Genomic DNA, 138,810 nt, shown 5'->3' on the forward strand with positions numbered 1-138,810 from the left:
CGTTCGGCGAGAGCCCGTGGGCCAGAGGTATTTTTAGGTCAGATAACACACAGGGAGACGTGTCGTGGGAACGCACAGTGGCACCTATTAATCAGATCGAGGAGACAGCTAGCGACCGCCCGAGGATCCCAGGAGACCAGCCCTAGGCCGAGCGCCCTGGCCGGTGCCGTTCCCACGTCCTCCCGTGGCCGCCCTGAACCGGGCTTCCTTCAGGAGAGCAGGTGGGCGGCCCAGCTGAGGACGTGGGCCTCCGCCTTCCTCTCTAACAAGCGCCTCCTCTTCGCGGAGCCCTGACTCCTGTAGGGGCCTCCTTAGACGTTCTGCAGGGACGGGACCCCCAGGACGGCTCGCCGGGTCCCCTGCCTGCAGCCGGCCTCTGCCACGAGATCTGCCGGCCTGGGCTCCGCTCCAGGGACTCTGCTGGGAGGTGGGTCACGAGGCCGGTGGTGGGCAGCCTGCTGAGGGGTGGGCCTGAGCAGGGACCCTGCAAGATCACCTGGCCAGGGCCCACGGCCTGTGGGACGGACTGGCATGCAGGTCTGTCCTGCCAGGAGTCCTTCAGCAGCCGTGGGCCTTCTGGCTAGGGAGGCAGCGGCCAGGGGCCTCGGCCCAGGATGGCCGCGGTCGGCTTAGTCCCAGGAACCGGGTGAGCTGCCCACTCACGGGGCACAGTGTCCGCCTCACAGGCGCCTGCCTGAAGCTGGCTGGCCCCACCCGGGCACCAGGTGCCAGCCGGGCACACGGCCCAGCCGGGAGCTCACGTGGTGGGCAGCCTGTGCCTGGCGGCTGGAGAGCGAGGTGTCTGCAGCACCTGGCTTCCGGGGTCACCTCTGCCCGTCTGTGGAAGGACCCCGGTGCCCGCGTGAGGGTGGGGTCCCTAGGCAGTGCAGGGCCCAGGCCAGCGTCCCCGCAGACGGAACGGGACTGCCAGGGGCTGAGGGCAGCTGTGGTTTGGGGCCTGTCCTACAGGGTCTGGGCCCTCGAGGCTGCCAGGACTGGAACTGGGCACCTGTGCTGTCGGGGGCGAGGACGTTCGGGCAGGCGAACGAGGCTCAGAGAGGTCAGGCGACCGCCCAGCATCACACAGCATCTGCCCCTGGCTGCAGAGCAGGGCCGGGGCCCAGGTCCATCTGCCCAGAGCCCATGTCTGCACCTCTGCAGTCCCAGTTCTGGTCGCTGGGACAGGGGCGAGGGCTCCATGGTGGCCTCGACGTCCCGCCTGCTCCCGGGCTGGCAGACCGTAGGTGCTCACTCATGTTCAGGCGCACGCTCGGCCAATGGCCAGCGCAGTCCCAGGCCTGGCTCTGTCCTCCCAGCCCTGGCATCGGGTGGCAGGGGCAGGTTCACGGGAAACAGAGGTGAGGCTCTGGACGTGGGCAGGCACAGCAGAGGGGCCCGAGGAGGGAGCCCCCCTCCCGGGAGGGGACCAGCCTGTGCAAAGGTCAGGGGGTCAACTGAGCCTGGCCACCCTGAGGAGCCGCGGAGAGGCCTGGGCGGCTGACGCTGAGAGAGTGGGACCGAGGATGGGGGGAGGGGACCGGCTGAGGGGCTGGTCACCGGATGACATTGGCTTTTATGGAGGAAGATGGGAGCCACAGGAGGCTCTTGAGCAGAGGAGCAGCCTGCTCCATGGGGTTGGGGTTTAACAGGCTCCCTCGGGTGGCCGCATGAGGAGGGGACCTTGGCCCGCGGAACTCAGTGGGCCCTGGCAACTGGAACGCCGCCCCCGTCCAGGTGAGCCACATGCCCCAGAGCCCAGCGAGGCAGCAGGCAGGAGCTGGGGGCCTGTTGGGAAGGCGAGGGCAGCAGGCCAGCCAGTGAGCTGGACAGACGCAGGACAAAGAGCAGCCAGGGACACTGGGGCCCCCGGGGCCCCCGAGGGAAGGTAGAGTCCCTGCTCAAGAGGGGTCAGAGGAGTAGCCTCAGGTCCACCCACTACACGGCCAGGGCCGGGCCTGAGCCATCTGTCCCCAGCTGGCCGCCCTCCCCCAGGGCTTAGCAGCAGAAAATGGAGCACCGCGCGCCCGTCCTCGGGACAGAGCCAGCCAGCCCTCCCCTGCGCGTCCCCCAGCGCGGGAGCCTCCACTGGGTCGGCCTCAATCTGCCAGGAGGCGGGTGCCATAAATCACGGGGCCATGCGGAGGCTCAGAGGACGCCTCCTGCAGCGAGGCTCGGTCGGCGGGGACTGGGGTGCGCCCGCGGCAGGCAGCTGGACTCGTCACGCACCATGACGAGGTGACCGGAGCTCGGGGTCCCAGCTGAGCAAGGAGGGAACGGGGCCCAGCCCCACGCCCCCAGCCGCCCCGCCCTGCAGGGCAGCGCCGTCAGGGAGGCCCGGCCAGGAGGGACGCAGGGGCTCTGGAGCACCTCGGAAGCCATCTTGGCTTAGCTGCTGAAAGCTGTGGTTCCTCGAGCAAGACTCCTAACCTCTCTGGGCCTTGGTTTCTCCTCCGAAAATGCAGGAGGTCACTGTGCCCACTGTGCCACGCAGCTGGCAAGGGTGGTGACGAGGTTCTCTAGGCAACGACGCATCAACAGGAGTCATATCTCTTCTTTTCTTTTCTTTTTCCTTTTTTTGGTACTGGGGTTTGAACCCAGGAACACTGTACCTCTGACCAACATCCCCAGCCCTTAAAAAAATTTTTTTTAGATATTGAGACAGGGTCTCCCTAAATCGTTTGGAGCCTCGCTGAGTTGCTGAGGCTGGCCCAGGACCTGCGATCCTCCTGCCTCAGCCTCCGGAGTCGCTGGGATCGCAGGTGTGGCCGCCTCTCGGGCCGATGCACCATGTCCAGAGCCCGTGTGTGATTCAGCACAGATCAGTCCACCTGCCCCCCGTGGCGACCGATGCGTCCACCAAGAGCGCAGCGATCTGCGTGTCCCCCGGTGGAGGAGAAGTACGCACTGTGGGTGTCCAGTGGGGATCTGGGGGCCACTGGTCACAGTGGCAAACCCGACCCCTCCTGACTGGCGCAAGGTCAGCGAGAGGACACGCGAGGTCCAGGCACGGCGTGGGGCGCCCAGGGTCGGCTTCTTCTCACTGGAACAACCTCCAGGAGCAAACGAGCAGGTCTGGGCCCTGAGCGGGGTGGACAGGCTCCACGGAGGCCGAGGCCCCCTCCCGGGTCTTCCTCGAGCTGTGAGGTCGTGTCTCAGGGCCCTGCCGGTCACCAGTGCCTCCAACGTGCCCGTGCGCTCTGGAGAGCGGGGACAGGCAGCCTTCGGGGACCGTCCTCGGGCCTGTTCGGGCTCAGTCGCCCCTCGGAGCCCCTGCTTCCAACCATGGCGTCCGAGGTCGGGTGTGACTTCAGCCCGGGTCCTGGAGGGGGTGCCAGGAGCCCAGGCCCCACCCCCAGGGCCGGGTGCTGGAAGCAGAGCCCCCAGCCGCCAGAGGCGCCCGGCCGGCAGCCAGCACTGTGGTCCACGGCTGGCGGCATGTTCCAAGGGCCGGGCTGCTTCCGGGTGCTGCTTCCGGGTTCCTGGTGCTCCACCCGCAGCTCCTCCTCCTGGGATCCCGGTCCCTCGGGTGCTGGGACTCGGTCCCCAGGCTTGTTTCCACACGCTGCGCCTGAGCCCATCTGTCCGCCCTTGGGCTCTGCTTTTCAGCCACGCCAGGTCGCGGCTCCTGTCCAGCCGCAGCTGGGAGGGGGAGGGCCGATGGCCGTGGGCTCCGACCACCTCCACGGTCTCGTCACTGACCTGGGGGCCCTGAGGCGGAGTCATCGAAGCTTGAAGGTGGACAGAGTCCCGGTGAAAGCGGCCTGTCCCTCAGCTCTCAGAGCACACGGGCACATCAGGGCACTGGTGACCGGCAGGGCCCTGAGTCACAACCTCGAGGCCTAGACGGACGCTCTGGCCACGCGGGGACCTGGGGAGGGGGGCCACTGAGGATCCCACGTTCCGGGGCTTTCCCAAGATGCCCCTGCCGACTTGGCCAGCCCGGGCTCGGGCAGGCTGGGCTTCCCCACACCGGCCCCCAGCAAGGCCAAGTGGCTCCTTCAGCGGGCGAGTCCCTGCGGGGCTCCAGGGCCAGGCCGGGACCACGGGGCTGAGGGGGCTGGTCTGCTGAAACTGTCCCCTGGGCGACATTCCGGCCTCTCCTTCCCCTCCGAGCGGCCGACGCCCAGGCCTGGTTTCCTGAGACTCCAGCACAGGTCAGGGCCTGGCCTGCTCCCCGACCCCTCCCGGGGGCAGGGGACAGCCTCAAGGGCAGCTCGTATTCACTGGCTGCACGCTGGACCACACGCACACCCCGCCAAGCCGGGCCAGTGGCTCTCCCAGGACCCTGGTGGCCAGGCGGAAGAAGGGCCGCCAGAGCCCACTCTGCAGACGCTGAACCGGGCCTGTAGGCTCAGTTGGCCTGGTTGGTGCTGGGCAAGAAGAAGGGGCCCGCAGCAGGACCCCCAGAAGGCCGGGCCACCGCAGCCAGCCCGGCAACACGCCCAAGGCCGCCTCCCCTTTCCCCGCCTGGGGCGCGACGCAGGTGCAGAGAAAATGCTGAGCGGGAGGCGGGAGGCGGGAGGGCAGCCCGTTCCGCAGCTGCCGCTTGCTCAAGCATCTTGCTGAACTTTCAAAAACCCCCAGAACGACACAGCCAGGGCTGCAGCTCCCCCACAGTGAAGAGAGAACGCGGACGGCGTGAGGAAGCTCTTTTGCCCGCTGCCGCCGGCGAAGTCCAGCCTGCGTAAGCGAAAAGGGACACGTACTGGCTCAAGGAACCAGAGTTCCAGGAATAGATTCAGCTTCAGGCACAGCTGGATCCAGGGACTTGAGCAATGTCATCGACCTTGGTCACACTCCCTCCTTGGCCCGCCCTCCTCCATTCATGGACTCCCTGTGCTGGCATGTTGTGGCTGCCAGGAGTCTTACAATCGTCCCTCAGATCTGAGACAGCAGGAGCGCGCTGCCCCTCCCAGGTCACTGGCCAGCGGCTCCAGCCTCAGGCTTGATTGGTCATCCCAGGCCAGTAACAGGAGCCGGGACAGCAGGAAGCCAGCGGCTCTGGGCTCCTTGTGGCCCTGGTTGGAGGCACTGTCTCGGGGTGGAGAGTAGAGGACCAGATCCCCAGTGGAGGTCAAGGCTGTCCCCCCAGAAGGGGCGACCAGCTCTGCCGGGTGGAGTGCGTTCTTTGGCCCTCGGGTCCCTTCCCCCTCCTCCACCGCCCTCTGTCCTCCAGGCTGGCCCCCTGAGCGGCCAGCTGCCCTGCCTTCTGGCTGGACTTGGCAGCGGCCCCGGGGAGACGTGGGCGGGAGGACTGGCGCTGTCGCAGGCACCGGAGCGGCGCCTCTCTCCCTGGAGGACCCTGCCGCCCTCCCCCCGCCCTCTCTCCTGCAGCTGGGTGAGGGTCTCGGGCCCCTCCAGCCTGGGTGCCTGCTGCTCCTGGGTCCCTGGGGCAGTCCACCCTGCCGCCGCCCCACGCCCACCTCGGGTCACGCTGGGAACGCGCAGGTGTCCCTGAGCCACAGCGCTTTGCGTTTGGAGAAACGTGAAAGCCCAGCGCTCGCCGCTCTGCGCCAAGGGGACCGGGTTTGGGACTAGCGCGGGGTCTCTAGGCTCTCTAGGCTAGAGCTCTCTAGCGCCTCTAGGCTCTCTAGCGCCTCGGGTCCTCGGCACCGGGCACCGAATGACGCATGCGGCGCCAGCAGGGCCGGGCGGCCCCCCCGGGCTGGGCAGACGCCCACTCCTCCTCCCAGCTCGGAGCTGAGCCACCCTGCAGCTGCCCGGGTGCCCGGCGAGGCCCAGGCCAAGCTCAGCGCGAGAAGGCGGGCGCTGCGGGGTGACGGGGGACCCCGGCTGGGGACGCGCGGGAGGCGCCTGGCGGACGCCCCGGGGCTGGGCCGCTGTCCCCAGGAGCTGGGCTCGACTGCCTCATGCAGAATTTAGCAGCCGCATTAAAAAACAGAAAAAGAAAAACCAGATAAAGCCCATCTTCAGTTTTCATTGGCCCTGATGTCATCACTTTAAATCCATTTTAAAAAACGGTCACTGAGAGATCCATGTCTTTTCCTCTTAAGGTTTTGGGATCCCTTACAGCTATCTCGGGGACACTCCGTCTGGAGAGTGACACCGCTGTCCCTGGTGTCCCCGGCTTCCAGGCCCCCACCACCCACGCCAGGGACGCTCTGCCCTGGGGAAGGCCGGTGGGGCACTGCCCACCCTCTGGGCAGGAACCCGGGGCGCTGGGCAGCCTCCTCTGTGTCACCGGGCGCAGTGACAGGGAAGTCTGCAGCGCACAGTGGGGACCAGGCTCCTACTGGGACTGCAGGGAGCCGGGCCCACCGCTGCCCCTGCCGGCAGGGAGGAGGGCCCCGGCCCCCTGCAGCCCCCGGCCCCCCGGAGCTGAGCCTGCAGAGACCCCTCTCCTCTGACACCTGGCAGAGCCGGGGCCGCGGGCGGGTTTGAATTCACTACGATCGGGTCAGTTCAAATGCAGCTCGCTGGCCTCTCTGGCCACGGTTCCAGGCCCCGGGCACGTGCCACTCTGGCTCAGGTCCTGGTCAGCGCAGGTCAAGACGGAGAGACCGGGAGGAGGGACAGGAGCGGAGTCCTTTCAGGGAACAGGACTGGCAGATGATGTCTGCCGGCTCCCTTCACTGGCTCCTGTGTCCTTCAGGGCTGGGCTGGACCCTGGGCCTGTGCCCGGCCAAGTGCTCCACACTGAGCCACAGCCAGAGGGGCCAGCCGGGCAAAGGCCAGGGGCAGCTGGGCAGAGAGGGCAGCAGAGGCCTCCGGGCGCCGCGGGCGGGTGGGCGGGCGACGTGGAGACGCTGAGGACCAGGCCCCACCCCAGTTCGCCCTTGGTCCAGCATGTCCCCCGAGAGCGTGGGCTCCCTACGTCCAGCGTGAAGCCTGGGGTGTCTTGCGTCCCTCCTCCCTGCTGCCGGGTGGCACCCACGTGGGGCTGCACTGCCCTCAAGGCCCATTCCCCTGTGCGCCTGGTCACCTGTAGGGCGGAGCTGTGACAGGGACTGGCCAGGAGTGTCCGTGGACAAGCCTGTGTGCGCTGGAGACTGGACCTGGCGCCCCACTCGGAGCTGCACCCTCCTGGTCCTGCTCAGTGGCCTCGGCCGGCCTCCAGCTTGCGCCCTCCCTGCCTCGGCCTCTGGAGTTGCTGGGCCCACAGGCCTGGGCCTCTGCCCAGCCGGACACACGCCTTCCAGTCTCCTGGGTCAGCGCGCTGGCCTGGGCCGTGGTGCCAACCTCTGGTGACCCTGAGAGCCCCCAGCAGAACATGGTCACTCTCTGCTGTGGTCATTCTGGTGGTGCAGTGGGCCCCACACCGGGGCTGGACTCTGAGGCCTCTTGGATCCATAATGTCCATTTGGGCAGCCGGGACCCTGGGCCCAGTGGCCGCCCGCTGGAACACTCGGCCCAGTTGGAGGTCCACGCCCTCCAGCTGCTGAGTCAGTGGCTCCCCAGCACCAAGGCCGAGGCAGGAGCGGGACCTGGGCTGCCGACTGGGCGGACTCCTCCTCCTCCGAGGCCTCTGTGCTGAGCTCTGCCGTCCGAGGGACGAGGCTGGGGGTGCAGGGGTCACAGCAGGCCTGGGGCAGCCAGGCGCTGGCACTAGCAACAGCGAGGACAACCGGTTCGCTCACTGCTGAAATCCCAACTGCAGAGGCCGCAGGTGGGGAGGCAGGGCCTCGGGAGGCCGAGAGGTCCTGTGGTGGGGCCCCATGAAGGTGGCCGTTCCCTTAGGAAGAGGCCGGAGAGCAGCTCTGCCCCTTCCCCACGTGAGGACAGACGACGCCATCTGCGAGCCAGCAAGGGGCCTCACTTGAATCTGCCCAGGCCTTGTTCTTAGCCTCCCTGCCTCCAGAGCTGCGAGGCCTGGATTCCGGCTGTGTAGAAGCCCTGCCCCCAGCCTGTTCCCTTGCCAGAAAGGGCTGGATGCCCACATAATGGGAAGCCCCAGGGGGCAATTTCAGGGTGACTTTGGCGCCACTATCTTGTCAGAACCCCGGAGTCTCGGCCTTCCGCTTCACCATGCGCAGGGGTAAGCCATGTTTGCCTCGTAGGCATCAAGTGGCTGCTGCGGTTCCAGGAAACACACCTTGTGCAACCCGGAACTACCAGGTAGGAAGGGCGAGGCAGCAAGCGGAGCCTTCGCCTCGTCTCTTTCTCTCTGATGGGTGGAACTCGGCCCCATCGGAGTCCGCGTCACGATTCGTTGGCTGGAACAGGATCTGTGCCCACCACAGACCAGGGACAAGTAGATTCCCTTGGTAACCCCCACCCCAGGTAAAATCTCAACTCTCCCAAAGGAGGGAAGGACTGGCCACTGGCCAGGGGACACCAGGGCCTGCCTGGCTCGCAGGTCACCGTTTGGGTTGGGCCACCTCAGGAATGTCCAGGCGGCTGGGCTGAGAGAAGCCGCCCGCGGCCGCACAGCAGAGGCTGAGGGGCAGGCCCAGCCTGTCCCAGACACCAGGACTCGGTTCTCCAAGGCCCGACCGGACCCCAGAGGGGCATCGGCCGCAGCAGGGAGGTCTGAGAGCCACCGTGAGCAGCCGGCCTGCGCCCACCCGCTGCGGCAGGGCCATGAGGGCAGCTGCCACCCTGCCCAGCACTGGCCACCACTCCCCGGACCTCTGGCAGGACTCCTCCACCCCGGCAACCCGGGACGTCGCTGGGAGACAGAGGTCGGCTCGCACGGGAATGAACGAGGGCCATTCCTCCCGGCCTGCCCGGCAGGCCTGGAGCCAGCGTGAGCCCCTCTGACGCATGGCGGCCTCCGCCAGAAGCGGGTGGGTGCAGCCTCCGCAGGCTCCCAGGACAGGCGTGGGAGCGGGTCGCTGCCGCCACCCACCCACCAAGAGAGAGACCCGGCATCTGGGCGCCACGGGGCCACCGGTTGGGGCACCAAGCTTCAGGCCTGAAGGAGCCCGGTGCGCGGAGAGCGGCCCAGGCGGCTGTGCGGAGGCCCGTGGGCGGAGGCCCGTGGGCGGAGGCCCGTGCGCGCTTCGGGTGATGCACCAACCCGAGCTCCTCTGGGCTCCCGGCCGGGAAGCAGCGCTGGGCCTGGACCCGCTCTCCAGGGCCCGCGCCCGCTGGCCCCTCAGGTTCGCCCTCGTGGGGCCTCCCGAGTCTGCGCAGACGCGGGCCGCAGGGAGCGCGAGCGCCCCAGAACCCGCGGCTGGGCATCTCCTCGGGGAGAACAGCCGACAGCGTCCGCCCCAGCCCCGTGCCCGCCCCGGCCCAGGACCCGCCGCCGAATTCCCCACGTCCCCCGGCGGTGGCCACTCACCACTGGCCTGTGGCCTGCGGCTCTGCCTCCGCCCCTTTCCGGCCGTCACATCCCGCCTGCTTCTCCAGCCGGCACAGCCGCCTGAGGTCCGCCTGCCCTGCCCACCCGGACTTGTGCTGGTGGCCGCTGACTGTTCCACGCAGAGATGGACGGCCGGCGGCTTATCCGCTCACCGGCCGAAGCCGTTTGCGTCATCGTCCCCTGGAAGACTTTCAAAGAAGCCAGACTCGGGTGAAGCCGCCCTCTGCCTTGCCCTCTCCCTCCTCCCTGCCTACATGTTGCGCCGTGACTGGAGCTACAGCAGCCGCCTTGTAGCCATGAGACACACTGTGACCCGAACAAGCACACTGGACACAGGGGCCGGCGGCTGAGTCCCCCAGACAGACGCGCTCGGCTGCCAGCCCGCCTGCCCCCAGGCTCCTACAGGAAGAGAAAAGCAGCGGCCTTTTCTTTCTTGTTTTGGTCTGATTTGATCCAATCAGCTCTCAGATGAGATTCTCTTCCAGCCAAATCTAATCCTGAGGGACACACTGGACAGTCTGCCCTCCTCTCCTCTCTCTCCTGCTGTGGCCTTCTCCACAAGGAGGGTGTGCTGGAGGGACAGCACTTTAGACAGGAGACCAGGCCACCAAGTGGACAGACCGTGGTCAGCACAAAGCCCCCAGCAAGGGGGACCCCTGGCCCGTTCTGTGCCGGGTCAGCCCAGAGGCTGAAGCGAAACGGGATTCGAACGTGGGTCCTCTGCTGGGGTCCCAGCAGGCGGCTCTTCTCGCACCTGGTGCAGCGGCGGGTGGCTCGGGCTCTGCACCTTTGCCTGGACACTGTCCCCGCCTTCCAGGTGGCCTGTCCCTTCTGCTGAGTGCTCAGAGCCTCCACAGGAGGCCCGGCTGCTTTTCACCCCACGCGACGAGCATTTGGGAAAATAACGACGGCCGCATCCACAGGGCCGAGCTGGGCGTCCAGACGTGCAGGTCCACCTACTGTCCACCCCGGCTGAGGGGACCGAGGCAGGCTGGCCAGGGGCAGACCAGGGCCGGGCCTGTGCTGCCCACAGAATGGCTCCTGCCACAGACGGGCAGGGCACTGGGGCGGGACAGCGGGGACCTGGACTCCGGAGCAGGAGGGCCGGGCAGTGAGCCGAGGGACGGGCAGGCTCCAGGAGGGCGACCGCGCCTGCAGACGGAGCCCGCACCCCCCAGGTGCGGCCCCAGGCCTGCCCTCTTCAGAGCCGTCCTCAGCAGGGAGGGATGGCCGCGCAGCCCAGGGAGAAGCCCCAACCGCGAGGCCCCAGAGGAGCCGCGGACGGGAACAGCAAGCGACCACCCCAGCCCGGGCCAGCTGCCAGCAGAGGGCGGCCCGGCCAGACACCAGATGCCCACCCGGCCGCCTAGCGCCGGCCCTCAGAAGCCCTGAGGGGCAGGGCTGGCAGTTAAGAGGCTCCTGCTGCAGCTCAGGAGGCGAGGTCAGCCAGCAGGGCCACTGTCCTCACAGAAAGGTTCGGGGCACCGGACCCGCCCGTTTCCACCGCACAGCAGGGAAGTTGATTTTGCTGGTTCCATGCCTGTGGTAGTGGGGTTTCTGTTTCATAAGATGAAGGGAGAGGAAAGGTCTACTTATCAGTCAGAGCCCTTGGTGCTGATAAAAATCCCAATTCAAAGCGGCCGAGGCAACAGAAAGTCTTTATTGGCTCATGTCACTGAAAAGCCCAGGAGTTGGATGAGCTTCAGGCATAGCTGGATCCAGGGGCTCATTCTTTCCATTTCTTCTGGGTTGGTTTTACTCTCAGGAAACCCAGGCATGCATCGCCTCGGCCTGCCAACCCCCACCAGAAAGAGTTCTCTCCTTCAGCTGTGCCCAGACTAATGTCATTGAGCCCTGCCTGGATCACGTGACCATCCTCTGAAGCGGAGACTGTGGCCCAGAGTGGGAAGGTCTGATTGGCCAGCCTTGGTCATGTGCTCCTGGAGGGGCGGGGCCAGCCCCTCCCCCCTGGCAGATGCTGAGATGGAAGAGAACCGTTTGCCATCAAGACGGGGGCGGCCGGCAGGAAGGACAGGCCCTGAGCCCTCCAGGGCAGCAGCTGTCCCCACAGAAGTGACCTGTGGGCCTGCAGAACTCGGTCTCTTATCACCCCGACGCAGAGGCCCCTGGCGGCGCGCTCAAGCCCAGGCCCCGCACATGGTTGGTGTGCAGCAAGTGCGCAGGACCCGGGTCGCTGCACATCTGTCCCCACGGGACTGTGGGACACTCGAGGGCAGAGAACGTCCGTCCAGCTGGCTGCAGGGTCCCCAGCAACCGATGCACAGCGGCCCCCGATGCTGCTCACAGCGGCTGGACGAGTGGGGCCTCCTGGGGGGCCCGCGGCCAGCTGGGGCACTTCCGGGTCACGGAGGGGCCGGAAGGGGAGCGGCTGGGGGGCGAGGGACGGTCGGAGGGATGGGGACAACTTCCTGGAGGGGCCTCCGAGCGGGAGCCGCAGTCCTCAGGGTCCTGGGCAGGGAGGGGGCACTGGCTGGAGGCCAGCCCAGCTGCGAGGGCCGGGCCCTGGGCAGGAGGAAGCGGGTCAGCCCGGGCCAGGCCGCCCAGCAGTGCCGGGGGCACTGTGCCCTGACCCTGCGCCCCGTCCACAATGGAGCTGCTTTGTTGGTGGGCCACTGGGCTGGGGCCGCCCCTCCCGGGGACGAGGAGCACTGTTTTCCATCTGCCCGCGCGCTGGCCGGTCCCTCCCGCCCCGCCTCCAGAGCAGCCCCAGCGACGGCCTTCCTGGGCCTGGGCTGAGGGGCTGAGAGCTGCCAGCCCCCCAGGAGGAGCCACAGTAGGAAGGCTGGGCGTGGCTGGGGTCTCTGGCCCTGTCCACGCCTCGCCCTGGGAAGCCATGACTCTAGTCCGGTTTGAGTTTCTCGGCTGGAGGAGGGAATCACATCTGGGCTCCTCCTCTTTCCAGCTGTGTGACCTTGGGCCGATCACACGACCTCTCTGTGCTTCGGCTTCCCCACCTGTAAAACAGGGGAGGCAACACTGGGAGAGGCGGAGTGCCGCCTGAGCGGTGCCTGTCCAGGCGCTGTGCCGGGCGGCTGGCCGTGTCCTTCGGCTGCTCCTTCAGGCGGCTGGAGCCTCCCGGCTTCCGGTCTGTGGGCAGAGCTGGTGTCTCCGCCCAGACGGTCCGAAGGCGAGAGGGCGGTGCTCTGCTCTGCCCGGAGGGTCCTGGGAGGGCGGCTGCCAGATCCTCCTAGGGTCAGAAGACAAAGGGGCCCTGGTGACCTGTCCCTGAGCCCTGACCTGTAGAGGCTGGGGATGCTGCAGGCTGGAGGGCTTCCTGGAGGCAGTGAGCCAGGTTGGAGCTGTGCATCCTGGACAGTGTCTTCACCCCTCTGGGCCTGGGCCTCGCCTTATGGGGACTTCTTCATGGAAACGTGCCGCTCTGCTGGCCAGGACCACAGGACGGGGCAACCAGGACAGCCAGATTCTCCGCCTGGCTTCTGTCAGACCCCACGGAGGCTGGGCCAGCCAGACGGCGCTCCAGCCCAGGAAGGTCAGTGACCACAGACCAGACCCTCAGGCCGGCCGCTCAGTGTCCTGGCCTCGGTTTCTCCACGTCAGCGCGCTGCCGGGGCAGGAGAGGGCCAGCTGCCTGCCGGCTCCGGGACACTCAGCAGAGCCTGGCAGCTCGCTGGCTCCTGGGCAGCTGGCCAGGCAGCAGAGGCCCGGCGCCCATGGGAGCCGGCAAGGCCGTTTCCTCTCCCACGAGGATCGGACGTGGTGACGGCCAGCCGGCCCCTGACGAGCCCTTTCACAAGACGGTGGCACTCACGAGCCGCCCAGGGCAGGGGCAGGAGCCTGGGCTCGGGGCGGTGGCCCTGGGGCTGCACCGGGGACACCGCCACTGGCCTCCCAGCCCTCCTGTGTCTTATTTTTTATTGTTTTAGACAGAGGCTGGCTTTGAACTCACGAGCCTCCCGCCTCAGCCTCCGCCTCAGCCTCCCGAGTAGCTGGGATCACAGGCGTGGCCACCGCGCCCGGCCGCAACCCTCCGCGTCCCTGGTTGCTCTTGCACTCTGGGCGTGGGTTCGGGCCCGCCTGCTTGCGTGACCAGCTTGGGCTCCTTGCGCCAAGCGTGCTCGGGAGAACGGGGGCGGGCGAGCCCGGGAGGCCGAGAACCTGCACGTCTAACACCGTCTCCAACGGGAGACGCGGCGGGGGCCACGCTCGGAGGACACGGTCCTGGAGACACGTACTGGGTTCCCACGCTGGACGTCTCCGGCATCTCCCTGGAGCTCCTTGGGCCGGCAGCTTTGCCTCTGGGGACACGTCTGGTCCCGACCGCGGGGAGTTGCTGCTGGCATCCAGTGGGTGGCCCCAGGGGGCAGCTGCCAGGCCCACACACAGGGCAGTGCCCGCACGCACCGGCCACCGGCCCGAGGTCACTGGTCCCAGGAGGTCGCAGCTCGCTCCATGAGGACCACCTGGCTCTCCTGCTGGCAGCCACATGCCAGGGCCTCCCAGTGCCTGGCCCGCCAGGGGTGGCCGCAGCCCCTCCCCCTGCCCGGCCCACAGACACGAGCAGGGCCAGCGGGGCTTCTGGGGCCCTGGGACCAGTGCCCGGCCGTGGGCAGTGGGGTGGAGCCCGGCCCAGACATGGGCCCTGGGTCCTTGGGCCCCTCCTGCCCCTGCCCTGGTGGCCCTGCACAGGGCTCTGAGTCCCGGATGCTCCATCCACCCCGTCTGAGTGAGAGGCAGGGGCCGAGCCCCCGCTGACCCACGTCGACACCGCGCGAGCGCTGACCGCGGTTCTAGGCCCAGAGACGGGAGCTGCTCGTCGCAGCTCGGACAAGCCCAGCGGGCTGCACTGCACCTCACGGCCAGGGCCCGGCTGGAGGGCAAGCCGTGGCCACAGCAGCAGCCAGGCACTGCGGCCAGTGCTGCCCGCCCCAGGGGACAGTGGCCCCCTCCCCTGGCCTCTCCTCCAACCAGCCCGCCAGCCCCTGGCCGCTCACCCCTTCAATTAAAGTCAATTTCGAGGCCTCTTGGTTCCTCAATGGACGGCCCTGGCCATATGGGTCAAGGCCGCGCCAGCTCGGGCTGCGCACTGACAGAGCGACCAGAGGACAAACGGCCCAGTGACCGCCTGCTCTGCCGAGCATCTGCGGCAGTGGCAGTGAGGCTGCTGGGTGGGACACAGGGTCTTCCAGAGCTGCCGGGGCCTGGCAGGGCGCTCGGCAGGGAGGCCGCGGGCTGGGGAGGGAGACCGGGGAGGCCGGGGGGAGGTTGGGGAGGCCGGGAGGCTGGCTGCACAGAGGCTCTGGGGGCTGCCGGGAGCCCGGGGCCTGGGGCGCCTCGGTCTTCCTGTGGCCAGCACCGGTACCCCTTCGCCAGCGCCCCTTCCTTTGGAAGCCGTCCCTCTGCGGCCCGGTCCTCATGGCTGGGAGCCACCTCAGCAGGGCCTCCTCCTGCCGGGGCCTCGGTTCCTCACGCACAGGAGTTAACAACACCAAGTCACCCAGACCTTCTGCCAGTGCCGCCACCGCTGTGCTGCACAAAGGCTCAAAGCAACGAGCCTGGTCCTGACTTCCGCAACCGCCACTCACCTGGGCCACCCTGTCCAGGTGGGCGTGGTGGCCAGCTCTGCCCGGCCACCTCTGGGTGGGGGAGCAGGCCTGAGCCCGCCGCATGTGCCACAGAGACACGTCCCGGGCGCGTCTGCCCCAGGTCGGGGCCGCCAGCCTGGACACACATCTGCCGGCCCCCGTGCCCAGCAGGGTCCTGGGACAGAGCCCCGTTCTGCAAATACCCAGCTGTCCCCACCCCGCACCATCCTGAGGACGTCACCAGGCCAGCGGTGCCGAGGACACGCTGGAAGGGACCCTTCCCGAGTCTCGCCTCAGCCACATCTCCAGCCTGGACAGTGTCCCCCCTGGGCTCCCTCAGATAGTGGGCCAGGGCTGCCCGTGGGGCAGGCGTCATCGCGCCTGGGGACCGGCCCGTGTCCCTGGCTGCGCGTGCGTGTCGCCTGCACACCTCGCCCTGGAGATGCAGTCGGGCAGCCCACGTCCAAGCCCGGGGTGGGCGCGGCTGACAGGCGGGCAGAGTGGCCTGAGAGGCCCAGGAGAGAGGACCTGGCCCTGCCCCTGCCTTGGGCTCTGGAACACAGCGAGGTCACCTCTGTCCACTCTACCCCAGGGACCACCCGCCTGGGCCTCAGCAGGGCTGCCCCAGGGAGGAACCCACCAGGTGGGCCTGCCCCGCGGACCTGCTCTCCGCCCGCGCTGGCCGCGCAGGAAGCCTCCTCCCGGCGCTCTGCCAGCCTGGGTCTGCGTGGGGAGGTGCTGACCCGGGACCTCCCACCGTCCCCAACCCCAGCAGGACTCGCTGTCAGTGCCTGTCCGCCAGAGGACATTAGCCCACTGTCGGGAGGTGGGCCGGGCTCAGGAGGGGCCTCCGCAGGCCCCGACGGCCAGAGCCCCGCTTGCCGGCAACGGGCGGTTTCCTCCCTCTCTACTCTGATCTCCTCAGGTGCAGGTGGACACGGGCCTGTGCTGCGTGTGAGGAGGGACCTGGCCACAGCCCAGGCCGGGCGCCCTCGCCTGGCCCGTCCCCGCCTGCCCTGATAGTCGCCCCCGCGTGGCTCCGAGGAGGAAACCGAGGCTCGGGTCGCGAGCCAGGAGGAGGTGTCACTGGAAGTCAGGGTGCTGGCCCACCCGGGTCCCGGCGCTGGGCAGAGCCGCTCTCCTTCGGGCGCGGGGGCCGCGTTTGTGCCCAGGAGGTGTCGCTGGGCCGGCCATGCCCGCCGTGACGTCCTCACCGTGGGCCTCCGAGACCCACTGGGAAGCAGCTTCCGGAAGACACACACCAGGGTCCCCCCAGTGTGGCTCCCAGCTGCCCAAGCAGGAGTGGCCGGGGCCTGGACAGTGCATGGAACACGCCGGTCAGAGGCAGGGCCTGTCCCCGCTGGACAGGGTGCCTTGAGGACGGCAGGCAGAGGGAGGCCAGCCGGGCACAGTGGGACTGTGGCAGGGCCCGCGGAGCAGCTGGCCTCCCACGCCGGGGACCCTGCCCAGCCCCTGCCCCGGCGTCCATGGTCTGGGGAAGGGCCGCAGGCCCCACGCGGACGTCGGCCGACGTTTACTCTCGACAAATGCAGAGGCCTCGCCTCGACGTCTCGGAAGCAGCGGGAGACCATCGCCCGGTGACGAGGGTCCACTCCGCGGACACTGTCTCCTGGTCACGATGCGCGGGGTGCGGACCCGGCCCTCAAACAGCTCCTCTGCAGGGGCCGCCGTCTGCCCGCCAGGACCTGCTGACCGGACCCCTCCATGCTGGCGAGGGAGGGGCAAGCGGCTACTGGACCTCGTGTCCCGCCCCTCAGGGACAAAGCCGTGCCCAGTGGCCGGGGGGGCAGGGGCACAGACACCAGGGATGCCGTCAGGCGGCACCCGCGAGCAGGGCAGTGTGACCACAGTGCAGACGGACGGGCATGGCGCCCAGGAGGTCAGCTCTGTGGGGCGGTGGAGGGAAGGGCGGCCGGCAGGAACCCACGGCATCGCCCAGGCTCCCAAGAGCGAGGAACGGGCCCCAGAGTTCTGAGGCGTCTTGTCCGCCCGCAGCACTGGCTGTGTGACCTGGGACCGTCTCCCACCCTCTCTGTGCCTCAGCTTTCTCGTCTGTAGGCTGGGGAGGTTCACGACTTCACACCACCTGGGCCGTGTGAACGAGGCCTTGGCAGACGTGCCCCTAAGCGTGCCAGCGGTCAGCGCCACCGTCCCCGGCTTCCTGGGACAGCTGACAGAGCTCCTCAGACTCGGCGGCTTAGATCAACAGTCGGCCTCTTGTCTGGAGTCCCGAGTGGCTGTCGGCCACCCGGCTGGCTCTGGGGAGATCCTTGCCCGCCTCTCCTGGGCTGGAGGCCACGGGCCTCCAGCACCACAGTCCCCGCCTGCTTCCCTCGCGGCTCCCGACACTGACCTCCACCTCCCTCTCGCCAGGACCCACCAGGTGGCCCAGGGTCCCCTCCCGCCTCAGGACCCTGACCGAGCACATCAGCAGGGCAGCACGTCCACAGGTCCAGGGATCAGGACAGGCATTCTGGGGGCCCAGGTGCGGCCGGCACAGCCCTCCTGTGGTCACCGTCTCGGGGCAGCCCCCGCTGAGTCGGCCCTGGGGATGTCCTGTGTCCCAGGCGGCCAGGCTTCCAGGCCTCACGGGTGTGACCAGCAACTAGATGCCCCGGCCCGTGGACAGAGAGCGATGCCGGCTCAGCTTGCAGGCCAGAAGGAGCCAGGTCCCGCCACACACCAGGGGGCCAGGACGTGCCCAAAAGGTGACGGTCAGGGTCTCCGGGGGCACAGACCACTGATCACATTCACAGGTAAGAAAGCCGAGGTTCAGAGAGGTTATGTGGTTCACCCAAGGTCACACAGCTATTAATCACAGACCTGGATCTAGCGTTTTAGGCGCTACACCTTGTCAGCTGGGGGACAGACTCGCTCAGTGGACAGGGCTGGTGGACAGTCACCAGGATGCCCCCAGAGAGGCAGCATGGCCCCGTGTGCCTGTGGATCCATAGCCAGAGCAAGGGCGTGGGCGGTCAGCACTGAGTCCTGGCCACCCCCTTCTGCTGGCCACACGGGACAATTTTAATTGGAATTCAGTGCCGATAATTAAGAGTCAGGAGATTTCACATTTTAAAAATACACCTTCTCGTGTGAAATACATTTTTTAAAAGGAAGATCTGGTGACAGTGACCTGCTTTCTAGGAGGCAGCAGTTGGCATGAGGGGGCAAAGCCAGCTGCCCATCCCAGAGGCGGCCGGGAGCGTGCGGGAGGGCCCTGCACCCTGCCCACCTCTGCCCACACGGCCTGTGGGCCTGGCTCTCACACCCAGGACCTGCTCAGACCCCATCAAGGGATCTGAAGGCCAGGCAGGGTGGCCACACCTGTGATCCCAGCCGCTCGGGAGGCTGAGGCAGGAGGATCCCATGTTCAAGTCCAGCCTCAGCGACTCAGTGAGGCCCTGTCTCAAAATAAAACAAAAAGGGCTGGGGACGAGGCTCGGGGCTCAGCGCCCTGGGTTCATCGCCAGCACCAGATAAAACGGGACGCAGGTGCCGCTGTGGGGGGCTGGCAGCCCCCAGTGCTCTGCCCACTTTGGGCGGGTTGGACCCTCACCTCTGCCTGGACGCCAGCTGCGGCCACTTGCCCAGCAAGCTCCTGGGGGTGGGCCTGTCCCGTGGCCTCCGCAGGGCTATCTGGGTCCCTCTGCGGACACCCCCACAGGCCCACCCCAACGCTGGTGTGGCAGCTCACCCCGCTGGACAGAGCAAGGGCCTCTACAAACGTCCCGGCGCCGGAAGCTGCACCCAGTCAGCCCACAGGCGAAGGTCACTCCAGCCACTTTCAGGCTGACGGCAAGAGACGTCCTCCTGGCGAGGACCGACAACGTGGGGGCAGCAGGAGCCAGAATCGCTCTGGGCAGAGGTGGGCACAGGCACAGGAGGGCCAAGGCCACCACCCGAAGGGCACAGAGGCCTGGCCTCCTTAGTCCAGTGCTGGCCCCAGCCTGCTGCTGCCCACTGCCTGCACCAACGTCCAGCAGACAGCTATGGCAACCCCGGGGCCTTCTGGCCCCAGGCAGGAGCCAGGAGGCTGAGCGGAGTCCAGAGCCCTGTCCCCTGAAATGGAGGACATTCCTGTGGCCAGGGTGGGGCAGACGGGCGGCTACAGGAGCAGAGGGAAGCAGAGGCCACCCTGGGGCCACCTGCCGCGCTGTCCCGGGCGGGGACAGCATGTGCCCCTCCCCACGGAGCCTGCGGAGGTGGAGGAACCTGCCCCAGAGAAACGAGCGCCCGGCCGGCAGCCAGCGGCCAGCACACCCGGACAGCTGCTTCCTGAAACAGGAGCCTGGCCGGCCTGGCCCCGCCTGCGCCTGCCGCGGACTTCCAGATGCCACCAAGTCCACTGGGCCCCAGGCCCCTGGCAAATGTGCCGCAGGCTCTGCAGACTCGAGGCCCCAGCCTCCAGAAGGGAGCCCAGCCTGGCCCGACCCGGGGAGGCCTGCTCCCCTGCTGCCCCCCCGGCATCCTCGGTGCCCAGCACTGTCTGTGGACGTCCTGCTGTCCCTGCTCCTCTTCCCCACTGACCTGGCTGGAATGAGCCCGATGTCCTCTGGGCTCCTGTGGCCTCCTCCTGGGGAGCCGCCCTCCTGGGCTGGGTCCTGGCTGGGCGCCGGGTGTGGGGTCCGGGAACGGCCACCCAGCAGCGGGACAGGCCGCAAGCTTCCCGCCCGGCTGCCCCTCTGCCCCAGACGCAGGGGGACCTCGCGGGGACAGAGGGGGCACTGGACTCACCCCACCCACCACGCAGACCTCGCAGCGCAGGGAGGGCCGGAACGGGGCAGGGGGCCGCCGGTGCGGCCCTGGCCAGCCCTGGTCACCCGCCTCCCGCCAGGGGTCACCCAGGGCCCGCTGGCCCATGACCCCACCGGAGCACATCTGCGGCCCGCCTGTGGGCAAGCCGGGTCCTCGACGGGAGGGCGCTGCCAACCTCCACTTGTCATCCACTCGGCCTGCGCCCAGGCGGCGCCCCCTGGTGGCCGTGCCCGAGCTCAGCCTGCTGGCCAGCCGGCCCAGGAGACCCACGCGGACAGTGACGAGCCAACCTCGGAGGGCGAGCTGCAGAGGCACCCCGGCCAGCGGCAGAGCGCAGGGCCTGACTCTGGCGATGTCCTGGATGCTCGGGGTGACGCCGGAGCCAGGCAGCTTCCACGCAGCAGGGAAGGCCGCTGAGACAGCAGAGCTCAGAGGCCGGTCTGGACCTCCACCCCTGCCAGGGTCGCCCCTCTGTGAGGGCTCCAGGCGCGCCCTGTCCTGCCCCCGGGGTTGCCGCATCTCGTGGGTGGGCAGCAGGTGGCTCAGAGAGGTCATGAATTGCCCATGGCCGCCCAGCAAGGTCAGCCCAGCAGCGAGAGCTGGCGGGTGGCCTGTGGCCAAGGCCAGAGCCCCTTCCCCTGCATGATCGCGCACACTTGGATGTGAACCCTGCTTCCAGGCCCCTTTGAAAGTCCAGGTTATTCAGGAAACGCCTTGGTGGGGGACACGCACAGGAACACACTGTCCCAAGCAGGCTGCTGACCCCACGGCGTGGGAAGAAACCGTCAAACCGTCCACCCCTGAGGCACCGCTGAGCAACCGTGTGCATGGCTCGCCCCCCAGTGGCCAGTCCCGGAACTGCCCAGCAGCCAGCCCTGTGGCCAGAGGAGACAGGACTCAGGCTGCTGGGTGGACACTGGGTGGCACAGGACACACGCGGCGGCTGGGAGACCGAGCAGCAGCCTGGCGAGGGGCCACGGAGGCGTAAGCAGGGACAGCCCTGGCGATGGCCACCTCCTCCTGCTGCATGTGGAGCCTGAGAGGCAGGGCCCCAGAGGCCCTCAGCCACCTGCAGGCCCCTCCAGCCCGTCCATGTCCCTGGCCCGCCCTTCCACGGCCCCAGAAAGTGGCCTGACTCGCCGTGTCTGGGGGGTGGAGGGCTCCTGGGGACTGAACCCAGGGACACTGACTGAATTGCATCCCCCACCATTTAAGATTTTTAATTTTGACACAGGGCCTCACTAAGTTGCTGTGGCTGGCCTCAAACTTGTGATTCTCCTGTCTTGACCTCCCAAACCACTAGGATTACAGGCATGCCCGCTGTTTTAAAGAGAAAATGGGGGCTCCAGAGAGGTCGTGTGACTTGTCCAAGGCCCCACAGCAGCAGGAGCCGGGGGTGGAGCCCTCCGAGGCAGACCTCGTGGGTGCCTGGCAAGTGCCCTGAGCACACCGAGGTGGGCAGGACCAGGAGCACAGCGACACCGGAGGGCGTGCCCGGGTCCCGTGGCGGCAGCCAGGGTCCTTGGGGTCTGGGCCATGGGGACCCGAGTTAGACCTCTGATGTTCTGGGACTTCTAGTGACACCTGGGGCCCAAAGCACAAAAGACGGGGGATTCCGTGATCAGAGAGGCCGGGGGCTCCTGGGGGAGGCGGCTGGCTGGACGGGAGTAGGGCAGCCCTGGCTGCGGCTTCCTGCCCAGGGCACGTCACGGGGCAGGGCCCAGGGCTCCGGGACCTGCCGCTCCGTGGCCCCGCTCTGACCAGCGGCAGGCCTCCAAGGAGGGTCCTGGCAAAGGGCTCTGGCCCAGGGCCCGGGGCCCCAGATGCGCACAGGCACCCCCTTCCCAGGTGGGACCCCAGGAGACGAGCGGGAGGGAGGGGGAGTCGCCCTGAGGGCTGAACAGCAGAAAGGAGGCCCTGCACCTCTGGGGAGGCCGATGCCCACGTGTTCCATTTTACAGAGGCCGTTGTGAAGGGACGGGACGTGTTTCCTCGTTTCCCTTTCAGGTGATTCGTCGCTTACGAACAGAACTGCCTGAGGTTTCTCCATGTTGATTGTGTGTCCTGCTACTTTGCCGAATTCATTGATGAGGTCTAGAAGTTTTCTGGAGTTTTTTGGATCCTCTAAATATAGAATCATGTCATGAGCAAATAGTGACAGCTTGAGTTCCTCTTTTCCTATTTGTATCCCTTTAATTTCTTTGGTCTGTCTAATTGCTCTGGCGAGTATTTCAAGGAGGATGTTGAATGCAAGTGGTGAAAGAGGGCGTCCCTGTCTTGTTCCAGATTTTAGAGTTAACGCTTTCAGTTTTTCTCCATTAAGAAGGACGCTGGCTGTGGGCTTGGCATGGACAGCCTTTACCACGGCGAGGTGTGTTCCTACCATTTCTATTTTCTCTAGTGTTTTGAGCATGAAGGGGGCTGTATTTTATCAAATGCCTTCTCTGTATCTATTGAAATAATCATACGATTCTTAACCTTAAGAGTATTGGTGTGATGAATTACATTTATTGATTTCCAGACGTTGAACCACCCTTGCGTCCCTGGGATGAACCCCACTTGATTGTGGTGCGCTATGGGTGATCAACAAATATATGAAAAAGTGCTCATCATCCCTAGTAATTAGAGAAATGCAAATTTAAACCACCCTAAGATTTCATCTAACTCCAATTAGAATGGCTACTATCAAGAACACAAGCAACAATAAGTGTTGGCAAGGATGTGGGGAAAAGGCACACTCATACATTGCTGATGGGGTTGCAAATGGGTGCACCCACTCTGGAAAGCAGTGTGGAGATTCCTCAGAAAGCTTGGAATGGACCCACCATTTGACCCAGCTATCCCACTCCTCGGTTTATACCCAAAGGACTTAAAATCAGCATACTACAGAGATACAGCCACATCAATGTTTACAGCAGGTCAATTCACAATAGCCAGATTGTGGAACCAACCGAGATGCCCTTCAACTGATGAATGGATAAAGAAACTGTGGTATATATACACAGTGGAATATTACTCAGCCATAAAGAGAATAAAATCATGGCATTTTCAAGTAAATGGATGGAGTTGGAGAATATCATGCTAAGTGAAATAGGCCACGCCCAAAAAACCAAAGGCCGAATGATTTCTCTGATAAATGGATGATGATACATAACGGGAGGGGGAGGGGAGTAAGGGAAGAATGGAGGAACGTTGGACAGTGTAGAGGGAAATGAGAGGGAAGGGAGTGGGGGGAGGAAAGATGGTGGACACCCTGTGCACGTGTGTCGCACAAGGTGTGACTACATCCTGTACAATCAGAGAAACGCAAGTTGTACCCCATCTGTTTACCATGAACCAAAAAAATAAAATAAGATAAAAGGAGGTCCCTGGGGACCATGACAGAGCCCGAGGGCTGACCCTGCAGGTGTCCCCAGAGCCTGTGCCTCCGACTGGGGACAGATGGCGGCGTCCTCACTGTGGCTGGCTTGAGGGACAAGGTGGTAGCAGGAGTTCCGACCCTGGAAGGAGGCTCAGAAGCAAGAGGCTCACACAGGACGCGCAGCGGGGGTCCCGGGACACGTGCACCCACCCGGGGCGCGCAGGGGATGCTGCGGGAGGCCCCGCCTCTCGGTCAGAGTGCAGGGCTGAGGCCTCCTGGACACAGGGAGTGGAAGGCCTCCTGGCAGTGCTCAAATGACCAGCCTGGGGGACAGGGGGACAGGGGACTTGGCCTTCCAGGGAGCCAACAGGAGCTGAGGGAAGCCCTCGCAGCCTGGACCCTCACGTGGCCTGGGCAGCAGACAGCCCTCCTGCCCACCCTGCTACAGCTGAGCAGGACCCTCCTGACCTCAGTCCCACCAGAGGGGACCCCAGACGCTGGTTTAGAAACAAATCTAGAGACTGGGTAACAGCCTGATGTGGTGGCTCGTGCCTATGATCCCAGAGGCTCAGGAGGCTGAGGCAGGAGGATGACAAGTTTGAGGCCAGCCTCAGCAACTTAGCAACTCTGTCTCAAAAAATAAAAAGGGCTGGGGGTGTGCTTCAGGGGCAGAGGGGGACCCAGGGCTCAGAACAAATCCGGGCAATGACTTCCTGTGTGAGGCGGTGGTCGCCGCTGGTCCCTCAGCAGATGTGGAGGAAGGCTGGGGACAGGTGCGTGAAGACACCCTGATGGCAGATCAGGGACACTCTCGAGGCTGCTGGGGTAGAGGATCCTCTCCTGGCCACGGACCTGCGGGGAGGGGGCCTCTCGTGCTTCTGCCCACACAGGACCCAGGACAGAACGGGGCTGTTCCAGCCTCTGCACTCCTGCTCGGGGACGGAGGCCGGCAGGGGCAGGAAGGCCACTCATCTCTCCGCAGGGGCGTCCTCCAGCAAGTCGGAACCACATGGGATCCCACTGCCAACGGCAGGAACCAGGTGCCAAGGTGCAGGGGTGCCCGGCTGCTGAACAAACTGCCCAGCAGCTCCTCCTGGTCAGACAGGTGGCCGCCGCGCCAGCCAGCCCTCCCTAGGGAGCTGCTCAGGACAGGAACACGCACATTCGCACCAGAGCTGGCCCAAGTGCTCACAGCAGCTTTGTTCAGAATCGCCAAAACTCTCTAAGTGCCCGTGGCCAGTGAGTGGCTGGACCCCACGGGAGACGTGCCCCATAGGCCTGCAGCCACCGGCAGGAGCCAGTCCTCAGGGGCTGCCTGCAGGATCCCCGTGACCCTTCCGGAACAGCCAGGCCAGCCGGTCACCAGGAGCCGAGCACGGCAGGAGGGCTTCGCCACAGGGGCCTACGGGTCTATGTCTTGACTGGGGCCGTGGCTGCCGGGGTCTAGGATGGGAGTTCACGGGGCTGTACGCGCGCAAACACACACGTTCACACTCACAAGCACGCACACAGATGTTCACACTCACATGCACACATTCACACACATGCGCATTCACATGCACACGCACACTCAATTCACACTCACATGAGCACGCATGCACAAGCACACACTCCCACACACGTTCACACACACACCTCCCACACACGTTCACACTCACACATCCATATTCACATGCACACACACACTCAATTCACATTCACATGTGCACACATGCACACATTCACACACACATTCATGAACGTGTACACACACGTGCACATGTATACATCATGCACATTCACACATGCATGTGCACACATGCGCACATTCACATGCATGCACGTTCACATGCACACACACTCGATTCACATGAGCACACATGCATAAGCATGTACTCACACACACGTTCACACACACACATTCACATGCAAGCATTCACATGCACACTCAAGCACACATTCACACACAAGCAAATGCTCACACGTGTGCACTCACACATGCACACTCTGTACACACACATTCATGCACACATGTATACATGCACACACATTCACACGCACACATTCACACTCACGTGTACACATGCACATTCACTCATGCACTCACATGTGCACACACAGATACACACCCGTGCATACATGCACACATTCGTGCACACGCACACATGCACACATTCACTCACACATGTACACATGCACACACATTCATACGCACACACACACGCACGCACACATTCATGCACGTGTGCACACGTGCGTTCACACACTCACATGCACATGGCATGTCTCACAGCGACGGAACGGTTTTATTCTACAATGCCAACACCAGGTGGGTGAGTCTGTCCTTTGTGGCCATCTGACCCTAAGAAGGAGACCTTACGGGGGCCTCCCTCCTCCCGCCTGCCCTGAGGGTGACAAGAGCCCAGGACGATCTGACGGCCCTGTGCACAGACCACGGGGTGAAGGTGCTGGCCAGGGACCCCAGAGGGGGACGGGATCCGACAGTAGACCAGAGACAGCAATGGAGGCGGCCACTGCCTGGTCCCCACAGATGCTCTGGGGGGCCACCAGGGGGCAGCACTGAGCAGTACAAGCCCGGAGCCCTGGCCCCAGCCCAGGCACTTGACTCCAGACTCCAGCCTTGGCTCTCACAGAAGTTTATTGCTTCCACAGTGATCAGTTTCAGAAGATGATGCCACCCACTTCTCTTCCAGTAGAAAAGGGACATGGGTGGCCCCGGGGACCAGGGCACCGGGCAGGTGCACCTCCCCACCAGACCAGGTGCCGGGGCGGACAAGCCCCAGGGCCATCCCACCTCCGCCTGGCACCTGACCTGGGGGCCTGGGGCAGCTCGGGGGAGGGGCCGGCTCAGAACACAGGGCGCCCTGGGCTGGAGGCAGAGGGTGCGTGGACCCAGCCCAGGGCCGGTGCAGGTGGCAGGGCAGGGGCTGGGGGCCCCTTGGGTCCTGAGGCCCATGAGAAGCTGCTCCGGCCCAGCCCAGCAGGCAGGAGCCGAGGCTCGCGGCCTTGCAGGCCTGGCTTTGGCACTGGAGGCCCGCAGGGCAGGAGGCCAGTCCTCCACGGCAGGGGCCACGTGGCTGCGGGGTACCCTGCTGGCTTGAGGAAGACAGGGAGCAGCAGGGGCAGCCCAGGGCCCAGTGAGCCTCTCCCGGGAGAGGGACCACGTCCACAGCACCTGTGGTCAGGCCATGGTCACTTGGAGAGAAGATCCAGAAGGGGCTTCCTGACAGCCTCTGCAGCCCTCAGCATGGCGCCATCCCTGAGTGTGTCTGCGCCCGGGCACGCGAGTGCAGGGTGAGGTCAGGCGGGGGCTCAGGCCGGGAGGCTGGCCGGCTGGCTGCTGAGAGAGTCCTGGAGAAGCGGGGTGCAGGGGCTGGGGGGCCGGTCTGGCCGAGCAGCCCCTGGGCCGCCCTGTGGAGAGAGGGGAGCTGGTCACCGTCCCCGCCAAGGCTGGAACCTGTCACCAAGGCCCTCCCCCCTCGGGGACGCCAGCTCCCCTGCCCCACCCCTTCAGAGATGGGGAGACCGAGGCCCAGAGAGGCCTGCCTAATGCAGAGGGGACACGCCATCTGCTCGCAGACTGGACGCGGCCTGCGCCCCTCAACAGACGGGCACAGCCCCAGGCGGCACTGCGCCCGGGCACCTGCCCCACCAGCCACGGGAGGGAGCTCTGCAGGCCGCTCACAGCCCCCAGCCTCAGATTAGCCCGCGAGGCCCCGGGGCTCACAGCCATGCACGCCTGGTGGGGCGGAAAGTCCTGCAGGGCGGGACAGCGGGACTGGAAGAGGGAGAGATTGCAGACGGCGAGGGACTCGAGAGCTTCCAGCTTCACACTCAAAGGTCTGAGTCAGAAATCAGGAAAGAGGTGGCAGTGGGGTGACCCGGGGCCTCAGCCGGCCTGCGAAGGAAACCCCGGGTGCCCGCCAGCTGCGCCTCAGGAAGCCCTGGGGGCCTGGCACCCGGGTTCCTCTCCCAGGCAGACCAAGACTTCCTGCACGCCAGCCTCTCCCGCCACCACGAGAGCAGGCCCTTGAGAGAGTCTCAGAAGTAAAGGGAACTCCCTCCTGGGGTCCAGCACAGCCTGAATCACAACCACGGGAGCCAGACCCTGAAGCAGACTCCTCCAGCTCCCCTCCCCGTCTCCGCCGTTGAGTGGACAGAGCCTTGGGCTGAGAGGAAGCAATGAGAACATAAGAAAGGCCCAGAACGTTTCCCCGAAAGGCCACCCTGTCGGTTGCCGAGGCTGTGGACTGCACAAGGGCAGCCAGCCTTGCTTAGCCAGCCTCTGCCCAGAGGCTGTCCCTTTCTTAGTCATTTAAAAATCCCCTCCTGGGCTAGTGGAGGCCCTGCTTCCCCTTCTCTCAAGCAAGGCAGCCTCCTGGGGCCACCCCGAGCCCAGGTGCAGGGCAAAGCATGGGCCTCCCTGGTGGGTCTCAGTCAGGCTGGAGTCCCCCCGAAGGGATTCGGCTCCCAGAGGACACTGCATTCCCTAAACACGCAGGAGGGGACCAGGCGCCCCGGGTCAGGCTGCCTTCTGGGGCAGGGGTGGCCCTCCAGACCAAGCGCTTCCCTGTGACTTGAGAACCAGGTTCTGTTGGCAAAATCAAGGGGCGACCCCAGGCTGGTCTTGCCTTACCGCTTCTGTCCAGGGAGGGGCAGCGCGGGGACCCCAAGCCGCTGCTCCCCCTGTGTGAGAAGGGACTGCCGGCACCTCTGCCTGTCCCCAACACCACGCCCTCCTGCGGAGGGGAGGCAGGCAGGAGAGGCCCACAGGACACCCACAGGACAAGTGCAGACCTGCCTGTTCCCGGGTGGGCAGAGCCCGGCCAGCTGGGCCTCGGCATCCGTCCCTCCTGCAGAGCGCGGGCCCCGCCCCGATGCCACTGCCCGCTTACTTCCTTCCTGGCCGGCAACTGAAGCCAGCAGAGCTGTCCTCACCCGGCTGGCAGCAACTGGGAGCCCAGCAAGGCCTGGTGTGAGGGTGGGGCACTTCCCAGAGACTGAAATAGCAGCTGTCACCCAGGCGGGACGCAGTGACTCAGCCGCCAAGCCCACGCTGCAGCGCCCGCGGCTCTCCGTTACCCCCCTGGCAGGGACACTACCCTGCAGGGACGAGCTCTGAGACCGGCCCTCGGGGAGGGGCCTGAGGCACCCGGAGCCCCAGGGCAGCCTGCTCCTCCGGGCAGAGCGTGGGGGTCCAGGGCGCAGGGAAAGCCGAGTTCCAGGCCAGCCACCAGGGGTTCCGTGTGGGCGCGTCCCCTAAGGGCTAAACGTCCTTCACTGCTGGCCTGGAACTCGACTCCGCGGGCTGCCTGCTCCTGACGCTGCGCTGCCTGCTCCTGACAGTTGTTCTTCACCTGTCCTCCCAGGCTTAGGCCGACGCTTCTCAAACAGGGGTCCCTGTACCTTCAGGATGCCCTGGGGGTCCGCTAAGTGTCCGCCCCAGGCGGCCCTGCCTTCCCGGGTCCTGCAGGCTGGCACACTTCAGGGGGCGGTGTGAGGAGCGGCTGGCCCGCCTGGGTCTCCTTCCCAACGTGCCGCCGCCGCACGGCCGCCCCAGGGTGGAAGACCGCACTGCGGCAGGCCTGGCCGGCGCGAGGCTTTGCCCGGTACCCACCTAGAGTCTGGCTTCTTGCAGCACCACGCTGGGGGCGCCTGGTGTCATCAGGGATTCAGAGCAGGCCTGCATGGCCGCCTTATCCTTTGAGCCCTTTTTACTACCACTCCAAAATAAATAGCACTTGTCCTAGAAGACAACCAAGCTGGTTTAGAGTCGAGGCCACCGCGCAGGGACGGGCAGGGGGCGGGGCTGAGGGTCCAGGAGGGCCCCGCACCTGACAGCACAGCCGCTGGGGAGCACGGCCAGGCCGCTGGCCGAGGACTGGGGCCGGCGGGTGAGGACTGTGCCTCCTCCCACTGGCTCCAGCCCAGCCCTGGGTGGGCACTGAATCCATGGAAACAGGTTTCCCTTGGCATCCTCAGGACTGGCTTCTCCCAGCCACTGAGGAAGGCCTCTCTGGGGACACTGCAGCGCCCCCAGCTCCCCGTGTGCGACTTAAACATCAGGACACTTCAAAACAGGGAGGCCCAGCCTGTGCGGAGAGCGGGGGGCGGGGCGCGGGTCCGGAGCTACCTCTGTGGGACCTGCAGCAACAGGCCCCAAGCCTGGGTCATGGACACTCTGCATGGATGGGGCAGGGCACTGACCTGGGGAGGGACGCTGACCTGGGGAGGGACGCTGACCTGGGGAGGGACGCTGACCTGGGAGGGACACTGACCTGGGGAGGGACACTGACCTGGGGAGGGACACTGACTTGGGAGGAGGGACACTGACCTGGGGAGGGACGCTGACCTGGGGAGGGACGCTGACCTGGGAGGGACACTGACCTGGGGAGGGACGCTGACCTGGGGAGGGACGCTGACCTGGGGAGGGACACTGACCTGGGGAGGGACACTGACCTGTGGGAGGGACACTGACCTGTGGGAGGGACACTGACCTGGGGAGAGACACTGACCTGGGAGGGACACTGGCTTGGGGGAGGGACACTGACCTGGGGAGGGACACTGGCTTGGGGGAGGGACACTGACCTGGGGAGGGACACTGGCTTGGGGGAGGGACACTGACCTGGGAGGGACACTGACCTGTGGGAGGGACACTGACCTGGGGAGAGACACTGACCTGGGAGGGACACTGACCTGGGGAGGGACACTGACCTGGGGAGGGACACTGATCTGGGAGGGACACTGACCTGGAGGAGGGACACTGACCTGGGAGGGACACTGACCTGGGGAGGGACACTGACCTGGGAGGGACACTGGCTTGGGGGAGGGACACTGACCTGGGGAGGGACACTGACCTGGGGAGGGACACTGACCTGGGGAGGGAAACTGACTTGGAGGAGGGACACTGACCTGGAGGAGGGACACTGACCTGGGGAGGGACACTGACCTGGGGAGGGACACTGACCTGGGAGGGACACTGACCTGGGAGGGACACTGGCTTGGGGGAGGGACACTGACCTGGGGAGGGACACTGACCTGGGGAGGGACACTGACTTGGAGGAGGGACACTGACCTGGAGGAGGGACACTGACCTGGGAGGGACACTGACCTGGGGAGGGACACTGACCTGGGAGGGACACTGGCTTGGGGGAGGGACACTGACCTGGGGAGGGACACTGACCTGGGGAGGGACACTGATCTGGGAGGGACACTGATCTGGGAGGGACACTGACTTGGAGGGACACTGACTTGGAGGAGGGACACTGACCTGGGGAGGGACACTGACCTGGGGAGGGACACTGACTTGGAGGAGGGACACTGACCTGAGGAGGGACACTGACCTGGGAGGGACACTGATCTGGGAGAGACACTGACCTGGGAGGGACACTGACCTGTGGGAGGGACACTGATCTGGGAGAGACACTGACCTGGGAGGGACACTGGCTTGGGGGAGGGACACTGACCTGGGGAGGGACACTGATCTGGGAGGGACACTGATCTGGGAGGGACACTGACTTGGAGGAGGGACACTGACCTGGGGAGGGACACTGATCTGGGAGGGACACTGACCTGTGGGAGGGACACTGATCTGGGAGAGACACTGACCTGGGAGGGACACTGGCTTGGGGGAGGGACACTGACCTGGGGAGGGACACTGACCTGGGGAGGGACACTGACCTGTGGGAGGGACACTGACCTGGGAGGGACACTGGCTTGGGGGAGGGACACTGACCTGGGGAGGGACACTGACCTGGGGAGGGACACTGACTTGGAGGAGGGACACTGACCTGGGGAGGGACACTGACTTGGAGGAGGGACACTGACCTGGGAGGGACACTGACCTGGGGAGGGACACTGACCTGTGGGAGGGACGCTGACCTGGGGAGGGACACTGACCTGGGGAGGGACACTGATCTGGGAGGGACACTGATCTGGGAGGGACACTGACTTGGAGGAGGGACACTGACCTGTGGAGGGACACTGACCTGGGGAGGGACACTGACTTGGAGGAGGGACACTGACCTGGAGGAGAGACACTGACCTGGGAGGGACACTGACCTGGGGAGGGACACTGACCTGGGAGGGACACTGGCTTGGGGGAGGGACACTGACCTGGGGAGGGACACTGACCTGGGGAGGGACACTGATCTGGGAGGGACACTGATCTGGGAGGGACACTGACTTGGAGGAGGGACACTGACCTGGGGAGGGACACTGACCTGGGAGGGACACTGGCTTGGGGGAGGGACACTGACCTGGGAGGGACACTGACCTGGGAGGGACACTGACTTGGAGGAGGGACACTGACCTGGGGAGGGACACTGACCTGTGGGAGGGACACTGACCTGGGAGGGACACTGGCTTGGGGGAGGGACACTGACCTGGGGAGGGACACTGACCTGGGAGGGACACTGACCTCGGAGGGACACTGGCTTGGGGGAGGGACACTGACCTGGGGAGGGACACTGACCTGTGGGAGGGACACTGACCTGGGAGGGACACTGGCTTGGGGGAGGGACACTGACCTGGGGAGGGACACTGACCTGGGGAGGGACACTGACCTGGGAGGGACACTGGCTTGGGGGAGGGACACTGACCTCGGGAGGGACACTGACCTGGGGGAGGGACACTGACCTGGGGAGGGACACTGACTTGGAGGAGGGACACTGACCTGGGAGGGACACTGACCTGGGGAGGGACACTGACCTGTGGGAGGGACGCTGACCTGGGGAGGGACACTGGCTTGGGGAGAGACACTGACTTGGAGGAGGGACACTGACCTGGGAGGGACACTGACCTGGGGAGGGACACTGACCTGTGGGAGGGACGCTGACCTGGGGAGGGACACTGACCTGGGGAGGGATACTGACTTGGAGGAGGGACACTGACCTGGGAGGGACACTGACCTGGGAGGGACACTGACCTGGGAGGGACACTGACTTGGAGGAGGGACACTGACCTGGGGAGGGACACTGACCTGTGGGAGGGACACTGACCTGGGAGGGACACTGGCTTGGGGGAGGGACACTGACCTGGGGAGGGACACTGACCTGGGAGGGACACTGACCTGGGAGGGACACTGACCTGGGAGGGACACTGACTTGGAGGAGGGACACTGACCTGGGGAGGGACACTGACCTGTGGGAGGGACACTGACCTGGGAGGGACACTGGCTTGGGGGAGGGACACTGACCTGGGGAGGGACGCTGACCTGGGGAGGGACACTGACCTGGGGAGGGACACTGACCTGGGGGCGAGGCAGGACCCTCACGTCTGTTCCTCACCCTCCTGCCGGTGGACGACTGGGAGGGAGACGGGGCCAGAGGACCAAGGCCCCCGCCGCCCCAGCCCTCGAGGCTGTGCCCGTCCTTGAAGGACACTGTGACTCCTGCTGCCTCGAGCTGTGGGGCTCGGCTCCTGGTCCTTCTGCCCGCCCTGGTGACCCCCCAGGACACACTGGGCACTCACTTTGCTGGGCAAGTGACAAGCAGCTGGGCCCCAGAACCTGGGCAGCAAGGGAGATGGGAATGGCCACAAGGCAGAGCCAGGTTGCTGGGCCAGAGGTGGCCGCCCAGTGACCACTTGTGCCCAAGTTGGAGTTAGAAGAGACGTCGGGTCCCAGGTTGAGTCAGAAAAGTCCAGTGCCCCACAGAGAGCAAGCGAGCAAGCAGGCAGGGGTGCAGCTTCCCAGCGACAGGAGGAGGAACTGGCGGGCACAGGGGTCCCCGGGCCCGCCCGAGGCCCGGGACGACTTGGCTATGGCCCGTGGGAGGGCCTCTCCAGACTCCCCGCGCGTGAGCGGGAACCCCATCCTTCACAGGTGCTCGCCCATCTGCCCTGCAGAACTTCCTTGGCAGCCCAACACTGCCACGACCCACGCAGACCCTGAGACCCAGGGACCCTGCCACCAGTGCGCAGCACTGTCCCCAGATAAGTTCCCCAGCAGATGTGCAAGTGGAGGCCACGAAAAACTCAACTGTGCACGGTGGCACAACCTGTAATCCCAAAGGCTGGGGAGGCCGAGGCAAGAGGATCACAAACTCAAGCCCAGCCTCGGCCATCAGTGAGGCCTGAGCAACTTAGCAAGTTGCACAATAAAAAATAAAAGGTGGGGTGTGGCTCAGTGGTAAAGTGCCCCTAGGCTAAATTCCCAGTACCCCCCAAAAATCTTCATCTCCGTCCTTTCCTGATATAAGTTGCCCCTACTCTTGCTCACTCGTCCCCTGCTTCTGACCCTCCTGGCCAGGACCTGTTTGCTGCTCAGGTGATACAGTGATTCCTCTCCTTAAAAAACCCCAAGTAACCTGCCCTTCCTGTAACTCTCTCCAGCCACCTTGGCCCTGCCTGAGCCTCCAGTTTGCTTGCTCTATTGCTGCCCCAGGGTCTTTGCACTGGTCCTCCATCCATCTGTAGCACTCTATTTGTGCTGGGTGCCTCCCTAGCATCTGCATCTAAGCTTGGATTCCACCAGGCCAGGCAGGCCTTTCCTGTCTGTATTTGTCCTACCCCCTGGACAGGGGATGTTCAATCTGGGAGCCACATGTGGCTATTGGGCCTTTGAAACAGGGTGAGTGGGAATGGAGAGCTGCTCTAAGTGTAAAAGACACACGGGATTTCAAAGATTTGAAAATTAGTGCAAACATTCCTACATCTTTTATATTGGTTCTTACTGCAACAACGACCTTCTGGACATATTTGAGTTAAATAAAATCGTAATTAAAATTAACTTCAGCGCTTCTTCTAACAGGCTGAGGCTCTCAGAAACCTTAACCACACACGTGGCTCACGTCAGACTGCGACTTCGCAGCACCGGCTCTGGTCACTTTCTAGACCCTCTTTATCTTTGGTAGAATTACCTTTTCTGTTTATCCACCTGGTTTCCGCCTGTCTCCCGCCACAAGCTGGTTACTCCCCAAGCAGGGGCCTGTTCGCCCTGGGCCTAACAGCCTGGCGTTCAGCAGGCGCCCACTTGTTGAACGAGTGATTCAAGAGCCGCCGCTGCGGCCCCGGGGAGGTCCCAGGCCGCCAGGACAGGCAGAGTGGAGGCCACGCAGGTGCGAGAGAAGCGAGGAGGCGGCAGAGTGAAGGGAGCGGGGACCACCCGACGCCAGGCCCGGCCGGCCCGCGCGCGCCCGCCTCGCGCAGGCACCTACCTGGCTCCGCGCCTGGAAGACGATGGGCACGAGCAGCAGCGCGCCGCCCAGCGCGAGCAGCACGTACTGGGCGTAGTGCATCACCTTGGGCATCAGCACCAGCTGCGTGTAGAAGGTCTGCAGCGTCTCGCCCTCCATGGCCCCGCTCTGCGGAAGGGCAGACAGGGCTGGGCCCACGCCGCGGGTCCCGCAGGCCGCCGCCCGCTCCCGGCCGCCGCGCCAACCTTCCCTCGGGGTACTCGGCCGGACTACATTGCCCAGGCTGCCTTGCGGGGGCCTGGACCATGTGATCAAAGCCGGACCAATGGCAGGCGGGCCTGGCCCACAGGCCCCTCCCACGTGGCCGCCCTATCTTGCCCTGACCAATGAGTGAAGCCGGAGTCTGAGCGCCTCGAGGGGGCGGGGCCACGAGCGGAAAGCACCTGGCGCCGGGTGTCTGCGCGGCGCGGAGCTCCGCCCTCCGCAGCCCCTCAGACCGGGCTGTGAGCACAGTGACCCCGACCTTGACCTTCCAAGCTATCTATGCCGGCCACTAGCAAGCCCTGATTTAAATCTAGGTAGGCCAGAAATCACATAACAAAATAATGTAACTTTATAAAATTAAATTACATCAAAAAATAAAATAGACCAGAAGGAATACTGAAAAGCTTGGCAAGAAGAAAAGTTCAAGAAAAGTTGACTTTCTTGAAAACCTGCTTCCTGCCTTCTGGCCACAGTGGTCGCAGCAGTCACAAAACTACTTCACCCCCTGCCACGGACACGCTGCCACACAGCTTCCCCACCTGGTGGTCCTTGCAGCCCCCCAGGATCGTGGACATAAGGTGTGGGGACAGTGTCCCAGGCACACAGTCCCGTGCCCTGGCCCAGCCCTCTCCTCCCGGTTGCCGACAGTGCCCAGTGCCACCTTACCTCTCCAAACCACAGCAGCGGCAGGACCACAGGCTCGATCTTCCCGGTTTGCCTGCAAGTGGGACAGAGTAGGTGAGTGGTGTCAGGGAGCTGCGGTGGCACAGGTGTGGGTGAGCGGGTGGCTCGGCCGGAGGGATGTGGCCTGCAGCTCCGCACTGCAGGTTGGGGAAGGGGTTGTGAGGGCAGGGAGCAGTTGCTCAACTTGAGCATTATCTTTTAAAATTGAAACATCTCCTACACGGCAAGGATTGACAGTGACTTGACTGATATGTATTTATTTGCCCCTTTTAGAAACAGAACCCCAATTTTATTCAGGTTGGAAACGCACCCAGATAAAAGACTATCTCAGTCTGTCTTGCTGAGAGTGGGGAGGGCCATGTGACCAAATTCTGGTTGATGAGATGTTAGCAGAAGCCTTATGTAGAATAGCTGGGAGGTAAACACTTTTTCTGTTCTGCTTTTCAGATGCCTGAAATGCAGATGCAACAGCTGGAGCTCTGGCAGCCCTTTAGGCCATTTAGACCACCTTGAAGACGGAAGCCATGTGCTAGGAAAATGGAACAAGGAGATGGGATGGACTCGGACCCTGGATGTCTTTGGCTGCCATAGTGCCCCAGGACATCTGCCTCCCAACATCCTCTAAAAGAAAACTGAATCGGTAACAGAAAAGCTTTGTCCCCTTTGGGTCACACGTGCTGTGTCTTCTGCTCAACAGCCAGACCTAGTCCCACCAACATGCCTCAGGACCCGCAGGGCTGGTCTTCGGTAATGGCCCAGAGACACCACACGTGCACAGGGAGGCTTAAGGATGTTCAGCGTTGCTTGGAGGAGCAAAAACAAGAGCAGAAGCAGCCCACGTGTTCTCCAGGGACGCAGGCCTCCCGCACAACCCACGCGGCCTATGCAGAACGCCAGACAGCACCTAGTGGCCCTCAGACGCCACCGAGGAAGGGTCAGAGGCTCACTGTCAGGCATGCAAAGCAAGCTGCAGACCCACCAAGGATGAACGCGTGAGGAAACCGCGGTCGACATCCACGCGTCCGGCCGCCCGTGGGGGGAGCTAAATGAGCAGGGAGGGGGTCCCGCCCGGGGAGGTCCACTTACGCTTCCCATCAGCAAGAGAGCGACCTCGTGACTGAGGGATAAAGACCCGTGGCCCAGGTAACAGGAAGTGCGATGCCAACGGCAATGAAGAGCTTTTTTTTTTTTGGTGCTGGGGATTGAACCCAGGGCCTTGTGCTTACAAGGCAAGCTCTCTACCAACTGAGCTATCTCCCCAGCCCCGGAAATGAAGAGCTTTATGAGGAGAAAGCTGACACGACCCCGGCCTGGGGTCCAGGTCAACTGGCAGAAGCAGTGCAGTGCAGATCCGGAGCCCGTGCTCGGGGTTCAAGGGTCTGGGGGTCGGTGCTCACCGCCCTTGCCCTGGGAAGTGGGGTCTGTGCTGGGCCTCCGCCCCGCCCCCGCCCCACCACGGGCTTCGGGTGGCTCAGCCCTCCAGCCGCTGCCCGGGGAGGTGGTGGGCACGGGCCGCTCTGCAGCCAGGCTCCCAACCAGCAGGCACGCAGCGCGGAGCCCCCAGTCCCCACGCAGAGCCGTGCGGCTGTTTTGCACCACGTGAGCAGTGTCCTCGAGGACCCCAAGCCAGCCTCCCAGAGCGCTGGGCTCACACGTGTCTCCTAGAGAGCAGGCCACAGAGACCAGGGACAGAAGGGGGTGGCCTGCCCCAGCCTCTTCCCCCAGAAGCCTCTGGAAGAAGCTACGGGAACTAAATAACGTGCCATGGCCCCTTCCCTGAGGGCACCTTCCCTGAGGGCACCTTCCCTGAGGGCACCTTCCCTGAGGGCACTTTCCTGAGGACACCTTCCCTGAGGGCACCTTCCCTGTGGGCACCTTCCCTGAGGGCACCTTCCCTGAGGGCACCTTCCCTGAGGACACCTTCCCTGAGGGCACCTTCCCCGTGGGTCCCCTCTCTGTGGGCACCTTCCCCGTGGGTCCCCTCTCTGTGGGCACCTTCCCTGAGGGTACCTTCCCTGAGGGCACCTTCCCTGAGGGCACCTTCCCTGTGGGCACCTTCCCTGAGGACACCTTCCCTGAGGGCACCTTCCCCGTGGGTCCCCTCTCTGTGGGCACCTTCCCCGTGGGTCCCCTCTCTGTGGGCACCTTCCCTGAGGGCACCTTCCCTGTGGACACCTTCCCTGAGGGCACCTTCCCTGAGGGCACCTTCCCTGTGGACACCTTCCCTGAGGGCACCTTCCCTGAGGGCACCTTCCCTGAGGGCACCTTCCCCGTGGGTCCCTTTTCTCTGGGCACCTTCTGGGTGGCCCTAGGGTACCAGGAACATGCCGGATCCTACTGATGAACCGGTGCCTCCTGGTGGCCACTGGTCTCTGGGCCCCTTCCATGGCCACCCCTCTGGGCCCCGGCAGACCCCTGCTGTTGAGTCACCTCCCTTGAGACAGCTTGCTGGCTGCAGGGGAGGTGGGCAGGGACGGCGGTGGCCAGGGCTCCAGCCGCGGACGCCGAGCTCACAGTGCACTACCAGCTCTCGGGGTCAGGATCTGAACCAGCTCCCAACAGGTGGAAACGAGAGCTCCTGATCAAACCCAGCTCTGGGGTCCTCTGGGACAATGCAGGGGATGTGGCCGCAAGGGGCCCAGTGGCCCAGAGGCCACAGCCAGCTGGCTCCTCAGCCGAGGGCCCGGCCTGGCCCATGCCTTGGAGGCAGCAGCCCGACAGAGCCCGGCGGCGAGCAGGTCTGTCCTGCCAGGCGGGGATCCATGCAGGACACCCCAGCAGCTCTGGCCGCAGGCAGCAAGGCCAGAAGCCCCAGTGCGACTGCGCTAGGCATCCCAAAGCCAGGCAGAGGCCACCGTCCTGCTGCCCATTGCTGCTGCCACATTCTCTCTAGAGGGATTTTTTTAAACTATTCCAAATATGCTCAAAAGTACAGGCACTGACGGGAAGATGAGGCGCCGTCTTCCTGCCCGTTCTATCGAACATGGCCTCACGAGCGCGGGGACGGGGCGTGGCGCGGTGCCCTGGGGCTGCAGGAATGTGAGCAGGCACAAAGGCGTTTAGTTCCCTCCAGCGGTGACGCAGAGTGACCCGAGGACCCAGAGGTCCACTCCTGCACGCAGACCCAGGGGAGACACGTCTGCACCGAAACCGGACTGGCCACAGCAGCACCGTGCACCAGGGACGGGAGCGGAAAGAGCCCGCCTGTCCATCAGATGACCGGGGCGCTGTCTCACAGCCCGCCAGAGCCTCGGCCCCAAGGAGTGAGCCTGAGGACGTGACGCCAGGCACGAGGCCGCAGCCGCGCCACTCTGTGCGAGATGCCAGCAAGGGCACATCACTGCGACAAGCAGAGCGTAGCGGCCAGGGGCTGGGGGAGGGGACGGGCCATGAGTGCACGGGGTTCCTTTAGGAATGGCGGAAGTGCCCTGCAGCCCATGGCGGCCACGGCTGTGCGACACTGAATGCCTCACAAAGCAAGAAAAACTGTCCACCTTTCAAGGGTGAGTTTTGTGGTGGGGAACTGTGTCTCTATTAAGCTTTTATTTGAAAAAAAAAAAAAAAAAAAAAAATCAGTGCATAAACCAGATGCAGTGGTGTGCGCCTGTCCCAGCAACTCGGGAGGCTTACAAATTCAAGGCCAGCCTTGGCAACTTAGCAGGGCCCTAAGCAACTTATAGCAAGACCTGCCTCAAATGAGACACTTTTTTTTTTTTTTTTTTTTTTTTTTGTGGTGCTGGGGATCGAACCCAGGGCCTTGTGCTTACAAGGCAAGCGCTCTACCGACTGAGCTATCTCCCCAGCCCAAGGCACTTTTTTTAAAAAAAGGGGCTGCAGATGTACCTCAGGGGTAGAGTTCCTGGGTTCGACCCCTGGCATTGTATTGAAAGAAAAAAATAAAATCAGTGCTTAAAAATCCCTCTGTAGGGACTGGGGCTACGCTCAGTTGGTGGGGTGCCTGCCTCGCTGGGTTCGATCCCCAGCACCGCAAAACAACGGCAACAACAGCAACAACGACCAGTCCTCTGTGAGCAAACTCTGGGTGACGCTGGGAAGTCTTTCTCTTCAATCCCTTGGTCTGGGCCCCGGGCAGATGGGCAGGGACGGCTCCCACAGCCGGGCACCACCTCCCGTCCACGCCCGGCCCGAGCGGTGGGTCACCGGGCTGGGCCCCCGCGGGCCGCTCTGGCTCCCAGGCCCACTCACCCGATGCCTCTGACGGCTTTGATGTACAGGCTCAGCTGCAGTTTCACGGAGCAGTTCATGGGGATCCCCGTGACCTGCGGGAGGAATCACAGTGAGGAGACCGCCGGCCTCGCGGCCCGCTAGGGAGGACCAGCGTCCCAGCCCAGCCACCTGCCCGGGCCTCTCGCTTTGATCGACCTGGCGTGAGCCCCTTCTCGGGGCCACAGTCTACGAAGTCCGTAGTGCACGGGGTCTCCTGCCCGGGTCCAAGCGCTGACCTGTGCTTGCAAACAGCGCTCGTGCCCCTGAGTCAAGGTCCCCTGTTGCCGGGCAGAAGAGGCCCCACCCCTCCGTCTGTCCTGAGGAGCACTTCCCACCGCGCAGGCTGGCGTGATCTGGGGCCCCCTCCAGCCCCCATCAGACATCGTGGTGGGGTCTCCCCATCCCTCCCCGCTCCTCCCTCTGCACTGCACCTGCACCGACCTCCCTTCCTTGTAGCAGGGCTGGCCTAGGCCGGGCGCCATGGCAGCACCGCCATTTACACAGAGCCAAGGAGGCCCCTGGCAGTCTCCCGTTTTGTTTGTGGGATCTCATCATGTCCTATGGGAAGTGGAAGGAGAAAGACTCCTTTATGCAGGACTCCACTTTGTGCTGGGCACAGGGGCCACGCCTGTGATCCCAGAGGCTGGGGAGGCTGCAGCAGGAGGATCTCAAGTTCAAAGTCAGCCTCAGCAACTTAGTGAGGCCCCGTTTCTAAATAAAAAATAAAAAGTCTGGGATGTGGCTCAGTGGTTGAGCACCCTGGGTTTAATCCCTGGTACAAAAAACAAAAATCTGTTTTGTAAGTGAGACACTTTTTTAGAAAGTCAGTAGCAAAAGAATTGCCTCACACACATCCCTACAATCAGGAAGGCGCATCCCGAACAAAGACCCTGGGAAAGACCCAGGGTCGAGGCCTGAGGGCCAGGGCCAGGGCTAGGGCTTCTTCCCTGTGACTCACTCCCTGACCTGGATCAGCAGCTGGTCACAGCAGCTCACGGACCCTGCAAGGCACAACGAGGTACGTGAGGCAGCCAGACGGCCATCCCTGCCTGCGGGAAAGGGCTGGTCTTCCCTTCCAGCAAGCTTCCGGGGCCCTCCCAGCCCGCGCAGGAGCAGGGCAAGCCCTGGCTCCTGAGCCTGGGGAGAGGTGGACTTGGGAACCGGAGGCCAGTGAGGTCACCCCAGGCCTGCACCGCCCTCCTCAGAGAGGATCCTGGACTTCAGCGGGTCCTCCACCCCTGGATGCTAACCGGGGCTCCCTGTGCCTCAGCTGCCTGCAGAACTGTTGGGGGAGGCCGGGCCGGCTCTCCGGGGAGGCCGGTGTGCGTGTGGGGCAGGGGCCGTGGGAGTGGCTCCCTGGGAAGGCAGGGCCCATTTGCTCCTGGGCCTCTGGGGCATCACTTCTGCCGTGCTGTCCCCACCACTGCGGGAAGCGGGGCGTCCTGTGCGCCTTCAGGGGAGACTTGGTCTCGAGCGGCCTCCCCTGTGCGTCCTGCTCCATCTGCCCTGGCTGTGGCAGCGCCCTGGGCTGAGTCCTTGAGACCCCCGGGGAAGCCCCGAGCGCCCGCCACCTCCTTCCCTCAGGTCCTGGGCCCTGACCCCACCACGCCGGTTCTCTGGGAATCTGTCCCAGGCCCCCTGGGGCCCATTCTTCCAGGGCTGTCAGGCCCTGCCGCCCCCGCTGACCCCAGGGAACAGAAACACAGCCCACTGGGCCACCACCCGGCCTCACAGCAGGGCAGCTGGCCAGGAGCTCGCCCAGCAGCCAACACGCAGCAGCAGCAGGCAGCACCCGCTCCTCCCACCAGCAGAAGGGCTCCTCCGCCCGGCCTCACCGGAGGCAGTCTGGGCCTCTCTCGGGCCTCACTCTGGCCTCCAACAAGGACTCCCCCTTTTCTCTCTTCAGGGCCAAAAGAAAACCCACTCACTACGTAGCTATCATGAGGGCACAGAGGAGACCGTGCTCCTGGCAGAATTCTCCGGAAGGCAGCAGAAAGAGAGGCAGCAAAATGAACAGACTCAAACGGAAGGAAGGGAGCTGGGCCCGGGCCCCGCAGAGCGGCTAAGAGGGACTGCGGAGGAGGAAGAAGAGCGCGGGCTTCAGAGGCCTACAAGAGGGCCAGCGTGAGGGAGCCCGGCCCTCAGACTCCTGGACACGGAGCCTGGTGGCATCAGCCGTCTCTGCGCTGGGCTGAGAGCCCAGGATGGAAGGCAATGGTCAGAGGCACCTGCGCCCCATGTCCACTGCGAGGCAGAGCAGGAAAGGAATGGAGGCAGGCGTCCATCAACAGACGAACAGGTGAAGAAGGCCACACAGCGGCCTTACGAAGGGACTCTCGTGACTGGGACAACAGGGGTGGAGAAGGCCGAGCCGTCGGGTGGCCCAGCCAGGCACAGACCAACAGCGCGGCCTCACTGTGTGCGGAACCCCGGAACGTGGGCCACAGGAGAGCGGAGGGCCAGTCCCCAGGTGGGGCCGGCGACCACGGACTCAGGAGGAGGGATCCAGGCATCCGCCAGGCGCCCTGCTGACCGAGACAGGGAACTGTGTCCGCGAGAGCTGCCGCGGAAGCGGATCCTGTGTGCTCCCGCCCAGCAGGGCCGCGATGCGGCTCCAGCCATCGCCAGGAGACCGCGGTGACGAGTGACCGGGGTACTCCGTAACCACGTGCCGTTTCTATTTTCCAATTTTAAAAATTATTTGTTAAAAAAGGTCTTCGGGGAGAAGGTGAGCTCTCTCTGGCGGGAGCATCCAGGAGCAGAAACCCACAGAATTTCCCAGTCGGCCGAGGGGGCCGCGGGGTCCAGCCGGGACACCGCAGGGGACAGAGATGCCAGGGAGGGGCAGGCCTGTCCTGGGAGGCACTGGCCCCTCCTGGTCCCCACACAGGACAAATTCCCCGAATCTGATTTATCTGTGAGATGTGCCAGGCCCGGGCAGGTATCTCAGGATCTTTATGGCAGCTTGACACAGCCCGAGGGTGCCCGAGGAGCCCGCAGAGGCCGCCAGGCTGATAGCTCTAATGGATTTACGATCTGAGGGCCTTTTATAGACCCCTGTAAAAGGACAATAAAATCCCTGAACTATGGAGCCGGGGTAAAGCGGGGACATCCTTGAAGTACCAACGCCAAAGAAAGCCGGGCCGCCAGCCCCCAGCCTCGAGCCAGCTCTGTGCTGGGGCCGCAGGGGCCAGGCCGACATCCACACCCAGAAGCCACCCGCCCCAGGGCCGGGCAGCAGGGCTCACCGGGTGGACGTCCAGAAACAGGGAGTGCTCCTCCTGGCTGGGGGCGCAGGCCCACCACCGCTTCTGCCAGGACCGGGTCGGCGTTGAGGAAGTGGGGGTGCGAGAGGAACAGGGGCGCGCCTGGAAGACAGAGGGCAGAGGCCATCAGAGGCCGTCAGGAGGAGGGCAGGCCCTGCAGGCGCGGCCCTGAGCGGGGTCCAGGCTGCAGAAGGGACAGCCGCAGTCTGCAGAGCTCCTCCGGGACCAGGACCGGCCGGGGGCCTGAGGCCCAGGCACAGGGACACGGCCGGGACAAGCTGGCGGAGAGGGAAGCAGGAGGGGCTGACCCTGGGGGTGGCCTCCAACAGACACCAGGCCCAGGCCGGGAGCGCGTTCCAGGGTGGGGTGCACGGCGGGTGGGCGGGAAGGAGACTCACAGAGGGCGACACGCGGCCCGTCTCCGGGGTGGCGCGTTCTGGTGAGCAGGGACAACCGGCCTCGCCCTCCGAGTGAGAAACCCCACACAGAAACGTGAGGCCGGACCTCACAGAGCACCCCAATGGCAGACGCCAGCCCCCGGGGTGCTGGCCCGCGGCCCGGCGATCAGAGTTGTCAAGGAGCCCCTCAGTGTCAGGAGCTCCTCGGGACAGAGAGCAGGGCGAGGTTGATGGGCACGGGGTCTGCTTCAGGGGATGACCGTGCTCTGGAACGGAGGGGTGGCCGCCCCGCGACAGCGTGGGCGTCCTGGATGTCCGTGAAGCGCACACTTCAAAATGGGGACCGTATGGCATATGAACTGCACCTCGATTTTAAAAAAGTCAAAGGAAAAACCCAGAGTCCAGGTCTCCCTCCCCGGAACCATCAGCCCTTCCTTTGCGGCCAGGTGGTGACCAACCTGGGGCTCTGCGCACCTCCCAACCTTGAATTCTGGGCTGTTGCTGCGTTTCTCAGCAAAGCCCAGTGTCAGTCTGAAGGAAGACCTGGGATTTCCCTGGGCGCAGAGGCGCACGCCTGAATCCCAGCAGTTCGGAGGCTGAGGCAGGAGGATCCCGAGCCCAAAGCAGCCTCAGCGACTCAGTGAGGCCCTAAGCAACTCAGTGAGACCCTGTCTCTAAATAAAACTGTTTTCTTAAGAAGGGCTGGGATGTGGCTCAGTGGTTAAGCACCCCTGGGTTCAATCCCTGGTACCTAAAAGATAAATAAAAAGAGCTGGGGCTGAAGCTCAGGGTACAGCACCCCTGGTTCAAAACAAAGTAAATGTTGGAATCAATTTATAATAAATAAGAGGAAACTAATGAATGCTGTGGATCCTAACCAGACCCACTCCTGGCACGAGGCTTTGACTGACACCTGCTCTTTCTCTGTTAAAGTCAGGTTGAGTGACACAGACTGGGAAGGTCTTCGCGCCTCTCCGCACCCCAGAGCCTTCGTAATGGGAAGGACTCAGAGAATGGAAGAGGCCAATGGAAGCCCACGCTCCTTGGGCTCTTTGCAGTCCCCTCGAGCCCCTGTGGGGCGGACCTATGCAATTTGGAAGACCGGGTCTCCCGCCTGCCCATCCGCAGCGAGAACGGCCCACAGGCGAAGGCGTCGGCCCAGCGCGGCCTCCGGGAGGGAGGTGTGCTCCAGCCCGCCAGGCCCTGGAGGCAGAGCGCCCGAGCAGCCCCGCAGCCTCCCACCCCGGGACACCAGCAGCGCCAGGGCGGCTGCTTCAGGGCAGCCACATGGCTGCCAGCACCTGCACGCAGGCACCTGAGCTTCTCCGCCACTTTATTTCCAAACGCCCTGAAAGAGACTAGCCCGGGCAATAAGCGTAATTAATTTATGGCTTTATGGCACCTAACCAGACGAGATTGCCCAGGATTGCCACGGTTGTGAGGAAGGAGCCCCGTTGGCACGTCAGAGGCTCTCGTGAGACCCAGAGGTTTGAGGTGAGGGAGTTCTGAGTCCAAGAAATTCCCCAGGCCTGGAAAGGGAAACGTGTGGGTATTTTTTATCTTCAGATAAAACGCCAGAGAAATGCAGACGCAGGTGCACCAAGCAGCAGGTGCAAGAATGTCCTAGAAGCACCCCAGTCACGGTCAAAACATAAGAACAAGCCAGCAATTCAGCAGCTCAGGATGCTGAGCAGGAGGATCGCAGGTCCAAGGCCAGCCTCAGCAATTTAGCAAGGCCCTGTCTCAAATTTTTTAAAAAGGGCTGGAGCTCTAGCTCAGTGATGAGGCACCCTGTGCTCCATCCCACCTACCAAACACAACAAAACCCACAAGCGCTGTGGGCGCAGGGAAGGAGCCGGGCGCGGGGCTGTGCTCCCGTGGAGGAGCACCTCGCAGGTGGTCACCCCTGCGTGACGATGGGCAGAAGGAGCAAGGAAGCAAGGCGGAGGGGCACCCGCCGTTCAGTTCCCCTCCCAGGAAGCCAAGGCCGGGCAGAGCTGGGTGTTGCAGGGCAGGACGGGGAGGGCATGCCCACCGCGTGGGGCTCCTGCCTGGGCACTTGCACTTGGAAGAGGAAGCTCTGTTCTGACGGGAGCGCTCAAATTCTCCCAGGCTATTGAGACACGTTGGCAGATGTGCCAGGAGACGGCGGGACACACCCTCCACGGGGCCCGGCAGTGCCCCTGCTGGTTGACCCTCCCCCATTCTCTGCCATGTGCTTCCCTTGGTGCCAGCCTTACCTGCAGGGCAGGAGGCTGGGCACAGGATGCCAGCCTGGCCAGGGGCACAGCCCAATCTCGGCTACAGTGCTTGGTTCACAGCGGGCATGGGATCCAAGTGACCCATCAGAGCGAACCCTGGGACTTTTGCTGGAGCAAAGAGGGCCCAGGGGTCCATCCCCGCAGGACTCCGTCCCCGCAGGGCTCCCAGCTGCAGCCTCCACAGCAGCCACCAGGGGATCTGGCCTGGCAGCGGAGCCAGCCCAGGGGACGACCCCGCTGGGCATGGCGAAGGGCCGCTTCCCGAGGGATCCAGCTCCGGATGCGCACTGAGGGGTCTGCTCTGGAGGTGTCAGTCACCCCAACCAAGAGTGGGGGCCCCCAGGCCCAGCGTCCACCACCTGCCTCCCAAGTCGCCACGACGCTGCTCCCAGCAGGTGACTCCGTCTTATAAGTGGAGATTCCTGTGGACACCAGTGAAGACCACATGAGACAAGCAGAGGACAGTGCCCAGGTGGCTGGACCAGGCCGTGACAAGGGGGGGACCGCAGGCCCAGTGCCCAGCCTGTCGCCCTGTTCTGCCTGAAACCGGGGACGCGTCCTATCTCCGGGTGATCCTTCTCCCGACCAGCTTGAACCATCCCTGCACCATCACCTTCTCCCGTTGGAAGACAAGGTCGGGCGAGACCCGGCCAGCTGGGGGCCAGCTTTGTGTCCCACACCCATGCGGCCTCAGCCACGCCCAGCCTCGGGCCTCCATCTGCAAGACAGGACCTGCCCTCAGGTCAGATAGACAATCACTGAGCAGCCACTGCGTGCTGGGCACAGCACAGAACCCGAGGGTACAGCTGAAAAGAAGGCCAGGTGGCAGGGAGCCCGGCCACAGCACCCACCGTCGGGCTGAGGAGGCCGAGGGGGGACGGTGTGAGACATGCCCCAGAGGATAGCAGCGGAGGGGAAGGGCGTGACGGGGAGTGGCCGGCGCCACTGCTTCCTATGGACAGCAACGGCCTCCCTGCGCTGTCCACCCAGCGGCCACCAGGCCCACGGGGCGGGGCGTCTGAACTGCAGCTTCTATGAGGCAAGGAGGGCCTTTCAATGCGATGTCATTTGAATTAGTTGCAACGTCAACAGCCACAGGAGGCCAGGGACCAGAGGGCAGGACCAGGCGGCCGGGCGGGTGAGAGAGGAGCTCGGCCGTCTGGGGGCCAAGCCAACTGGGCTGCCCACGGGCGAGGGGCGAGGCCCGGGGTCTGAGTGAGCGACGAGGTGAGCGCAGCGTGGAGATGGGCCCTGACCGCCCAGCGACGGTGCCCAGCACCTCCGAACAAGAGGGTCTGACACAAGGCCCCGCCCGGCCGCTCTCACCCGATGGGGTGAAGGATCGTTCCCACCAAGCCCGGCTCTCCAAAGGGCGCGGGAGGCAGACACGGCCGCGGCGGCCCTGGTGTCGACACCCACGGACACGCTCTCCTGAGCAGCGGGGGCCCGGGACGGGGAAAGCAGTGCTCGGAATGGCCGCCTTCCGAGAGGGGGTCGTCCTGGATTGCCCAGGGGGCTTCTGCTGTGGCCCCCAGGGCCCTGGAAACTAGCCGGGAGAGGGGACGGAGACAGAGATGTGAGCACAGAGGTGGATCCGAGGGATGGGAAGCTGCTGGCAACCAGGAGGAAGGGGCTGCGGGCACCTGGAGAAGCAGGGGAAGGCCAAGAAACCGACTGCCCGCTGCAGGCGCTCGCCAGGACCGGGACCTGGGTCAGCTGACATGGCAGGCCTCCGGATCACAGAGCCTGCTCTGCAGCCTCATGGGCTCAGGGGGACAGAGGCCGGAGACCAAGCCGACCGTGGGCAGAGGAGGCCCTCGCCTGCCCCGCCGCGGGCCCCTGTCCCCAGGATGCCTACCGAACCTGCAGGTGCTGACGTTCTGGATGCCCGACTCCAGGCAGGGGCAGAAGCCTTCGTTGGGCGGGTAGATGGACCCGTTGGCGAATAAGGTTTTGGGGGCCACGAAACGTAGGTGGGGATGCCTTCAAACACCCTCGGCTCCTGGTAGACCAGCTTCATGGACCTGCAGGGGGGCAGACAGGGCGACGACAACCCCGAGGTCACCCCACGGTGACCCCAAGGGCCACCCCGTGGAGCTGCCTCTCCACCTGAACGGCCCCCAGGGCGCCTCCTGCCCAGGGAGGTGCAGTGGCCCCGACCAGGCCGATCCATTCTCCAGGACCACACGAGCTTTAAATCAGAAACGAAGACCACGGCGTCCGTGCCTGTGAGCTCGGCGACCGAGTACTCGACCGACCGTGGATGACCAGCAAAGCTGAAAAGGGCTGCGTCCCTTTTACTGGACAGCACCCGGCTGGCCAGTCTTCCCTCGTCCACCTTAAAAGGTCCTCGTTTGAAAACAGCGATTATGCAAGAAAAACGGCTTTTTTCTTAGAAAGCGCCCGCTGAGGCCCTGAGGCACGAGGGCCCACGGCCTCCAACCCACACAGGGGACGCGGCCCGGCGATACAACAACTGGGGCGAAAGAGGAAGGACGGAGCAGCCGGTGTGCCGGGGCTGGACCGTGTCCACCAGGGTCCCAGGTAGAGGAGTGACTCCAGGTGAAGTCCTTTTGGGAGCTGGGGAACCTTAAGAGGCGGCCTCCTGGGCGTCTTCAGGCCTCTGGGGGTGCGCCTGACCTGTGGGACCCCAGACTCCTCCTCTTCCTCTCTGTAGCTCCCTGGCCACGAGGGGGGTCCTGCTCTGCCGCACACTGTGCTGCCTCATGATGGGCCGACCCCTCGTGGACCAGAGCTTCCACAACCGTGACCGCCATAACCTCTTCTCTCTATAAGTTGATTAACGCGCCGTTGCTACGGCGACGGGAGCTGCCTGACGGCTGGGCCAAGGTAGAGGGGTTCCTCGCACTGTTCTTGCAACTTTTCCCCAAGTTTAAAATTCTAGCCAGACGTGGCAGCACACGCCTGTAATCCTGGCAGCTCAGAAATCTAAGGCAGGAGGGCGGCAAGTTCAGGGTCAGCCTGGACAACTGGACAAGACCCTGCCTCAGAAAGTAAGAAGGGCCTGTGGGCGTAGCTCCGGGGTGGAGCGCCCCGGGTCCCATCCCCGTACTGCGTGCCAGCTCCCTAGGGCTGGCTGTGGCTCAGTGGCAGGGCGCTCGCCTCACACACAGGCCTGGGTTCCATCCCCAGCAGCACAAAAAATAAAAGGAAATGCTGCTTTTAAAGCCGCCACACACACAGCGAAAGCACGCCACTGTGACATCTGTGCACTGGCCCGAGTCCCCTGATAGGAAGTAACCCCCCGGGCACAGGAACTGTGCCCTTCCTGCCATCCTGTCCCACGCCTGGCACAGAGCAGGGCTCCATGAGGTGCTGGGGAGGTGGAGCCAAGGGTCGCCCGGTGAATTCCCAAGGAAGGACATTTCCAGAGTGGCCAGAACAGAGCAGCACATCTGGCCACGCCTGGAAAAGGACCGCGGGAGCCGGTGGTTGTTGTCCCACCCACAGCTGGGGCTGCTGTAGGGTGCAGCCCAGCGGCCCCCACGGCTGCAGAGCTGGGGACCAAGGGCCCGGAGAGGAGCCCCATCTCCACAGGCAGAAGGTCCGGTCAGCCAGCCAGAGGCGGGCTCAGCCCTCTCCTCGGGCTCGCTGTCCCCACGCCCTGTCCTGCCTCCCCACCAAGCTGGCCCAGCGGTCACCTGCAGGCCTCGGGGCTGTAGAACTCCAGCGAGGACTCAGGGGTCATGAAGGGCGCCCACATCTGCCCGGAAGTCCCCGTTGATCATGTTGCACTGATCCGAATGCCAGAAGCTGACCTGCAAGGGGCGGGGGCAACGGGCCACTCAGGACAGCCTGGGCAGCACTGCCCTGCGGGCTGCCTCTCACGTCCCTGTGCCGGGCCGGCCGCACCCTCACAGCGGGTGACCACGACTCTGCTGGGGACACGGGGACCTCTTCTGTAGAGAGCCCCCCCCAGGGCTCCCTGCCCAGTGAGGTGGACAGACACCCTCTCGAAGACAGGTAAGTCGGGGGGGCACCGGCTGGCCACTGAAGACCTAATGGGGCAGCCAGGACCGTGCAGTGAACCCATTGGTCGCGGCCTCTAGGGAGGGAGGCCCTGGCCCCGAACGCGCCACGCGCTCTCCCGCCCTCTGACCACTGGAAAGCCCTCAATGCCACCTGCCTAGACGGAAGACGAGTCAAGGCTGGGCGGCCTCCCTGGGCAGGGGTTGAACCCCCAGCCTCAGCCCTCCTGGGGCAACTGTCCTAGACCCGGTGCTCCTGGCGGCCACCACTCGGGTGAGGGGCACTCTGCACACCAAGGAGAGGCCACCAAGCTGCAGGACCCTGCCCGAGGGATGAGCCACTGCGTTCAGACGGGCACGCCAGCGGCTGACAGGAGGACTGTCCCAGCAGCAACCCTGGGCTTGCTCCGCAAGATGGCGGTGAGCGACGGGGGTCCCGGGCAGGGGCCACACAGGGACACGGTTTTACTTGTAACGTGAACGCCTCCCGCGTTTCATTCAGAACAGGGTCCTTGTAAACGAAGCATCGAGCAAGAGAGGCAGAGTCCACGGCGGGCAACCGCTCACCCCCAGCAGCGGCCTCAGCCAGCCGCAGTGACACCCTCTCGCCCGAGGTGTCCGTGGGACGGGCCCGGCCACCCCCAGGTCCCCAAGGCGGCTGGGGCTGTCCCCAGGGCTCACCTTACTCAGCCCGTTCCACTTGTCCACCAGGTGGATCCTGCTGAAGTTCTTGACCCCGTGAACACCGTGAAGAGCCCTGAGTCCGAATCGTTCATCTGCAGACAACGTGGTGGACAGCCTCGCTAAGCTGGGGACAGGGAGCGCAGGGCCGGGAGGGCGGCCGCCAAGCCCACCCGCTCCATCCGCCTCAGCCCTGCTGTCCCCGGGAGGTCACGCACAGCAGCGTCCCACCTGCTCCAGGTCAAGAGGAGCAGACTCGGGCCTTCTAGGAGGGCACGCTCCGCTGGTTTTAGTGGGCGGAAGGGTCCCCTCTTTCCTGCCCAGCTCAAGGAGGGTCCCTCTCCTCCACCCATCACCCTCTTGGAATCCAGCTGGCCAGGGTCAGCAGAAGTCCAAGTCACTGCCTGAGGGTACATTAAGGCCTGGGCACAGGCACTTCCCCAGGCTGCTGCTATGGTGACATGGAAGTGTGAGCCCACTGTGGGCCTCCCTCACCCAGGACCCCAAGTGACCACTACAAGCAGACGGCCCCTTGGTCCCTCACAGTAAACGTGGAGTACAAGCCGAGAAATCAACGTTTGCTGCTTCAGCCGCTGACCTGGGGCTACTTGTCAGGGCTGCAAAACCCAGCCGATCCTAACTGGCCCTGAGGTTTGCGAAGCTTCAGACAGTAAGGTCAGACCCTGGCGCCCAGGGGCGTTGCCCAGAAGCCCAGAATGAAGACACGCCCAGCATGGGAGACGTGGGGGGGTCGAGAAGAGCTGTCCCACCCTGGCCTCCCGCAGCTGCGTGTCTGTCAAGTGCCGGCCCAGACAGACAGCACACCAGGACTGTGGGCACTGCAAGGTTGCAGGGGGTGGTCCTGACAGGGACTCTGCACAGTGGCCACTACCGTCAGTATCACACTAATGGGCGACGTGGCAGAGGAGGCACCAGAGCGCCAGCCCCTCCTTCACGTCAAACCCCACGCCTTGCTTAGGGAGCCAAGCTGGCTCCCTAAAGGCGGGCACTGCCAGCTCCCCGCTCCCCAGCTCCCCGGCAGCTGGTGAGGCCCACGGCCGGTTCTGGCCCACGGAAAACAAGTGAGAGAAGTCGGTTTTTCCCCTGCAGCGGGGAGGCACAGGCCTGGTGTCGCCGATTCATCCTCAATTCCCCCATCCGTTCCCCCCAACCTCTTCCTCCTGCCGTGCTGCCTGGACTGAGGATGTGATAGCTTGATGCGCCAGCTGCCATCTTGAGCCACAAGATTATCCTGAGTGTGGAAACCGCACCCCCAGGGTGGCACTGAGGAGTGGCAGAAGGCTCCCAGGACACCAGAGACCTCGAGGCCACACCGACACTGAATAGCTGACCACCAGACTGTTATTTTGAGGTTTCCGTTATCCAGTCATAGATTGTAGCTCGGCTACTGACTTTGCAAGAACTTCCACTTGGCAAGCATTTCAGAGAGTGCAGATGCTTTCACAGGACCATGTTGCTTACCCCAAACTTGCCAGTGCACCCACCTGACCAGAACCTGCCATCTTGGACAAAAACGTATGAGCGTCTATCACACTCAGGTGGGGATCAGGTCCTCCTGCCGCTCTGCACCAGAACGACAGAGCCCAAAGCAGAGGCTGAGACTGAAGCAATCCAGAGAGCTCATTAAATTCCACTTCAGGACAGCCAACATCAGCGGTCAGAGGTCAGAGATCAAATGCTACCTGGACTAGATCTCGGTGTGGATGCCCAGTCACTGATCCTACCAGGTTACCAGGGGTCAAGGTTGAGATAAAGAAGGCAGCTCAGAGCAGTGCTGTCGTTGACACGGACAATCTGCAATAATACCCAATTTTCTAAGCTAAGTGAGGCTCAATCACATCATCTGAGCCTGGATCAAGCTGTACCTGAACCCACACCAAGAGTTTTCAGTTGTGTGAGTCAGCAAATTCCTATTTTGCTTAAGATCATTAGTTAGGGTCTCTACCCAGCCAGACAGCTCCAAACAAGCCAGCCATGGGCTTCTAAGCTGTGTGGATGGAGGACAAGACACTGGGTCACACTTACCCCAGCAAATAACCCGAACTTGCCCTTGAAGGGGAACATGTCTGGGAAGTACTTGTTGATGAGATGCACGAGGGGGTCCTCGTAGCCCCACATTATCTCGCCGACGGTGCGGTTCATGAAGGCACGCTCCCCCAGGGTGCTGAACGCCAGGGTCAGGAGCAGCTTCAGGCTCATGGGCCTGTTCTCCATCATCACTGCGGCACCCTGCAGGCGACAGACACTGCCGATCAGGGCTGCGCACGTCCCTCTGCTGGCCTTGCCCCCGCTGTGGAAGGCTGTGGCCACCTCCAGGAACAGGTCTGCCAGCACAAGGAGGAGCCGGCCCAGATCCGGGCACCCTGTTTGCGCCCTGATAAAGCCACACCTAAACCCAGCGCACTGGCCTGCCGGCCCCAGGGCCCCACACTCCCTTTAGCTGAAGGCAACTCGGCCTCCTGGGAGGCAGTCTGTGGTGGGATTGGGTCCACTTTCTAACTGTCTCCTTCCCACCTAAACCCGCAGGGCCCCAGCCAACCATCTGCTCGGCGACACCCAGGAGCCCAGGCCGTCTTTTCCGTTTCACTTTCCTCTGGGCTCTTGGTTCCTGTTTTGTTTTTACACAGGCTCTTCATCCAAAAGACAGTGTCCCCTCTAGAAGGGCGGGGCGGCCACCATCCCAGAGCAGGTCTCACGGGGACCGGCCGGTCTCCTTCGCCTCCCTATAGTCTGAGGTGGCACAGGCGTTGTTTTAACGCATCAGAAAAGGGCGTAACACGAAACGGGACCCCCTCCAACCTGGCTCGGAAGGTTCTGGCCCTTCTCTCCCTGGTACCAACACCCCGGTCGACCAGCTCGGGCCCAGTGGCCACAGCCAGCCAACCCTGTTTCTGTTCCACGTGTGAACTAAAAAAATGCTTTTTACGTTTTCAAATGGCTTCAAAAATCCCAGGAAATCTTACAAGAAACACAAAAGTGAGGTGCGAGTCGCATTTCCGAGTCTGTTGCGTTGGTTTTATTTGAAGACGCCCGGGGTGAGGCATTGCCGTGACTCTGGCTGTTCCTACCCTCCAAGGCAGATGGGGGGCTGCCACCAAGACCCTCTTCAGAAGACCCCTGGGCCTCGAAGCCTGGGCTGTCCACTGTGCAGACCCAGAAAGGGTGCTGGCGTCTGGGGACGTGGGCCTTGGGAGCTCCCTGATCGGGCCCCGCACCGGCTGTGCGTGCCAACAACGTGGTTTATGTGCCAGCCCTGGTCACTCAGGGCACCTGGGTTTTGCTACATGACCAGCCTCCATTCGACCCTGAGCACCGTCCCTGACGGCTCTGGGAGTGCAGAGTGGCCTCGCGGCTCACTGCAGGGGACCCGAGCTCCAGCCCAGCCTCCCAGCTCAATACCAGGACCTCGGCCGGGACCAGTGCTGTCCTTCCACTGGGACCAGCCCTGGCAGGGGCAGTACCCTGGGCTGAGTCCTGCAGGGCCTCCCAGGGAACCAGCAGGCCAGGCGGCCTCAGGGACCCCACATCCAACAGGCAATCCGCGGATGCCCCGCTGCGGGCACCCTCCCCGCCGGACACTGGGACCGCCCCTGGAGGCCTCAGAGCTGGACGGAAAGGGAAGGAAGAACACGCAGGCCACTACGCGACACCGGGCAGGGGGCCGGGCCGGGAACTCAGAACCCACGCAGAGGCAGAGACCCCCTGGGCCGAGGGCACCACCTGACCACGTGGCGGACCACTCCAAGCAAGGGGCAAGCCCAGGAGGAGGGCTGGCCCGACCACCTCACCAAGACCAGGATGTTGGGAAGGACGATGTGGTCACTCTCCGAGCCTTGGGACTTGGCGGGCTGGAACTGGAAGCTGCGCTTCTCCAGGAAGGACACAGTGTCGTTGCTGTTGAAGGTGATGTTGCTCTTGTGCCTGAACTCCCTGCGCGGAAGCAAAGTCGCTGACGGGCACTCCCGGCACCCCCGCAGCGCCCACTGCAGGACACACGCCCCGCCACCACTCGCCCTCGCCCTCATCCAAGCTGCCTCCAGAAAACACCGGATCCCACGCCTCCCTCCACCTGGAGTCCCACTCCTGGGGTGACTGCGACGCCGGGTCCTGTCCTCTCCCGCCCCTCGGCCACTCCACAGTGGACACTGCATCACGTGACCCCACCCACCCTCACCTACAGGATCCTACAGGATCTGAGCCCTCGCCGTCCACCCGCCTATCCTCAGGCCTGGGCTCCTCTGCTCTGCCCCAGCACTCCAGCAGGGCCTCGGGGCCTTGGCACATCCTGTACCCAGGACCCTCCTCCCCCAGCACCCCTTCCTGCCATTCAAGTCCAGCAAGTGCCCCTTTGCAGAGGTCCTCCTGACCCTCCATTAGACATGGCTGCTGACGCCTGCCCCCAAAACGTGTCCAAACTCCACCAGCGGTCATTTCCCACCCAGCCTGACCTTGTCTATGTGCCCACTGGTTTGCTCTCCCGCAATGAGCAGCACAGTGCGTGGCACACGGCCCACAGCCAGACTTGGAGATGAGGAGCACGTGAGAGCGGAGACCAGCCAGGCTCAGCTCCAGGTGCACTGCAGCAGAGGCCCCCAGGCGGCGTCGGGCAGGGAGCAGGACGGAGGGTCAGATGGGACCTGGTGTCCCACAGTGCTCCAATCTTGGAAACTGCTCCGGCCAGCGCAGTGGGTCCCGTACGCACTCCAGGGCTGTGCCCTGGCCAGTGTTGCCAACTCCCGAAGCTCAGGCACACTTGAGCCCAGCCTGGCTCCTCAGAACCAACCTGGGCACCCCAGCCAACCGGAACAGCCTCTGCCTGCCCCGGCCCCGCGAAGTCAGCCATTCCGGGGGGGGGGCCCGCTCCACCAGCCACAATTAGCAGTCCAGAGCTCGGGCAGGGCAGGCGGCCAAGCCTGGGGTCCCCACGCCATTGGCCTCGCTGCCCTGGTATGGGAATGGGGCACTGTGTGATCAGTGTCATAAGAAGGCATAGCTGCTCCTAGGAGGTGTCCTCATGTCCCGGGGGCCCCATGGCAACTCCTCTGTCCTGTCTTGTTTGGCAGGCGATGGCCTCACACTGTCACTGTGTGCTGTCCTCATCCTGGACTGCTGTGGGGCAAACTGAGACTCAGAGGGATAAAGTCACCCCTGCGGCCAGGTATGAGCAAGGCCAGAGACCAAAGGCACAACCCAGGCACCGGGTCAGCCCGTGCCACATTCGCTGGTCCTGTCTCCTGCTGGCCCTCCCTGTCCTCCAGCGCACACAGGGTTGGGACGGAGGTGCTAGCTCTGAGCCTGCCCTGGGTGCATGAGTGTGTGTCCCTCACATGCCCTTCCTACCGTCTCCATAAAGACATTCCCGGGCACGTCGCTTCTCCTGTGCGCCTGACCTACTGCGTGCGGGACCGGGTCCTGGGTCGGCAAGCAGCCCCGCCCCGCCCCTCTGAGGCCCCGCCCCATTCTTCAGAGGTCCCTCCCCACCCCTGAGGCTCCACCTAGTCCCTATGAGGTCCCTCCCCATCCATCTGCGGCCCCGCCCCATTCTTCCTCTCCGTTCTTCAGAGGCCCAGCCCTGTTCTTCAGATGCTACGCCCCATTCTGCTGAGGACCCTCCCCATCCGAGGCCCCGCCCAATCCCCAGGCCCCGCCCCATTCTTCCTCTCCGTTCTTCAGAGGCCCCTCCCCATTCCGCTAAGGTCCCTCCCCATCCATCTGAGGCCCCGCCCCATTCTTCCTCTCCGTTCTTCAGAGGCCCCGCCCCATTCTTCAAATGCCACGCCCCATTCCGCTAAGGTCCCTCCCCATCCATCTGAGGTCCCAACCCATCCATCTGAAGTCCCTCCCTATCCATCTGAGGCCCCGCCCCATTCTGCCTCTCCGTTCTTCAGAGGCCCCGCCCCATCCCCAGGCCCCGCCCGCCCGCGAGGCCCCGCCCGCCCCGCCTGCCTCACCTGTACACGTAGGGCCCGCGCTCCCGCACCTCCGGCTTCTCGCCCTGCAGGATCTCCTCGGGGTTGAGGACGTCGAAGAAGTAGACGGAGAGGTAGAAGGGCACGGGGATCTCCTTCCACATGTTGAAGGACAGGCTGCTGGGGTCGATGCGCACGTTCTGCGGGCGAGACGAGGCGGCAGCCTGAGGGCGGCGCAAGGCCTGGCGCGGGCTGGGCCGGGTGCCGCTCGGGCTCCGAGGCCGGCCAGGCAGCAGGCTCGCCGGTGGCTTGTGAGTGCGCTTTCCTGACCACGGCGGGGGACCCGGCGGCCAGGGGCTCGCCCCGCACCACCTACGGGGCTGGGCGTGCGGGGGCCTCCGCGGCCCTGCACCTCCCGCACTCATCCCGCCGGCTGCAGCCCGAGGTGGGAGGGCGCGAGGCAGCCCCCTGCCCAGCGAAGCAAGGCAGGCCTTAAACCAGCCATGAGATCCGTGCTGTGCGACAGGACGCTGAGGATACACGGGCAGGGGGCAGAGCACTGAATCTTAGACAGTCACCAGGTACCTGAAATGTAAAAAAACACAAACCAAACCCCAAATAAAAACCAAAGGTAGTGAGGGAGGAAAGCCCGAACGGGACGGGGTGCTCTACTAGAAACAACAGCCAGTGCCAAGGCCCTGAGGCAGCAAGCCACTCAAAGGCTTGAGGGCAGGAGCTAGGCAGGGAGAAGGTAGAAGGAACTGAGCGCCGAGAAGTCCATGAAAAGCCAAAATTACGGAACTTTATATGATAACTGATTTATAAGCCCTGGCAAAAAATACTAAATTTTCTTAAAGGGCCAAAGGAAAGAAGCCAGCAGTACTTCTGGGTTCTAATCTCTATCTGCCATCTCAGCCCAGCGACAAGCGTATCAGACGCAGCCCGATGTGTCACAAAGCCAGGCGCCCGGGCAGCTTGTGTCACCTCCCACCACCTTGAACACAGCCTTCCAGGACAAGGACGGCCGCCCCCAAGGTCCCTAAACAGTCACAATCCACAGGCAAAGGCCCCAAGGAGGCGGAAGGCCAGAGCCAGCAGTTCAGACCTGGCTGCCTGTCCCCTGGAGGAAGTGGACTCAAGAGGCCAGCAGACCCTGGTGGGTCCACTGGGACACTGGCAGTCAGTCTGAACCTCCTTCTGCAGGGCAGGGCCGCCATGCGGTGGCCACAGCCCTGCTAGTCTGGCCCCGCGGCCCGTGGACAAGGACGGCTTACCCCACTGCCAGGAGTTCAGCTGCGGCTTCACAGTCTGGGATGGCTGTTTTCTCCTGGGAAAACCGGAATCTTGTGTTCTGATAACCACGTCTTCCCTCCAGCTGTCCCGCAACAAACTGAGCACCCAGCGGGCACACGAGAGAGTGGGACACCGGGCAGCGACGGCAGCGAGAGCCCATCTGGGTGTCCTGTGCCAGGCCACTGTGCTCCACGCGGCCTCTGCCTCTTGGCCTGGCTGGCGGAAGTGCCCGGCCACAGCCCAAGGCGGCAGCCCAGCAAGGACTCAGCCCCAGGGGAGGGTCCCCGCCAGCCACGCGAGGGGACCGTGCATCACCCTCCCACCTGGGCCGGCCAGTGCCCCCTCTGCTGGTGCCCTGGGCAGTGGAAGCCCTTCAGCCCCAGGCCCCGTCCAGCCAGTCACTGGACAGTGCACAGCTCCGCAGACAAACGCAGCCACACAGAGAACTGCGTGACCGTGATGCTAGTTCCCAACGCCGCCGTAAAAAGCAAGCCAGAGCCCAGCGCCTTGGAGGATCCGCTAAGAGCACCAGCCACAAGCCGCGAATCCGTGGGACGCAGGGGGACTTTGGAGGTGGGGGACGTGTGGGTGCCGTGGTGGGCTGGCAGGTGCTGGATACACTTGACATGCGGCTTCCGTGTCAGTCACCCTCCACAAAGCTGTTCGCAGCCAAGCGCACCAATCCCTTCCCTCCTGCTGCCCTCCCCGGTCCAGCTCCTTGACCAGGCTGGGAAGCCTCGAGAGGCCGGGGGCCCAGCTTGCCTGACTTGGCGGCCACGAGTGAGGCGCTGGCCCTCCATTTCCTCACCTGTGCCATGGGCAGAAGGTCCCCGTCCACCATGTGGCCTGCCGTGGGCTTGGATGAGTCCATGCAGGTGAAGTGCCCAGGAGAGGGTCCACAGACCCCGTGGCATCCAGGTGAGCTATGTCGTCACCCGACCTGAGGTGACCCTCTGCACGCCCGGCTCTGGGCTGGGTGTGGACTTCACCCTGCCTTTGACCAGCAGATGCTTTCCTCTCGGTCACAGTGAACCAGGGACATCTGGACCAGGCAGCTGATTAGATAACCGTGCGGTGAAGCACACGCACGGCCTTTTGCCAAACAGAGCTGATTCTGCGGTTCTGTCAGGTCCCCCTCCCAAGGCCAAGGGTCGCAGCCCTGGAGTGGGGAGCAGGCCAAGGGGAGTCCTGCTGGGTGCCTCTCCCTCTATCCAACCCGGCAGGCCTCCGCGTCCTCCCCATCCTCCGCGGGGGGAGGGGACACCTGGGCTAGGTATTAAAACCTGAGCCAGGCTTTGCCATCCGGCGTGGGAGGGAGTCCCGGGAAAGCCCCAGCAGCCCCTTAGACCTGTCCTAAGTGTCCGCCAGTGACCAGTATGTTAAAATGGCGATACAGGGAAGCAGCGCGAACACCCGTCAACAGACAAACTGCGCACGGCGAGACTGCAACAAAAGGAACCAACTTCCAATGGACGACCACACGGTGAGCCCCAAACACACGGCCCCAAGGGAAAGGAGACCAGCTGCAAACACCGCGCAGAGCGGCTGCATCGCGTGACTCTGGACGAGGGAAGACCACAGGGCAGACAGCAGGCCCGTGGTGACCAGGGCCGCAGCTGCACGGAGCCCTGGGAGGCCCGGGCTGGCGAAACACCCCGGTCCTGATTCTGGAGGCCACGCGGCCAGGCAGGCACGTTGGATAGAACTCATCAAGCTGGGCGCAGGCCGCACGCCTGTGGTCGCAGCAACCTGGAGGCCGGGCAGCAGGACCTCAAGTTCAAGGCCAGCGCCGGCAACTTAGCCAGGCCCTAAGCAACTCAGCGAGACCCTGTCTCTAAATAAAATAAAAATAAAAAGGGCTGGGGAGGTGGCTCAGTGGCAGAGCGCTTGCCTAGCACGTGGGAAGCGCTGGGTTCCATCCTCGGCACCACGTACAAATAAATACTTAAATTAAAGGTATTGTGTCCACCTACACAACAAAAAATTTAAAAATTAAATTAAAAAAAGGTAAAAATAAAATGAAATAAATAAAATCTAACAAGGGCTGGGGATGTGGCTCAGTGGTTAAGTGACCCTGGATTCTGTCCCCAGTACCAAAAAGAAATAAAAAAAAAACCCAACTTATCAAGTTCTCCATTGAGAAGGATAAATGCGGAAGCGGTACCTTGAAAACGTGATGCTGGGGTTTTTAACAGCTTTATCATGATTCGCGTCCCACGTCACCCACCCAGGTGACGGGCACGGTGCCAGGACTCAGCCGCCAGCCTTCACCTGTCTGCTTCCAGAACATTCTTCCCTCCAGTACCCGGCGGGAGCCACTGCCCAGTCCCCCTGGCCACTGCGACATCCCTTCCTGTCTGGACTGGCTGACCCTAGACTTCATGTAAGTCTTCACGTGTCAAAAATGCTCTGCTTCTGGGACCAGCGGGGACACCAAAGGCCACAGGCAGCGCCCCGTGGCCCCTCCTGCTTAGCGTCAGCTCCTCTGGCCCAGCACAGCGTTCCCACACGTGTCTCCCGGCTTCCTCTCCTGGCCGCCAGGGCTCCGCAGCCCCCAGGACCGGCTGCTCATCCAACATCAGCGGGTGGCGGCTCAGCTGGCTCCCCCAGTTTGGGGCTCTTCTGAGCCAAGCAGTCCTCGGTGCGTGGAATTGCACACTTAACGTGTGGGAAGCAGGTTTTAAATTAAATGCACCTATGTCTTTGTATCATTAAACACCCACGACCTACGTATTTACTGCTGTGAGACATCGCCCACAACAGTGGGAGTGAAAAATAAAGGCAAAGAACAGGCGTCGTCGCTGCCTTTAAAATACAACAGTCACGCTGCATCCAAAGGCGTCACCAGACGAGCGTACGAGGACCCCACGTGCGAGGCTCAGAAGAGGCCAGACAGGTGGAGGGAGGCCACAGGAAGAATCACCCCGGGGAGTCCAACAGAGGCCACACCTGTGACCCCAGGGACTTCGCAGGCTGAGGCAGGAGGCTTGCAAGTTCAAGACCAAGCTGAGCAACTTACGGAGACCCTGTCTCAAAACAATGACAAAAACAAGAAGAAAAAAAGAGGAGATTCTGCCTCTGGTGCCAGAGGGCCCAGGAGAGGGTCTCCAGGTGCAAACCTGCTTCCTGGTCTGGACACTGGTCACCAGGGGCTCGGCTCGCTGGATGGAAGCGGATGCGGGGGTCCCCTGGGGTAGGTGTGGCTTTCTCTGTCTATGCTACGCCTCAGCAAAATAGCTTAGGGACTGTGAGGTGATTTTTTTTTTAATTTATTTTTATTGTAAACAAATGGGATGCATGCTGTTTCTGTTTGTACATGGAGTAACAGCATCCCATTTGCATATTCATATATTTACATAGAGTAATGATGTTTGATTCATTGTTATTTTTTTCCTTCCCCCCCACCCCTCCCACCTCTCTTTTCCCTCTATACAGTCCCTCCTTCCTTCATTCTTGTCCCCCTCCCACCCCCCATTAAGTGTCATCATCCGCTTATCAATGAGATCATTCCTCTTTTGGAATTTTTGAGATTGGCTTATCTCACTTAGCATGATATTCTTCAATTTCACCCATTTGCCTGCAAATGCCATGATTTTATTATTCTTTATAGCTGAGTAATATTCCATTGTATATATATACCACAGTTTCTTTATCCATTCATCAGTTGAAGGGCATCTAGGTTGGTTCCATAGTCTGGCTATTGTGAATTGAGCCGCTATGAACATTAACATGGCTGTATCTCTGTAGTATGCTGATTTTAAGTCCTTTGGGTATAGGCCAAGGAGTGGGATAGCTGGGTCAAATGGTGGGTCCATTCCAAGTTTTCTAAGGAATCTCCACAGTGCTTTCCAGAGTGGCTGCACTAATTTGCAGCCCCACCAGCAATGTATGAGTGTACCTTTCTCCCCACATCCTCTCCAACATCTATTGTTGCTTGTATTCTTGATAATCGCCATTCTAATTGGGGTGAGATGGAATCTTAGTGTAGTTTTGATTTGCATTTCTCTTATTACTAGAGATGTTGAACATTTTTTCATATGTTTGTTGATTGCTTGTAGATCTTCTGTGAAGTGTCTATTCATTTCCTTAGCCCATTTGTTGATTGGATTATTTGCATTCTTGGTGTAGAGTTTTTGAGTTCTTTATATATTCTGGAAATTAGTGCTCTATCTGAAGTATGAGAGGCAAAGATTTTCTCCCACTCTGTAGGCTCTCTCTTCGCATTGCTGATAGTTTCCTTTGCTGAGAGAAAAGCTGTTTAGTTTGAATCTATCCCAGTTGTTGATTCTTGCTTTTATTTCTTGTGCTATGGGAGTCCTGTTAAGGAAGTCTGATCCTAAGCCAACAAGGTGAAGATTTGAACCTACTTTTTCTTCTATAAGATGCAGGGTCTCTGGTCTGATTCCGAGGTCCTTGATCCATTTTGAGTTGAGTTTTGTGCAGGGTGAGAGATAGGGGTTTAGTTTCATTCTGTTGCATATGGATTTCCAGTTTTCCCAGCACCATTTGTTGAAGAGGCTATCTTTTCTCCATTGCATATTTTGGCACCTTTGTCTAGTATTAGAAAATTGTATTTATTTGGGTTTGTGTCTGTGTCCTCTATTCTGTACCACTGATCTACCTGTCTATTTTGGTGCCAATACCATGCTGTTTTGTTGAGGTGATTTTTTTAAAATAAAAGATCAGCTGTGAACAGGCAAAGGACTTGAGCGGACATTTCTGCAAAGACGCCCTGCAGGGAATGGGCATCGGAATCCCCGTGAGGCCCGGCTCCCACCACCTGGATGGCAATAGGTCTTAAAAAACGGAAATCAACAAGGATCGACAGGACGTGTGGATCAGAACCCTGGGCCTCGCGGGAGGGAGCGTAAATGGAGCAGCTGAGAAAACCAGGCAGGCAGGGCTTCAAACCAGAGGGACCAAGACTCCCGCGACCACTGAAAGAACAGAAGGCAGCGCTCCGGCAGGACGTGCTCGCGAGGGCCCACGCGGCCCTGCGGCCAGAAGTGACGACTCCCACGTCTACTGCCCATCGGCAAAGCAAAGGAGAAACCAGGTGCTGTCCCCACGGCAGCGACGATGCAGGCCAGACGCGCCCGCCACCCCAGGAGGAAGCCTGGAAACGCCTGCTCAGACAGCAGACCCCAGGGCCACTCGGCCCGACCCCTCGGGCAAGTCCTCAGAGACCAAAGCAGATTGGAGGGTGGGAGGGACCACCTGGCGGCCCGGAGTGACCATGGGGGTCAACAACTTCTGGAACCTGCAGTGGCGGAGAGTCACCCGGCACCGTGGACGCACAGGACCCAGAACGTGGAGACCAGTCAAGTGGTCAGGAGGGTGAGCTCCATGGGAGCCAGGTGGCGGCCACTCCTGAAAGGCGACTGGCTGGTCACACGGAAGCCAAGTTCCCGCCACGTTCACGCTGATCACGGACGGGACGGAGACGTCTCAGATAAACTGGGCCAAAAAATACACCACCCGAATGAATTCGCCTGCTCCTTTCTTTTCTCCTTGTTGGGGCTGGGGACTGAACCCAGGGGCGCTCAACCACTGAGCCACACCCCGCCCTTGCTATTTCTTACTTAGAGACAGGGTCCCGCTCGGTTCCTGAGGGCCCCCCTAAGTTGCTGAGGCTGGCCTTGAACTCACGATCCTCCTGCCTCAGCCTCCAGAGCTGGGGGATTACAGGCGGGCACCACCACACCAGGTCACCTGTTTCGTTTTGTTTTTTTTTAATGTGGTGATTAGAAAATCTTGCCTGCCGCCTGCCGGGTGGTCTGAAACACGCTGCCATAGGAAGCGCTGGCACCCACGAATCTGGCTGAAGTCCCCCACCCTCATGCCCTAGTGGCGCGGGGCCTCGGTGTTCTCCCCTGCAGAGCGGGAGTGCGGGGCCACCTCACAGGGCGTGAAGAGCTGAGGACGGGTGCAGCAAGCACACACAGGTGGCGCCTAACGTGCAGCACTGTGATTATGGGTGGTTCCTGCCACTCGGGCTCAGAGCCCCAGGCCCACCTCGGCTCTCCACGCCAACGCCACCTTCCCCACACGGGGCCTCTGCCGCAGCCCGGACCCACTCTGACGTCCCTAGGAGCCCGGGTCATCTGCTGCACAACCCGTCACCGCCTGACGGGCGCCCGTGAGAAACCTAAGGCACACAGGTGAAGAACACGGGGTCCTGCCCCGATGTGCTGGCGCCCAGAGGGGACAGCTCTGCAGGGTCAGGAAACACTGCCCAGTCCTCCTCGCCAAGACTCGACAGCCCAATTTGCAGGCACGGACACTGAGGCTCGAGGCCCAATGCCTCGCTGAGGTCAGGGGTGCAGGGAGAGCAGCCCCCACGTCCTATGTCCACATCAGGCCAGTGTCCCACCTCCTGGGCCGTCCCCAGCTCAGGTGCAAAGAGTTTCACAAGTCAATCACTGACGCGACCTGGCCAGTCAATTACAAACCCCAATTCCTCCTCCAGGGACAACAGGAAACAGACTCAGCACAACAACATACCCTGGCCCAGGGGCCACGCCACTGACCTCAGAGGCCCTGATCTGGGACAGGACCCGATCCTGCCCGCTCCTGTCAGTCACCAGCTACACCCAGACACATCCCAGGACTCCCCGTACCAGTCCCGTGGGCCGCCAGCGCAGGAGGACTGAGCGGAGATGACCCCGGCCAGGTCACCCGCAGCACGCCCTCGGCCAATGCTCCCGTTTCTTTGGCTTTTAAAAGGCAAAGGTAAGAAGATGGAAAAGAAAACAAAAACAAAAACAAAGACCTTTTCACAAGAAACCCACGCCTGGCGCCGAGAACGTGTTGCCTAAGCTGGCTGAGCCCCAGCCCCTCCGCCGCTCCCGCCAGCTGCGCCTTCCAGGCCTGGCCGCCCTCCTGCACGTGGGCCTTGAACCTGCCCGCCCTCCTCCACGGCTCGGGCCCCTGCGGCTGCCCTGCTTCCCCCGCCCGCGCTCACCCCAGAACGGCCCCTGGAGACCAAGCCAGGTGGCTGCCTGCTGCCCCTCGGGGCTCCTCCCCGTCTCAGGACAGCCTCCCGTCCCTGGCAGTGACCCGCCGTCTTGCACAACTGGCTCCCCCAGCCGCCGCCTCTCGCTCTGCCAGCCACGCGGCCTTGCTCTGGTCCCAAGCTGTGGCCTCTGCAGGGCGGACTTCCCCCAGGTGCCCACACAGGCGGCCCTTCGCTGGAAGCCGCCTTCTCGGCGAGACCTCTGAGCACTCTTCACCTCTGGGCAGGACCCACGCGGCACGCGGGCTCCGTCCCAGGCGCGGGGACCACCGCAGCGGGAGAAGCAGAGAAGAAACCAGACGGAAGCCCTCCTGGGCAGCTGCCCCCACGGCCCGTTCTACTCCGAGTCCTCACGCCAGAAACCCCTTCCGTGGGCCAGTCCCCTCCTGCCACCCAGAATCAGTCACGACCCAGCAGCCGCTTGGGACCACAGGCGCCCTGAGGACCGAGGCCACACACAGAGGCTGGTGGAGCAGAAGGGTAGGAGGCTGGGTCCCCAGATGTCACAAAGCTGCCACCAGCTCCGGGCGCCTAGCCATCGATGATCGTCCATCAGCTCCGGCGGGGACCTTCACCCACACCAGGAGGGCTGGATGGCAGCCTGAGGGGCACGTGCCGGCCAGGTGCAGCCAGGGGCCTGGCACCATTACCACGGAAAGCCCAGCCGCCGCGGGCACCACCCAGGCACCTGCACGGCCACAGGGGACGGTCCACAGGCTGTCAGGGCCGCTTCGCTCAGAGCAGCCAGCAGTGGGGACCACACAAGTCCACTGGGGGGAGAATGGCCACAGGTGGCGGCCGGTCACACAGGGGAAGCTCCCCAAGAGGACGGGCCACACAGGCCAGCGATGGGCACCGGGAGGCGAGCCGGGCATGAGGCCAGGCAGCGTGGCAGGGCTGGTGAGGGCTCCCTCCTGGACACTCAAGGCAGGCAGGTGGGCGGGCCTGGCCGGCGGGGCGCTGCCTCTGCAGTGGCCTCCGGCACACCTGCTCTCCTGCAGGACGCCTCCATTGTTCACAAAGACAGAAACAGACCAGAAGATTCCTGCCAGAGGGGGTGCGGCTTCCAGGGTGCCACGCAGCCCCTTAATGGTCACCAGGGGCCAAGCCGGGGGACACTGGGCACCGGGTGCGGGAACTCCGCCTGTCCTCCCAGATTCCCTCTGACTCTGAAATTGTCTAAAGCAGGAGGTGGTCCCACAACGCGCCACCTGGCCAGGTCCCAGCCGCACGCCAGGAGCCGTCCGCCCGAGCCCTAGGCTGACTGCCCCCAGACACGCGTTTCAGAGACATCAAAAACCCCAAAAGCAGGCGTTTAAAACCGAGGGTCCCACTTCACATTTCAGTGTCTTACCTGAACCAACCCCAGGATGTGTCCACTGCGCTCTCCCGACCTGCCGGGGGTGAACACGTCTGTTAGCCCTGCTGCTGGCGCAGCGAGTGACCCACAGCTTAAGGCGACACAGGTGTCACCTTGTATCCCACCGAGGGGGGTGGGGCTGTCTTGGCTGGAGGCCTGGCTCCTCGGCCGTCCACTTTGCTCTGACCACTGTCCAGCCATCCCCTCCCTGCCTCCTGCCTCCCTCTTGAAAGCTCCTGTGGAAGGCACTGGCCCCCGATGACCAGGTCCCTCCCCAGCTCAGATGCTGGACCCAGTCAGGTTGCAAAGCCCCTTCCCCAGGTGGGAGCAGGACGGGCCTCTGGGGAGCCAGGAGCCAGGACGGAGGGGAGGCCACCGCCAAACCCCTTTTCACCTGAGCTGCCCTCGGGGGCAGGGCAGGAAGGAATGGGCTGCTTTCAAGTGGCTCCGCGGGGGCCCTTTGTTCTCCAAAAAGGGAGGCGGGATCTTCCCTGCTGACCTGCTGCTTCTTGACCTCGACCCTGCTGGACAGGACACCAGCAGTAGGAAGGAAGCCTGAGCGGCTAGGGCTCCAGGAAGGGCGTGGTGCCTTCTGCAGGTCTGAGACCCCCGCAGGCCTGCCACCCCCTCCCTGGGCAGCCTCGAAGCCCCCGGGTTCCCAGGGGACACACGCTCAGGGAGCAGAAGCAGCCCAGGAAGCTCCCAGGCTGGGCAGGGACAGCAGGGTCCTGTCCTCTGTGCTGACCACTGGGCAGCGTAGGGCTGGAGCCCAGGCAGAGGCCCGGCAAGGCCCAGGCTCTGGAGCAGGCCCTGCGTCCAAAGCCACCTGGGGCTCAGGGTGGCGCTCGGGCCTTTAACCCACCGCCCTGCGTGAGGCCCGGCCAGCAGCAGCAGCATCGGGGACTCTCGGGAAGGGCTCAGGACCCCAGGGTGGGACGCGGCCACTGCCTTCCCAGGCCTGGGGGAGGCCAGGGGAGGCTCCTCTCAGATGCCGCGGCCCAACCTGGAGGAGTCGGAAATGGGGGCGCTGAGCTGAGACCTGAACCCAGGCCCTGGGCCCTCTTCACAGCACGCGCAGCCTCCGCGGGACGGTCTGAATCACCCCACAGCTCCTGACCTCCCTGCCGAGAAGACCCCGCAGACACAGAGCAGGCGCCCGCCCCGGGCAGAGGCAGACCAGCCAGGGAGCCGGGGCAGAAGAGCTTGGGATCGCGTGGCGCTGAGCTCGAGGATGACATCCGGAAATCCAAAGGGATTCCAGGTCCTGGCCTCCTGGAGAAGCCGGGGGAGGCGCCAGCGCTGCCTGCACCCCACACAGCCGGGCTGCTGGGCCGCCGGGCCACCCCCACTGCACTCCCACCCCTCCTCGCTGGCGGCCTGCGCCGCCCTTGCAGGGGACGGAGGGACACGGGCGGAGGAGCCGACCTCGCTGCCAAGCTCTGTTCCTGGGCAGGAAGAGGCCGGACGCTAACTCGCAAAGACTCGGGCACGCCAGAGGAAGAGCCGGGACACCAGAGGAAGAGCCGGGACACCAGAGGCCCCGCTGGCTCGCGCTGACCCGGCTGGCAGGAGCGTCCACTGATACGGCGCCCCAAGTGTCGTTGGGCAATGTCCCCAGGGGACGCGTACGCACCCAACAGCCAGTAACCAGGCCCGGTGTTGCTCAAGAGAGGAGAGCATGTCCACACGCAGCTGGCACAGGACGCGCCTGGCGGCTGTACCCATCACAGCCCCGACCGGAAACCCCGAGTGGCCACCAGTCCCAGCCTGGGGGACCCGCACAGCGGGTGGCAGAAGCCCCAGGGGCACCTGCATGAATTCCACCTGGTAAGACCTAAGGCCAGCTGGTGCCACACAGGGTTGGTTCAGGTAAAGCTCATCATCCGTGCCCTGGCCTGGGCAGTGGCACCAAGACGCCCCAGGGTGGGGTGGGCGGGGTGCCTCTTGCCTCCCCCTTCTGGTGCTGGTCGCACGGTACGTGCACTGTGGAAATCCTGCATCCCAGCGGGCCCGGGCTATCCACCAAGATGGCGACCGCTTACCAAGCGCTGGCCTCTGCTGATTAGGCACTCGACACATGCGGCTGACAGTCTGCTGTCCACCCAGAGGCCACCGCTGCCCATGCTCCATTAAGAGAGCACTGACCTGGTTCAGGGTTAGATGGGAAGCCCAGACGCCAGTCCAGGCAGCCCATGACCCTGCGTCAGTCAACAAGAAGACTTCGGAAGAACTTCCCCTTCCGGTGAAAACCTGGGCCGAGCCTCCCAGAGGCTCCCCTCCTCTTTGGTTTGAGTGATGTCGTGTGGAAAACACGATGTCGGATGCTCTGGCAGCCATCATGAGACCACGAGGACAAGGACAAGGCCAACTGCGACAGGCGCCCCCAGGGCCCCGACCTGAGCACCCGGGAACCTGCCTCCTCCCTCCCTATCAGGCACCGCGGCGAACATCCGTCCTACGCAAGTCGTGCAGGAGCTCAAGACATCCATCAGGAGCGAGCGCAGCTCGTGGTAAGCCTCCCCGGGCGAGGAAGGTGCTGGGGCGGAACCAGCATTGTTTAAGGGAGGCCGACCCTTAGTCTGGGGGTAGGCACTGTATGGCTTCTGCTTTACGGATGGGGAAACTGAAGCACAGAGGGGTTCAGTCACTCGCCCTCTCAAAGGCACAAGCCCACCGGTGGCACATGACCTGCCACCCCCCAGGCCAGGCGCAGCCCACCCCTCAAGACCCCCCTGAACAGGGAGGCGCCTCCTGGGCTGGCCCCAGCCTCCCTCCTTGGCTCAGCCTCAGCCATGCCCTGGGAGCAGCTCCAGCCCAGGCCCTGCTTCCGCCCAGCTCAGACGCGAGCCTGCTGCTGCCTCTCTACCTGGTAAGAAGAGTTTCTGAAAGAAAAACCGCATCCGGGCGTGGTGGCACAGGCCTGCAGTCCCAGCGGCTCGGGAGGCTGAGGCAGGAGGACGGCGAGTTCACAGCCGGCCTCAGCAACTTACCAAGGCCCTGCGCCAGTGAGCCCCTGCCTCTCAAGACAATTCCAAATAGGGCTGGGGAGGTGGCTCAGTGGCCGAGTGCCCCTGGTTCAATCCCAAGTGCCCCCTCAAAAAAAGGAAACAGCAGCGTTTGGTACAGAGGAGACCGTGCTCCTGGCAGAATTCTCCGGAAGGCAGCAGAAAGAGAGGCAGCAAAATGAACAGACTCAAACGGAAGGAAGGGAGCTGGGCCCGGGCCCCGCAGAGCGGCTAAGAGGGACTGCGGAGGAGGAAGAAGAGCGCGGGCTTCAGAGGCCTACAAGAGGGCCAGCGTGAGGGAGCCCGGCCCTCAGACTCCTGGACACGGAGCCTGGTGGCATCAGCCGTCTCTGCGCTGGGCTGAGAGCCCAGGATGGAAGGCAATGGTCAGAGGCACCTGCGCCCCATGTCCACTGCGAGGCGAGCAGGAAAGGAATGGAGGCAGGCGTCCATCAACAGACGAACAGGTGAAGAAGGCCACACAGCGGCCTTACGAAGGGACTCTCGTGACTGGGACAACAGGGGTGGAGAAGGCCGAGCCGTCGGGTGGCCCAGCCAGGCACAGACCAACAGCGCGGCCTCACTGTGTGCGGAACCCCGGAACGTGGGCCACAGGAGAGCGGAGGGCCAGTCCCCAGGTGGGGCCGGCGACCACGGACTCAGGAGGAGGGATCCAGGCATCCGCCAGGCGCCCTGCTGACCGAGACAGGGAACTGTGTCCGCGAGAGCTGCCGCGGAAGCGGATCCTGTGTGCTCCCGCCCAGCAGGGCCGCGATGCGGCTCCAGCCATCGCCAGGAGACCCGCGGTGACGAGTGACCGGGGTACTCCGTAACCACGTGCCGTTTCTATTTTCCAATTTTAAAAATTATTTGTTAAAAAAGGTCTTCGGGGAGAAGGTGAGCTCTCTCTGGCGGGAGCATCCAGGAGCAGAAACCCACAGAATTTCCCAGTCGGCCGAGGGGGCCGCGGGGTCCAGCCGGGACACCGCAGGGGACAGAGATGCCAGGGAGGGGCAGGCCTGTCCTGGGGAGGCACTGGCCCCTCCTGGTCCCCACACAGGACAAATTCCCCGAATCTGATTTATCTGTGAGATGTGCCAGGCCCGGGCAGGTATCTCAGGATCTTTATGGCAGCTTGACACAGCCCGAGGGTGCCCGAGGAGCCCGCAGAGGCCGCCAGGCTGATAGCTCTAATGGATTTACGATCTGAGGGCCTTTTATAGACCCCTGTAAAAGGACAATAAAATCCCTGAACTATGGAGCCGGGGTAAAGCGGGGACATCCTTGAAGTACCAACGCCAAAGAAAGCCGGGCCGCCAGCCCCCAGCCTCGAGCCAGCTCTGTGCTGGGGCCGCAGGGGCCAGGCCGACATCCCACCCCAGAAGCCACCCGCCCCAGGGCCGGGCAGCAGGGCTCACCGGGTGGACGTCCAGAAACAGGGAGTGCTCCTCCTGGGGGCGCAGGCCCACCACCGCTTCTGCCAGGACCGGGTCGGCGTTGAGGAAGTGGGGGTGCGAGAGGAACAGGGGCGCGCCTGGAAGACAGAGGGCAGAGGCCATCAGAGGCCGTCAGGAGGAGGGCAGGCCCTGCAGGCGCGGCCCTGAGCGGGGTCCAGGCTGCAGAAGGGACAGCCGCAGTCTGCAGAGCTCCTCCGGGACCAGGACCGGCCGGGGGCCTGAGGCCCAGGCACAGGGACACGGCCGGGACAAGCTGGCGGAGAGGGAAGCAGGAGGGGCTGACCCTGGGGTGGCCTCCAACAGACACCAGGCCCAGGCCGGGAGCGCGTTCCAGGGTGGGGTGCACGGCGGGTGGGCGGGAAGGAGACTCACAGAGGGCGACACGCGGCCCGTCTCCGGGGTGGCGCGTTCTGGTGAGCAGGGACAACCGGCCTCGCCCTCCGAGTGAGAAACCCCCACACAGAAACGTGAGGCCGGACCTCACAGAGCACCCCAATGGCAGACGCCAGCCCCCGGGGTGCTGGCCCGCGGCCCGGCGATCAGAGTTGTCAAGGAGCCCCTCAGTGTCAGGAGCTCCTCGGGACAGAGAGCAGGGCGAGGTTGATGGGCACGGGGTCTGCTTCAGGGGATGACCGTGCTCTGGAACGGAGGGGTGGCCGCCCCGCGACAGCGTGGGCGTCCTGGATGTCCGTGAAGCGCACACTTCAAAATGGGGGACCGTATGGCATATGAACTGCACCTCGATTTTAAAAAAGTCAAAGGAAAAACCCAGAGTCCAGGTCTCCCTCCCCGGAACCATCAGCCCTTCCTTTGCGGCCAGGTGGTGACCAACCTGGGGCTCTGCGCACCTCCCAACCTTGAATTCTGGGCTGTTGCTGCGTTTCTCAGCAAAGCCCAGTGTCAGTCTGAAGGAAGACCTGGGATTTCCCTGGGCGCAGAGGCGCACGCCTGAATCCCAGCAGTTCGGAGGCTGAGGCAGGAGGATCCCGAGCCCAAAGCAGCCTCAGCGACTCAGTGAGGCCCTAAGCAACTCAGTGAGACCCTGTCTCTAAATAAAACTGTTTTCTTAAGAAGGGCTGGGATGTGGCTCAGTGGTTAAGCACCCCTGGGTTCAATCCCTGGTACCTAAAAGATAAATAAAAAGAGCTGGGGCTGAAGCTCAGGGTACAGCACCCCTGGTTCAAAACAAAGTAAATGTTGGAATCAATTTATAATAAATAAGAGGAAACTAATGAATGCTGTGGATCCTAACCAGACCCACTCCTGGCACGAGGCTTTGACTGACACCTGCTCTTTCTCTGTTAAAGTCAGGTTGAGTGACACAGACTGGGAAGGTCTTCGCGCCTCTCCGCACCCAGAGCCTTCGTAATGGGAAGGACTCAGAGAATGGAAGAGGCCAATGGAAGCCCACGCTCCTTGGGCTCTTTGCAGTCCCCTCGAGCCCCTGTGGGGCGGACCTATGCAATTTGGAAGACCGGGTCTCCCGCCTGCCCATCCGCAGCGAGAACGGCCCACAGGCGAAGGCGTCGGCCCAGCGCGGCCTCCGGGAGGGAGGTGTGCTCCAGCCCGCCAGGCCCTGGAGGCAGAGCGCCCGAGCAGCCCCGCAGCCTCCCACCCCGGGACACCAGCAGCGCCAGGGCGGCTGCTTCAGGGCAGCCACATGGCTGCCAGCACCTGCACGCAGGCACCTGAGCTTCTCCGCCACTTTATTTCCAAACGCCCTGAAAGAGACTAGCCCGGGCAATAAGCGTAATTAATTTATGGCTTTATGGCACCTAACCAGACGAGATTGCCCAGGATTGCCACGGTTGTGAGGAAGGAGCCCCGTTGGGCACGTCAGAGGCTCTCGTGAGACCCAGAGGTTTGAGGTGAGGGAGTTCTGAGTCCAAGAAATTCCCCAGGCCTGGAAAGGGAAACGTGTGGGTATTTTTTATCTTCAGATAAAACGCCAGAGAAATGCAGACGCAGGTGCACCAAGCAGCAGGTGCAAGAATGTCCTAGAAGCACCCCAGTCACGGTCAAAACATAAGAACAAGCCAGCAATTCAGCAGCTCAGGAGGCTGAGGCAGGAGGATCGCAGGTCCAAGGCCAGCCTCAGCAATTTAGCAAGGCCCTGTCTCAAATTTTTTAAAAAGGGCTGGAGCTCTAGCTCAGTGATGAGGCACCCTGTGCTCCATCCCACCTACCAAACACAACAAAACCCACAAGCGCTGTGGGCGCAGGGGAAGGAGCCGGGCGCGGGGCTGTGCTCCCGTGGAGGAGCACCTCGCAGGTGGTCACCCCTGCGTGACGATGGGCAGAAGGAGCAGGAAGCAAGGCGGAGGGGCACCCGCCGTTCAGTTCCCCTCCCAGGAAGCCAAGGCCGGGCAGAGCTGGGTGTTGCAGGGCAGGACGGGGAGGGCATGCCCACCGCGTGGGGCTCCTGCCTGGGCACTTGCACTTGGAAGAGGAAGCTCTGTTCTGACGGGAGCGCTCAAATTCTCCCAGGCTATTGAGAACGTTGGCAGATGTGCCAGGAGACGGCGGGACACACCCTCCACGGGGCCCGGCAGTGCCCCTGCTGGTTGACCCTCCCCCATTCTCTGCCATGTGCTTCCCTTGGTGCCAGCCTTACCTGCAGGGCAGGAGGCTGGGCACAGGATGCCAGCCTGGCCAGGGGCACAGCCCAATCTCGGCTACAGTGCTTGGTTCACAGCGGGCATGGGATCCAAGTGACCCATCAGAGCGAACCCTGGGACTTTTGCTGGAGCAAAGAGGGCCCAGGGGTCCATCCCCGCAGGACTCCGTCCCCGCAGGGCTCCCAGCTGCAGCCTCCACAGCAGCCACCAGGGGATCTGGCCTGGCAGCGGAGCCAGCCCAGGGGACGACCCCGCTGGGCATGGCGAAGGGCCGCTTCCCGAGGGATCCAGCTCCGGATGCGCACTGAGGGGTCTGCTCTGGAGGTGTCAGTCACCCCAACCAAGAGTGGGGGCCCCCAGGCCCAGCGTCCACCACCTGCCTCCCAAGTCGCCACGACGCTGCTCCCAGCAGGTGACTCCGTCTTATAAGTGGAGATTCCTGTGGACACCAGTGAAGACCACATGAGACAAGCAGAGGACAGTGCCCAGGTGGCTGGACCAGGCCGTGACAAGGGGGGACCGCAGGCCCAGTGCCCAGCCTGTCGCCCTGTTCTGCCTGAAACCGGGGACGCGTCCTATCTCCGGGTGATCCTTCTCCCGACCAGCTTGACCATCCCTGCACCATCACCTTCTCCCGTTGGAAGACAAGGTCGGGCGAGACCCGGCCAGCTGGGGGCCAGCTTTGTGTCCCACACCCATGCGGCCTCAGCCACGCCCAGCCTCGGGCCTCCATCCTGCAAGACAGGACCTGCCCTCAGGTCCAGATAGACAATCACTGAGCAGCCACTGCGTGCTGGGCACAGCACAGAACCCGAGGGTACAGCTGAAAAGAAGGCCAGGTGGCAGGGAGCCCGGCCACAGCACCCACCGTCGGGCTGAGGAGGCCGAGGGGGACGGTGTGAGACATGCCCCAGAGGATAGCAGCGGAGGGGAAGGGCGTGACGGGGAGTGGCCGGCGCCACTGCTTCCTATGGACAGCAACGGCCTCCCTGCGCTGTCCACCCAGCGGCCACCAGGCCCACGGGGCGGGGCGTCTGAACTGCAGCTTCTATGAGGCAAGGAGGGCCTTTCAATGCGATGTCATTTGAATTAGTTGCAACGTCAACAGCCACAGGAGGCCAGGGACCAGAGGGCAGGACCAGGCGGCCGGGCGGGTGAGAGAGGAGCTCGGCCGTCTGGGGGCCAAGCCAACTGGGCTGCCCACGGGCGAGGGGCGAGGCCCGGGGTCTGAGTGAGCGACGAGGTGAGCGCAGCGTGGAGATGGGCCCTGACCGCCCAGCGACGGTGCCCAGCACCTCCGAACAAGGGTCTGACACAAGGCCCCGCCCGGCCGCTCTCACCCGATGGGGGTGAAGGATCGTTCCCACCAAGCCCGGCTCTCCAAAGGGCGCGGGAGGCAGACACGGCCGCGGCGGCCCTGGTGTCGACACCCACGGACACGCTCTCCTGAGCAGCGGGGGCCCGGGACGGGGAAAGCAGGGCTCGGAATGGCCGCCTTCCGAGAGGGGTCGTCCTGGATTGCCCAGGGGGCTCTGCTGTGGCCCCCAGGGCCCTGGAAACTAGCCGGGAGAGGGGACGGAGACAGAGATGTGAGCACAGAGGTGGATCCGAGGGATGGGAAGCTGCTGGCAACCAGGAGGAAGGGGCTGCGGGCACCTGGAGAAGCAGGGGAAGGCCAAGAACCGACTGCCCGCTGCAGGCGCTCGCCAGGACCGGGACCTGGGTCAGCTGACATGGCAGGCCTCCGGATCACAGAGCCTGCTCTGCAGCCTCATGGGCTCAGGGGGACAGAGGCCGGAGACCAAGCCGACCGTGGGCAGAGGAGGCCCTCGCCTGCCCCGCCGCGGGCCCCTGTCCCCAGGATGCCTACCGAACCTGCAGGTGCTGACGTTCTGGATGCCCGACTCCAGGCAGGGGCAGAAGCCTTCGTTGGGCGGGTAGATGGACCCGTTGGCGAATAAGGTTTTGGGGGCCACGAAACGGTAGGTGGGGATGCCTTCAAACACCCTCGGCTCCTGGTAGACCAGCTTCATGGACCTGCAGGGGGCAGACAGGGCGACGACAACCCCGAGGTCACCCCACGGTGACCCCAAGGCCACCCCGTGGAGCTGCCTCTCCACCTGAACGGCCCCCAGGGCGCCTCCTGCCCAGGGAGGTGCAGTGGCCCCGACCAGGCCGATCCATTCTCCAGGACCACACGAGCTTTAAATCAGAAACGAAGACCACGGCGTCCGTGCCTGTGAGCTCGGCGACCGAGGACTCGACCGACCGTGGATGACCAGCAAAGCTGAAAAGGGCTGCGTCCCTTTTTACTGGACAGCACCCGGCTGGCCAGTCTTCCCTCGTCCACCTTAAAAGGTCCTCGTTTTGAAAACAGCGATTATGCAAGAAAACGGCTTTTTTCTTAGAAAGCGCCCGCTGAGGCCCTGAGGCACGAGGGCCCACGGCCTCCAACCCACACAGGGGGACGCGGCCCGGCGATACAACAACTGGGGCGAAAGAGGAAGGACGGAGCAGCCGGTGCCGGGGCTGGACCGTGTCCACCAGGGTCCCAGGTAGAGGAGTGACTCCAGGTGAAGTCCTTTTGGGAGCTGGGGAACCTTTAAGAGGCGGCCTCCTGGGCGTCTTCAGGCCTCTGGGGGTGCGCCTGACCTGTGGGACCCCAGACTCCTCCTCTTCCTCTCTGTAGCTCCCTGGCCACGAGGGGGGTCCTGCTCTGCCGCACACTGTGCTGCCTCATGATGGGCCGACCCCTCGTGGACCAGAGCTTCCACAACCGTGACCGCCATAAACCTCTTCTCTCTATAAGTTGATTAACGCGCCGTTGCTACGGCGACGGGAGCTGCCTGACGGCTGGGCCAAGGTAGAGGGGTTCCTCGCACTGTTCTTGCAACTTTTCCCCAAGTTTAAAATTCTAGCCAGACGTGGCAGCACACGCCTGTAATCCTGGCAGCTCAGAAATCTAAGGCAGGAGGGCGGCAAGTTCAGGGTCAGCCTGGACAACTGGACAAGACCCTGCCTCAGAAAGTAAGAAGGCCTGTGGGCGTAGCTCCGGGGTGGAGCGCCCCGGGTCCCATCCCCGTACTGCGTGCCAGCTCCCTAGGGCTGGCTGTGGCTCAGTGGCAGGGCGCTCGCCTCACACACAGGCCTGGGTTCCATCCCCAGCAGCACAAAAAATAAAAGGAAATGCTGCTTTTAAAGCCGCCACACACACAGCGAAAGCACGCCACTGTGACATCTGTGCACTGGCCCGAGTCCCCTGATAGGAAGTAACCCCCCGGGCACAGGAACTGTGCCCTTCCTGCCATCCTGTCCCACGCCTGGCACAGAGCAGGGCTCCATGAGGTGCTGGGGAGGTGGAGCCAAGGGTCGCCCGGTGAATTCCCAAGGGAAGGACATTTCCAGAGTGGCCAGAACAGAGCAGCACATCTGGCCACGCCTGGAAAAGGACCGCGGGAGCCGGTGGTTGTTGTCCACCCACAGCTGGGGCTGCTGTAGGGTGCAGCCCAGCGGCCCCCACGGCTGCAGAGCTGGGGACCAAGGGCCCGGAGAGGAGCCCCATCTCCACAGGCAGAAGGTCCGGGCAGCCAGCCAGAGGCGGGCTCAGCCCTCTCCTCGGGCTCGCTGTCCCCACGCCCTGTCCTGCCTCCCCACCAAGCTGGCCCAGCGGTCACCTGCAGGCCTCGGGGCTGTAGAACTCCAGCGAGGACTCAGGGGTCATGAAGGGCGCCCACATCTGCCCGGAAGTCCCGTTGATCATGTTGCACTGATCCGAATGCCAGAAGCTGACCTGCAAGGGGCGGGGGCAACGGCCACTCAGGACAGCCTGGGCAGCACTGCCCTGCGGGCTGCCTCTCACGTCCCTGTGCCGGCCGCACCCTCACAGCGGTGACCACGACTCTGCTGGGGACACGGGGACCTCTTCTGTAGAGAGCCCACCCCCAGGGCTCCCTGCCCAGTGAGGTGGACAGACACCTCTCGAAGACAGGTAAGCGGGGGGCACCGGCTGGCCACTGAAGACCTAATGGGGCAGCCAGGACCGTGCAGTGAACCCATTGGTCGCGGCCTCTAGGGAGGGAGGCCTGGCCCCGAACGCGCCACGCGCTCTCCGCCCTCTGACCACTGGAAAGCCCTCAATGCCACCTGCCTAGACGGAAGACGAGTCAAGGCTGGGCGGCCTCCCTGGGCAGGGGTTGAACCCCCAGCCTCAGCCCTCCTGGGGCAACTGTCCTAGACCCGGTGCTCCTGGCGGCCACCACTCGGGGTGGAGGGGCACTCTGCACACCAAGGAGAGGCCACCAAGCTGCAGGACCCTGCCCGAGGGATGAGCCACTGCGTTCAGACGGGCACGCCAGCGGCTGACAGGAGGACTGTCCCCAGCAGCAACCCTGGGCTTGCTCCGCAGATGGCGGTGAGCGACGGGGGTCCCGGGCAGGGGCCACACAGGGACACGGTTTTACTTGTAACGTGAACGCCTCCCGCGTTTCATTCAGACAGGGTCCTTGTAAACGAAGCATCGAGCAAGAGAGGCAGAGTCCCCGGCGGGCACCGCTCACCCCCAGCAGCGGCCTCAGCCAGCCGCAGTGACACCCTCCGCCCGAGGTGTCCGTGGGACGGGCCCGGCCACCCCCAGGTCCCCAAGGCGGCTGGGGCTGTCCCCAGGGCTCACCTTACTCAGCCCGTTCCACTTGTCCACCAGGTGGATCCTGCTGAAGTTCTTGACCCCGGTGAACACCGTGAAGAGCCCTGAGTCCGAATCGTTCATCTGCAGACAACGTGGTGGACAGCCTCGCTAAGCTGGGGACAGGAGCGCAGGGCCGGGAGGGCGGCCGCCAAGCCCACCCGCTCCATCCGCCTCAGCCCTGCTGTCCCCGGGAGGTCACGCACAGCAGCGTCCCACCTGCTCCAGGTCAAGAGGAGCAGACTCGGGCCTTCTAGGAGGGCCGCTCCGCTGGTTTTAGTGGGCGGAAGGGTCCCCTCTTTCCTGCCCAGCTCAAGGAGGGTCCCTCTCCTCCACCCATCACCCTCTTGGAATCCAGCATGGCCAGGGTCAGCAGAAGTCCAAGTCACTGCCTGAGGGTACATTAAGGCCTGGGCACAGGCACTTCCCCAGGCTGCTGCTATGGTGACATGGAAGTGTGAGCCCACTGTGGGCCTCCCTCACCCAGGACCCCAAGTGACCACTACAAGCAGACGGCCCCTTGGTCCCTCACAGTAAACGTGGAGTACAAGCCGAGAAATCAACGTTTGCTGCTTCAGCCGCTGACCCTGGGGCTACTTGTCAGGGCTGCAAAACCCAGCCGATCCTAACTGGCCCTGAGGTTTGCGAAGCCTTCAGACAGTAAGGTCAGACCCTGGCGCCCAGGGGCGTTGCCCAGAAGCCCAGAATGAAGACACGCCCAGCATGGAGAGACGTGGGGGGTCGAGAAGAGCTGTCCCACCCTGGCCTCCCGCAGCTGCGTGTCTGTCAAGTGCCCGGCCCAGACAGACAGCACACCAGGACTGTGGGCACTGCAGGTGGCAGGGGGTGGTCATGACAGGGACTCTGCACAGTGGCCACTACCGTCAGTATCACCACTAAATGGGCGACGTGGCAGAGGAGGCACCAGAGCGCCAGCCCCTCCTTCACGTCAAACCCCACGCCTTGCTTAGGGAGCCAGCTGGCTCCCTAAAGGCGGGCACTGCCAGCTCCCCGCTCCCCAGCTCCCCGGCAGCTGGTGAGGCCCACGGCTCGGTTCTGGCCCACGGAAAACAAGTGAGAAGTCGGTTTTTCCCCTGCAGGGGAGGCAGCCTGGTGTCGCCGATTCATCCTCAATTCCCCCATCCGTCCCCCAACCTCTTCCTTCCTGCCGTGCTGCCTGGACTGAGGATGTGATAGCTGATGCGCCAGCTGCCATCTTGAGCCACAAGATTATCCTGAGTGTGGAAACCGCACCCCCAGGGTGGCACTGAGGAGTGGCAGAAGGCTCCCAGGACACCAGAGACCTCGAGGCCACACCGACACTGAATAGCTGACCACCAGACTGTTATTTTGAGGTTTCCGTTATCCAGTCATAGATTGTAGCTCGGCTACTGACTTTGCAAGAACTTCCACTTGGCAAGCATTTCAGAGAGTGCAGATGCTTTCACAGGACCATGTTGCTTACCCCAAACTTGCCAGTGCACCCACCTGACCAGAACCTGCCATGGACAAAAACGTATGAGCGTCTATCACACTCAGGTGGGGATCAGGTCCTCCTGCCGCTCTGCACCAGAACGACAGAGCCCAAAGCAGAGGCTGAGACTGAAGCAATCCAGAGAGCTCATTAAATTCCACTTCAGGACAGCCAACATCAGCGGTCAGAGGTCAGAGATCAAATGCTACCTGGACTAGATCTCGGTGTGGATGCCCAGTCACTGATCCTACCAGGTTACCAGGGGTCAAGGTTGAGATAAAGAAGGCAGCTCAGAGCAGTGCTGTCGTTGACACGGACAATCTGCAATAATACCCAATTTTCTAAGCTAAGTGAGGCTCAATCACATCATCTGAGCCTGGATCAAGCTGTACCTGAACCCACACCAAGAGTTTTCAGTTGTGTGAGTCAGCAAATTCCTATTTTGCTTAAGATCATTAGTTAGGGTCTCTACCCAGCCAGACAGCTCCAAACAAGCCAGCCATGGGCTTCTAAGCTGTGTGGATGGAGGACAAGACACTGGGTCACACTTACCCCAGCAAATAACCCGAACTTGCCCTTGAAGGGGAACATGTCTGGGAAGTACTTGTTGATGAGATGCACGAGGGGGTCCTCGTAGCCCACACATTATCTCGCCGACGGTGCGGTTCATGAAGGCACGCTCCCCAGGGTGCTGAACGCCAGGGTCAGGAGCAGCTTCAGGCTCATGGGCCTGTTCTCCTCATCACTGCGGCACCCTGCAGGCGACAGACACTGCCGATCAGGGCTGCGCACGTCCCTCTGCTGGCCTTGCCCCCGCTGTGGAAGGCTGTGGCCACCTCCAGGAACAGGTCTGCCAGCACAAGGAGGAGCCGGCCCAGATCCGGGCACCCTGTTTGCGCCCTGATAAAGCCACACCTAAACCCAGCGCACTGGCCTGCCGGCCCCAGGGCCCCACACTCCCTTTAGCTGAAGGCAACTCGGCCTCCTGGGAGGCAGTCTGTGGTGGGATTGGGTCCACTTTCTAACTGTCTCCTTCCCACCTAAACCCGCAGGGCCCCAGCCAACCATCTGCTCGGCGACACCCAGGAGCCCAGGCCGTCTTTTCCGTTTCACTTTCCTCTGGGCTCTTGGTTCCTGTTTTGTTTTTACACAGGCTCTTCATCCAAAAGACAGTGTCCCCTCTAGAAGGGCGGGGCGGCCACCATCCCAGAGCAGGTCTCACGGGGACCGGCCGGTCTCCTTCGCCTCCCTATAGTCTGAGGTGGCACAGGCGTTGTTTTAACGCATCAGAAAAGGGCGTAACACGAAACGGGACCCCCTCCAACCTGGCTCGGAAGGTTCTGGCCCTTCTCTCCCTGGTACCAACACCCCGGTCGACCAGCTCGGGCCCAGTGGCCACCAGCCAACCCTGTTTCTGTTCCACGTGTGAACTAAAAAAATGCTTTTTACGTTTTCAAATGGCTTCAAAAATCCCAGGAAATCTTACAAGAAACACAAAAGTGAGGTGCGAGTCGCATTTCCGAGTCTGTTGCGTTGGTTTTATTTGAAGACGCCCGGGGTGAGGCATTGCCGTGACTCTGGCTGTTCCTACCCTCCAAGGCAGAGCTGGGGGGCTGCCACCAAGACCCTCTTCAGAAGACCCCTGGGCCTCGAAGCCTGGGCTGTCCACTGTGCAGACCCAGAAAGGGTGCTGGCGTCTGGGGACGTGGGCCTTGGGAGCTCCCTGATCGGGCCCCGCACCGGCTGTGCGTGCCAACAACGTGGTTTATGTGCCAGCCCTGGTCACTCAGGGCACCTGGGTTTTGCTACATGACCAGCCTCCATTCGACCCTGAGCACCGTCCCTGACGGCTCTGGGAGTGCAGAGTGGCCTCGCGGCTCACTGCAGGGGACCCGAGCTCCAGCCCAGCCTCCCAGCTCAATACCAGGACCTCGGCCGGGACCAGTGCTGTCCTTCCACTGGGACCAGCCCTGGCAGGGGCAGTACCCTGGGCTGAGTCCTGCAGGGCCTCCCAGGGAACCAGCAGGCCAGGCGGCCTCAGGGACCCCACATCCAACAGGCAATCCGCGGATGCCCCGCTGCGGGCACCCTCCCCGCCGGACACTGGGACCGCCCCTGGAGGCCTCAGAGCTGGACGGAAAGGGAAGGAAGAACACGCAGGCCACTACGCGACACCGGGCAGGGGGCCGGGCCGGGAACTCAGAACCCACGCAGAGGCAGAGACCCCCTGGGCCGAGGGCACCACCTGACCACGTGGCGGACCACTCCAAGCAAGGGGCAAGCCCAGGAGGAGGGCTGGCCCGACCACCTCACCAAGACCAGGATGTTGGGAAGGACGATGTGGTCACTCTCCGAGCCTTGGGACTTGGCGGGCTGGAACTGGAAGCTGCGCTTCTCCAGGAAGGACACAGTGTCGTTGCTGTTGAAGGTGATGTTGCTCTTGTGCCTGAACTCCCTGCGCGGAAGCAAAGTCGCTGACGGGCACTCCCGGCACCCCCGCAGCGCCCACTGCAGGACACACGCCCCGCCACCACTCGCCCTCGCCCTCATCCAAGCTGCCTCCAGAAAACACCGGATCCCACGCCTCCCTCCACCTGGAGTCCCACTCCTGGGGTGACTGCGACGCCGGGTCCTGTCCTCTCCCGCCCCTCGGCCACTCCACAGTGGACACTGCATCACGTGACCCCACCCACCCTCACCTACAGGATCCTACAGGATCTGAGCCCTCGCCGTCCACCCGCCTATCCTCAGGCCTGGGCTCCTCTGCTCTGCCCCAGCACTCCAGCAGGGCCTCGGGGCCTTGGCACATCCTGTACCCAGGACCCTCCTCCCCCAGCACCCCTTCCTGCCATTCAAGTCCAGCAAGTGCCCCTTTGCAGAGGTCCTCCTGACCCTCCATTAGACATGGCTGCTGACGCCTGCCCCCAGAAACGTGTCCAAACTCCACCAGCGGTCATTTCCCACCCAGCCTGACCTTGTCTATGTGCCCACTGGTTTGCTCTCCCGCAATGAGCAGCACAGTGCGTGGCACACGGCCCACAGCCAGACTTGGAGATGAGGAGCACGTGAGAGCGGAGACCAGCCAGGCTCAGCTCCAGGTGCACTGCAGCAGAGGCCCCCAGGCGGCGTCGGGCAGGGAGCAGGACGGAGGGTCAGATGGGACCTGGTGTCCCACAGTGCTCCAATCTTGGAAACTGCTCCGGCCAGCGCAGTGGGTCCCGTACGCACTCCAGGGCTGTGCCCTGGCCAGTGTTGCCAACTCCCGAAGCTCAGGCACACTTGAGCTCCCAGCCTGGCTCCTCAGAACCAACCTGGGCACCCCAGCCAACCGGAACAGCCTCTGCCTGCCCCGGCCCCGCGAAGTCAGCCATTCCGGGGTGGGGGGCCCGCTCCACCAGCCACAATTAGCAGTCCAGAGCTCGGGCAGGGCAGGCGGCCAAGCCTGGGGTCCCCACGCCATTGGCCTCGCTGCCCTGGTATGGGAATGGGGCACTGTGTGATCAGTGTCATAAGAAGGCATAGCTGCTCCTAGGAGGTGTCCTCATGTCCCGGGGGCCCCATGGCAACTCCTCTGTCCTGTCTTGTTTGGCAGGCGATGGCCTCACACTGTCACTGTGTGCTGTCCTCATCCTGGACTGCTGTGGGGCAAACTGAGACTCAGAGGGATAAAGTCACCCCTGCGGCCAGGTATGAGCAAGGCCAGAGACCAAAGGCACAACCCAGGCACCGGGTCAGCCCGTGCCACATTCGCTGGTCCTGTCTCCTGCTGGCCCTCCCTGTCCTCCAGCGCACACAGGGTTGGGACGGAGGTGCTAGCTCTGAGCCTGCCCTGGGTGCATGAGTGTGTGTCCCTCACATGCCCTTCCTACCGTCTCCATAAAGACATTCCCGGGCACGTCGCTTCTCCTGTGCGCCTGACCTACTGCGTGCGGGACCGGGTCCTGGGTCGGCAAGCAGCCCCGCCCCGCCCCTCTGAGGCCCCCCCCATTCTTCAGAGGTCCCTCCCCCCCTGAGGCTCCACCTAGTCCCTATGAGGTCCCTCCCCATCCATCTGCGGCCCCGCCCCATTCTTCCTCTCCGTTCTTCAGAGGCCCAGCCCTGTTCTTCAGATGCTACGCCCCCTTCTGCTGAGGACCCTCCCCATCCGAGGCCCCGCCCAATCCCCAGGCCCCGCCCCATTCTTCCTCTCCGTTCTTCAGAGGCCCCTCCCCATTCCGCTAAGGTCCCTCCCCATCCATCTGAGGCCCCGCCCCATTCTTCCTCTCCGTTCTTCAGAGGCCCCGCCCCATTCTTCAAATGCCACGCCCCATTCCGCTAAGGTCCCTCCCCATCCATCTGAGGTCCCAACCCATCCATCTGAAGTCCCTCCCTATCCATCTGAGGCCCCGCCCCATTCTGCCTCTCCGTTCTTCAGAGGCCCCGCCCCATCCCCAGGCCCCGCCCCGCCCGCGAGGCCCCGCCCGCCCCGCCTGCCTCACCTGTACACGTAGGGCCCGCGCTCCCGCACCTCCGGCTTCTCGCCCTGCAGGATCTCCTCGGGGTTGAGGACGTCGAAGAAGTAGACGGAGAGGTAGAAGGGCACGGGGATCTCCTTCCACATGTTGAAGGACAGGCTGCTGGGGTCGATGCGCACGTTCTGCGGGCGAGACGAGGCGGCAGCCTGAGGGCGGCGCAAGGCCTGGCGCGGGCTGGGCCGGGTGCCGCTCGGGCTCCGAGGCCGGCCAGGCAGCAGGCTCGCCGGTGGCTTGTGAGTGCGCTTTCCTGACCACGGCGGGGGACCCGGCGGCCAGGGGCTCGCCCCGCACCACCTACGGGGCTGGGCGTGCGTGGGGGCCTCCGCGGCCCTGCACCTCCCGCACTCATCCCGCCGGCTGCAGCCCGAGGTGGGAGGGCGCGAGGCAGCCCCCTGCCCAGCGAAGCAAGGCAGGCCTTAAACCAGCCATGAGATCCGTGCTGTGCGACAGGACGCTGAGGATACACGGGCAGGGGGCAGAGCACTGAATCTTAGACAGTCACCAGGTACCTGAAATGTAAAAAAACACAAACCAAACCCCAAATAAAAACCAAAGGTAGTGAGGGAGGAAAGCCCGAACGGGACGGGGTGCTCTACTAGAAACAACAGCCAGTGCCAAGGCCCTGAGGCAGCAAGCCACTCAAAGGCTTGAGGGCAGGAGCTAGGCAGGGAGAAGGTAGAAGGAACTGAGCGCCGAGAAGTCCATGAAAAGCCAAAATTACGGAACTTTATATGATAACTGATTTATAAGCCCTGGCAAAAATACTAAATTTTCTTAAAGGGCCAAAGGAAAGAAGCCAGCAGTACTTCTGGGTTCTAATCTCTATCTGCCATCTCAGCCCAGCGACAAGCGTATCAGACGCAGCCCGATGTGTCACAAAGCCAGGCGCCCGGGCAGCTTGTGTCACCTCCCACCACCTTGAACACAGCCTTCCAGGACAAGGACGGCCGCCCCCAAGGTCCCTAAACAGTCACAATCCACAGGCAAAGGCCCCAAGGAGGCGGAAGGCCAGAGCCAGCAGTTCAGACCTGGCTGCCTGTCCCCTGGAGGAAGTGGACTCAAGAGGCCAGCAGACCCTGGTGGGTCCACTGGGACACTGGCAGTCAGTCTGAACCTCCTTCTGCAGGGCAGGGCCGCCATGCGGTGGCCACAGCCCTGCTAGCTGGCCCCGCGGCCGTGGACAAGGACGGCTTACCCCACTGCCAGGAGTTCAGCTGCGGCTTCACAGTCTGGGATGGCTGTTTTCTCCTGGGAAAACCGGAATCTTGTGTTCTGATAACCACGTCTTCCCTCCAGCTGTCCCGCAACAAACTGAGCACCCAGCGGGGCACACGAGAGAGTGGGACACCCGGGCAGCGACGGCAGCGAGAGCCCATCTGGGTGTCCTGTGCCAGGCCACTGTGCTCCACGCGGCCTCTGCCTCTTGGCCTGGCTGGCGGAAGTGCCCGGGCCACAGCCCAAGGCGGCAGCCCAGCAAGGACTCAGCCCCAGGGGAGGGTCCCCGCCAGCCACGCGAGGGGACCGTGCATCACCCTCCCACCTGGGCCGGCCAGTGCCCCCTCTGCTGGTGCCCTGGGCAGTGGAAGCCCTTCAGCCCCAGGCCCCGTCCAGCCAGTCACTGGACAGTGCACAGCTCCGCAGACAAACGCAGCCACACAGAGAACTGCGTGACCGTGATGCTAGTTCCCAACGCCGCCGTAAAAAGCAAGCCAGAGCCCAGCGCCTTGGAGGATCCGCTAAGAGCACCAGCCACAAGCCGCGAATCCGTGGGACGCAGGGGGACTTGGAGGTGGGGGACGTGTGGGTGCCGTGGTGGGCTGCAGGTGCTGGATACACTTGACATGCGGCTTCCGTGTCAGTCACCCTCCACAAAGCTGTTCGCAGCCAAGCGCACCAATCCCTTCCCTCCTGCTGCCCTCCCCGGTCCAGCTCCTTGACCAGGCTGGGAAGCCTCGAGAGGCCGGGGGCCCAGCTTGCCTGACTTGGCGGGCCACGAGTGAGGCGCTGGCCCTCCATTTCCTCACCTGTGCCATGGGCAGAAGGTCCCCGTCCACCATGTGGCCTGCCGTGGGCTTGGATGAGTCCATGCAGGTGAAGTGCCCAGGAGAGGGTCCACAGACCCCGTGGCATCCAGGTGAGCTATGTCGTCACCCGACCTGAGGTGACCCTCTGCACGCCCGGCTCTGGGCTGGGTGTGGACTTCACCCTGCCTTTGACCAGCAGATGCTTTCCTCTCGGTCACAGTGAACCAGGGACATCTGGACCAGGCAGCTGATTAGATAACCGTGCGGTGAAGCACACGCACGGCCTTTTGCCAAACAGAGCTGATTCTGCGGTTCTGTCAGGTCCCCCTCCCAAGGCCAAGGGTCGCAGCCCTGGAGTGGGGAGCAGGCCAAGGGGAGTCCTGCTGGGTGCCTCTCCCTCTATCCAACCCGGCAGGCCTCCGCGTCCTCCCCATCCTCCGCGGGGGGAGGGGACACCTGGGCTAGGTATTAAAACCTGAGCCAGGCTTTGCCATCCGGCGTGGGAGGGAGTCCCGGGAAAGCCCCAGCAGCCCCTTAGACCTGTCCTAAGTGTCCGCCAGTGACCAGTATGTTAAAATGGCGATACAGGGAAGCAGCGCGAACACCCGTCAACAGACAAACTGCGCACGGCGAGACTGCAACAAAAGGAACCAACTTCCAATGGACGACCACACGGTGAGCCCCAAACACACGGCCCCAAGGGAAAGGAGACCAGCTGCAAACACCGCGCAGAGCGGCTGCATCGCGTGACTCTGGACGAGGGAAGACCACAGGGCAGACAGCAGGCCCGTGGTGACCAGGGCCGCAGCTGCACGGAGCCCTGGAGGCCCGGCTGGCGAAACACCCCGGTCCTGATTCTGGAGGCCACGCGGCCAGGCAGGCACGTTGGATAGAACTCATCAAGCTGGCGCAGGCCGCACGCCTGTGGTCGCAGCAACCTGGAGGCCGGGCAGCAGGACCTCAAGTTCAAGGCCAGCGCCGGCAACTTAGCCAGGCCCTAAGCAACTCAGCGAGACCCTGTCTCTAAATAAAATAAAAATAAAAAGGGCTGGGGAGGTGGCTCAGTGGCAGAGCGCTTGCCTAGCACGTGGGAAGCGCTGGGTTCCATCCTCGGCACCACGTACAAATAAATACTTAAATTAAGGTATTGTGTCCACCTACACAACAAAAAATTAAAAATTAAATTAAAAAAAGGTAAAATAAAATGAAATAATAAAATCTAACAAGGGCTGGGGATGTGGCTCAGTGGTTAAGTGACCCTGGATTCTGCCCCCAGTACCAAAAAGAAATAAAAAAAAAACCCAACTTATCAAGTTCTCCATTGAGAAGGATAAATGCGGAAGCGGTACCTTGAAAACGTGATGCTGGGGTTTTTAACAGCTTTATCATGATTCGCGTCCCACGTCACCCACCCAGGTGACGGGCACGGTGCCAGGACTCAGCCGCCAGCCTTCACCTGTCTGCTTCCAGAACATTCTTCCCTCCAGTACCCCGGCGGAGCCACTGCCCAGTCCCCCTGGCCACTGCGACATCCCTTCCTGTCTGGACTGGCTGACCCTAGACTTCATGTAAGTCTTCACGTGTCAAAAATGCTCTGCTTCTGGGACCAGCGGAGGACACCAAAGGCCACAGGCAGCGCCCCGTGGCCCCTCCTGCTTAGCGTCAGCTCCTCTGGCCCAGCACAGCGTTCCCACACGTGTCTCCCGGCTTCCTCTCCTGCCGCCAGGGCTCCGCAGCCCCCAGGACCGGCTGCTCATCCAACATCAGCGGGTGGCGGCTCAGCTGGCTCCCCCAGTTTGGGGCTCTTCTGAGCCAAGCAGTCCTCGGTGCGTGGAATTGCACACTTAACGTGTGGGAAGCAGGTTTAAATTAAATGCACCTATGTCTTTGTATCATTAACACCCACGACCTACTATTTACTGCTGTGAGACATCGCCCACAACAGTGGGAGTGAAAAATAAAGGCAAAGAACAGGCGTCGTCGCTGCCTTTAAAATACAACAGTCACGCTGCATCCAAAGGCGTCACCAGACGAGCGTACGAGGACCCCACGTGCGAGGCTCAGAAGAGGCCAGACAGGTGGAGGGAGGCCACAGGAAGAATCACCCCGGGGAGTCCAACAGAGGCCACACCTGTGACCCCAGGGACTTCGCAGGCTGAGGCAGGAGGCTTGCAAGTTCAAGACCAAGCTGAGCAACTTACGGAGACCCTGTCTCAAAACAATGACAAAAACAAGAAGAAAAAAAGAGGAGATTCTGCCTCTGGTGCCAGAGGGCCCAGGAGAGGGTCTCCAGGTGCAAACCTGCTTCCTGGTCTGGACACTGGTCACCAGGGGCTCGGCTCGCTGGATGGAAGCGGATGCGGGGGTCCCCTGGGGTAGGTGTGGCTTTCTCTGTCTATGCTACGCCTCAGCAAAATAGCTTAGGGACTGTGAGGTGATTTTTTTTTTAATTTATTTTTATTGTAAACAAATGGGATGCATGCTGTTTCTGTTTGTACATGGAGTAACAGCATCCCATTTGCATATTCATATATTTAACATAGAGTAATGATGTTTGATTCATTGTTATTTTTTTCCTTCCCCCCCACCCTCCCACCTCTCTTTTCCCTCTATACAGTCCCTCCTTCCTTCATTCTTGTCCCCCTCCCACCCCCCATTAAGTGTCATCATCCGCTTATCAATGAGATCATTCCTCTTTGGAATTTTTGAGATTGGCTTATCTCACTTAGCATGATATTCTTCAATTTCACCCATTTGCCTGCAAATGCCATGATTTTATTATTCTTTATAGCTGAGTAATATTCCATTGTATATATATACCACAGTTTCTTATCCATTCATCAGTTGAAGGGCATCTAGGTTGGTTCCATAGTCTGGCTATTGTGAATTGAGCAGCTATGAACATTGATGTGGCTGTATCTCTGTAGTATGCTGATTTTAAGTCCTTTGGGTATAGGCCAAAGAGTGGAATAGCTGGGTCAAATGGGGGGGTCCATTCCAAGTTTTCTAAGGAATCTCCACAGTGCTTTCCAGAGTGGCTGCACTAATTTTCAGCCCCACCAGCAATGTATGAGTGTACCTTTCTCCCCACATCCTCTCCAACATCTATTGTTGCTTGTATTCTTGATAATCGCCATTCTAATTGGGGTGAGATGGAATCTTAGTGTAGTTTTGATTTGCATTTCTCTTATTACTAGAGATGTTGAACATTTTTTCATATGTTTGTTGATTGCTTGTAGATCTTCTGTGAAGTGTCTATTCATTTCCTTAGCCCATTTGTTGATTGGATTATTTGCATTCTTGGTGTAGAGTTTTTTGAGTTCTTTATATATTCTGGAAATTAGTGCTCTATCTGAAGTATGAGAGGCAAAGATTTTCTCCCACTCTGTAGGCTCTCTCTTCGCATTGCTGATAGTTTCCTTTGCTGAGAGAAAGCTGTTTAGTTTGAATCTATCCCAGTTGTTGATTCTTGCTTTTATTTCTTGTGCTATGGGAGTCCTGTTAAGGAAGTCTGATCCTAAGCCAACAAGGTGAAGATTTGAACCTACTTTTTCTTCTATAAGATGCAGGGTCTCTGGTCTGATTCCGAGGTCCTTGATCCATTTTGAGTTGAGTTTTGTGCAGGGTGAGAGATAGGGGTTTAGTTTCATTCTGTTGCATATGGATTTCCAGTTTTCCCAGCACCATTTGTTGAAGAGGCTATCTTTTCTCCATTGCATATTTTTGGCACCTTTGTCTAGTATTAGAAAATTGTATTTATTTGGGTTTGTGTCTGTGTCCTCTATTCTGTACCACTGATCTACCTGTCTATTTTGGTGCCAATACCATGCTGTTTTGTTGAGGTGATTTTTTTAAAATAAAAGATCAGCTGTGAACAGGCAAAGGACTTGAGCGGACATTTCTGCAAAGACGCCCTGCAGGGAATGGGCATCGGAATCCCCGTGAGGCCCGGCTCCCACCACCTGGATGGCAATAGGTCTTAAAAAACGGAAATCAACAAGGATCGACAGGACGTGTGGATCAGAACCCTGGGCCTCGCGGGAGGGAGCGTAAATGGAGCAGCTGAGAAAACCAGGCAGGCAGGGCTTCAAACCAGAGGGACCAAGACTCCCGCGACCACTGAAAGAACAGAAGGCAGCGCTCCGGCAGGACGTGCTCGCGAGGGCCCACGCGGCCCTGCGGCCAGAAGTGACGACTCCCACGTCTACTGCCCATCGGCAAAGCAAAGGAGAAACCAGGTGCTGTCCCCACGGCAGCGACGATGCAGGCCAGACGCGCCCGCCACCCCAGGAGGAAGCCTGGAAACGCCTGCTCAGACAGCAGACCCCAGGGCCACTCGGCCCGACCCCTCGGGCAAGTCCTCAGAGACCAAAGCAGATTGGAGGGTGGGAGGGACCACCTGGCGGCCCGGAGTGACCATGGGGGTCAACAACTTCTGGAACCTGCAGTGGCGGAGAGTCACCCGGCACCGTGGACGCACAGGACCCAGAACGTGGAGACCAGTCAAGTGGTCAGGAGGGTGAGCTCCATGGGAGCCAGGTGGCGGCCACTCCTGAAAGGCGACTGGCTGGTCACACGGAAGCCAAGTTCCCGCCACGTTCACGCTGATCACGGACGGGACGGAGACGTCTCAGATAAACTGGGCCAATAAAATACACCACCCGAATGAATTCGCCTGCTCCTTTCTTTTCTCCTTGTTGGGGCTGGGGACTGAACCCAGGGGCGCTCAACCACTGAGCCACACCCCCGCCCTTGCTATTTCTTACTTAGAGACAGGGTCCCGCTCGGTTCCTGAGGGCCCCCCTAAGTTGCTGAGGCTGGCCTTGAACTCACGATCCTCCTGCCTCAGCCTCCAGAGCTGGGGGATTACAGGCGGGCACCACCACACCAGGTCACCTGTTTCGTTTTGTTTTTTTTTAATGTGGTGATTAGAAAATCTTGCCTGCCGGCCTGCCGGGTGGTCTGAAACACGCTGCCATAGGAAGCGCTGGCACCCACGAATCTGGCTGAAGTCCCCCACCCTCATGCCCTAGTGGCGCGGGGCCTCGGTGTTCTCCCCTGCAGAGCGGGAGTGCGGGGCCACCTCACAGGGCGTGAAGAGCTGAGGACGGGTGCAGCAAGCACACACAGGTGGCGCCTAACGTGCAGCACTGTGATTATGGGTGGTTCCTGCCACTCGGGCTCAGAGCCCCAGGCCCACCTCGGCTCTCCACGCCAACGCCACCTTCCCCACACGGGGCCTCTGCCGCAGCCCGGACCCACTCTGACGTCCCTAGGAGCCCGGGTCATCTGCTGCACAACCCGTCACCGCCTGACGGGCGCCCGTGAGAAACCTAAGGCACACAGGTGAAGAACACGGGGTCCTGCCCCGATGTGCTGGCGCCCAGAGGGGACAGCTCTGCAGGGTCAGGAAACACTGCCCAGTCCTCCTCGCCAAGACTCGACAGCCCAATTTGCAGGCACGGACACTGAGGCTCGAGGCCCAATGCCTCGCTGAGGTCAGGGGTGCAGGGAGAGCAGCCCCCACGTCCTATGTCCACATCAGGCCAGTGTCCCACCTCCTGGGCCGTCCCCAGCTCAGGTGCAAAGAGTTTCACAAGTCAATCACTGACGCGACCTGGCCAGTCAATTACAAACCCCAATTCCTCCTCCAGGGACAACAGGAAACAGACTCAGCACAACAACATACCCTGGCCCAGGGGCCACGCCACTGACCTCAGAGGCCCTGATCTGGGACAGGACCCGATCCTGCCCGCTCCTGTCAGTCACCAGCTACACCCAGACACATCCCAGGACTCCCCGTACCAGTCCCGTGGGCCGCCAGCGCAGGAGGACTGAGCGGAGATGACCCCGGCCAGGTCACCCGCAGCACGCCCTCGGCCAATGCTCCCGTTTCTTTGGCTTTTAAAAGGCAAAGGTAAGAAGATGGAAAAGAAAACAAAAACAAAAACAAAGACCTTTTCACAAGAAACCCACGCCTGGCGCCGAGAACGTGTTGCCTAAGCTGGCTGAGCCCCAGCCCCTCCGCCGCTCCCGCCAGCTGCGCCTTCCAGGCCTGGCCGCCCTCCTGCACGTGGGCCTTGAACCTGCCCGCCCTCCTCCACGGCTCGGGCCCCTGCGGCTGCCCTGCTTCCCCCGCCCGCGCTCACCCCAGAACGGCCCCTGGAGACCAAGCCAGGTGGCTGCCTGCTGCCCCTCGGGGCTCCTCCCCGTCTCAGGACAGCCTCCCGTCCCTGGCAGTGACCCGCCGTCTTGCACAACTGGCTCCCCCAGCCGCCGCTCTCGCTCTGCCAGCCACGCGGCCTTGCTCTGGTCCCAAGCTGTGGCCTCTGCAGGGCGGACTTCCCCCAGGTGCCCACACAGGCGGCCCTTCGCTGGAAGCCGCCTTCTCGGCGAGACCTCTGAGCACTCTTCACCTCTGGGCAGGACCCACGCGGCACGCGGGCTCCGTCCCAGGCGCGGGGACCACCGCAGCGGGAGAAGCAGAGAAGAAACCAGACGGAAGCCCTCCTGGGCAGCTGCCCCCACGGCCCGTTCTACTCCGAGTCCTCACGCCAGAAACCCCTTCCGTGGGCCAGTCCCCTCCTGCCACCCAGAATCAGTCACGACCCAGCAGCCGCTTGGGACCACAGGCGCCCTGAGGACCGAGGCCACACACAGAGGCTGGTGGAGCAGAAGGGTAGGAGGCTGGGTCCCCAGATGTCACAAGCTGCCACCAGCTCCGGGCGCCTAGCCATCGATGATCGTCCATCAGCTCCGGCGGGGACCTTCACCCACACCAGGAGGGCTGGATGGCAGCCTGAGGGGCACGTGCCGGCCAGGTGCAGCCAGGGGCCTGGCACCATTACCACGGAAAGCCCAGCCGCCGCGGGCACCACCCAGGCACCTGCACGGCCACAGGGGACGGTCCACAGGCTGTCAGGGCCGCTTCGCTCAGAGCAGCCAGCAGTGGGGACCACACAAGTCCACTGGGGGGAGAATGGCCACAGGTGGCGGCCGGTCACACAGGGGAAGCTCCCCAAGAGGACGGGCCACACAGGCCAGCGATGGGCACCGGGAGGCGAGCCGGGCATGAGGCCAGGCAGCGTGGCAGGGCTGGTGAGGGCTCCCTCCTGGACACTCAAGGCAGGCAGGTGGGCGGGCCTGGCCGGCGGGGCGCTGCCTCTGCAGTGGCCTCCGGCACACCTGCTCTCCTGCAGGACGCCTCCATTGTTCACAAAGACAGAAACAGACCAGAAGATTCCTGCCAGAGGGGGTGCGGCTTCCAGGGTGCCACGCAGCCCCTTAATGGTCACCAGGGGCCAAGCCGGGGGACACTGGGCACCGGGTGCGGGAACTCCGCCTGTCCTCCCAGATTCCCTCTGACTCTGAAATTGTCTAAAGCAGGAGGTGGTCCCACAACGCGCCACCTGGCCAGGTCCCAGCCGCACGCCAGGAGCCGTCCGCCCGAGCCCTAGGCTGACTGCCCCCAGACACGCGTTTCAGAGACATCAAAAACCCCAAAAGCAGGCGTTTAAAACCGAGGGTCCCACTTCACATTTCAGTGTCTTACCTGAACCAACCCCAGGATGTGTCCACTGCGCTCTCCCGACCTGCCGGGGGTGAACACGTCTGTTAGCCCTGCTGCTGGCGCAGCGAGTGACCCACAGCTTAAGGCGACACAGGTGTCACCTTGTATCCCACCGAGGGCCGGGTGGGGCTGTCTTGGCTGGAGGCCTGGCTCCTCGGCCGTCCACTTTGCTCTGACCACTGTCCAGCCATCCCCTCCCTGCCTCCTGCCTCCCTCTTGAAAGCTCCTGTGGAAGGCACTGGCCCCCGATGACCAGGTCCCTCCCCAGCTCAGATGCTGGACCCAGTCAGGTTGCAAAGCCCCTTCCCCAGGTGGGAGCAGGACGGGCCTCTGGGGAGCCAGGAGCCAGGACGGAGGGGAGGCCACCGCCAAACCCCTTTTCACCTGAGCTGCCCTCGGGGGCAGGGCAGGAAGGAATGGGCTGCTTTCAAGTGGCTCCGCGGGGGCCCTTTGTTCTCCAAAAGGGAGGCGGGATCTTCCCTGCTGACCTGCTGCTTCTTGACCTCGACCCTGCTGGACAGGACACCAGCAGTAGGAAGGAAGCCTGAGCGGCTAGGGCTCCAGGAAGGGCGTGGTGCCTTCTGCAGGTCTGAGACCCCCGCAGGCCTGCCACCCCCTCCCTGGGCAGCCTCGAAGCCCCCGGGTTCCCAGGGGACACACGCTCAGGGAGCAGAAGCAGCCCAGGAAGCTCCCAGGCTGGGCAGGGACAGCAGGGTCCTGTCCTCTGTGCTGACCACTGGGCAGCGTAGGGCTGGAGCCCAGGCAGAGGCCCGGCAAGGCCCAGGCTCTGGAGCAGGCCCTGCGTCCAAAGCCACCTGGGGCTCAGGGTGGCGCTCGGGCCTTTAACCCACCGCCCTGCGTGAGGCCCGGCCAGCAGCAGCAGCATCGGGGACTCTCGGGAAGGGCTCAGGACCCCAGGGTGGGACGCGGCCACTGCCTTCCCAGGCCTGGGGGAGGCCAGGGGAGGCTCCTCTCAGATGCCGCGGCCCAACCTGGAGGAGTCGGAAATGGGGGCGCTGAGACCTGAACCCAGGCCCTGGGCCCTCTTCACAGCACGCGCAGCCTCCGCGGGACGGTCTGAATCACCCCACAGCTCCTGACCTCCCTGCCGAGAAGACCCCGCAGACACAGAGCAGGCGCCCGCCCCGGGCAGAGGCAGACCAGCCAGGGAGCCGGGGCAGAAGAGCTTGGGATCGCGTGGCGCTGAGCTCGAGGATGACATCCGGAAATCCAAAGGGATTCCAGGTCCCTGGCCTCCTGGAGAAGCCGGGGGAGGCGCCAGCGCTGCCTGCACCCCACACAGCCGGGCTGCTGGGCCGCCGGGCCACCCCCACTGCACTCCCACCCCTCCTCGCTGGCGGCCTGCGCCGCCCTTGCAGGGGACGGAGGGACACGGGCGGAGGAGCCGACCTCGCTGCCAAGCTCTGTTCCTGGGCAGGAAGAGGCCGGACGCTAACTCGCAAAGACTCGGGCACGCCAGAGGAAGAGCCGGGACACCAGAGGAAGAGCCGGGACACCAGAGGCCCCGCTGGCTCGCGCTGACCCGGCTGGCAGGAGCGTCCACTGATACGGCGCCCCAAGTGTCGTTGGGCAATGTCCCCAGGGGACGCGTACGCACCCAACAGCCAGTAACCAGGCCCGGTGTTGCTCAAGAGAGGAGAGCATGTCCACACGCAGCTGGCACAGGACGCGCCTGGCGGCTGTACCCATCACAGCCCCGACCGGAAACCCCGAGTGGCCACCAGTCCCAGCCTGGGGGACCCGCACAGCGGGTGGCAGAAGCCCCAGGGGCACCTGCATGAATTCCACCTGGTAAGACCTAAGGCCAGCTGGTGCCACACAGGGTTGGTTCAGGTAAAGCTCATCATCCGTGCCCTGGCCTGGGCAGTGGCACCAAGACGCCCCAGGGTGGGGTGGGCGGGGTGCCTCTTGCCTCCCCCTTCTGGTGCTGGTCGCACGGTACGTGCACTGTGGAAATCCTGCATCCCAGCGGGCCCGGGCTATCCACCAAGATGGCGACCGCTTACCAAGCGCTGGCCTCTGCTGATTAGGCACTCGACACATGCGGCTGACAGTCTGCTGTCCACCCAGAGGCCACCGCTGCCCATGCTCCATTAAGAGAGCACTGACCTGGTTCAGGGTTAGATGGGAAGCCCAGACGCCAGTCCAGGCAGCCCATGACCCTGCGTCAGTCAACAAGAAGACTTCGGAAGAACTTCCCCTTCCGGTGAAAACCTGGGCCGAGCCTCCCAGAGGCTCCCCTCCTCTTTGGTTTGAGTGATGTCGTGTGGAAAACACGATGTCGGATGCTCTGGCAGCCATCATGAGACCACGAGGACAAGGACAAGGCCAACTGCGACAGGCGCCCCCAGGGCCCCGACCTGAGCACCCGGGAACCTGCCTCCTCCCTCCCTATCAGGCACCGCGGCGAACATCCGTCCTACGCAAGTCGTGCAGGAGCTCAAGACATCCATCAGGAGCGAGCGCAGCTCGTGGTAAGCCTCCCCGGGCGAGGAAGGTGCTGGGGCGGAACCAGCATTGTTTAAGGGAGGCCGACCCTTAGTCTGGGGGTAGGCACTGTATGGCTTCTGCTTTACGGATGGGGAAACTGAAGCACAGAGGGGTTCAGTCACTCGCCCTCTCAAAGGCACAAGCCCACCGGTGGCACATGACCTGCCACCCCCCAGGCCAGGCGCAGCCCACCCCTCAAGACCCCCCTGAACAGGGAGGCGCCTCCTGGGCTGGCCCCAGCCTCCCTCCTTGGCTCAGCCTCAGCCATGCCCTGGGGAGCAGCTCCAGCCCAGGCCCTGCTTCCGCCCAGCTCAGACGCGAGCCTGCTGCTGCCTCTCTACCTGGTAAGAAGAGTTTCTGAAAGAAAAACCGCATCCGGGCGTGGTGGCACAGGCCTGCAGTCCCAGCGGCTCGGGAGGCTGAGGCAGGAGGACGGCGAGTTCACAGCCGGCCTCAGCAACTTACCAAGGCCCTGCGCCAGTGAGCCCCTGCCTCTCAAGACAATTCCAAATAGGGCTGGGGAGGTGGCTCAGTGGCCGAGTGCCCCTGGTTCAATCCCAAGTGCCCCCTCAAAAAAAGGAAAACAGCAGCGTTTGGTGACACCCGGAAACTCAGTGTCCACCACTGGGCGGGGCCTGCGGCAGCCACGCCAGGTCAGCTCGGCTGCAGCAGCAGATTCGGTGGCTGAGGCGCGGAGGGAGCTCGCCACAGAAAGGGCCCCCACCTGGCCCCCTGTAGAGTTCGCCCCCGTGCTGCCCCCACACGTCGGGGAGGGCTCTTCCTTGCCCCGCCAGCAACCCCAGAGGCCGTCACGGCCACCCGGGGAGGGGAAGTCCCAGAGACCAGCTCCTCTCAGCCCACACAGGGACAAGGGCGCCTCCCCTCCTCTGGGTGACAAGGGACACAGGGACCCAGGACATGCAGCCGTCCTGAGAAAGCATGGCACACAGACCTGCCTCCGAGGGCCATTGCTAAATCAGCTTCCTCGCTGCCCCTGGACGCGGGTCAAGAACGCACCCGGGAGCTCGGCCAAGGCCTGGTATGAGGCAACAGGGGCCAGGCCCGCGGTGCCCCGGAGCCCAGGCCGCCTCCTCCACAGGCTGGCTTTCGCAAGGGGCTGGGCACGCTGGAACACCACCTCCCGCGTGGCCAGGGTCTCCGGCCCACACGCCAGCACCCCGGTCCCTGCCTGGCCTGCGCTCCCTCTGCCCCAGACCTACGGCGACTGCTTTGTTTCCGTCCTAATCGCGGCAGGAATCGGCGACACGGGCCGTGCTCAAGCGAGCAGCTGAAGGGCGTCCAGCACGGTGCCCTGATGCGCATGCCCTGCCGTCCCCAGAGTGCCGTCCAGCCCACACCCCACCTGGGATACACGCCTCCGGCCCCTGTGCCCTGCCCTGCTCCCGCCACTGCTGTCTGCTCCGTCTCCCACTCCAGGTGGCCCACGGGGACAGAGAGGGCTATGCCTGCCCTTGATGACCAGCCTCCTGCAGGACGCCGCCAAGGGTCACGGCGTCCAGTCCAGGCAGAACGAGACTCCCTCGAGGTTGCACCTCAGTGCTGCCCGTTGGTCAGTGAGGGACACGGCTCCCTTCCACCCCTGGCCGTGGCAAAGAAGGCCACGGTCAACGCGGAGCACGGGGATCCCGGAGTGCCACCCTCGGCTCTGGGGTCAGCGGCCAGAGGCGGGGCCGCCGCGCCCTCGGGGCCTCTGAGACACCTCCAGCTCACAGGCCACCCAACGCTTCCTGTGCTCCGGTGTGGACAGTGGCCAAGTGAAGGGTGTGGGGCCCGCCTCTGCCTTCCGCGTGCTCCCTGGTCACTGTCGTCCCCTTGGGGACCCCAGTCCCCTGGTCCTCCTGGGCTGCCTGACGTGGCCAAGCTGCCCACCCCCACAGTCCCAGGAGACAGGGAGGCCCCTCACGCCTGACCCCATGCCTGGGTCCAGCCTTTGCACCTGTGCCCCCCGCCTGGACGTGCCTCCAGGCCCTGCTACTCCCACGACCCAGACCCCCTCCCACTGGAATGGAGCTGCCCTGGCAGGACCTGCCCTCTTCTGTCCACAGTGGCAGCTGAGCCCGGTACGTGGCGGCACCCAACCCTCGTGAGTGGACACGGGTGGGGGAAGGAGCACAGGCCCCCAGCCCCGGGGTCCCCCCACTGACCAGTCCCTCCTCTGCCCGCTGCTGGCCCAGCCCACTCCTGGGCCTGCCCCACGGGAGGTGGGATGGCAGGTACCCCGACCCCTTCAGGGCGACAGGGATGCCCAGCACCCAGGTCCCTCCTGCCCAGCTCTCTGCTGCCCCCTTGTCCAGGTGAGGCTGACCCCTGAGGCCTCCATGGCCTCACCCACTGGGCTCGGCCCAGGAAAGCCAGGGAGCAGACACAACAGGCTGCTGGCCTCTGGCTGGCACCGTTGGGGCTCGAGGCTCCCGCGTCTCAGCTGGACGGGGCCCTGCCCAGCTCCCCACCGACTCCTACTCCCCGCACCGCGGCCTCCGTGGCCCCCACCGCTGCCAGCACCTCCTGGCCACGCTCCCAGGCGGCACGTCACTCAAGCCCCGAGCACAGAGGTCGGCCACGTCAGGCTGGCGCGGGGCAGAGGGCCGAGGATAGCCGCCGCCCCACCCCTGCCACAGCGCAGCTCTGGCCTGTTCCGCCTCTGCCGCCGTCCCCAGGTCGAGGACCCAGCACTGACCACACCACCCCCTCGGCCCGTCTCCAGGGCCCCAGGACCAGGCGCTGCTCAGAGCTCAGCACGGGAGCCTGCAGGGGGGAGGGCCAGGGCAGCGTGGAGGCCACTGCCACGCAGGCCGTCCCCACCACAGGGCCTCCGTCACCTCACCCGCAGGTGGAGCAGGAGCCGAGAGGACAGAGCCGGGGCGGGTGACAGGACAGGGCCTCCCCTCCACCAGCCCCTCCCTCAGAGCGTCCGCTCGGCCACAAGGGCCACCGCCAGCCCAGCTCACAGACGAGGAAACCGAGGCTCAGGCAAGCCCCTGCCCGCGCCACCCAGCTACAGAGCACTGTCCAGGCGAGGACCAGCCCAGCCTCCAGCAGGCCAGCGGCTGCCATCCGGGCTTCCCATTGTCCCAATGGTCTGGGAATCTAGGTCTGGATATCGAAATCCGCTCGTCCTTAAGCGCTGGAAACCCACTTAATTTTTTAAAAGAGCAGCGTCAGCCCAACAAACACAACTCCTCCAGGCAGGCCCGGGCTGTGCACAGCCAGCGTGCAGCCCTGGCAAGAGGGGCACCCAAGTCCTGCATGAGACTCGGCTTCCACTGCCAGCTGTGTGGCCTCGGGCAGGCACCTCAACCTCTCTGAGCCTGTGCCTCCACCTGGAAAAAGGGTAACTGCACCTCAGTGGTGGATCTGGACCTGAAGAACTCAGGGAGGTCACACAGCATGGCGCCCAGGACACAGCAAGCACTCAGTCAGTGCTGGCTATTGGTGACAGAATCCCTCCTTTGGGGGGTGAATGGATGGCACCCCAAAAGAGACGTCACTCGGCGCTGTGACCGCAGCCCTCCTGGGAAAGAGCGTCTTTGGGGCTGTCATCATAGGTGGAGGGCCTGAGCTCACCTGGGTCAGGAGGGGCCCTGAACCTAGTCACCTGCCCACACAAGAGAGGACACAGGAACGGCCTGGGGGAGGCCGAGACCCGAGGACAAAGGAGACCCGCCCTGGAGGCCACAGGAAGGGTCCTCCCTGGGAGGCTGCCCCTGCCCACGCCTGGACTCCAGGCTTCGGCCGGGAACTGCAGCAGTGCCTGATGCTTGGAGCCCCCACGGCAGCGGCAGGGACGGTCACGGCAGCCCTGGGCCCCGGCGCAGGGGCAGGCAGGCTGGGGCGACGTTTCCGCTCAGCAGAATCTTCTGGAAGGCCCAGCCTGCCCGGAGGCCTCCTGCCACAGGTCCCTCCCCACGCAGCCCTGCCCTTTGCAGGGTCCCACCTGCAAAGCCCGCAGCGAGGAGCAGGAGGCCCAGTTCCAGGAGGGCGAGCCGGTGCCAACCAGGACCCCAGCCCATCGGGTGCCGACCCAGGCCCGGGGCACAGGAAGCAGTGCCTGTGGGAGCCGGACCCCCTCTGGGGACAGGGACGTGATTCCTGCAGGAAGGACAAGCAGCTGCTGGCTGAGGTCGCGCCAGTGTGGGTCACTGGGAGCAGCCCACGGTGGCCCTCCCGGGGCTGGCGTCCCCGGCCCTTGAACGGACCCCCGACTGACGTTCCTCGGCCCGCTTTGTGCCAGCTGCTCTGCCTGGGCAAGAGCCGGGCACGCTGCCCAGGGCTCCTGAGCCAAGCGACGCACCCTCGCGGCTCCACATGGCCCGGCTGGGCGCAAGAGGGGGACATGCCCTCCAGGAGGAGGCCCACCTTCCAGGGGATCCAGGACATTCTGCAGGCAGGGCGCGGGGCAGCCCGAGCGGCCGATCTCACAGATCCACCCCGATTCAGAGGAGCCTCGAATCCCAAGTCTCAGGTCCTTGGAGGAGCGGAGAGAGCCCCGAGGAGAAGGCCCAGAGGAGAAGCCCAGAGGAGAAGCCCAGAGGAGAAGGCCAGAGGAGAAGCCCAGAGGAGAAGCCCAGAGGAGAAGCCCAGAGGAGAAGGCCAGAGGAGAAGCCCAGAGGAGAAGGCCCAGAGGAGAAGCCCAGAGGAGAAGGCCCAGAGGAGAAGGCCAGAGGAGAAGCCCAGAGGAGAAGGCCCAGAGGAGAAGGCCAGAGGAGAAGCCCAGAGGAGAAGGCCCAGAGGAGAAGGCCAGAGGAGAAGGCCAGAGGAGAAGCCCAGAGGAGAAGGCCCAGAGGAGAAGCCCAGAGGAGAAGCCCAGAGGAGAAGGCCAGAGGGGAAGCCCAGAGGAGAAGCCCAGAGGAGAAGGCCAGAGGAGAAGGCCAGAGGAGAAGGCCAGAGGAGAAGGCCCAGAGGAGAAGCCCAGAGGAGAAGGCCAGAGGAGAAGCCCAGAGGAGAAGGCCCAGAGGAGAAGCCCAGAGGAGAAGGCCAGAGGAGAAGCCCAGAGGAGAAGCCCAGAGGAGAAGCCCAGAGGAGAAGGCCCAGAGGAGAAGCCCAGAGGAGAAGGCCAGAGGAGAAGCCCAGAAGAGAAGCCCAGAGGAGAAGGCCAGAGGAGAAGGCCAGAGGAGAAGGCCAGAGGAGAAGGCCCAGAGGAGAAGCCCAGAGGAGAAGGCCAGAGGAGAAGGCCCAGAGGAGAAGCCCAGAGGAGAAGGCCAGAGGAGAAGCCCAGAGGAGAAGCCCAGAGGAGAAGGCCAGAGGAGAAGCCCAGAGGAGAAGGCCAGAGGAGAAGCCCAGAGGAGAAGGCCCAGAGGAGAAGCCCAGAGGAGAAGGCCAGAGGAGAAGGCCAGAGGAGAAGGCCCAGAGGAGAAGCCCAGAGGAGAAGGCCAGAGGAGAAGCCCAGAGGAGAAGCCCAGAGGAGAAGGCCAGAGGAGAAGGCCAGAGGAGAAGGCCAGAGGAGAAGGCCCAGAGGAGAAGCCCAGAGGAGAAGGCCAGAGGAGAAGCCCAGAGGAGAAGGCCCAGAGGAGAAGCCCAGAGGAGAAGGCCAGAGGAGAAGCCCAGAGGAGAAGCCCAGAGGAGAAGCCCAGAGGAGAAGCCCAGAGGAGAAGGCCCAGAGGAGAAGCCCAGAGGAGAAGCCCAGAGGAGAAGGCCAGAGGAGAAGCCCAGAGGAGAAGCCCAGAGGAGAAGGCCCAGAGGAGAAGCCCAGAGGAGAAGGCCCAGAGGAGAAGCCCAGAGGAGAAGGCCCAGAGGAGAAGCCCAGAGGAGAAGCCCAGAGGAGAAGGCCAGAGGAGAAGCCCAGAGGAGAAGCCCAGAGGAGAAGCCCAGAGGAGAAGCCCAGAGGAGAAGGCCCAGAGGAGAAGGCCAGAGGAGAAGCCCAGAGGAGAAGCCCAGAGGAGAAGGCCAGAGGAGAAGGCCAGAGGAGAAGCCCAGAGGAGAAGCCCAGAGGAGAAGCCCAGAGGAGAAGGCCCAGAGGAGAAGCCCAGAGGAGAAGGCCAGAGGAGAAGCCCAGAAGAGAAGCCCAGAGGAGAAGGCCAGAGGAGAAGCCCAGAAGAGAAGCCCAGAGGAGAAGGCCCAGAGGAGAAGCCCAGAGGAGAAGGCCAGAGGAGAAGGCCCAGAGGAGAAGCCCAGAGGAGAAGGCCAGAGGAGAAGCCCAGAAGAGAAGCCCAGAGGAGAAGGCCAGAGGAGAAGCCCAGAGGAGAAGCCCAGAGGAGAAGCCCAGAGGAGAAGCCCAGAGGAGAAGCCCAGAGGAGAAGGCCCAGAGGAGAAGCCCAGAGGAGAAGCCCAGAGGAGAAGCCCAGAGGAGAAGGCCCAGAGGAGAAGCCCAGAGGAGAAGGCCCAGAGGAGAAGCCCAGAGGAGAAGCCCAGAGGAGAAGGCCAGAGGAGAAGGCCAGAGGAGAAGCCCAGAGGAGAAGCCCAGAGGAGAAGGCCAGAGGAGAAGCCCAGAGGAGAAGCCCAGAGGAGAAGGCCCAGAGGAGAAGCCCAGAGGAGAAGGCCCAGAGGAGAAGGCCAGAGGAGAAGCCCAGAGGAGAAGCCCAGAGGAGAAGGCCCAGAGGAGAAGCCCAGAGGAGAAGGCCAGAGGAGAAGCCCAGAGGAGAAGGCCCAGAGGAGAAGCCCAGAGGAGAAGGCCCAGAGGAGAAGGCCAGAGGAGAAGCCCAGAGGAGAAGCCCAGAGGAGAAGGCCCAGAGGAGAAGGCCAGAGGAGAAGCCCAGAGGAGAAGCCCAGAGGAGAAGGCCAGAGGAGAAGCCCAGAGGAGAAGCCCAGAGGAGAAGGCCCAGAGGAGAAGCCCAGAGGAGAAGGCCCAGAGGAGAAGCCCAGAGGAGAAGGCCCAGAGGAGAAGCCCAGAGGAGAAGCCCAGAGGAGAAGGCCAGAGGAGAAGCCCCGAGGAGAAGCCCAGAGGAGAAGCCCAGAGGAGAAGCCCAGAGGAGAAGCCCAGAGGAGAAGGCCCAGAGGAGAAGCCCCGAGGAGAAGCCCAGAGGAGAAGGCCCAGAGGAGAAGGCCAGAGGAGAAGGCCAGAGGAGAAGCCCAGAGGAGAAGCCCCGAGGAGAAGCCCAGAGGAGAAGCCCCGAGGAGAAGCCCAGAGGAGAAGGCCAGAGGAGAAGCCCCGAGGAGAAGCCCAGAGGAGAAGCCCAGAGGAGAAGCCCAGAGGAGAAGCCCCGAGGAGAAGCCCAGAGGAGAAGCCCAGAGGAGAAGGCCCAGAGGAGAAGCCCAGAGGAGAAGCCCAGAGGAGAAGGCCCAGAGGAGAAGCCCCGAGGAGAAGCCCAGAGGAGAAGGCCAGAGGAGAAGCCCAGAGGAGAAGCCCAGAGGAGAAGGCCAGAGGAGAAGCCCAGAGGAGAAGGCCAGAGGAGAAGCCCAGAGGAGAAGCCCAGAGGAGAAGCCCAGAGGAGAAGCCCCGAGGAGAAGCCCAGAGGAGAAGCCCAGAGGAGAAGCCCCGAGGAGAAGGCCCAAGGAGAAGCCCAGAGGAGAAGCCCAGAGGAGAAGGCCCAGAGGAGAAGGCCAGAGGAGAAGCCCAGAGGAGAAGGCCCCGAGGAGAAGGCCCAGAGGAGAAGCCCAGAGGAGAAGCCCAGAGGAGAAGCCCAGAGGAGAAGCCCAGAGGAGAAGGCCCAGAGGAGAAGGCCAGAGGAGAAGCCCAGAGGAGAAGGCCCAGAGGAGAAGCCCAGAGGAGAAGCCCAGAGGAGAAGGCCAGAGGAGAAGGCCCAGAGGAGAAGGCCAGAGGAGAAGGCCCAGAGGAGAAGGCCAGAGGAGAAGGCCCAGAGGAGAAGGCCAGAGGAGAAGCCCAGAGGAGAAGCCCAGAGGAGAAGGCCCAGAGGAGAAGGCCAGAGGAGAAGGCCCAGAGGAGAAGGCCAGAGGAGAAGCCCAGAGGAGAAGCCCAGAGGAGAAGCCCAGAGGAGAAGCCCAGAGGAGAAGGCCCAGAGGAGAAGCCCAGAGGAGAAGCCCAGAGGAGAAGGCCCAGAGGAGAAGGCCAGAGGAGAAGGCCCAGAGGAGAAGGCCAGAGGAGAAGCCCAGAGGAGAAGCCCAGAGGAGAAGCCCAGAGGAGAAGCCCAGAGGAGAAGGCCAGAGGAGAAGGCCCAGAGGAGAAGGCCAGAGGAGAAGCCCAGAGGAGAAGGCCCAGAGGAGAAGCCCAGAGGAGAAGCCCAGAGGAGAAGCCCAGAGGAGAAGCCCAGAGGAGAAGGCCCAGAGGAGAAGGCCAGAGGAGAAGGCCAGAGGAGAAGGCCCAGAGTAGAAGGCCAGAGGAGAAGCCCAGAGGAGAAGGCCCAGAGGAGAAGCCCAGAGGAGAAGGCCAGAGGAGAAGCCCAGAGGAGAAGGCCCAGAGGAGAAGGCCAGAGGAGAAGCCCAGAGGAGAAGCCCAGAGGAGAAGGCCCAGAGGAGAAGGCCAGAGGAGAAGGCCCAGAGGAGAAGGCCAGAGGAGAAGCCCAGAGGAGAAGGCCCAGAGGAGAAGGCCAGAGGAGAAGCCCAGAGGAGAAGCCCAGAGGAGAAGCCCAGAGGAGAAGGCCCAGAGGAGAAGCCCAGAGGAGAAGCCCAGAGGAGAAGGCCCAGAGGAGAAGGCCAGAGGAGAAGCCCAGAGGAGAAGGCCCAGAGGAGAAGGCCAGAGGAGAAGCCCAGAGGAGAAGCCCAGAGGAGAAGGCCCAGAGGAGAAGGCCCAGAGGAGAAGGCCAGAGGAGAAGCCCAGAGGAGAAGGCCCAGAGGAGAAGGCCAGAGGAGAAGCCCAGAGGAGAAGGCCCAGAGGAGAAGCCCAGAGGAGAAGCCCAGAGGAGAAGCCCAGAGGAGAAGGCCCAGAGGAGAAGCCCAGAGGAGAAGGCCAGAGGAGAAGGCCAGAGGAGAAGGCCAGAGGAGAAGGCCAGAGGAGAAGGCCCAGAGGAGAAGGCCCAGAGGAGAAGCCCAGAGGAGAAGCCCAGAGGAGAAGCCCAGAGGAGAAGGCCAGAGGAGAAGCCCAGAGGAGAAGGCCAGAGGAGAAGCCCAGAGGAGAAGCCCAGAGGAGAAGGCCCAGAGGAGAAGCCCAGAGGAGAAGGCCAGAGGAGAAGCCCAGAGGAGAAGCCCAGAGGAGAAGCCCAGAGGAGAAGGCCCAGAGGAGAAGCCCAGAGGAGAAGGCCAGAGGAGAAGCCCAGAGGAGAAGCCCAGAGGAGAAGCCCAGAGGAGAAGCCCAGAGGAGAAGGCCCAGAGGAGAAGGCCCAGAGGAGAAGCCCAGAGGAGAAGGCCAGAGGAGAAGCCCAGAGGAGAAGGCCCAGAGGAGAAGGCCCAGAGGAGAAGCCCAGAGGAGAAGCCAGAGGAGAAGCCCAGAGGAGAAGGCCCAGAGGAGAAGGCCCAGAGGAGAAGCCCAGAGGAGAAGCCCAGAGGAGAAGGCCCAGAGGAGAAGGCCAGAGGAGAAGCCCAGAGGAGAAGGCCCAGAGGAGAAGCCCAGAGGAGAAGCCCAGAGGAGAAGGCCAGAGGAGAAGCCCAGAGGAGAAGCCCAGAGGAGAAGCCCAGAGGAGAAGCCCAGAGGAGAAGGCCCAGAGGAGAAGCCCAGAGGAGAAGCCCAGAGGAGAAGCCCAGAGGAGAAGCCCAGAGGAGAAGGCCCAGAGGAGAAGGCCAGAGGAGAAGCCCAGAGGAGAAGGCCCAGAGGAGAAGGCCAGAGGAGAAGCCCAGAGGAGAAGCCCAGAGGAGAAGCCCAGAGGAGAAGGCCAGAGGAGAAGCCCAGAGGAGAAGGCCAGAGGAGAAGCCCAGAGGAGAAGCCCAGAGGAGAAGGCCCAGAGGAGAAGCCCAGAGGAGAAGGCCCAGAGGAGAAGGCCAGAGGAGAAGGCCCAGAGGAGAAGCCCAGAGGAGAAGCCCAGAGGAGAAGGCCAGAGGAGAAGCCCAGAGGAGAAGCCCAGAGGAGAAGGCCAGAGGAGAAGCCCAGAGGAGAAGGCCCAGAGGAGAAGGCCAGAGGAGAAGGCCCAGAGGAGAAGCCCAGAGGAGAAGCCCAGAGGAGAAGCCCAGAGGAGAAGCCCAGAGGAGAAGGCCCAGAGGAGAAGCCCAGAGGAGAAGCCCAGAGGAGAAGCCCAGAGGAGAAGCCCAGAGGAGAAGGCCAGAGGAGAAGCCCAGAGGAGAAGCCCAGAGGAGAAGGCCAGAGGAGAAGCCCAGAGGAGAAGCCCGAGGAGAAGCCCAGAGGAGAAGCCCAGAGGAGAAGCCCAGAGGAGAAGCCCAGAGGAGAAGCCCAGAGGAGAAGCCCAGAGGAGAAGCCCAGAGGAGAAGGCCAGAGGAGAAGCCCAGAGGAGAAGCCCAGAGGAGAAGCCCAGAGGAGAAGGCCAGAGGAGAAGCCCAGAGGAGAAGCCCCGAGGAGAAGCCCAGAGGAGAAGGCCAGAGGAGAAGCCCAGAGGAGAAGCCCAGAGGAGAAGGCCAGAGGAGAAGCCCAGAGGAGAAGCCCAGAGGAGAAGGCCAGAGGAGAAGCCCAGAGGAGAAGCCCAGAGGAGAAGGCCAGAGGAGAAGCCCAGAGGAGAAGCCCAGAGGAGAAGGCCAGAGGAGAAGCCCAGAGGAGAAGCCCAGAGGAGAAGGCCCAGAGGAGAAGCCCAGAGGAGAAGCCCAGAGGAGAAGCCCAGAGGAGAAGCCCCGAGGAGAAGGCCCAGAGGAGAAGCCCAGAGGAGAAGCCCAGAGGAGAAGGCCAGAGGAGAAGGCCAGAGGAGAAGCCCAGAGGAGAAGGCCAGAGGAGAAGGCCAGAGGAGAAGGCCAGAGGAGAAGGCCAGAGGAGAAGCCCAGAGGAGAAGCCCAGAGGAGAAGCCCAGAGGAGAAGCCCCGAGGAGAAGGCCCAGAGGAGAAGCCCAGAGGACAGGCAGGCTGGAGTGGCGCAGCCCAGTCAGGGACCCCAGGGACCACCAGGCGGAGGCAGGACGTTCCCCACGCCCGGGCCTGCAGGAGGAAACGCTGTCCACCCCTGGTTCCTGACTCCTGGCCTCCAGAGCCACGAGAAGGGGTCTCCACCGGGGGCCACTGGGCCACTGTTCTGTGTCCCAGGCCCACGGTCCCAGAGACCAAGGCGATGGCAGCTTGGGAGGCAGGTGCCCCTTCGAGGGGGCCCAGGCGGTCTGCCCAGGCAGGGAAGCGCCCTGGGCTCTCGGTGAAGGGAGGAGCTCCGTCCTCTGCAGACCTTGGTCACCCAGGCCACACGCTTCTAATTAAGCCCGAAGCCGGGGGTCGAGCCCCGGTGGCCATTTAACTTACGCAAGGAAGTGGGCCAAGTTCCCAGCCGGAGGCAGTCGGAGCGAGGCTGAGAGGCCGCTCCTGGGACAGTGGACGCGCTAAAGGCCCAGGACGTGCAGCAGGCAGGGCGAGCCGCCGCCTCCTGGGGCAGCTCCGGGCCGGCTGCCCTGTTCCCCCACCGCGAATCCTCCGGGCACAAGGCCACCGCCCGCGGCTCTGTCACGCAGGCAGGAGGTGGCGCAGCCCAGCCACCTGCCGAGGAGGGAGGCAATCTGCGGAGACCAACCCAGCGGCAGGATCCGGCACAGCAGGAACAATGGCAGAGACGCCCAGAGCCAGGGCCAGACCTGAAGCCCGCAGCCCAGGGGGGCGCCGAGAGACCCCAGCCCCAGCAAGCCAGGGAGGCGAGGGTCCCCGCCACTGGGGCGTCCTCACGCTCAGGCTGCGGAGCCCCGACCCAGGGCCTCAGAAAGCTAGTCGACGTGGAGACGGGACCTTGAAGGAGTCGCGGAGGCCCTCGGGGTGAACCTGGGCCAGCCCGGAGCTCAGGGCACAGAGACCCCGGGTGCACACAGAGGAAGTCCCCGTGCAGACCCAGGCAGAGGTGTGGTCAGGAGCCAAGGAGAGGCTCAGGAGAGGCCGCCCACGCCAGCCTCAGGCTTCCAGCCTCCAGAACCATGCAGGAGTGACCCCGTCTGTGGCTCTCATACGGCAGCTCAGCAGACTAAGGCACCGGCCAGAGCCCAGAGACGCGAGCTGTCTGCCCAGCGTCACACCGCTGGCAGCAGGCAGGATCTGGACCCAGGCCCCTCGCCCCAGAACCTCTGCCCGGCCCACTGTCCGGCGAACAGACTGGTGTTAAAAGACCAGCCACGCAGGGGACGGGCACAGGAGGGGAGGCAGGGGCCCCACGAGTCCACGTCCACACAGCCTCGTGACAGCATCGCCCACCCAGGACCAGGAGACGCCACCAGACGCCCACTGCAGAAGGAGGGACAGGCGCAGGGCAGCCACCTGGGCAGGGGACAGCACGGGCCCTAAAGAGGAGCGGCCAGCGCTGCCATCTGGGTGAACCCTGAACACGCCACGCTGCGGGGAGGAAGCCAGGCGCTGCTTCCAAGGAGCGGCACGGCACGTCCACAGGGCAGAGCCACCAGAAGGTGGGCTGAGGGACGGGGACACAACCCCACGCGGATGCACCTGAGGGTAAAGGAGCTGCCTGGACCTGGACAGAGGTGACGGCCACACGGCCTCACAAACCCTGTGACTGACCGCACCACACACCCAGGGACTCCGTGCTTCGGAATGATGTGACGCGATGCTGATTTCACCTCAATAAAAGATCAGATACAAAAGGGGTCGCACTGAAAACTATTGCAGTCATTTTGAAAAATGGGTTGCACTTCCCAGGCTGCAGCCAGCTCCCCTCCAACTACCGTCCAGGAGGAACTCAGGTTGCGTGCGTTGCAGGCAGGAGAACAAGAGTTCACAGCTCAGGACACACAACGGGGTCATGCAGAGGCTGGATAAACCGTGGTGACGTGGTGAAGTAGTATGCAGCCGTGAACATGAAGCATCCCATTCGCAACAATGTAGCTGAATCTCACAAAGATAATGTGAACCAAAAAGAGCAGCCGGAGAAAATCCAAAAGGAGAGGTGTGATCCCATTCAAGTTGGGCTCAAAACTCAGACCAAACTACACCCAGGGAGGAGGGATGGCCAGAGGGTGGTGCTATGGAAAGCAGGCCAAGCCGGGCACCAGCTCCGCAAGGGCTCCTGGGGCAGCGAGGTTCTGTCCTTCCACCGGGGCCAACTGCACGTGTGTTGACTTCAGCTATTTATTTAGCTGCAGGGCTGTTTCGCACTTTCCGAGAATTGCATCGCATTTCACAATAAAAAGCAATCGTAGATGCGAGGTCAGAGCTCGAAGCCGGGGGTGGCCGCAGGTGGAGCCTGGGAGCCTGGGAACAGACGGTGGAAGGACATCCCAGGCCAGGCCACGCAGCTCAGGCGGCCCAGGAGCCCGGCTGCATTTGGGTCTCGGCCAACTGGGCCAGGGTGGCCTCCCGGCGGATGGAGCCAGGGGGCCGGACACAGAGGCCTCTGCAGCGTTTGGCAGGGAGACAGAAGCCCCATCTGCCACCCTACCCCACTCCCTCCAGCACAGCCCTGGCACCCCAGGGCCCCAGACCTGCCAACCCCGAGGTGGCACGGGTGCAAGACCCAACATCACCTTCCATATCCTGGTGCCAGGCTGGCGGGGCCTGGCCAAGGCTTGGGGAGGATGGACACCTGGCCAGGGCAGGGTGGGGCTGGGCACTTGAGGACACTGTGGAGCAAGAAGTGGCAGGAGCAGGCTTGTCCCACGCCAGGGAGTTCACCTGGTCGTGGTCATCAGCCGCCACGGAGGCCACCACGGGCCACTTGGCCAGGAAGGCTCTGCTCCCGTCCCCTCTCAGGGGGTCCCGTGGAGCATCTGCTGGACAGCAGTACAGCCCAAAGCAAGGGACCGGATGGGGCCTGCCATGCGCACTGGCAAGGCCCCTCCCTGACCCAAAGAAGGGAAGACAGACGGGACGCAGGATGGAGTCTGGTTTAAAATGGACGGTGCAGAGGGGGCGTCCAGTGCAAGCAGGCGAGCGGCTGCGGGAATCCAAGCTGGCCCTGCGCATGCCCACCGCCAGCGGGAGGGAGCACAGCCTATCCTTCAAGCACGCAGGCCTCAGGACTCCAGCGGAGACACCTGCCGGTGACTCTCAGAAGGTTCCAGAAGAGCCGGCGTAGTGGCTCCGGAGGCTGAGGCAGGAGGATCACTAGTTCAAGGTTAGCCTCAGCCTCTTAGCAAGGCCCTAAGCAACTCAGCGAGACCCTGTCTCTAAATAAAATATAAAAAGGGCTGGGATGTGGCTCAGGGGTTGAGCACCCCTGGGTTCAATCCCCAGTACCCCCCAAAAAGGAGTTTCCACGAGAGAGAGAGGCAGAGGCAGGAGCCCAAACGCGGCCGATCACAGTTCACCGCGGTTTTCTCAAAATGAAAATCTTCAAAATAAAACCTGGGCGAGCCAAGCGCCCCAGGCCGCTCTGCAGATGGTCTTCCACCGCGAAGGCTCCGCACTGAGGGCACCAGCCGCCCCGGGAACCAGGGCAGGACACTCACCAGATCAGCCCGGTGCCTGCAGGAGGCAGACCAGCACCCTCAGCGGAGCACGGCGCAGGAAGGCCGCCTCCCAGGACGCAGGCCGATCCCCGCGGCCGCGCACGGAGCTGCTGTTCCAAGGCCGACCACCCTCCACCTTCCCTCCGCCACCTCGGGCTCACAGAGAGGGACGGGGCCCACAGGCACCCGGCTGGGAGCAGCGCAGCCAAGAGCCCAGCTGGCCGCCTGCCTCCGTCCACCTGCTCAGGTGCACCAGGCTCTGGAGGCCTGGGGACCTGACGGCGACGTCCCGGACCCCACCTCCAGCTCCACAGGCTGCTCTCCGCCTGGCCCCAGGAGGACACTCAGGCCACCGTGAGGCTCACAATGCGATGTTGCCAGAGGCCCAGGCAGGCTGGCCAGGCAGGTCCCCACACCCCAGCCAGGACCTGCAGCCTCCACACCGTCCCAGCACGCAGGGTACTGCCAGGCAGTGGGCCAGCGCGCCAGGCTGGCAGCGCTAGTCTGAGGCTGCTGCTGAGGCCAGGCCCACCGCCCGCAGCTGCACCCACAGACCTCGTCCCCCTTGAGCCGCAGGCCCGGTGCCCACCCTGGAGCCTCGGGAGCCAGACAAAGCCTGACCTCTGGCCCACCGGCCTGGCGTCTCCTACTTACTGGAAGAACGTCTCCTCCCAGTCCTGACGCCAGGCGGGGGCAGGCGGGGCCGCAGATGGGACCCCGGGGACACGGCCTGAGGGCTCTTGGTGACTTGCTGCCGCACCTGCCAGGCCCCCGGCCCCGCGCACCGCCCCACTTCCCCCGCTGCCCGGGACAGTCTGCTGCCAGCAGTCTCTCGGACCAGCCCCACGGCCTTGGGCAGGCCCCGCTTCCCCCGGGGAAAACTAAGGGTGGCCCCAAGGAGTTCCAGGCCGGACAGCCCGAGTGCGAACCTCCCGACAGGACCCAGCTAGCCGGTCACCCCGCCCCTCGAAGGTCGCGGATGGAGCACCAAAGAAACCCACCTCCGACGCCGGCACGCGGGCCCCTGGGCGCGGCGAGGGCCCCACGGGGCGGCGGTCACCCAGGCTGCTGCCTCCCCCACCTGCTCCAGGGCACCACTCAGCCCCACCTGGGTACCCGAGGTTTGGAGGAGGACGCTGTCCAGGCCCCCCAACGGCACGTGACCGAGCCTGACCAACCAGGGCGTCTCTGCAGTCAGGGGACCGACCGCGGTCCCCGCTGGGGTGCACGAGTCCCACCCCAGTCATGAAGCAGGCTGTGGTCCGGGGCAGGGAGGTGCCCGCTCCCTCCCGGAGGCCGGGCCGAGCTGGATCCTGCCTCCAGCCTCCCTGCCTCCCGGCTCTGCCAGCACAGGTGCTGTTTCTCTCCCCCCGCCCACAGGCAGCCGGGGGGACGGCCTGTAAGCCGTGTCCTCCTCCCACCACCGCCTCCTCTGCAGGGCAGGGACGGGTCAGTGAGGTGACACCCACTCCCAGGGGAGACGCCGGCCCAGAGAGAAGCCTCTGGAACCCAGGCCAAGTGGGTTGCAGCTCAGGCCCCGGGTCTGTGCAGGGCCTGGGCCTCTGGGTGCTGGCGGGGCAGGGAGACTGAGCATAGCAAGGTTCTGCACCCGGCCCGCAGCCACACAGCAGGAGCCAGAGCGGGGCCTGGGCCCAGGCAATCAGGCCCGACATCCACGCTCTTGAGGGCCCACAGCATCCTCTCCCTGCACCAGCCCTGGGGCCACCAGCCCTGTCTCCACCCTGGACAAGGGGCTTCAACCATGGGGTCCAGCCAAGAACAAGCCCCAGGAGGACCCTGTCTCTAGAACCTCAAGCAAGTGGGTGCGGTAATTTCAAAGGTCAGGACTCAGCAGGGTCATGCAGCCGTCACAATGCAGCTGGAGCCAGTGGCAGAGGGGGACAGCTGTCCACCAGGTGGCTTGTAGCTAGGAAGTGTCCTCTTCAAGAAGTTGCATTTGAACTGAAATGCAGGAGGACCCCGGTATAAAGGCCCCCAGGGGAAGGGCATTCTGGGAAGAAGCAACAGCCTGCGCAAAGGCCCTGGGGCAGAAAAGAGCTTGATGGAATCAAAGGCCGGCCTGTGAGCTGGGGCTGGGAATGCCGAGTCGCGAGGCAGGCCGGGGCCCATGAAAGGGCCTCGCGGGCCAGGGTGGACGGGTAGAAGCCAAGTGCAGGGAGATCCCAGTCAGCTCTTTGACATGACCCAGTTTGCATATTTGAAAGAGCATCCTGGCTGTGACAAGAAGAACTGGCAGCAGAGCAACAGGGACAGGTGAGGGACAGCCCCGGGGAGGTGCTGGCGGGCACACAGGAACGTGGCCGCTGGGGTGGCCTCACACCCCAGCCCAGGACCATGACCTGCCAGTGGTGACAAGCCATCCGGTGAAGCGACCTGCCTTTTGAACATCCACTTGGTAAATATTTGGGAACCTGAGATGAAGTGACAGGTCGTGTTCCGAGGGCTGGGGACACGGCAGTGAAGGACACCACGGTCTTCGCCCTCGCGGGCCCCACAGTCGCATGGGGAGACATGGACAGTAAACAAGGCACACGATGCACAGGCGGGTCCCACACGGCAGGGCCGCGGGAGCAGCAGGGCCGGCCAGGCGGGGCGGGGGGTGGAAGGGCAACGGCTGCCTGGACCCTGAGGGCCGGGCCAGAGGCTCTGGGGCTTCTCCACTGAGAAGACCCTCCTGGCTAGCAAGGTGGAACTCAGGGAGGCCACAGGAGGCCACCACGGGAACCCAGGCAGACAGCCCTAGGACCAGAGTGGCCACGGGCCCCGCGAGGAAGCGCTGGACTCGGATTTTGAAGAGGAAGCATCAAACTTCTTGATGGGTTCAGGTGGGAGGCAGAGAGGGCCAATGAGGACTGACCCCTGGCCTTGACCCCTGGCCTTGGCCCAGGCAGCTACAGGACAGGGGGGCCTCCAATTAAGGGGAAGGGTCTCGGGGGAGACTGGGTTGGCGGCGCTGGAGGCGAGGCTGGACTCCGGGGGAAACAACAGGCCCAGGGATGCCAGTGGGGGTGGGCAGGGCCTCAGTGGCATTTAACGCCCAGCCCTGGAGGAGCTGGGCCCGGCCTGAGCGAGCGCGGGAAGCGAGCTGAGCCGGAGTCACAGGAGGACCGGCCGCTGAGGCCAGCAGGGCCCGCCAGCCAGGGAGGAGGGGCCCAGGGGACGCACTTCTAACGGCTCCAGAGACCACTCGGGCTTCCAGAGAAGGGAAGGAGCTTCTTTCAGAATGCCAGGAAGCAACGGGGGCAGCCACGCCTGTTCCTTCCCGGCACCAGGACTCCAGGAGCCGGAGGAAACCGGCTGGGGCAACAAGGCGAGGGTCCGCCGAGCCCTGTCCTGGGGGCTCTGTGCAGAGGGCAGAAACGCCACCGCAGCTGGAGGCGGAGGCCCGGACGCGCCGCAGAGGCCACAAGAGCCTTCTGTGCCGCCCTGCGCGGGGTCTGTGAGGCCAAGGCTGCTGGACTAGGAGACGGGGGGGTCACTGAAGGGACTCTCCTTTTATTCTCCTTAATGGCGGAGACCATTAAGTCCTCTGCTCAATAAACCACTGACAGCGGGGCACGGGACACACGCCTGTGATCCCAGCGACTTGGGAGGCCCAGGCAGGAGGATCCCGAGTCCCAGGCCAGCCTCAGCAACTTGGCAAGACTTCGTCTCAAAATAAAACATAAAAAGGTCGGGGGTGTGGCTCAGTGGTGAAGCGCCCTGGTTCAGCCCCAGTACCAAAAATGAAAATCCGTTAACAGCGTCCCAGCCGGGACAGCCTGGGGTGCAGGGCAGAGGGCGGGGGCCGACCCTCCCTGCCCGAACTCTCATATCCTAAGACGAGACCCCGAGAACTCCCCTGGGCGACTGGCTCAGGGGACCTGGGCTCAGGGGACCCCGGGGTCTCTCTTGCTGGGTGAGAGCAGGTGTCCACTCTCCGGACACCAAGGTCCTTCCTGGGCTGCAGAGGAGGGGGGCGGGCGTGCCCTGCAGACCCCAGGGACCTGGGGCGGTCCTCGGAGACGCCCTCCACAGGGCCGGCTCCGCCTCCCTGCTGGAAGCTGAGGCCAGAATACACGGTTCCAGGTAGCCGGGCTCCTCGTGTTCCTGCTGGCCGGGTGAGTCACCTCCGGGGACACGGCCAGTGTCGGCCACTCGCGGAAGGGCCCGGAGCGATTTCTGGAAGGGGAAGACCCAGGTGCGGGGCGCACACCGTGCCAGGCCCGGCCGAGAAGCTAGGTGGTGGATGCGGCCGCCAAGGCGGCACACCTGGGAGTACACGTGGCCGTGGGCCTGAGGGCAGGGGTGCCAGGCCAGGGTGGACACCAGCAGGAACACGTGCCAGGGTCAATAGGTGCCCGCTGCTGCCCGTGGGCACACCGCACATGGGGAGCCCCCAGGAGCCAAGAGGGAAACAAGAGCAAAGATGCGGGGGCCTAAAAATAGGCACTGGCGGGCAGCCGCCCGCCTGGCCAGGCAGGGACGGGAAGGGTAAGAGGAAGGGCAGCGCAGCAGGCACACCTGGGGGCACAACCCGGGCCACCTGGCACCCTGACCCTTCTCGGGAGGGGCAGTCCCGCGGACGACAGGGAGAGAGAGATGCATAAATGCACACGTCCTGGGACCGTGTTTGGGAGGCCTGATACCAAGGTAAGCGGGGACGAGCTTCCAGGCCAGCAAGCCAGCAGGCCGGAGGGGCTCAAGGGCCACGAGACAGCGGGGCTGAGGCAGGAGAGGAAAAGAGGTCCACCTGGAGTGACACTGGGACCTCAAAGGGCGCTGAGCAGCTGGGATCCGTCCAGCTGCCTGTGGAGACGGAGAGACTACTGCACCAGTCCAAGCAGCGCTCGGGACTGAGGCCATAGGGTCAAGATGATAAGACGGGGTCGGAGTCCAGGTGTCTTGAAGGCACAGTCAGTAAGATTTGCTGGCCTCTAAGATGCAGGGGTATCAGGAAGAAGCACGCAGGCAAGTGACCTGGAAACCACCGAAGATGCCATGTACTGAGATGAGGACCCAGGCAGCTGGAAAATTAGTGGGCCCTGTGGCTGATCCCAATAGGGTGGCACACGCCTGTCATTCCAGCAGTTCCGGAAGCCGAAGCAGGAGGATCATGAGTTCAAAGCCAGCCTCAGCTACTTAGGGAGACCCTGTCTCTAAATAAAACATAAAACGGGCTGGGGATGCAGCTCAGTGGGGACGCGCCCCCAGGTTCAATCCCTGGTACCAAAAAAAGACAAAGATAGCAGCAGGGACTCCGGGGACTCAGCTTCTCTCCTGGACAGGGGAGAAGGTTACCAGGCCCATTGTCAAAGACGGTGGCCAGAGAGAGGGGTCACTGCGTGCAGAGGATGCAGGACCCCCTCACCCCTCAACCCTTGCCTCATGGTGCTGCACGCACACGTGCACACGCACACACACACGCACACACACATGCACACCAGCGAGGTCACCTGGAGAGAAGAGTCTGAATCCTGCCCGGCACACAGTGAGCCCCATGTACCGATGCCAAGTCGGTCACAAGCAAAGCCTTAGCGTCGACCCCTGTCCAACCCCACGCTCTCCCCGTGACCTCAGGCCCAGGGCCTCTCTGCTACAGTCTCCATATTTGGCTATTTTTCAAAGAAATTTATGTAACTTTTTAATGAAACACATTACACATTAATACTGTTAAAAAAATAAAGAGCATCACGGATAAAGCATGCTCTTTCATCGTTTCCTCTGGCCACACCCCCAGATCCCGTCCTCCCCGCTGGAGAAACCAGCTCCGTCAGAGGCTGGCCAGTACCCTTCCACACCTCCTTCCAAGCTTTTGCAATCAGAATACTGAAAACACAGGACACTGCTGGGTGCAGTGGCTCACGCCTGTAATCCCAGCAACTCAGGAGGCTGAGGCCGGAGGATCGCAAGTTCGAGGCCAGCCTCAGGGATTTAGTGGGACCCTGTCTCAAAATAAAAATAAAAAATAAAAAAGGGCTGGGGACGCGGCTCCTGGTAGAGTACCCGCGGTAAACCTGGTGCCGCAAAAAGAGAAAGGAAGGAAAGGAAGGGAGGGAAAATGAATGAAAATACAGACTATCGTTCAGTAGTTTTGTTGTTCTTGTTGTTTTGACATAAATAGCACCAGAGACTTTTTTCCCCTTAGCAGTGAGTTTCGGCAACTTGGCCGTGCTGAAATGTACACATCCACTTCCTGCTTTCTAATTTTTGCCCAGAAATTCTTTGGACAAACAGCTCCTGGTTTATTTTCTACTTCCCCCTGGAGTAGATGGAGTGGGGTGCGGGGGCCCCGCCCGCCAGAAGCTGCGTGCCCAGCGAGTTCCTGACCAAGTGCCTGACCTTTGCCACGGCCCAGATAGCTTATCTCTAGGAAGGAGGGATCCCAGGGCCTCCTGTCCGGGTGGAGGGACAGCGGGGTGCACCCAGAACGTTTCCCCGGGCCCCCTAATCTCCTTTGTTCCCTCTAATCTCACTGGGAGACAAGCCCGATCTGACTTTGTCTTAGAGCGGAGGAAAGGAGCCCAGCTCAGAAGTGGAGTGACAGGCCTGAGGACCCAGCCAGCGAGGCCTCGGCCGCCAGGCCCTGGGCCTGACCACACCGTGGACCCACTCAACCCCGTTAGGCACATCGGAGGAGCCCCAAGAAAAGAAAAGGCTAATTTAAAAATCTCTGGTGGAGAGGAGGGGACGGGATGGAAGGTAAGCGAGAGGTCTGTTCAGAAGAGCAATCTGCTAGTAACTATGGCAATTCAGACTGAGCACACGTGGAGTCGAGAAGTTCCACTTCTGGAAATCCACACCGTGGAGGTTCTGGATGCACCCAGAGGTATGGACTCACGGACGCTCGGGGCAGTCAATAGAGAAACAGGTGCCCGGCGTGGCGGCGCACACCTGTGATCCCAGTGACTTCGGAGGCTGAGGCAGGAGGATCACAAGTTAGAGTCCAGCCTCAGCAACTTAGCAAAAACCCCCGTCTTGAAATTTAAAAAAGGGACTAGGAGGTACCTCATGGGTAGAGTGCTCCTGAGTTCAACCCCCAGTACCGAAAATTCAAATTAAAAACAGAGAGAAATAGGCAAACAAGTATTTACCTCTTCAAAGGAAATCACACAGTGGAGAAGAAAAAATGTGACCAGATATACATGTTCCAGCATGGAAAAATCCTTAAGCAATGTCACTAAACCGCAAAGCAAATGCTCAGATGTTTATCCAGGGTGCAGCTCAATTAATCGAAAAAATCCATGTTCCTGTGTTTATGCACAGGCTGAGCCCTGAAGGTCGAGGGGCGCGGGCCACCAGGGGAGGGGAGGAGAATGGAGGCACCTACTTTTTTCTGGGCCCCTTGCAGTGCTGGGGGTCAAAGCCAGGGCCTCCAGCAGGCTGGGCAGGAACTCCGGCCCCAGCGTGATCTTGTACTTTTCTACATGAACTTCTTAAATCAACCACAACAAAGCACTAAACAATCAAAAGCACCCACAGGCCTCCTACTCAGTCACACGTGGAATTCGGAGGCCAAAGACAACCCGGGGTCCCAGGACACTCTGAGCACAGGCTCTTCTCCAGCCGGGCTTTTCCCGAAGCGGCTGTCCCCGGCTGGGCGTGCCTCCCTGTCTTCCTGCCTTCACGCCACGCAGCCCCAAGCCAATCGTCTCCGGGACACTCACAGGGTGCTGGGAGGCTCGCCCGGCACTAAGCCAGGAGCTCCAGTTCCAGGACGGCTCAGGCCGCGGTCCTCCTTTCTGGAAGCCCCAGGGGACAACCGGGTAAACCCACGGACACCCTTACCCTGACCCACAGCCTGAGAAAGAAAACACCCTGAAAAAGGCCGGGCGGCTGGTGAGACCCGCACCTGCAGCCGCTCTGGTGCTCTCTGCACAGCTCACGTGCTCGCACCTCCCCCGCCCTGTGCACAGGCTCCCTGGGGAGCAGGCGGCGCACTGTGCACAGGCCGCCAGGTCCTGGCACCAGAAACCACAGGCTGTCACTGAGATAAGGCTCATGCCGCTACTTTGAAAATCAAAACAGAAACACCCTGAGCTGCCGCAGGAGGCAGAGAAGACGCCCCAGGAAAGAAAGGTTCGCGCCGCTCCGCCTCTGACCGGGACTTGCTCGCAAGCAGCTTGCAGGATGCAATGGGGCTCGGTGGGAAAAGCCAGGAAAACAGAAAAGAGGAGCAGAGAGTCCGCCCCGCAGAGACCCCGAGGAAAAGCAAGCGCGGCTCCATCTTCAAGCCAGCGGGGTCCCCAGAAGTGGCAGACAAGTCTAAGCAGAGGTGTCCCTCCTCGGGGTCCGCTCACTGTCGCCCAGGGCAGGTCCCGGAGTGCGACAAGTCCCCTTCCCGGAGAAGCAGGCTAAGGTGCTAGAGAGGCGGGCCTGAGACCCTCGGCTCACCCCAGCTCTGCCGCTGCTGGGACGGACGGTCGGGTGAGCCTGCTTCCCGCCCGGCCAGCGCAGGTGCTGGCTCAGTGGCTTCAAAGCCCTGAGACACTTTTAGCTCCAGCGTGACAGCTGCGATCTCCTGGCCCTTCACGCACTCCAGCTCATTCCAACAGGCCACCCAGGCAGCAGGGCAGAGTCTGCTGGTCTGAAGGCCAGCCGGCCACCACCTGCGTCTCCCTGGGTGAAAGGGCAGCAGTGTGCAAGGCGGGGATCAGAGAGGCTCAAGCCGCCCGCACAGGGCCGGTGCCTGCCTCTGCCCGCACCGGGGAGGAAAGCGGCTTACCCTGCCGCTGCGCCGGGGAGGCGTGGGGCCGGGGCAGCGCCCTGCCCCGGGCAGGGCTTCCCGGGGAGACCCCGGCCGTCGGGATGCTCCGCTGAGCACCCACTGTGGGCTGGCCACCACGTGGGCCTCGCAGAAGCACATCCTGTCCGCGTGGGCGCTCGAGATACAGCGGAGTGCAGCCCTCATGTCGCCAGGCACTGCCCAGGCGGCGGAGCAGGGAGGCGCGGGGCGGCTGGGCTGCTTCGGCGGCACCGTGGGGCAACCTGGCCACGCTCCGCACCGGTCCTGGGCCCCAGACCCCTGAGGCTGGACTCAGGCGCCCCGGTCGGTCATCCAGGCTCGTGCCTCCCGCAAAGACCCCGACCGCCCCACTCGCCGCCGCCTCGGCCTGGGCCACGAGGGCACCGGGGAGGTGGACAGTGCTTCCCCGAGGGGCCCGGGCGCGGCGCCGTCCGCTGAGCCCCCGCCGCGCCCGCTCCCCGCCGGCCCGGGGCCTGGGGCGCCTCACCCACCTTGAGGACCTGCTGCCTGATGAGCGAGGGCACCACGACGATCATGACGGCGCCCAGCACGGCGCACAGCAGCCCCATGACGCCCAGCGCCACGGCCGCCCTGCGCGCTCGGGAGCGGCCGCCCATGTCTGCGCGCCCTGGCGCCCGGCGCTCGCGGGGCTCTGCGCCCGGGGGGACGGCGACGGAGGCGACGGAGGCGACGGAGGCGGGGACTCGGGCGCGCGGGCCGCAGCGGCTCGGCGGGCCCCGGACGGCAGCGCGCGGAGGAGCAGCCCGGCAGGCGGCCAGCGGTTTTATGCGCCATGGCCCCCCCGGCGGCGGGCTCGGGGCGCGGGCGGCTGGCGCGGGGCGGGGCGGGGCGGGGCCGGGTGGGCGGGGTCACGGCCGCCGGACACGCCCTCCGCCCGCCCTCCAGTCGCTGCTTCGGTCCCCTCGCGGGCCCCGCGTGCGCAGCGTCCGCAGCGCCGGCGCCCCCGCGCTGCTCCCCTTCGTCCTCCCCGGCCGCCCTCCTCCCCTCTCCGCCTCGTGGTCACCGCTCACCACTTCCCGGACCTCGGCCCGCACCCCGAGCACGCGCCTGCGGCTCCGGCCTCGCTGCCCCTGGGCCAGGCGCGCCAGCCAGCAGACCCCTGCCTCGGGGCTGTGGGCACCCTTCCATCGGAATCGTGTCCCCAGACACCCGCGTGTTCTAGGCACCTTATCAGAAAGGGCTTCCCCGCCGGCCTGTGCACAACAGCGCCCGCCGGGCGCCCTCTCCCTTATCACCCAGCGCCACCCGCGCGTAATCTCCCGCTTCTCTGCATGCCGACCATGTGCCCACCTAGAATGCCAGCCCCGCGAGACCCGGGCTCCGTTCCCCCGGCCTGCCAAGTGCCTAGCTCGGGGCACTGCCCGGCGGGGAGCACTGCTGGGAGCCAAGGAGGCAGGCTTCTCCCAGTGCTCAAGTGCTGAGCGACCAGTGGCTCCATTTTACAGATGAGGAAACTGAGGCACCCAGCCTAACCCAGGAAGCAAGGGAACAGGGCACAGATAAGCAAGGGAGCAGATGAATGTGGGTGATTCCCCTGCGTCCTTAATTAAAAGTTAATTAACCAAGTGACTCATTGACCAGTACTCCAAGAAAACAAAACTGTGTCTGGTGCTGAGCAGCAGCTGCTCCAGATGGAGAGGTCCCTCCACGGCCCCTCATTGGCCTGCACCCCTCTGACCATGAGTTTGGGGTCCCTCGTGCAGGCCAGTCCCTTGTTTTCTGGATGGGGTTCCTAAGAGGGCAAGCCTTTCCAAGTGAGGGTTGTGTCCCTCCCGCTAAGGCTCAGAATGCGGCCCTGTGCCCCTCAGGCTGCCCTAGGAGCCAGCAGCTTGGCGGCCTGTCCTGGCCCAAGTCAGTACTTATTGAGCACTTACTACGCCCTGGCCTTGCCAGCAGTGTCTTCCGCTCTCCAGACCCAATATGTCCAGTGCCCCAAGAGGGCCACCCGACCTGCATCAGGGGGTCAGGGCCAGGGCCAGGCTGTGGTGTCAGATGGGAGCAGGCTCAGAGAAACCTGTTCTCTGTTTTCTCCTCTCTAAACTGGGTAGAGTAAGAGCCCCTTTCCAAGAGCGGGCATGAGAATGGAACGTAGTGGAAATCTGTGACCCTGCTCAGAACAGCGTCAGGCCTGCCACTCTCTGCCTCGCCCCTGCCCTCGCCCTCGTTCACCCTACTTATCTCCCCAGAGGCAAGCTGCTCTTTTTGCCAGCAGTACGTCCCCAGCACCTGGGGCAACACCCAGCTGGGTCCCCAGCACTGGTACTCCGTGAATACTTGAAGAATCAACTAGCTAACAACTTTTAAGACATGGAGTAACTCGTTGATTAAAATAATTCCCATCGAACCCCGAAGGTCCTGGACAGCCTTCGGCCATGGGGGTTGTTTTATTTCTAGTGACGTTTGTAATGGTTGGAAATCAGCCAACCAGCTGCACGCCCTCCCTTCTCCGATACCATCTCACCTTGGCCTTGTCACCCGATCCCTGTACCATCAAGTCTTCAAGGTCCAAATGTGCGTGGTGCTTACCCAAGAGGACCCAAGGCCGGGCCACAGTGCCCTGGTGGCCACCACCCTGACACTCCACCAGAAGGACGGGCAGAGATGAAAGGAGCTAGAACACGTGACCAGCCTCGGCCTTGAGGAGGACAGTGGCTATGGGTGGCAGGGAGGGCGGCCTGGGGAGAAGGACGTGGTCACGCTGCACACAGGAGCTTTGAGGAGTGGTCACAGGGAAAAGAGAGACCTGGGTGCCCAGCACCCAGGGGTACAGTGCCCACCCTGCTACCTACAGCCAGACCAGGTGATTGGCAGATGAAGGAGCCAGACAAGAAAGACCGCAGGCGGCTTCCACGCTGGCGCAGTGTGCAGAACTGGCAGGCTGTAGAGACAAAAGTAGCCTGGGATTGCCAGGGGCTGGGGCGCATGGGGGCGGCTGCTCATGGCTAAGAGCATCCCTTTTTTGGAATGGATCGAAAATTGATGGTGGTGCTGGACGTGGTGGAGCATGCCTGTAATCCTGGAGACTCGGGAGGCCAAGGCAGGAGGATGGCAAGTTTGAGGCCAGTCTGGGTAACTTAGTGAGACCCTGTCTCAAAATAAAATAGAGAGGCTGGGGTTGTGGCTCAGTGGTAGTGCACTTGCCTAGCATGTGTGAGGCACTGGGTTCCATCCGCAGCACCACATAAAAGTAAGTAAAGATCCATCCACAACTAAAAAAAAAAATTAAATTAAATAGTAAAATAGAAAAGGCCTGGGGATGTGACTCAGTGGTAAAGCACCCTGGGTTACATCCCCAGCAACAATACAAAATAAAATAAAACTGAGTGTGGTAATGGTGTACAACTCTATGAATATACTAAAAGCCAATGGACTGTACACTTCAAATGGGTGGATTTATGATTTGCAAATTGTATCTCAATAAAAACTGTTATTTAAAAAAAAAAAATCCCCATGGCTCCCACCTCACTCAGAAGCAAAGCCAAGGTCCTCGCCAAGGCCTGCCAGGTCCACACCATCTCCCTGACTTCATCTTCCCCTCTGTCCCCCTCTGCTCCAGTCACACCCCCTCCTGACCTGCTCCTGCCCCAGGGCCTTTGCACGTAAGCTCCCACAACAGGAGCGCTCATCTTTCCAGCAGTCGAGCTGCCCTCCCTCCAAGCCCTTGCTCAAATGTCACCTTATCAAAGACATCTTGCTTCCTATCTGCCGTTTCAAAATCACAAGCCACCCCCACTGGGCCCATCTGCGTTGCTCCCCACTCTCCATTTCTCCACAGACCTCCCACGTCCAACGCCACACCACACACATGCTTATTTGCTGGACTGTGTTCCTTCCTTCCTCCTCCAGTGCAAAAGAGGCTCACAAGAACAGGAATCTGTTCCAGCCATTCCCGTGCCCCTCTCCTAGGCTGGTGCCTGGCAGACGGGAGGTCCTCAGTGCCAAGGCTAGGCGCTGCCTGCAGCCAGGCTGCTGGCATGGTGGCCTGGGGCAAGCCGCTCACCCTCTCTGTGCCCCCTGGGGATGATCCAAGCTGCAGCGCCCCGGGGTCATGGCGAGGATGGAATGCGTTAATCCTGGCTGCACCCTGACTGGAAGCCAGCTGGGCGTGGTCACTCCCTCCTGCAGGCAGCACAGAAAGTTGTCATCACCCTGGGGCCTGGAAACACTGCAGGGGAGCTGAGGACCTGCCAGAAAAGACACCCGCGGAGCGGACAGAGCAGAGACTTGACCCCGTCCCACGGCGCCAGGGCCCAAACACCAAGGGAGGAAGGACGGAGGAGAGGCAGAGAGGGAGAGCAGGCCGGGCAGGGGAGGCCACAGAGGATGGGGCAGCTCCCGAGGTCCAGCGAGGGCAGGGAAGGAGCTCACCCTTGCTTCTTGAGGCATGCAGCCTGGATAGCCTGAGCGCCTACTGTGTGCCAGGCACCGACAGTGCCGGGGACCCAGAGGTGACCATGATCGGGCCCCTGGACTTGCAGACCCTGCCTTTCAGCAGACAGGCAGCCACGATGGGTGTGAGTTTGAAACGATGTCAGAGCTGCGTGACCCGTCCAGTAGCCACTGGCCACTGTGGTTCCCGGACCCCTGACGCGGTTGTGCACCCACCAGGCTTCACAGGCCCAGCCTGGGAAGGACAGAAGCCCACGCCATGTCCTCGTGTGGATCTCACAGTGAAATGACAATATGGGAGGCTGAGGCGGGAGGATTGCGGGGCCAGGGGCCAGCCCACAGAACTTAGCAAGACCCCGTCTCAAAATAAAGAATAAAAAGGGCCAGGAGGTGGCTGGGTGGCAGAGAAGCCCTGGGTTCAGTCCCCAGGACCAAAAGAAGAAGAAAGCTCCATTCCTTCCCGTGTTGGTGCAGATGGCTCCGGCGTCTTCTTCAGAAGGTTCTGGAGCAGCGGAGCGCTCCCAGCCCCATGTGCCCCTCGGAAACCCCACTCAGCACCTGGACTCCAGCCCTTGCTGGGTCTAGCCTCGTGCTACAAAGTCTGAATTGTCTGTGTCCCCAAAATACTCTGTTGCATGTAACCGGCATGCGATGGATGGCATTGGAAGCTGAGGCCCTTTGGGATGGGACCCGGGCCCTTGGAGGAGGCTGCAGAGAGCTGCGGGCTCTTCCCCCAGGCAAGGAGCAGTGAGCAGCAGCATCCGGGAACCAGGAAGCAGCCAGCACCAGAGACCAATCTCTCTAGGCCTCGATCTCAGTGTGAAAGATAAACACGGCCTTTAGCAGGCCCCAGCCTCGGATGTAGAGCAGCCCAGGGAGACGGAGACCCCTGTGAGTCCTCGGTACGAGCTGCTGCTCCGCCCCTGCCTGGCCAGCCTGCCTCCAGGAGTGTCCCTCTGCCACAGGAGGCCGGCAGTGGAAGCTCACCTTTGTCCCGGCCTTCGGGACCTGCAATATCACCTCTGGGGAGAGGCGAACCCTCTAGCACAGACGCTTTCCAGGACAAAGGTGCTGGTGTGCGGGAGGACTCTGGGCCTGAGCTACCCTGCCCCCGTGGACGGGTGACAAGAGGAGAGACGCTCCTAGAAGAGGCTGGTGACGGACCGGGAGGCCCCTCTGACATGGGCTGGTGCTGCCCTGGGACGTGACCATCGGCTGACCCAGCAGAGCCTTGCTGAGCACCCACAGGAGCCCCGCCTCCCTGGAGGGTGGAGACAGGACAGGGAGCATGGGACAGGTCCTCTGGGGCCCGGCCTCGCTTTTTAGCAGGGGTGTAGGGTGGAGCTCAGTGGCAGAGGCTTGCCTGGCACGTGGGCGGCCCTGGGTTCCATCCTCAGCACCAAAAAACAACCCAAAAAACAAAAATGCACGGAAGCAAATAAGTAAAGATGTCACAGTCGACCCTAAGTGCTAACGACAGAGAGTCCTCCAGAGAGGAAGGCCGCGGGCTCCACGCCAGGAAGAAGGCCCGGAGCACATCCCCTGCCCACGGCCCGTCCGCCACAGCATGCCCACGGCCCCCTTGTGCCCACGGCACTCGACCGTCAACCACCTGGCCGCCCTTTCTCCTGGGCCGGCAGCCGGGAGCGCGGGTCTCGGGAGTGGCCAGCTGCCCCCAGCGGTCAGCAGGCGCCAGGCCTTCAAGCCAGCGTCCACGCTCCAGAGGCGCCTGGGATGGAGACGGCCTCCAAAGACGTCCCCAGAGGGGAAAGGAGGTGGAGGACCCTGGCAAAGAAACGGAGGACTGGCGACCAGCGTGCTGCCGGCCAGTCTGCGAAACGGGTGTGCGGCGGCTGCTGGACGGGTTTCTCCACTCTCGGTCCCTCTCTCTCTCTCTCTCTCTCTCTCTCTCTCTCTTTTAATAAAAATGCAACCCTCTGGCTGCTGCTTGGGGGGTTGGGCATAAAAACGGAGGCTGGCTGTCCTGGGGCAGCTGGGCTGTGGCGGCTCGGCGAGGGGACCCAGGGCAGGCTGGACAGGCCATGAGGGAGCAGGTGGCCCGGCGGGAGGAGAGGAGAAGCCGCCACGTGGGCTCTACCAGGAAAGACGCGCTGGCCTCGGACGCTCCCTCAGCACCTCCCGCCGGGGCGTGGGGGCTCCAGGGCGGCACAGCAGGGCCATCCCAGCCCCCTGGGGTGCTCGTCCCCAGAGTTCCTAAGGACCGGCCACACGTGAAGGAGAATCCTGAAGAGCCTGCGGCGGGCGGGGCTCTCGGGGACCCCCGACCAGCCTCCACGCCTCCCTCCTGTGGGCGCTGACCTTCTGCAGCCGCCTGGGCCAACGAGGAGCTGAGCACCAGGAGGGAGGGACACCGCTGTCCCCCCCGCGTGGCCCAGGAGACCCCTCCCCACAGACTGGACTGGCAAGGTGACCCCTTTCAACCAACAGCACGTGACAGAAGGGACACTGTGTGACCTCAAGAAACCAGTGGCTTCTGCCCTCAGCCCTGAGAGCCGTCCCTGACCTAAGCTGTGGGCATGTGAGGAGCTGGGCCCTCCAGACCCGCCAGCCTCCAGCACCCAAGTGAGGCCACTTTGGATCCTCCTGTCACCTCGACATCCTGGCCAGTATGACAAAACAGAACCGCCTGTTGAACCCCAGGAGTCCTGAGGGACACCACGTGGTGCTGTCTGAAGTCACCACGGCCTGGGCGGCCTGTCAGCAGGAAGGACAGGGCCACCTGCCACTTCCCTCCACCTCTATGGCGAGCCCTGGACCCCTTGGGTCTCTGGTTCCCAACTGCTGTCCGCGTCCTGCTCAGAGGCTAAGGAGCGCAGGAGCTGAAGCTGGGGCAGAGCGGGGAGGAGAGGGTGGGAGGCTGGAGGCTGGAGGCTGGGAGAGAGGACCCGGGGGCCAAAGCCCAGCGTTACCAGGAGCCGGCCAGGAGCCGGCCGGCCGCTGAGGCCTCCACACCCATCTGTGAAGCGGGGCCAGAACCATCCTCAGAGGACCTCGGCGGGAAGGTGGGCCAGGTGGGGGACACGGGGACCCCAGGACTCCCCGAGCAGATGGGAGTCAGGAGACCCACCTTGGTCACCCCGTCACTGCCCGGGCCTGGTCCTGGGCACGTCTCTCTGTGGGGGACTCCCAGGCTTCGCCATCCCTGGACGGGCACCACGGCAGAGACACATGGCTGGTGCCCACTGAGCGCTCTGCGCGTGCCAGGCACTATCCCAAGGGCTCCCTGTGTTTTCCGAGAACCCCTGTCAGCAGGGCTGTGTGTGGTCATCTCCGTGCCCACTGCACAGACCAGAAAGCGATCCCACAGGGAGTGGCCACTGCCCGGCTGCTGTGAGACCCTGCCCCAGCCTGTCTGACGTGGGGTGGGCGTGCCAGGGCCTCACGAGGCTGAGCCACCCCACTCACCGTCAGGGAGACACAAATAAAGCCACCATGATCCCCTTCACACCATGAGGGGGGCTTCCAAACAGAGCAAAACAGCAGGCACTGACCTGCGCGCAGCTGACGGGAAGGGCGGAGGCGCAGTCACTGTGGACAATGGGTGGTGTTTCTCAAAAACGTAAAGCCAGGTCAGGTGGGTGTCTTTACACACCTATAACCCCAGCAACCTGGGAGGCTGAGGCAGGAGGATCGCAAGTGTGAGGCCAGCCTCAGCAAATTGGCCAGACCCTGTGTCAAAATAGAAAGGCTCAGGGTGTGGCTGCAGTGGCGCTCCTGGGTTTGATCCCAGTACCAAAAAGAAAGAACTGAACAGCAGGATGGCCACGTGACCCAGCGGTGCCGGGGCTACACGCACACCTGAAGGACAGGGCGCAGGACCAGAGCCGGCCGCACGGGACGTCCCGACAGCGTGATCCTCAGGGCCCGACCCGCTGACGGATGAAGGAGCCTGACACGCTGGCCCAGGTGAGCCTGAGGACCGCGTGCTCTGCCATAAACCAGTCGTGAAAGGGGAAAGGCCAGAGAGCGCCATCCACGTGAGGTCCCCAGGGAAGAGAAGTCACAGCGAGGACAGCGGTGGAATCGGGCCGGGAGGGGGTCCGGGAGTCAGTGTCTCCTGGGGGTGGAGTTGCATTTCTGCAGGTCGAGAAGTTCTGGGGATGGGGGACGCGCCCACCACCGTGAGGAAGTGCCAAGCCACTCAAGGTTACAACGGTAAAAACAAAAACACACGCGGCAAAAGCCTGAGCCGGACGGGCAGCCCAGGTCTTTGGTCAAGAGCCAGGGAGGCGGCAGGTGGGTAGGGTGGCCAGGGCTCGGGGAGGAGCAGCAGGGGACAGCTCTCTCCCACCTCCAGAGAGGGCCCAGGGCGCCCGGAGGCCACCATGGGAGCCTGGCTCTCCAACACTGCCCCAGGCCCAAGGAGGTCAGCTTCCCTGAGCAGCTCAGAGTCCCAGACAAAAGCCCCCGGCAGGGAGGCCAGGAGGCAGAGCAGAGGTGGCCTCCCTGGTCCCCAGCACCCCTGGAAAGGGGCTGGCGGCTCCCACTCTGCCAGGGAGCCTGGATTTCTGCAGGAGCTGCCCGAGGGCCCTGGCCCTGGCGCCCACTCTGAGCCCCAGGCCTCCTCCGCCCAGGGTGCTCCTCTGTGAAGTGAGAGTCCCTAGGAACCACGATGGGGACAGAGGTGCAGCCCCCCAGGGCACCGTCAGGGAGAGCGGCCGCAGTGCAGCCCACCCGCCGTCTGCTGTGACTGCGCCCAGGCCCTGCCTCAGGCCCTGCCTGATGGAACGTCCCCTGAAAGCCTGTGCCGGTCCAGGTCTGGGGCAGGCTGCCAGCACGGCTAACCCGGTCCGGCCAACACCGGCTCGTTCCTCGGCTCGTTCCTCGGCTCCATCCCCGGCCTCAGGTCCAGCTGCATGTCTCCTGCTGCGGTGGCAGCCCTGAGGGGTGCCGCAGAGATCTCGGGCCCAGGAAGCTCAGCGTATTTACTACTCGGCACTTTCCAGAAAAAAAAGAAAAAAATGCTGACCCTTGTGCTGGACCAAGCGCCGCAGTTACTGAGTTTCAATGTTCCCAAGCTGCAAAGTAACACGAGCGCGCCTCTCACCTCTCAATAAATGCGTCCTGAGTGGAGTTTAGCTGGGGACCTCCAGAAGCCCCCACAAGCGCATATTTTACTAAATGTGGGCCTATGTGTTTTATTTGTTCGGTTTTTTCCTTTTTTTTTTTTTTATTTTAATTTTTCCTTTTCTTTTCTCTTTTCAGAAGCTGGGGATGGGACCAGGGCATCGCGCCCTCTCCCTGCGGCCCTGAGTATATGTGGTTCAAATGGAAATGTCCACTTTTTTGTTTGTTTAAAAACTAAAGAAGTCAGTGAGCAGCGCCTGCTAGTTGTCAAAACTGCTGTCACCCGAAGTCCCTACTGAGAAGGGGGCGTTAACAGGGGTCCATTCGGGGAACGGACGCAACTGCCTGAACATCACAGCATCCACGTGGGCGCGGGGCTGCCCGCCACCCGGCCTCTCAGGCTCCGCCCAAGCTCCTCCCTCCGCCTGCGGCTGCCAAGCTGGGAAAAGGCGCCCCCGCTGCCCAGCAGGGCGTCCCCTCCTTCCCAATCCTGGCAACTCTATTCTCCTCACTGTGATTGGCTGAGGGGCGCTCATGTGACCACGCTCTGGCCAATGAGCTGCGGGGCAGCTGGCGGGGGCGGGGCAAGGTTGGCCCACGTGGAGAGAAACTCGAGGTCTGGTTTCTGCCCCGCCACTGGGCGCTGGCGGGTCCCAGCACCAGCAACAGGGGAGCACCATGCGTCCCTGACGCCATGGGAGTCCCCCAGGAGCGCCCCCAAAGCTGGACCCATCAACGGCTTCCTTGCTAGAGCTTTGGGTTGACGCTTTCGTTTCATTTATTTATTTTTCTTTTGAGACAGGGTCTTGCCGTATTGCTCAAGGCGTTGCTAAATTGCTGAGGCTGGCCTTATGATCCTCCTGCCTCAGCCTCTGGAGTCTCTGGGATTACAGACGTGCACCACCAGGCCCAGCTTGGGTTGGTGCTTTCTAGTACTTTAAGCCAAAGCAGCTCCACCAGTACAGATATAAAACCCTCTGGCAAGTAGCCAGCAGCCACAATCAACAGCTATATTGATTGATTCATTCGGTGATTATTTACTGAGATCTTCTATAGGTCAGGACAGATCCAGGCAATGGAGGGCATGAGAGACCATCCAGCTTTCTTTTCAGAAGTGCATTCCAGGGATCGCAAAAGCAGGTCCACAAACTAGCAGTTTTCTTTTTTTGGTGCTGGCCTTTGAACCCAGGGCCTTGTGCAGGCTAAGCTTGCACCCCCTCCCCCAGCAAAATGATTTCAGATAGTCATCCCTTGGAATCCACTGGGATTGGTTCTAGGACCTCCGCCCATACCAAATTCCAAGGATAATTAAGTCCCTTATATAAAATGACATCATGTTTACCTGTAATCAACACAGATCCTCTCCTACACTTGAGATCATTGCTGGATGATTTGTAGTGCCTAGCACAAGGTGAATGTTAGCCAGTGGTTGTTACAGCGTGCGGTCTGGGGAGTAACGATGGCAGTCTGCACCTCCGCACACAAACGTGCTATTTCTAAGTCTTCCATCCACAGTTGGTCACTGTGCAGATGTGAGAGCTGCAGACAGAGCCCACCAAGATGTCAAATGCTGAGAAAGAAACAAAAGAGAGGGGTTTGGTGGAGCGTGAAGGAGGTGGCCCTTCCCTGGGGAGGTGACATCGAGGGGAGAGCTGGAGGAGACGGGGTAGGCATTCCAAGTGGAGGGCACGGTACATGCAAAGACCCTGTGGTCAGCTGAACTCTGAGTGTTCAAGGAACTGAAATGTAGACTGTGACGTGGTGACTGTGACGGTGGCTTTCAGGAACAGTCTACAGGTCCACCAAGGCCCACAGCCCCAGGCCCTCTCCTCCTCCCTTTTCCTTTGGACTTCTGTTCCCAGGACCAGAGTTTACAAGCTCAGGTTTGTTGGAAACCCAGCCGGGTTTTCAGGCTTCCGTCCTCTCCCCATGTGTGGGCCTGCCGCGTGCCAGCCTGTCCAGGGGAGCCAAGACTCGGGCTGGCCTCCCTGCAAGTCCCGATCCGTCCCGCCGTCTCCCTGCCAGAGAGGAATTCTCCTTCCTGCCCAGAAAACAACCACTCTTGTCAGCCGCCTCCCACCTGGGGCCACGCAGGCCCTGAGACTGACAGGAGCAGGGAGGGTGGCTGGACCAGCCAGGCCGCAGGCGCCTGGGAAGCCAGCAGCATGTGGCGTCAGAGTCCTCTGGACAGGAAACGCTGCTGCTCTTAAAATCACCCCCCCGGGCCCGCAGCTCTGCCGGGGTTTCTCTCCCGAGGGGGCGTCCTCCAGAGCAGCTGGGACCCAGGCAGAAGCAGGAGCCCAAGACGTCAGAGGAGAACAGCGACAGGGACACCTTCGTGGGCACAGCTGGCGCTCCTGCTTGGGCCAGAGGGCTGGACAGGACTCACAGGATCCTTCACTGGACGGTGCAGACTGAGCGCTTCCTATGGGGGGTCACAGGGTGCGCTGGCTGTGCCTCACCCAGGTCACAGATATCTTGTAATAGATATCAATGATATCTCGCAGACCACGATATTATTGTCACACCAACAAGTTTGTAATTACACCTGAGAAAAATGCTCTGGGGGTGGGGCCCGCCTGGCGAGGACCTGCTCTGGAGGCTGCAGCTCAGCTTTTCAAAGCAAACAGCATCATATTCCTTCCTGCTTCAGCACCCTGCTGGCTTCCTGGGCGCCAGGCATAAACGTGGGTACACTCTGGACCCACCTCCCGTGCTCCCTCCCCTGCTCTGCAGGCTGCAGCCCCCGGACTTCTGTGGATCTTTCTGCCTGCTCCGCTTGTGCCACCCCAGGACCTTGGCACTTGCTGTGCTCCCTTTTTTAAACATTCCCCGAGTTAAAAGTTCTCTCCACAGCAGCTTCTTGGAGTGGCACCTCCAACACCCCCTCCTCAAAGAGAACTCCCTGAGCAGCCCATCTAAAGTAACGCCCTTTAAACTCGACCTGTTGGCGCACTGAGACCTGCAATCTCAGCGGCTCGGGAGGCTGAGGCAGGAGGCTGGCAAGTTCAAAGCCAGCCTCCGCAGTCCGAGGGAGGGAGGAGAGGAACTGGGATGTGGGCCTCAGCAACTCAGGGGGACCCTATCTCAAAATAAAGCACAGTGTCTCGGTGGCAGAGCACCCTGGGTCCCAGCCTAGGACCACGAAAGCCAAGTAAGATGGAATAACGCTTTCCTCACGCTCTTCCGCCTGATTTCCGTCCGCCCACATCACCCAGCTGGGTGTTCGTGTCTCCTCCCTGCGTCTGTGCAGAGCCTGCTTCTCGGGGGTGGACGCCTGGTGGGCCTTCCCAGCTGGATCCCCCGCACCAGTGCAGGGCCCGCGGCCAGCAGGACAGGATGTCCTGGGGGAGGTGGGGAGGGAGGACCCAGGGCCCGGAGGCTCCCAGAAGGAGGGGTGGGCTGTGGGCCTCCCTCTGGAGTCCCGGCAGGGAGCAGCCTCCCTCAGAGAGCTCTGCTGGTCGTCTGCGTCCTCCACGTGCACGCAGGCCTGGAGCCAGCCCTCGGGGCCTGGCCGCCCCCCGAGTGTTCCCAGGACCGGCAGTACTGGGCCACATGGGGACAGGACAGCAATGCGCCTGCTCCTCACCCCACTCCTATGAGTCACTCTCGGGGTGAGGCCTGCGTTTTCGCAAGCCCCCCAGGGGGTTCTGCTCTTCAAAAGGACAAAGTGGGGACTCCCACACTGCCGGCTGGCTCCTGCGCATCAGAACAGGCTAAACTGCCCCGACACCATCCTTCCCTTCAGGCGGCTGAGATCTAGAGCCACTTCAGGTGCCCCCAGGTCCTGGGACCTTGAACTTGCACTTGGTGCTAAGGTGTCACCCTGAGCTGCAGTCGGGGCGACGCAGGCTCTGAGAGAGCGAGGACAGGCAGGAGCAGGGCCCTGGGCTCCCTCCCCACCCGCAGCCCCCAGGGCAGCAGGACGGGCTCCAGGTGGGCAGGAGTCTATTTCAGCAACCTGTTTACCAGCCCCACGTTCGGGTAAGGTTGCAGAAACCCTAGCCGGGGACTCCCGCCGGGCCACTCACGGAACAAAGCGGGCAGGGGCTCCTCTCCCCTGCTCTACCTCCACGTGGGCCCCTCCGGTCACTCAGATTCACTTGCTGGCTTTGTCTTCCCCCCATCTGAAGTGGGCAGAGTGTGTCCCCTCCCCTGCAAAAAAGCCTACCTCGGGGTCCCGGCACGGTGACCGTGAGCGCCTCCGGAACTAGCGTCTTTGCAGGTGTGAAGTCGAGGCGATCGCCCTGGATCAGGGTGGCCCCGATCCAAAAAGCAATGTTCTCGTAAGAGGCAGGAAGTCCTGTCAGAGACCAAGAGCAGGGCCGGAGTCACGGAGGCAGCCAGGAGGGGAGGAGCGGCCGCCAGCCAGGCGGGCGGGAGGGTCCCGGGGCCTGGGCAGGCCGCACAACCTCGATTTCCGACTCCGGCCCCCGCTGTGTTAGGCAACCCGCCTGTGGTGCCGAGGCCCCCACCTCCCTTCACTCCAGGCGTCCCCAGAAGCCTGGGGACCCAAGTGGCCAGGTCCCAGGGCGCCTGGCTCAAGAGGTCCGGGTGGCCCGTAGCTTTGTATCTCTTTTCATTTTTTTAAATATATTTTAGTCGTCGATGGACCTTCATTTTGTTTATTTACATGCGGTGCTGAGATTCGAACTGGGGCCTCACACGTGCCAGGTAAGCGCTCCACCATGAGCCCCAGCCCCAGCCCTGGCTTTGAACTCTCTATCCTCCTGCCTCACCTCAGAGTCGCCGGGACTGCAGGCCTGCGCCCCCGCTCCCAGCGGAGTGATCCCAGGGGACGCAGAGCTGCTGGCCCAGGGACCACACTTCAAGAAGCCCTGCTGCAGGCCACCGCCTGTCACCTTCAGGACGCGCTGCCCTCCCTCCTCCCTCCACCTGCAGGGGGGCTTCCGAAGACGCACTGGGACCCCCGGGCCGCTCCTGGTCTGCAGGGCAGCCCCATGTGCCTGGCGCCACCGGTGGCCCCCGCCAGCACGGCCCTGCCCCAGGGCACGGGAAGGCAGGGAGAGCGTGGCTTCCAGAGTCGCCTTGGCTTCGATTTATCAAGTGACCTTGTATCCATCTGCTCGGGCCGTCATCAAAGTGCCACCGACTGTGACTGGGGACATCAGAAACCTGGTTCCCTCACAGTTCTGGAGGCTGAGAGTCCAAAGCCGGAGTGTCGGCCGGGCCGCGCTCCCTCTGAGGATGGAAGCAGGGTCCTTCCTGCTTCTCCCAGCCCTGGGGGCTCTGGCAGGCCTGGGCCCCGTGGCCGCCTCCACCACGCCCGCCCTCCTCGCCTCTCTGTTCACGGGGCGTGACCCCCCTGATTATTTTTTTTTAATTAAAATACTTTTTATTTTTACAGACACATTTTGATTCATTGTACACAATGGGCTGTAACTTTTCATTTCTATGGTTGTACCTGATGTAGATTCACACCATTCGTGTAATCATACATGTACATAGGGTAATACTGTCTGTCTCATTCTACTATCTTTCCGTCCCCCACCCCCTCCCGCCCCATTTTCCTCTACACCACCCAAAGTTCCTTCATTCTTCTCTTCCTCCCGCCACCCCCCTTTGTTATATATCTCATCCACTTATCAGAGAAAACATTCGGCCTTTGGTTTTTTGGGCTTGGCTTATTTCACTTAGCATGATGTTTTCCAACTTCATCCATTTACCAGCAAATGCCATGATTTTATTCTTCTTTATGGCTGAATAATATTCCATTGTGTATATGTACCACAGTTTCTTTATCCATTCATCTGTTGAAGGGCGTCTTAGTTGGTTCCACAATCTAGCTATTGTGAATTCAGCTCCTATGAACACTGATGTGGCTGCGTCACCGTAGTATGCTGATTTTAAGCCCTTTGGGTATAAACCGAGGAGTGGGAGAGCTGGGTCAAATGGTGGGTCCATTCCGCGATCCCTCTTACGAGGACACTGGGGTCTCGGCACTCAGGCCCACCCTACTACACCCGTCAGCAAGACCCTTTTTCCTATGGAGTCACATCCTGGGGCATTTGGGGTTAAGGCTTCGATACTTCAGGGGACACAAGGAGGCCATAGCGGATATCGCTCATGAAATGCTGATACTCATTACGACGTTATCGGGCCGGGCGCCCTTCAAATGCTTTACGTCTTAGCCCACTGAATCCTGCACTCGCCTTCTGAAGCCAGGACCAGTATCATCTCTGCTTTTCAGATGAAGAAACGGAGGCACAGAAAAGTGAAGTGATTTGTCCAAGGTCACACAGCTGGGGAGTCGTCAAGCCCAGATTTGAACCTGAGGTGTTAGATTCTGGAACCTGATCCTAACGGAAGCTCTCCTGATGGAAGACGGTTCCTCCCTCGGCCCCCACAGTCACCTTCTGCTCTCACAGTCCTGGAAAGGAGCCTGCCGGGCAAGCTCCGCCCAGCCGGCACCCAGCCTCGGTGCTCCCTGCCTTCAGCAGCCTCGGGCCGCCAGCAGGTGATCACTGAGCCGTGGTCCACCCTGCCTCTGCTGCCAGAGGTGGTCATCCTGAGCTCCACCTGGGCAGCGCTGCAGACCCCGTCGGAGCACAAGACCTGGGCAAGCTGCACCCTGGGTCCCCCCAGCAGCCATCTGCCCAGGGGCCAGGGTCGCCTTCCTCCCCACCACACAGACAGGTGCCGGCCAGCAGGTGTTACTGGCAGGTGAAAGCCAGGCCCCTCCCAGGCCCAGGCCCCGGGACCTTTAGGACATTGTGATACCTCGTGAGACGTTCCCATTGCAATGAAGTCTGAAACCACAAGTAAACACTTCAGAGTACACAGATGTTGCTAGACGCACAGTGGGGCCACATCCTGGTAACCCCGTCGTTTCTTAACAATATCTTAGGTGCAAAATGCTCTCAGGACCCCTGACCTGCTGGACAACCCCGCCTAGCAGCTCCGTGCCTGGAGGGCGCCGACCACAATCTCAGCGGAGGATTTGCTCCGCTTCTGGCTAGGCCGGGAAAGAGCAAAAAGCGAATTTGAGGTGCGGTTTCTAGCCAGGTGCGTGCCTGTAATCCCAGTGACTCTGGAAGCTGAGGCAGGAGGATCACAAGTTCGAGGCCAACCTCAGCGAAAAGCGAGCCAACGCTAATCAAGTCAGTGAGCCCCTGTCTCTAAATAAAACACAAAATAGGGCTGGGGGTGTGGCTCAGTGGTCAAGTGCCCCTGTCCCCACTCCTGAGGAAGGAAACCCGTAGCCCTGACAGCCGGCCTGCCTCAGGGATTTTGCACGCACAGGCCATGCGCAGAAAAGCCTCCCAGGCTGAGGGTCTTTTGTCTCCACCTCCTTCTCGTCCAGTGTGCTGCGTGTTTTCGTTTTTAAATCGCGGCTCTGTTTGGAATCACTTGTTTTCTGCTACGGAAAAGGAAGGGATCCAGCCATCCTGACCCGACGCAGCTCCCCTGCCCTTCCCGGGTGGGAGCTGCCGGTCCCCCAGCGGCTGGGTCTCCTGGACTCCATCTGTGGCAAGGCTGTCTGTCCCCAGTCCTCCTGAGTCGCAGCTCCTTAGGCCATTCACCAAAGCTCGCCTCCCTCCCTGGGCTCCAGGCCCAGAATTCCCCTGGAAATTCTCACACATTCATATATTTTGTTTAGATTCAACACTATTTTCTCAAATTCCCCCAAATTTCCTGGGCTTTTGTTGTTGTTGTTGTTGTTGTTGGAATTTCATGGATTTCCAGTTAAGATTTAGGGAACCCTGACATCTTTCCAAAACGAATTTTTCCTCTCAAAGAACAAATTCAGGGCTGGGGGTGAGCAGGGGAAATCTGGGCCTCGCACAGCTGGGCAAGTCCTCCTCCGCTGGCCGGTGAGGACTCTCAGGCCTTGTCCTCCACGTTTCCCAGAGAGTATGCCGCTGAGGGTCTCGTCCTTGCGGTTGCCAAGGTCAGTGCGGCTGCCCATCATTGGAAGTGAGGTCAGTTGGGTCTGAAGTCGGGTCCTGCTGACCCTGGGTGCCCCGAGGCGGCTCAACCCTGTTCACCCTCCCAGGCAGCAGGACTGCAGTGGCCTGAAGAGCCGAAAGCAGCCCCGCCGGCTTGTGTGGCCCTAGAGTCCTAAGGGGCGGAAGATGGCCCGGCGTCCTGGGCACACCCAGGGAGAAATCGGCCACTTCTCACAGGTCCCTGTGGAACAGTGTGACCTCTTCCTCGTCTCCCGCCATTGCCACCTACAGTTGGATGTGGACCAGGAGGCAGACGGCCCTCACCCCTGGCACTTCCAGACTCCAGCATCCTGAGCTAAGTGGATCTCTTTTTTTTATACAGTTTGCATGCCTTGGGTATTTTGTTATAGCAATGAAAACCAGACCATCACAAGACCCAACAGCATGGCTGTAAGGGGTTAGAAATGTCTTTCTCTCACTTAACTAGGCAGGGGAGGCAGGTGGTCCGGGAAGGAAGGAGTCAGGACTCCACGTGGAGGCCCCAGAACCAGCCTCAGGCTGCTCAGGGCTCCACCGCTGCCCAGGGTCAGAGCAGCCTCCCCCACCCTGTCCACACTCCTGCTCAAAACAGGCAGGACAGAGGGAAGAACAAGCCGGCGTCCATCACTGGACCTTGAGGCCACACCTAGCTCCAGGGGAAGACCAGGACCACCCCTCCAGCGGGGCAGCCACACGCCCCTGACCCTCGAGCACTCTGGAACTGAAAGGAAAGGGGACTTTCCAGTTGTCCCCAGCCTCCCTCTCGGGCCTCACCTCCACCAGTCTCGGGCACGCTCTGGATTCAAACTTCAGGTTGGAGGATCTCAGGCAGACAGGGTTCCAGTCCTCTCGGTTGCCTGCTCTCTCGTCCTGAGAAATAAAGAACTGAAATCACAGTGTCGCCCAGCCCGGAGCTGACATGAGGAAGCGCGTCCTCGCCCAAGCGGAACTAAGCGGGAGCATCCTCCGGCCTCCAGAGCGGACACTCTCTCCCTGGGGGAAGGCGGCCTTCCAGCCCTGCCCGCCTGCAACCTAAGACCAGGCACTTGGGATCTGGACGGAGCGGCATCGGCCGCATGACAGAGGCCCAGGGACACGGGAGGCCCAGCCTGTGGCCCGAACTGGTCCTTGAGAGCTGGAAACAGTAGGGTCTCCTTCAAAGTCCACCCCGCTCCGCGGCCTCCCCGGTGCCGGGCAGCGAGGCTGGAGGCTCATTTTGCATGCAAACAAACTGCGCATGATTTCCACGGGGAGCCACGTGGGGACCAGGCAGAGAAGGTCTGCAGGCCAGAGGCGGCGGCGCTGGTGAGCGGTGCCTGCGGACTCGGCCGGCAAGACTTGTCTGTGCCAAAGCCCTTTCTGTGGGGCCGGAGCTGGGGCTCAGGGGGGCAGCCCTGCCTGGCACCTGAGAGGCACTGGGTTCCACCTCAGATCCTCAGCACCGCGTAAAAATAAATAAAGGTATGGAGTCCAAACCAACTAGGAAAAACCCTTCGTTCAGTGACGGCTTTAAAGTGTCCACGAAGTCTCTGAGGTTTCTCCACAGAAGGACGAAGGACGGGCCTCCTGGGCCTCGACAGAGGAAAGAGACCCCCTGCGAGGACATCCAGAGTATGTGAAGAGCCTTCGCAACCCAGCGGGAACCCAGACGCCGGCTGAAACAGTGGCAAGGGTCTGAACAGGCGCTTCTGCAGGTGCACACCACCCCTCGCCAGACCAGCGCCCCATCCCGGACGCGCCGCCTCCCGCCCTTCTGGACGGCCACTGTCAAGCCACAGAAAGCAGCAGTGCCTGGAGGGCGTGGAGACCTGGATCCTGGGCCCGAGGCAGGAAGGGAAACAGGAATGGAAGATGGGGAATCGGCTCCAGGCTCCTGGAAAATTCAACAAGAATTACAGCCTAGCCAGGGCGGTGGCCACACCTGTAATCCCGGCCTCTCGGGAGGCTGAGGCAGGAGGATCCCAAGTGTGAGGCCAGCCTCAGCAACTCAGCAAGGACCTGTCTCTAGGATGTTAAAAAGGGCTGGGGATGTGGCTCAGTGGTGAAGCACCCCTGGGTTCATCCCCAGTAAAGGGAGGGAGGGAGGGAGGGAATTCTGTTCTGACCCAGCAATTCCACTTCGAGCCCCTGATCATCCCTCAGCACCAGCAGGGGATTTGTTCCGGGACGGTTCCTGCCCCAACACCCGCTGACACCAGGATCTGAGGATGATCAAGCCCCTCCTAGAAGATGGTGTAACCTTCACCTAGGACCTAGTTTCACCCTCTTTTATACTTTGATTCACGTCTGGCTTATTTACAAAACCTAACAGTGCAACTGCTACATGCATCGACACCACGCTGCCTTGTTCAGGGCACGAGGCCAGCAGGAGAGTCTGAACACGCTCGGTGCAGACGCCATGTCCTTCAGATAATTTCCCATCGTGATGGTCGCACCCACGGAGCCCGCGGCGGGGAGGGCTGACCCTAAAGAATTGAAAGCACCTTGATTCTTCCCTATCCTCCCCCGCCCATTGTGAGTTCGCACCCGCACATCAGAGAACACATCCGGCCTTTGGTTTTTTGAGTTTGGCTCATGTACAACTAATCGGAACAAATAAAATTAAAAAATTAAAAAGAACATTGTACGCCATGCAGCCCAGCAAGCCAAGCGTCCTTCAGCCGACCACGACAGCTCAAGCTCAGCCACACAGTGGAATATTATTCAGCTTTGAAAAGGAAGGAAGTCTTGCCCCTGGCAACAACATGGGTAACCCTGCTTTGTTAAGCAAAATGGGCCTGTCATAAAAAACAAAGAAGGTGTGATTCATCTCAGGTGTGCAGAGCTTTCAAATCCCAGAGACAGGACGGGGGAAGTCCCCTTTGCCACGCAGAGGAACACGCTCCCCGGAATTCGGACACGGACATCTCTGGGGGGCGTGATTCAGGCTACTGCAGAGACCCCTTTGATGGAGGAATTCCTGAGCCAAAACGAAAGGATTGA

General features: G+C 62.7%; 2 protein-coding genes and 2 long non-coding RNA genes across 4 annotated transcripts in view; all 4 read right to left on the reverse strand.

The window, feature by feature from the left end:
* Positions 1 to 10,908: 10,908 nt before the first annotated feature.
* LOC306667758 lies at positions 10,909 to 13,709 on the reverse strand. Its single transcript, XR_013765637.1, has 2 exons — positions 13,176 to 13,709; positions 10,909 to 11,615 (listed from the first exon to the last, which is right to left on the reverse strand). It is a non-coding gene; the product is annotated as an uncharacterized lncRNA (long non-coding RNA).
* Positions 13,710 to 26,237: 12,528 nt separating this feature from the next.
* LOC306667744 (scavenger receptor class B member 1-like) lies at positions 26,238 to 56,174 on the reverse strand. The gene is given in 16 exon segments (XM_079150482.1): positions 26,238 to 26,380; positions 28,587 to 28,715; positions 34,126 to 34,272; positions 35,035 to 35,086; positions 39,259 to 39,332; positions 42,528 to 42,569; positions 42,571 to 42,647; positions 47,063 to 47,173; positions 47,176 to 47,228; positions 48,867 to 48,943; positions 48,945 to 48,983; positions 49,875 to 49,927; positions 49,930 to 49,969; positions 51,921 to 52,124; positions 53,684 to 53,825; positions 55,847 to 56,174. Coding segments are annotated over 15 exon segments (1,362 nt in total). The 5' UTR covers positions 55,969 to 56,174; the 3' UTR covers positions 26,238 to 26,380.
* Positions 56,175 to 69,602: 13,428 nt separating this feature from the next.
* On the reverse strand, positions 69,603 to 119,196 carry LOC306667721 (scavenger receptor class B member 1-like; the record flags this gene model as incomplete). The annotated part of the gene is given in 12 exon segments (XM_079150423.1): positions 69,603 to 69,704; positions 69,896 to 70,011; positions 74,423 to 74,589; positions 76,227 to 76,342; positions 77,222 to 77,317; positions 79,260 to 79,346; positions 79,348 to 79,394; positions 79,397 to 79,447; positions 79,450 to 79,462; positions 81,021 to 81,162; positions 83,186 to 83,343; positions 118,873 to 119,196. Coding segments are annotated over 12 exon segments (1,221 nt in total). The 5' UTR covers positions 118,999 to 119,196.
* Positions 119,197 to 129,227: 10,031 nt separating this feature from the next.
* Positions 129,228 to 138,810, reverse strand: part of LOC306668969 — a 12,728-nt gene continuing 3,145 nt past the window's right edge. The window contains exons 3-4 of the long non-coding RNA XR_013765989.1: positions 136,603 to 136,698; positions 129,228 to 129,418 (exon numbers count right to left, since the gene is read on the reverse strand). This is a non-coding gene — a long non-coding RNA (uncharacterized lncRNA). The remainder of the gene's footprint in view (positions 129,419 to 136,602; positions 136,699 to 138,810) is intronic.

This window comes from Sciurus vulgaris (assembly GCF_902686455.1).
Source record: "Sciurus vulgaris genome assembly, chromosome: 8".
Taxonomy (NCBI): domain Eukaryota; kingdom Metazoa; phylum Chordata; class Mammalia; order Rodentia; family Sciuridae; genus Sciurus; species Sciurus vulgaris.